Here is a 144,179-nt window from a genome sequence, read left to right on the forward strand (position 1 = left end):
TATTTTTCCAACAGTGCTGCTGAGGTGATTTTCTTCCCTTCGCAGTTGCAAGAATAGAAAGTTAGGATTCAGTCTCTATGGTTACCGCTTTAAGAAGGAGGGAAAAAAAAAATCAATGTCAAGCTAAAGTCAGAGAAGCTTTAGAGGTGGAACTTGGCTAACTTTGCAGAGCTGTGTGTCTTCACACTGAGGGTCGATATGATTAAACTTGACCTGGTCAACGTTGCTGGTTCTTTGTCAAGGAATATTCAGAGCAGACTTGTTGCTGCACGTCTTAAAATAACTTTAAAATACATCTGAGAAAACACGCAGTGATGCTTGATCTTTGTAATCTGCAGGTGGCAAGGTGGAACATGAAGAAACCAACCACTGCGACACCATCCTATGTGTCACATTCTAAGTCATCGTTTTTTTACGCCAAGACACCCAAGAGGAGATTTTGGCAAAGGCTTTCCAATAATCCTCCCAACCACCCTTCCCCTTCCACCGCTCCCTCCGTCTTTCCACCCACTCGACTTTGGCTAAAGCTGACACTCACCCTGGACTCCTGTCAGCAGTTTTGGCCGTGATCGCCAGCGTATGTCAGGGGCAGAGACTAATACCGAAAGAGAGATGGAGAGAGAGAGAGAGTGTAGAGGAAGGCACAGATTTGGCCAACTATCCACTGTTTTGGTGCTGGCCGGCGATGCAGGGAAGGACACTATAACCTTCAAGTGATAGCAGGTGGCGCCTCCTCTGGTGGAGGGGAGGTAATGAGGCGTGGAGGCTGGCCGGTGGACTCAGTTTGCGTGGCTTATTTACACTTCAGAAGCCGAAGCCACCATTGTGACATTTTGCTCGGGACAGGGGGAGTTTGCTGGTCAGTCGCAGCTCAAGACACATTCGCAGACATCAGTAAGCAACACTTGTGTCCATCTGCTTAATTCATAAAGTTAATTTGATCTGAGAGGAATAGCAATTGAAAAGTTTGGATTTCCTAACATTTGCTACATTGATGAGCTGCTCCATCTGTCGTTACAAAGAGCATAGAAGGAGCGCTGCAAGAAAAATATGGCTAGATGAAGCTTCTTAAAGATGTTGCCAATACAATAAATCAAAACCTATCAGAAACAGAACAGTGATATCAATACAACCAAAAACATATGGAAGCTAAGTTTAAATTATTTTAGTTTTTTTTTTTGCCATTTTGTACAAAGAGGAAAATGGAAAAAAAAAAAAATCAAAGAAACATTGCAGTTTTTAAACATTGCTGTTTTCTTAGCTCTTTCTTAACCAAAACTTTGCTGCAATAAAACTATATCAAGACAAAATAACACCAGAGTCATTGATTCATTTGGTGATCTAATACTAGAAAAACTTAACAAGCGTCACACAGTGAGAAGTGTATCTGACAATGTTCTCTCTGCTCCCCCAAAAGAAAACCCTTTCCCTAGTTGTATGACCTAAATACTTGTCAACAATTAGAAATACATGATTTATATGTGCCTTATGAGGCCCTCTAATGGAGCTCTCCTGCTGAGTTAAGGAGCTCTAATCAGGGGTGTCAAAGCTGTGATTGCAATACACATAAAAGAAAAATACAGAGACGTGTTTTAATTACAGGGGAAGGCAGAGAGCAATTTCCATCTCTAGGTGACAAATTGTGGTTGATTATAGTATAAACCTGATGTATGTTAACTGTTGGGTCTTGTGTTGTTTGGTAATTTCTGATCTAACAGCCACTGCACCTTTATGACATGAATGGTTGAAAAGCCAGCAAGTGGATGAAAGTACCCCACTTCATTTCACCCATGTGCTTTTGACAAATTGGCACATGGCTGCTCCGTCTCAGTGGTACTGGATGGATATCAGACACTCAATTCATGGGAGGCGTTACCTGCCGAGAACAGGCCAGGTGCAAACTCCACAGCAAGACCACAAGCTGTAGAGGTAGATTATGCACGGCAGAGTAATCCACCTTCTTTTCTTGCCACTTTCCTTCTGCACCTGCTGGAAATTTGTAAATAAATGACAGATGACTGGCTTTATGAGTTTCATAGTATTTGGTGAGGTTTCACAGCAGCATTGGAAAGATTTAATATTGGGAACACTCCTGGATAAAACAAACATTAATAGAATTCACACCACAACAAATATGACACTGTATTAGAATCATTACTGAAGCAATAAATTTAATTTTTAATCGTAGCACTTTGTTGTAGATGTCTGTTTTCATATGAGGGAAAATGTGAACATGTGAATACAGCAGAATAATAGTCACAGAAAATATTTGGCTCGTTTTTAGTGACTAGTAACTGTCTCCTTTTTTTGATGTTGTTGCAAAGGTAAAAGTCAATGTCATGGCAAGTGATTAACTGAGATCTGTTATCTGTGTACTCAGGCAAACTCTGCCTCGGTCAAACACACTCGCACCGAACAAGATCACAAGCTCTTTCAAACATATTCATATTTTCCATCATCTTGCCAAGATGCCAGCAAACAAACTCTTGTTTACTGACATGAAACAACACAAATGCTTTTTTTTTCCCAGACGTTGGGGACATTCTTTCTTTCATCACCACATCACAACCTGAATATTGCACTGGCGGAAATGCATGATGTTTTATTGAGGGACAAAAAAGACAGTTATTAAATTCCCCTTAGCACAAAGATGCAGAAAGACAGAAATGGAGAGAGAAAATTGAAAGAGGATCGAGCTCTATTGGGAATGTTAAACAATCAAGCGAATCAGACATTACGAACAGCGTAGCAGGTCAGTTTCTTTGTTTTCTTATCTCAGTCCCAGTTTAAAGCGATGTCAACATCCACACAGTCATTTAAGTTATGATATGACTTTGTTGTCTTTCATAAGAACAGTTCAGAGCAGTCACTTTTCAAACAAAAAAACACTAAGATATGAAATCCATTGTTTAATATGAGCAAATGTATATTTATTGTAGTAATTTGCTTGAAATACAAACTGCAGATTATCTTAGTGGACTTTCTGTTTTAGTCCTCCCAAAAATGTCCAATGATGAACAGACTGGATGGATGGATGGATGGATGGATGGATGGATGGATGGATGGACAGTTATCAGAGGTGTAATCTATATTTTCCAAATATGACTCCATACCTCTGAACAAAAGAAGGGACTTGCTCAGAGACACACCAGGTTTTTTTATTTTTCCACAAGCAGGTGACCAAATATCAGAGCAAACTGTTGGCGGACCTGCTTTTTTTAACCATCATCCTTCCCCTATTTCTCTAAAGATTATCCCATCTGTACCATCCACTCTTGGTTTTTTGTCATTCTTTCAGGATGCTGCCATGCTGTTGGAAATAGGAAGCTGCCAAAAAGAATGCCTTTTTTTTTTTTTATTGTGTTTTGAGTTATTGTATTCCTGTCTTATCAAATCTGTCTGATGATTCAGGCTTCAAGACATCCCGACTTTCTGAGTCTTTGTGAATGCTTCCTCCTTGTCTGTCATTAAAGCTGTCCTTTTATAAAAGGCCCGCAGAAGCAACACAATGAGCAAAATGCATTCACTGTATTTTCCTATTGGTAAAATAATCGCTTAAATTTTGCTGTTGTGAAAACAAGACAAAAGTAGTTAAGCTGAAGAAATTCATTCCCAATAGTTAGAAATAGTAGTATCTTATAAAGTAATGAGGTCTGACAGCATGAATATTCAACAATCCCAAATCATTATACAGCAATCTCTTGGTTGTATTTAGATAGTCTTCATTTCAAACATGGGGATAAATAAAATGTTATTCAAAAAATGACTAAAAACACACAATCTATGGAGAAACTAAACTAAAAAGCTTCTGAAAATATGCTGTCCAACCACTGGAGCTTTTCATAAAAACGTATGCTTGAAATGGAGTTGGGGGACACGAGGATGATGTCGTCTTTGGACAATATTTCTATTTAGATCACCCGATCAAGATGAAAAGCAACAACAACATGGAATCAAGACAGTCTTATTTTAGTAACTATTACACAACTGTTGGTACATACTGTACTTATTGAGAATACATTCTGATACAGCTTTTCCAGCTGTTTGACATTTTTACTTAGTTTGATGTGTTTTTTCTGTCTTGTTCCACACAGCCACCCCACAATGGGATATAGACATTCTTTACAGAACTGAATGGGAGCTCTCTATAATACATTAATATAATATAATTCTAAAATACAGTCATCACCTTTGTCTATAAATAGTTTCTGCACCGTAAAAAACCCAATTACCAAAACATTGACTCAATTAGAAGATTGCTAAGGCAAGTTGAAATAGACCATTGGCTCAAGTGTTGTTATTGGGAAAGCCAGTTAATAAATGTTTGTACAATTATTCATAAAAAATATTGAGTCAGGTGATAAATTGTTGTTGGGTGAACGCCCACAATGGCTGATATTGACTCAACTAACATACAGTAATTGAGTGAATGGATTGGACAAGTTTTGCATTTGTTGACTGAACAAATGTGGGCGGCGTCATTTGCGGTAATGAACTTCGAGCAAAGGAAGTACGGCAAAGCCACAAAGTTTGTCGACACGGCCTCACGGAGGGACGAGGAGTGACAGGTAAGCAACACTGTGCGTTTGCTTATTAACATTGTCAATCTCTGAAACCAGAGTCAAAAGAAATTTGTTTTTCTGTGGAATCTGTTCTTGGGGGACTGTAACATTTTTTGCTTGCTAGCTAGCCAGTTAGCTTGGGTAGCCGGGCAGCTAACTTACATATTACCCCTCTAATTCATAAGGTCAATGTTTAGCCAGCTAACAGCATTAGCCGTCTAACAGCGCCCGAGGCCCCACGAGCAGCACGTCCGCACGTTAGCCAAACCCGCGGGGCAGGGTTTAGCTAAAGCTAGCTCCGGTCCCGCGAGCGGCACGTCCGCCCGTAAGCCTGCTAGCTGACGCTTGCTCCGGTCCCGCGAGCGGCACGTTCGCCCGTTAGCCGGCTCGCTGACACTCGCCCCGGCGTGGGCATAGCAGCGCCTCTGTGCGACAGCTGTTGGCGGACGAACGCCGTCAGCTCGTTGGCCAGCTCGCTCTAGCATAGATTTATAATATGGTTTTGCCTGGTAAACAGCCTAGCAAGCAAACCATCAGTCGGGAAGCAAACGTCTCGGCGGGAAAGCTAGCTTTGAAGGCTTTAATAAGGTCAGCTTTTCTAGCATTTGTATTTATATCAATACTTGCTCTGGAAGTAGCTGTAATCCTGTCATTCTCAAACCACTGGGTTCCCTTAACTGACAAAGTACAAATTGAACTAAATGGACCCCAGTCCCATTAAAGTTGTTTGAATATATAACGGTATAATGGACGATGTTTTAGCCAATGAATGGCGTGATGCGAGCGTCAACTATTGGTCCTCTGACATGTCAATCACGCTGAAGAAATGCTTGCGTCACGCCGTCAAGCGCGCTCGTCGGAGCAGCAGAGCAGGTAGGACGGTCTGGCGCATGCGCGTTTTTCAATAAGCGAGTAACAGACGTTTGGCTTCGACTTTATCGAGAAAATCCTCCATTATACCTTTAAGGAAAACACTTTTTCCTAACTTGTAAGGGTCATTTCACAGTCTCCTAAAGCAGTGGCTCCCAAACCTTTTTGCCTGTGACCCAAAGGGGAATTATGACATTTGCCAGGACCCAAACTAGTGAAAACAACAGATCTACAAGCCCACAACACATCATGAAATAAATTGGCTGTGCCGTTCTTTGGCTTCCATCTTAACTTTTTATTTTGGCATCTCTCTACTCGGGGCAGTTTCTTCTGCTTGACACAGTTTCTTCTCATTGACTTGCACTACCCTGTAAATATCTGTCGCATATCTATAGTTATGTATCTTCTCCCTCAGACGAAAGGAGGTCGTTGCTGAAGATGTGCATGTCTCCACAATCAGCCAGAGATGGCCAGCCCTATTCCTGTTGGGTCAGGTAAGTTTGTGTATGTTTTACTTTGTTCCTTCCACATAAAATGTCACACAACTGAGACAACCATATGCACTGGAGAGGGGTGGAACTAACTGTAGGTGGGAAGAGAAATCAGATGTAATGATTTTGTCAAGAGGAAGTTAGACTAATATTTCTAGAAACACAGAATAAACACAAAAACAACACCAGGGCCATGTTTCTTATACCCTAACAATAAATAAAGGGTCTGATGCCTCAAAGGTGGAATGACCCTTTAAGCCTGGTATTGAAGATGGTCACTCTGATCTGTCCTGAGCAAGTGACGTGATGCTACATCTGTGGTTTTTGCTATGATCTGTCTACAGGTTGTACATTCACAAGTTGTCTCTTCATTATCTAATTGTTTTGCAGGTACATGCAGAATTCAGAAGAGTAACAGGAAAAGAATTGATGGAAACGTTCTTCCCCTCCTTGGATGAGCACACCAGAGCACACCGCACCGTAGCTCACCACCCCACTCAAGTGACACTAAGGAGTCTGTTGGAGTACCGAGACGAGCAGGTAAGATGGAAAATAACAGACAAATGTGTCTTCATCACTTAAACCCTACTGGGTGTCCGGAGTCCCTCACGATTGAAAATAGTGTTTTCTGTCATTGTGGGTAAAGCTTCTGCTGAGAATAGCTGATCGACAAGCTCACAATGTCACATCGTGAGCTTGTCAGTCTGCTATTTTCAGTAGAAGCCGTTTTCAGTACACTGTACATACAGTAGATGTATGTATGCAGTTACAATGAATCAGCCTTTAGATTCTAGATGTGAAATGAGCTGCCTGCCCACTCCATTCCCACACTATGTCTGAAAGAGTCGACATTGTAAAAAAATTGTACAGTGACAGCATTACATTGTTGGTTTTTGTTTTAATTTAGAACTGTTTACTTTGTTTTCATGTTTAAGCACTTTGAGTTTACACGTCTTGTATGAAATATGCTGTATAATGTACAGGTATGAACAATATGCATGTGACTTGACTTGTCCTGTGTATCCAGACCACAGAGATCCTTAAACATCGGAGGGTGGTGGCTGTCAAAGGGCTGCAGTATTACCTGGGGGAGAAAACCGTGCTTTTCAAGACCTGCCAGGTAAATCAGCATTTCAAGGAGAACATCCATCTGTCCATCAATATCATTTGGATATTGTTTTTAATTTCCTTTTTATTAATGTGCTCCATCTATAGCCAGACGGTGTTTACGAAGCCTCAAGCCCCATGCCAATGGGTATCCTGGAGATTGTGGGGCCTCCAGGAGGCCTGGAAGCTGCGCCATTGCTACCTCCTTACGAGCCTTGAACCCCAGACTTTCCTTTACAGCTTATACTGTCAGCTATTGGTGTTGCTCTGTTTTGCACTCTTTTCAAATGTTGTGTAATTTTTTGAATTTGAATTTAAATGTTTTGTTTTGTACACAGAAAAATAAACATTTAAAGTAAATTTGTCTTTATTAGTCTTTATTTAATTAGGCTATATTTTATGTTGAGTATATATCATTTAAATATTAATTCATGCAGTCATTATTATGTTATTCACTCAATTATTACTTTATAGTTGTAATGACTAATAAGTCCTAGTTGAGTGAGCACATGATGTGGAATATGACATGGTGTCAACTCATTTGTTTCAATTGGCTCAGTTAATAAGCCAACAGTCTTTCGTTCTGTCAACGATTATTAAGCAATTGGCTGAATTAATAGCCAACGAAGAGTTTTTCGTTCAGTCAATGTTTTTAAATAGTAACTGAGTCAACTCAAAACATTTCGTGAAACGCTTCACCCTATGAATAATCAATTCAACCAATTTTTTTTTTAATACAGTGTGTATATTAGGTGGAATAAATTCTGCTTTGTTTGTGCTGTTTTAAATTGTACAGGATCCACAATCTTGGATATACTTTAGGTAACCCTAAAAATTGCTAAATGGTGTGATTCAGAGATTGGGCATTGCTTACAACCCTTTCAGCTTTTTAATGTATTCACAGTGATTGTAGATCGGCTGTATTAATAAATGTTTCTACAGTTTGATTGGAATGACATGTGCATAGGGTGTTTTCTGGTCAAAATAGAATTTGTTTTTTCCCATTTTTTTATGTAGTTTCAAGCAGACCTATTCATCCTGTTGACTTGTATGCTCATTGCATGATTTATTTCAATAGCACAATGTTCTAAATGTAGTATTTTTTCGCAATGTATACCTCAAAAGAGGAAACAAACATGAAGCTTATTGGCCAAAACCAACTTGCAAAAGATTCCAATTCAGCACACCAACCTGGATAAAATTTATAGAATTTCAAATGCAAGTGTGATTCTTTTAGAAACACATTTCTAGTGAATCGTGGAGTGAACACAACAGTGAACCTCAAACTGAAATATTAGTGATGCCGCCATGAGAGTTAGCAAACTATATATACTCAATAAAAAACATGCATATACAGGCATGGGAGAAATTTTTCTTTTTTTTGGGAAGGGGGGGGGGTCATTTCATTGTATTTTGCACCAGAGGGTTTCATTTTCAGTAGTAACTGTTTGGCTTTGTGAAAAATGTAAAAATGTAGACATTTCCATCATGTCTACTGTGCCGTGACAAAGAAGAACTTCAATTGGTTACATTTACAGGTTATCTTGATACTATTTCACTGGTTCTCCCTGTTCAAGGCGTAATTGAGTTGTATGTGGATCCTGAACTAAACTGTAATTTTTTTCCAAAACAAAATGTTTAATTTACTTTACTACTTTTGTGATCGATAGTGTCTGGTAGAAATACAGCTGTGCTGCACTTGTGACTTCTTCTAACAATTGCCAATGGCAATGAATCAATATTGGTTTCCTACTAGTACACTGCACTGCAATAAAAAAATATCTTGAGTACAGAAAAAAAGAACATCTCAGGTATTTTTGGGTCACTAGACAGTCAACAAGTTCTAAACTGAAAGTAACTTCCAGGTATTGATCAACTTTGTTAAGCTACTTGTGTGCATCCAAATATTTGACGATCATTATTCTTGTTTAAAGCTTAAATGGTACACTGTACATTATTGAAAAAGTTGTAGCACAACTGATAATCATTTTATATACTTTAAATGCGTTGCAGGTTCGTTTAGAGTCATGTAACATCACACTCATTCATTCATGTTTCTGGAATTTGCATTCTCATTTAGAATATATCGCCCCCATCAGGACACAATAGGGAAACCGATAAGCTTGGTATGAGTACAGTTGGTTTTATCGTCAGCGCAATGATAGGAAAACATTATATTGCATAGGAATCATAATGGAGAATTGGGCAGCTCCCTCGTCGGGCAGAAGAGTCGCTGTAGGACTCCTACACGGTGCGCGCACAGTGCGCGGCGCACTGCTCCAGCATCCGCCTCTGATCCCACCATATCCATGACGCTCCGTGTCCGAGTTCACACAGCGGCGCGCATCCTGCTTACCAGTGCGTGGAGGCACGGGCGTGCATGACTGTGAGAGATGCGCCGAGTGTAGGCTTCAGTGCATACTGCTCCCTGCTCCATGAAACCCGCTTCCAACCCCGAGGCGCTGCATTGGCACCGCGCCTCATCGGGTAGAAAGACTCGCTCCTCGTTTTTTGTCAGAGGCCTGAATGCGTTGGGATCGATGCACGAGCAAGTGATAGAGCATGGGTGCATGAAGAGCACGAATCCCACCGCCCACCCCCGAACCCCCCTACCACCCCTCAGAGAGGGCAAGAGCGTCATGGACCGTGTCAAACAGACATGCTGACTGAAGTGACTGTTTTCAGCACCATGGACAGAGAAACTTTATGTTAATGAATGAAAGATATACAAACCGACCCACTTTCCTAAAGCTATTTTGTCTCCCTTGTATATTTATATTTATGTTTATATATTTGCGGTTTAAAATAAAAAAAAGTTCAAAATATCTGTTTACTTGTTATTGTTTGTAATCTATTTTGTGATTCTGTGAGATCAATCATCCAATGCAACCATATCCTACAATCCTCATTTACTTAAATGAATGTTTCCACGTTTTCATTTCACTTCTTCTACAGAAAGTTTTACAAGCCTTTCAAACTAAAGTGTATTAATTTGTTCCTGTACTTTCTTTCCTTTTTTTTTTTTTTTTTTTTTTTTTTTTCGTGCGGAAAAGTTCTATTGAAGGTTGTAAAACGAGACCTATGGCGCGCAGAGCTCAGCTGGGAGCCCCCGAGTAGTTGTGCCAGAGCAGCAAGGTTAAGTGCCTTGCTCAGCGACAACTAGACGAGCTGGCTGACGAGTGGAAAGACACAACCCCACCCACATCTTCGTTTTTTTTTTTTTCCCCCCCGGTGGATTCGAACCGCCGACTCTACCCCGTCACAGATGCGCCCCCCTTCTTCAGCGGTCGCATCGCGCGTAAAATCGGACCGAGGGAGACCCATGGCGTGCACATGAGTAAACTTGAAGCCTCGGTTCTCCTTTAAATTTCCTCCGTGTCTGGACTGCCACTACGATCAGCAGCAGCGGCGCCGCTTCATGTTGTGGTCGGGAATACGCATGCGCCCGGCATTGGAATTACTGCACTGGCAAGAATAAGTTGGAGCTCGCCTGTCTTCACTCAGAGAAAAATATACATATTTCACATTTTCAAGTATGGTAGTGTTCAGAATAAGGAGAATGAGGTGTCTGTGCGTGTGGCTGCTGCCCTTCACAGTGGCTGTGGTGTGCGCCCAAAGGTAAGTGAGAGGGTCGGGGGATGCTCCACACATTTTCACTAAGTGTGACTGTTACAGACGGCGTGGAAATACTCCTCTGATCCAAGAATATATCGTATTCATAGCTGCTTCTCTGTCTCTTTTCTGTCTCTTTTTCTCCATAGTGTCGGTGTCAATGACCCTAGCAATATGTCTTTGGTCAAGGAAACGGTGGATAGACTGTTGAAAGGTTATGATATACGATTGAGGCCAGATTTCGGAGGTAAATGAAACAACTGTGTTTGAGTTTTTGTGCCCTCTTTTTGCTTGTGTGCAATTGCTGGAGTAATCACGGATGTCTAAACTCGATCCGAACATTTTGGAAAAGTGTAATAAAGATTTCCTCTCGGCTTCTACAGAAGCCACGTTTTTAGGATACAGTGCAGGTGGAATTGGTCAAAACACACCGTGATAATGTAATGACACTGAGTAATGAAGTGTAAGCATGATTTCGGACGGTAGCTCACACCATATTTCTCAATGAACCATGCTTAGTACTAAAAAGAGATGCTACTGTGTCTCAAATTCAGACAATTGCGCATCACTCTACTAGTTCAAATGTTGAATGCGGGACGTATGATTGTCTTGGCTGCATGATTGCATGTCAACAACTTTTCGGGGGAATACCAGCACGTTGAACACTGTAAACTATCATTCAGCCGCAGGACAAGTGTTAATCGATGCTACCTTCACGCACTAATCATTAAATGTCTCGTGTAAAAAAAAAAAAAAAAGTGGAGATGAATCACTCGGTGGCATTTTGATGTGTTTCTTCTGCTTGTCTGTCTCAGGTGCTCCGGTTGAAGTTGGGATGAATATAGACATAGCCAGCATAGACATGGTATCAGAAGTCAATATGGTAAGTGGGCCTTTTATTGCCTTTACTTTAGACTTTGTGTGACCATTCTGCTTTAATGATCAGTAGCTATATAAAACCATCCGAGGGAGCCACCCTCAGCCCCCTCCACCCGTCTGTATAGAGACAGAGAGAGAGAGAGAGAGAGGGAGAGAAAGCTCGGGGAAACCCCTCTCGATGGACTGTGTAAATGTGGTTTTCCTCCGATCACTCTCATCGACTTGTGGGTTTGAGACTTTGAGACTCGGAAGACAATAATCGTTATGTGCCAGGGTTGATGGTGGCATTTAATTCTCACAAGGTGTGGGACTTTGAGGCTTCTGACTGCCTTATTACACCTAATTCCCTGACATAAATAAATAAATAAATAAATAAATAAATAAATAAATAAATAAATAAATAAATCCTAATTTGAAAATTCACAGTGTAATTTCCGGTCTCAATGCCAGCAAGATTTCACATATCTTCATGTTGTCAAAGCCACTTCATTAAAGTTATTGTTGTTGTTGTTTTTGTTGTTGCTGTTGTTGTTGTTGCTATTGTTGTTGTTGTTGTTGTTGTTTTCATATCTGCTTATGAACGCTTTGCTGGAAATGTAGTGACAGTGGAAGAATGTCAGAGCAGTCACTGTAGGAGAAGCGGAGATTAAGTTTCATACAAGTGCACCTCTTAGTGATGAGATGGCAGAACTGCAGCTCACTGACCGGAGCAAACACAAGGCTGCTCTCACTCTGTCATTGTGGGAAAGTCACTGTTGATGATTATGATTCAGTGGGCAAGGTGAGCAAAACATATATTTAAGGCAATGTACACAACCAATTTCATGTAACATTTTTTTTTATGTGTAGTGTGTATTTATTTGTATGGAGCGCTGTCTTTCTGACCTCCACCATGGAGCTGCCACAGTTTCATCTTTAATTTCTCCATAATTATACCAATGCGTCCTGCTTCTGCAGCTGTTTTGGTTTTTCTTGCTGAGATATGAGTCACGGTTTGATGTCAGGGAATTAATATACACAGGGATATATTTGGCAGCTGTACCTTAAGGCTGTGGCTGATGTTTTATTTATTTATTTATTTATTTATTTTGGTGTTGTAGAATATGTGGTTGATATGCAGGAATTGAGATGAGAAAACAAATGATGCTGTGTCTATTTGCATGGGTTTACACCACCACACCAGCTCAGGCATACACTATGTACATCAACAAGGTTCTCCACACTGATCTAGAAGACTTATTTCACAGCACGTTGTCCTGGAGTAACCAAATGCAAGAGCTCCCCCAATTAGTATGTATCCATATTAATATATTATGGTGTCCACATGTAAATTATTCTAATTTCTATGAATTGAGTGTAATTTTAATGTATGATGTTCTTTTGTCTCTTTATCCCAGCTGACTCAAACGTAACAGTTGAATTCAAACACAGCTTTCTGAAACAATAACTGGACGCTGGTTATTTATTGTGGTGAATAAACCTCCCAAAAGTGTTGCAGGCAGTACATGTTGAATGTTAAGTAGTGTAGAACACAGTGGAAACCAAAAAGGAAAGTAAAACTGAAGAGAGAGCTCCATGCATGATGCCTACAGAACGGTGTTATTTGAATTGAGACAAATAGTACAGTTAAGCAAATCTAAAAACACTTGTTCTTCTTTAGAAAGAACTTTTATTACTACAAAGAAAAAAAAGAGCACATGGGGAGCATTGTTACCCTTTCCTAAAAGTACACCATCACTGAGCTTTATATTCACACACACTCACATAGCCACCAAATAAAAAAGGAAGAAAAAAAATCCTCTCTTCATCCAAACAGAGAGCCACTGCCACACAGGCCCTTTGATCATCTGATTCTTTTGTTGGATCTGGCCTACTAAATACCCTCTAATGTGAAAGGGGAGTCATTACCACCTGACCCACTGTAGTTTCATGAAAAGAAGAGGCCACATGTGTGTGTAATGGTCTCCGCATCTTTGATCTGCTCTCTTCCCTATAAATGTAACCACTTTTCAGGATAGCAGCTGGTGTAGAAGCACTTCCCTTTCTTCCATTTCCTCTCCCCCATCTGGCTCTCTGTCTGCAACGTATTTTGGTGCAGGGATAGAATCATCCTGTGTACTTTATTTGGTGAACAGATAAGTCACTGGGTTGTAGATAATAAATGTTAAATGATAACAAATGTGAATGAGGGATGTATAAAACTGTGTCCTATTTTTGGCATTAAGGCCAGGCAGGTCAGCCATTGGTTTAATCATTCGTTTACTTAAAATTTCTTTTGGTTGTTGGCTTACACGTGCACGCACACACATTTTTAAGAAAATATGGAACTCCTGGAGGTTTGTCTAAAACCATCTGTTTTAGAATCATGTTCGCAATGTCAGAGACAGAAGTCCATTTAGAGACAACATCGGCCTCTGGCTCACTTCAGATGAGTCACCTCGCTAAGTATGCAAGCCTTCAAGCGTGAGCGGCCCAGAGGACATGTCCTCACTAGTGTTTGTCACATAAGCAGTTCTGCTGTCCAAATGCAATGTCTTGGCTCAAGCAAGTTACAAGGGTAAACCCCCAAACTCCAAATTCTACCCCACCTTCTCCTAAGCTGACGGTTATGCACAGGATAGAAAAAAAAAAAAAACACATGTTGAAAAGTAAAAATAAAACAGAGCACCTGTGATATGACTCACATAACATGGAGGAAACTACATTACATAGGATTTTGGCCTGGAGCATGATATGAAATGAGGAAACTGTGGATGGTATTTATTGCATCCCTATGAAAGATCACTCGTTCCTGGAGCCAGACTTGCAGTTCCAGAAGGGTGAAAAAGGGATAGGATATGATGCTTTAAGACCGAGGGGGTCACATTTTTCACCTCTGAATATGTGGCATAAAGACGCAGGGAGACAGAGATAGATGGACGGAAGAGCGAGTTACTCGTGGAGAGAGAGCCAGCAGCAGCGCTGGTGTTGAAGGGAAGGTCATGTACCTTGTACGGCTGAAGGTTCATTCTGCGTGACTCAGAGGTGGACATACAGAGAGGGACAAACATACTGAATACCAATGTCATGTTAGACATCTGACCTGAGGCGGGTGGTTTTGCAAACTTTAATTCATTCACTGGTCAAGGGAAGAATGGAATAGGCATAGGTTTTTGTTTTTTTTGTTTTTGTTTTTGTTTAATTTCTCCCAGCAGTTCTAGTTTGTGCACACTCTTGACTGCCGTTGAGGTTTTATTATTTGCTTTTGGTTGAGCTCCTGACTACTTGAGTCCTAAGCCAGCAGTTTTCACTGGGGAGAAATACTCCCGTCTGAGGATGAACTGAAGTTCTTATCCTGCTCCAAAAGGCAGAAATACCATTATTGATGCACATAAAGGTCAAGAGGATCTTATTGATTGTTGGAGGACTGTGAATTTCTGAGCCCCCCTTTTAGTACCCTGATATTTCCACCTCTCAGCATGTCTGCCGTAAACGCATAAAGATTGCCCTGAAAACTAGGCCTATACTCTCTGTTTATATATATTATACAGATGTAATATATCATAATGGATGTTGGCTGAAAAAACAGGAGATTACTGCTTAACATATGATAATAAAAGAGAAGAAAGATTGTAGAAGCACTTATGCAGTATTGGACAATGTCATCCAGCCCTAAGAGCGCTAAATTGATATTAAGTCTGTATCTACGGTTTGGTCTAAATCCATTTCACATCCAACTGCAACATTATATTGCTGATGTACACAGAGAATATTGATGAGCTGTTGACTTTGGCCAATGAGTTCACTCGAGTTAAAGTTCATTAAATTAGTTTCAATACAAGTGAATGAATAGATTAGAGCCAGTAAATAGTGTCAAAGATTAAGAAAGGTAATAAAGCATTTATTAGCCAAGTAAAGATATTAATATATTAACATAACATTTGTTTGATTTGTCTCTTCATTTTATTCAGCAAACGTGGAGGCTGCAATTAACTTATAGTGCGGAAACGTTGCATCCTTTAAAAAATATCATTTAGTTGTAATGGAAGTGATGAAAATTCTTGAAGAGGCTCTAAAAGTTAACAATTCCAAAACCACTGCATTAAAAGTTTTACCTCCTCAAAGTGCCTTGGTGTGCCGGGTTTAATGGAAGTGTGTCTTTTTTATTCTCAGTCTATATTCAACCAGAAAGCATATAGGGCAGACATGGACATACTTGCACACTTAGGGTGTCTCCAGTGAGAACATGTCTCTGCAAGTCCTTCATGAACATACACACATTAACCAATTCTAATCCCTAGCTAGTCTGCAGTCATGTTGTTCCGCAAACTAGTATGTTATGGGAGCCTCCAGGAAAGTAGTCATTTGAATTATGTAACAGCCAGAAGAGAGAAAGAAGAAGAAGAAGAAGAAAAAAAACTTTTACCGAGGTAGCTTAAAGTGTCTTTTAAGAGCTTGTTTTGAGAGAACAAGATGGGAAAGTGAACGAAAAATATAACAAACCTGCTGGGCATCAAGCCAAAACAATAAACTGAAAGACACTTAAGAGCTGCATACAGCTGGAATTAAGAGAAAACTCAGGTTCATCTGGACAAATGATCCTTTTCATAGACCGATTGTTTCTATAGAGATACACACCATAAAGGCTGTGTGTTGTGTTACTTCACTAGGTCAGTCAGGTGTATCATGGGAGATTAGCGTAAAGCCGACTGCAGCCTCTTGTAAAATTACAAACTTACGCCAAACAAAATCTCAATATTTACTCACAAATTTAAGTAATGATTAGCAATATTACACATCTCAGTAAATTCACAGGGAATAATTAATTTAGCAGGACAAACAAGAGCTACGATGTTCCAATCAATAAAATATAACCGATGGTGCCGTGGCTGGTCCCCTCACCTCATAACAATAATGTTGCAAACCCCAGCCAGGCCTTTCTGCGTGGAGCTTTCATGTTCTCCCTGTGCACGGTTTTGTTCCAGACATGCATGAGAGGCTAACGGGTTAACAATATCTATAAATCTACAATGCCATCTTCATCTCAAGTGACTGCACACACATGTAAATGAAGCGATTCCCAGTTTTACATCCAGTAAGAAGTTGCCATATTTAGAATTAGAACCAGAGAGGGTCAGTTCATCATAATGAAAGCATTCAGTGCACTTGAAGTTGAAAGGCTTTGTTTTGGGGTATTTTGCCAGTTTTAATTTTAATGTAAGTTCAGAATTTTAAAATGTCAGTGAACAAGGATGATGCAAAGTGTGATGCAGAAAATGCTTCAGCTTGTGAGTCAGATATTTTTGTGCTTTGTTATATTATCAAAGCAACGCGCGGAGTCAAAGCTGCCGGGCTGAAATATCCCCACATACTTCACAACCCGCAGCCATGACACAGAAGGCTTCATTCAGTCAGATCCTCTCAAAGGTTCTTAAAAATCTATTAAATATGTAAATGTTTTGCTGCAGGTGAGTTCATGTCAGTCATTACAATAAACCTCGTCTGTGCAGGTGGAAGTTTGAAGTCAGTTGCAGAGGCTGACATGGTGAGAAGTCGAATGTGAAATGTCTTTTCAGCTTTTCTGATTACAAAAACAATACAAAACACATTTTTCTTTTTTCTTTTTTTCTTTTCCAGACAAATGAAAACTGTAATCATGATCATCTTGCATTCACACAGTTTCTATTGCAAATCAGCAGCACAAAAGTCCTGGCAAAATAGACATTCTGGCACAAACAGGATGCAATTATAAAGAAATAATTGAAAGATTTCAACTTGGGAAACTGACAACCTAAACTCTCTCATTAATGAAGTATATGCTTCGTCGATAGGCGGGCTGCGGGGTCGGAAACAAAGTAAACCAGCGTAAACAAATGCAAACGGAAGAGGGTAACAGGCGGTTAATCAAAAGGCAGACAGATGGTTTTAGTAACAGGAACAGAGCGAGAAGAGAATGAAGCCTGTAATTATTGGGGGGGAAACAACGTGGCAGCGCTGGCAGAAGCTCGTTGTGCGCTATCTTTATATTTAATGGAGTTAATTGCAGATGGTGAACTGGTTAAACAGGTAATTGGGATATACGTAAAAGTAATGGTTAGTAGGCAAGTGGAGAAAAAAAATGGCAAAAGCGAAATGGATATGACAGTATTCACAGCGCAGCGGAGTGAGGAAGGCGAGGCAGAGGAGGGAGGAGAGGTAGACGGAGCAGCTGTCACCATGACAAGATTACTACAGGGTTTTTTTTTTTTTTGTGCAGTCAAAATCTCATATGGTCTGTGTACAAAGGTGTCTGGGTAAATGATGACTGGAGTATAAAACTGCACTTATTTTCAGGCCCACTGCACATATCTCTTTAAATCTAATCCGTGGTCCTTATATCAGTTTATCTAACTCCACTACTTATAACTTTCTTTTCTTAAATCTCTGTCTTTTTTTTTATTTTTGCAACTGGGAATCCACTAGAGATTATGGCAAATACACAATTAACCCTAATTTACAAAAGGCATGGCTGTGCAGTGACACTCACACTGTTTCCACCAGAAGCACGATTCAGATGCGTCCCACTGGCGGCACAGGAGCGGCTTCACACTTCACTTTGTGAAAGATAAGCAGCAAGTAGGCCCTCAATGGTATCAGGTGCACATTCAGTGTGTATTGCAGTAATGACATTATGTACCTCGGTAATCTCACTTCTCTTTCATACTTCAAATTGTATCATTTTGAATTTGTGGAGCAGAAATGCCTCGTGCACGAAGAACGATCACGGTTCAGTCAGTCATTCCCAAGATATATCCTGCACAAAAGGTAATATTACAATGCATATTTTAACAGGAGCTGCTGCATCAAAGTGTGCAGAAGGTATCAAGCCAGACAGGAAGTTCCTTCATGAAAATCTGTTCATTTGGGTGCAAACATTTGGATTAAAAATCGCCTTATTTCAGTCAGTCTCTTCTTATTCTTTTTTTTCCCTTGACTGTCAACCAATTAGTGTTTTTGGCTCTGAGCAACATCTTGACAAGTACTACACGACTTGTTATTAAAGCTCATAAACATGTTCTCAACTGGATGATTTGCAAAAAACTTTATTGATCCTCCTACTTTTTTCCTTTTACTTCCTCAACAAGCAACACTCTGCATGAACACAGCAGTGTTTGCAGCTCAATGTAGCTCCCATTTATAGCTTTGTTACAGAACTTGCATCGACTGGTATGCTGCATGAAAAGAATAAAGGAAATTCAGCTATCGCGTGTTCACGTTCACCCTGTGGTCCTGCAGAAAAAAAAGCTCTTTCTTGCGTCTCTTTTACAAAACAAGCTCTCTAAACCTTTCAAAGCGGGTTCCATTAAGTCTTACTAAGAGCCCCGTGGCAACGCTTTGTTGTGTGTGAAGAAATTCTTCAATTGTTTGACCACTATTATCACTGTTTGAGGCTTGCTACGCCGCGCAAATCTGTTCATCTTCAGCACCGAATCCGTAGAAAGTAACATTGAGAAATGGAGCAACATACTGCCGTCATACTACACAGATACCAGGGATGTTCTGCTTAGATCGTTATTAATGTTACAGCCACAGCTTATTGTACAATTAGTACCACAGCTCTAAATGTCAGGGGAAGGAAGGCGTGTAATCAATTCCCCCAGGTTAAACAAGCTCACTAGTTAGGCATCTGATTCACTGCTGCCTGTGACAGTGAATGATGGGGTGGATGTTCAGACAGCGGGCCCTTCCCCGCAGCACTTGGCCTAACAGCATCTCGTTTTCTTGTCAGTAGGCAGAGCATGGGGAATTAACAGCATATTGCCACAGTGTCGCTTGTTTATTGCAGGGTAATAATTTCCACACCTGTCCTGTATCTCCCTTCTGTTGCATTGCTTGTCCTCTGTTTCCTGTCCTCCTCGCAACAATGCTCCCACTCTAATTTTTGTGTTATTCCAGCCTGTTTGATAATGACGCAAAGCCGAGGCCCCTGCCGTAGGAGGGGTGGGGGGACGGATTAGACAGAGTTACAAATCGAAGTGGGTTAATCGGCTAGCCTTCCATTTCAAGCGACATTTCTCAGTTCATTGACTGCACAAGTCTATTTATTCCTCTGTTCCTCCTCAAATTCCCCTCATGCTAATCTTGGTTCATTTGAAAAAGAAAAAAGTGCTTAATCACTTCACTCCCATCTTTTGAAATCTCACGGACTTCAATTACACTGATCTTTAAAATGTACTTATTGCTCTTAGGAAATACAAAAAACCCTTTTTTTAAAGACAAACACAAGACTACACTGAACCCCAAGCTGAGATATTAGTGATGCTGCCCTGACAGAAAGCTACCTCACTGCTAGTAAAGCCTCAAGACAAGCTGTTAAGGTGAGTTTGTCAAACTGTGCATTAAGCAGCAGGTACGGACATTTTTTGGACATTTCACTTTATTTTGCACCGGGTTTGATTCCAAATTTATGGTGGCTTTGTTGAGTTTCTCATACTTTTCTGTAATAATAGTTTGGTTTTACATAAATACAGACATTTTTCTCACGTATACCTTGAACCATCATGAAGAAAAAAAACTTTAAAGTTACAATTTAAAGGTCATTATGCCACTATTTTACAGCTCTGGTCGATTCAAGATGCAGTTTGGCTGTATTTGGCCCCTAAACTAAAATCTATTTGATTATCGTATTGGATTATCAGTATTAATCCATCCATCCGGTCACCAGAGGCAGACAACCACACACACTCACATTCATATCTAGGGTCAATTCAGGGTCACCAGTATTGATTGTGGGAGGAAACCCATGCACACAAGGGAGAACATGCAAGCTACACACAGAAAAACCTAAACTCAGACCTTCATGCTGTGCTTAACCGACTAAATTGAATTAGTGTTAGAGACCAAGGGCGAATCCCAATTCTCTGCTTAATCCTCAATCTTACTCCTCATTCCTCAAAATGCGCGCTCCCGTGAAGTTAAGTGTTGTCCCATTCCTTAACAAGTTGAGGAAAGGAGCGAGACTAAGGAGCGTTATCTCCCTTAATTTTGAGATTCGACGAGACCTACCTTGGAGTTAAGGATAATCCAGAATGCTTGTTAAATAGTTCGTTTTGCTGTTATTTTATTAATAAAAAATCTTGTATATTACTTTGGGAGTAATTGTATTAACTTTCTATCACAGATAATATTTACAAAGGCTATTAGAAAGAAATCAAGAAAATTCATTTGAATGCATTTATTAACAAGGTCACACATGCAAAGTGTTAAACATTTCTAATGCAGGGCACATTACTTACAGTTATAAAGGACGTTGTTATGGATCATTGACCAAAATTATTGCAAAATTATTGCGGAGAGAAAAAAAAAAACAGCGCTCCACGCGTGTGCGCTCTCTCTCTCCCCTTCGGACAGTCCAAAGAAGCGTCGCGCGAGCCCCTAGCACCCTCCCGACGGTCCGAAACCCCCCCCCAAACTTTTTTCCTGCAGGAAACACTGCACTTAGCTTTCTTCTACCCTCTTGCGCAGTGCTGACCCCTGTGATCCAAGGACGTAACTGTCTTTAAGGGTTGTCCCATTTCCAAGTGACATTACATTCCTTAACACTTGTTTTGAGGAGGCACTTAATTTGAGATTGAGGATCAAGGTTGAGGAGTGAGGATTAAGCAGAGAATTGGGATTGGGCCCAAATCAATCGCATTCACAGTGGAACAGACACATCCCTCATTAGTTACCTTAAACTTAAACATGAAAGACATCATACTGTGATAATGCTGAACTTGATGAAGTTTGTCATAGCTGTTTCCCCATGACCCGAAAATATTTAGATCAGTAGTGGTTTATTGTCAACCTATACAAAAAAAACCCTGCTAATCTGGCAATATGAATGTCATACAAGTACTGTGCTGTGTCAAGACAAACTTGGATCATCTTTTATTTGGTGTGGGAAAAGAGATCAAGCAGGTTAGGCGTTGGATTGACAAAGGATTTATGTCAAGCAACAGTCTAAACTTAAACCATATTGTCAGTATGATCACTAAAATCCTCAATCTGGATCAGTGTGAAATGTTCACTGACGGCAGCCTCCCTTCAGTAAGTGTTCCCTGCTCGTTTTGGAAGTCATATACTGACACAATTTAAGGACAGTTGCTTTACTTTCCCAAAGGAAGATCTCTGTGCAGTCTTTTGTTAGACTATTGTATATATCAGTGGCATTGAAGAGGCTCAAGTCAGAAAAACAACGGATGTATTGGTTTGATAAAGAACACAGGAGTAGAATTCATGTGTCTCTGTTCTCTTTAAAGCCAAATTTCAGTGTGCAGGCATCACTGAAGAGTGTTGTGAACAGGGGATAACACTCATCACTGTGTGGGAACTATTTTTAGATTGTTAATCAAGGTAACATGTTTAGACTGACACACTCAGTATGATATCCCATAAAGTGTGAGCAGACGGAGATTGCTTCATTTCAGCTCGTCCACCCGCAGTGACCTAACAGAGGTCAAAACCATGTGTGCCTGTCTGCGAGCGTGTGTGTGTCTGTGTGTGAGTGTGTGTGTGTCTGTGTGTGAGTGTGTGTACTTTTTTGTGTTGAGAGAGAGAGAGAGAGAGAGAGAGAGAGAGAGAGAGAGAGAGAGAGAGAGAGAGGGAGAGAGAGATTGTTTACCTTCAAGTTTTTTTCGGTGTCTGATTTTAAAGAATAAAGTAGTGCCTCTGGGTCCTGATGATGGGGGCCAGGCTACTTACTTTTATCTACCTTATAAAAGAGTGCATAGTTTCAATTTTGCATGGGATTTGACTCCTTAACAGAAAGCCAATATTTGAAACCGCAATGAAATTAAAAAGAGAAGTTTAGTTATTGCATTTCAGTATCTTTTGCTAAAATCTGATACGTCTGTATGCATTTTAGTGTTTATCACTTACAACAAGAATGTTGTTGACATGGAAAAGTGCTATGATGACCTGTTGGGGCTGTTTTCTGTGGCTTTAGCTTGAGCTTCTGACTTGTGGCTGTGATAAAAAAACGGACCATGCTGGTTCACAGCACATCAATATGGATGAGTTGAAATGGATAAAAAAAAAACCCAACTTTTTTTCAAAAATGCAGATAACTCCAAGAGATTCACTTACTTTTTCAATCCATTTATTCAGAAATATTCATTGTAAGAGATTCACAACTCCACCTCAAGAGGAATGAGCAATACAACATAGAACTCTGCTATTTGACCTCCCCCACCACTTACCAGTCAATAAAACGCTCTGTATCACGGTGCTACACGAATGCGGAACATGCTTAGAGAATCACGAGTGCCCTCATTTCACATGCTCACATACATTATTACAACGGGAGGAACACTCATGTAAGAAGGGAAAGAAATTGCAGTAACTAGAGTGAAAGCACTTCAAATACATGCTAGATGGCTGACCTCAAGTCCTTGCTTTTTCTCCATCACGAGCAATTCCCTTTAATATACAGCCAACGGTTCAGGCTGAATGATTTGAAAGGTTGCGTTTGATTGAGGAGATATCTTCGGCATAAACTGCCAAAATGATAGCGCAACAGCACTTTTCCTCAACTTCCTTTTTTGTCAGCCACATTGATTCACACCGTAAAAACAAAAAGAGAAGAACTTAAGCTCCTTTTTTCTCTCTACCTATACTTGAGCTCTTGATTTTACTCTGCGAGCAACCAGTACGGTGTAAATTTACACTTTAATGTTAAAAAAATATAAAGTTTAAAAAAATTTCAAACTCTGTCACCACATACGAGTCATTAAGACACTCTGTTACGGTGCCACACATGTGCAAATGTACATTTATAATGCAGCTCACATACATTATTACTACAAGCTGGACTACAAGCTTTTTTATGGGAAAGAAACCACAGTCATTCAAATGAAAGCATCTCCAAATACATGCACGTTAGATAGCAACCCTCAAACTCAATTTTTTTTTTTTTTTTTTTTTTCTGTACGTCCTTTAACACACAGTTAACAGTTCAGGCTCGTTTCAGAGGATGTCATGCTTAATGTTAAATCTTCAGTAGAAACTATTGTCAATAATCCAGCAGATAACAGCAGTTTTTATCAACTAATTTTTTTTCCAGCAACATCAATTCAACCAAAAACCAAACAGACAAAAGAACAAAACCCCCTTTGTGTAAAACACAGATCAATAAGTTTTCTACGACGATAGATTTTAACTCTTAATTTTTGCTTTGTGACAAAAATAAATAAAAATGTACGACTTCAATTCACACCATGGCGTGGAAAATTGCGAGTGTTCCAGCGCAGTTCAATAAACCACAGCAGAGTCAAGAGCAAAAGCGTGACTCAACTCTTCAGCAATTGCTGCGTTATGCTTCTCAACACTCTCCCATTAACAGTTCTCAGTATCATGTTCAACTGCTGTGAAAAGCAATCCACACCTGCTGGTGGTCCTGGTCGGCCATTATCAGCTCCTTGTATTGTGAGAAGCTGTGATGAAGCTGCTTCCAGTCCTGAGCTGTCATTGACAGCTGGCAGTATGAGTTTTCACGTGCTGAGAAACCGGTGGGTTTGTGCCAGAAATGAAACAAATCACAGTGACCCCTCAAGACCACTTCTAAAGCTGGGATGACGAGTCAGAACATTAGATGCCTGTGAATAAAACTTTCGGCGATAAGAACAATGTAAGAACAGAATGTTCTGGCAATATTGACAGGTCCATTCATCTTCTAAACTGCTTTATCCAAATCACGGTCCCAGGGAACCGTGGGTCAGGGCAGAGTGCCCGAGGACAGGTCGCCAGCAGATCACAGAGCAAACACATGGAGACAAACAATCCCGCACACTCAGATTCACACCAAGCAAACAGCAGCATCCGCCAGTGGCCTCACATGAAAACTGCACCATTTTCAGCATTTCTGCGGTTTCCGTGAGTCACCAGTGATTCTCAAGTGCATGTTTTTGGATTATTGGAAGAAAATACGCAGCGAGGTAGCTCCATAAGCACTGATGAAATTACCCCTAGATGATAAACAGAATCCCAAAGTAGCAGTTAAAGGCATATCATGAAATTATTACCCCAAAGGTGACTTTGGAGCTGTGCATCTCGACATCGCTTAACAGGAAAATGAAATCTCCAGCTTGCCACAGTATATTACAGGCTGTAGTCTGGGTGGCTGTCCTCAAGCTGAAGCAGAACCAAAGCAGAGTGACGAAGCCAGACAATAAACGTAAGCAGAGGCATAAATCCACCAAAGCATTACTTTGACCAAACAAAATTCCCTTTTTGGATTCAGCCCAGACTCTTCTGAATGTCCTTATGTGCACTATTTACACCTGAAAAGAAGAAGAGCTCAGAATCTTTTAATCTAAATTTGGCAGCTAATTCTGATTTAAATTGCAAAAATTGGGTTATTTAAGGCTGGGCTACTTCAGTCGTGTCTGGAGCCTTGCTGTTACTTTTGAAGGTGATCAGACTGCACTTCACACTCAGGCCATGAAAACATTTCCACCAAGATTAGCAATGAATTGAAAAAAAACCAACCTGCCACCGTCCTCTCTCTCACTAGCCAGTTAAAGAGGTCAGCCGGGGCTCACGAAGGAGAGGAACAACTCCCTGGAAAAACAAATAACATGGTGAGGATTAGTTCTGATCATGATGTTATGTGTACGATTGTGTGAGATGCAGTTTTATTCCAGAGTACAAGGAGTATTAAGGCTTCTTGATGCTCACATCAAGTTATTATTATGGGTGCATGATATCAAATTTCTATTTTTTTCCCCAAGAGGCACGGCATGCAGTTTTAGTCTCTAAAGTAGGGCAGGGAGATGAAAATGTTAGTGCCTTTATGAAATAAATGAAAGTGACGATTCTTTTGGAAAAATGAAAGCTTAAGATAACCAGTGGGCTCAAGTGTCATGCAATTTGTACAATAGATTTTGTTATCAGTATGAATGTTCCTGTTTAATGTGCTAAACAGCGAAATTAGAAAGTCCCAGGTGATGTTAAATTTACTGGAAGTCTCACAGTCATACATGGAGATTGTTGAAAAAAAAATTAAATGTGGGGAATTGATTGCAATCTTGGCAATTTTTATTTTCTGGTCTTTCAGTTTCACTTCTATATTCTGAAAAACCAAAAAGAGAAGCTGCACCTGCAAATCCTGGAGGATTTATTCAAATCAATTCAATTGAAATGTACTCAACTTAATGTTTGTCAATGATGAAATAAAAAAAATTACTGATTTGTCTTAAAAGAAGAAGCAGATCTGCAGCAATCAGTATTTTCAAAGTCTTTCAAAATGAAATCGTTGGTACGTTGACCATGCCTGATCCCAAAACTTCCACAAGAGCATGCTTCTGTTATTATTGCACGTCAGTGCCATTCTCTCTCACGTGCATGCGCACGCGCGTGCACAAACACTCTGAAGCTGACGCCCCTAAAGCACCCCTGCGTCTCTTGAAGGTCAGTCCCACTGTGAGGAGATATTGCTTCTTCAGGGGTGTCCTTGCTCAAGGAGATGCTGCATGCAGCCATCAAACCTGGCCTCGCACAACTCTGTACATTGACAAAGAAATACAAATGTCATCCAGAAATTATATGTTGACAATCCTTTTTTTTTTCCTTCTCTTTTTTTAAAGTCAGATTTTCTATGTGACATCGATTCCGGGTCCTCTCTATACTGCATTATGTCACTGTTGACAATGTGTACATGCGGTGTGTGCTTTTTGGTGCTCTGTTTGTGTAGCAGGCAGCTCCTTCCTCCATAATGCATGAGAGGGGCGTCTTCTCAACTAGATCAGCGTGTTTGTATGTGTGCTGTGTATTTGTCAGAAAAAAACAGCTGTCTGGAGCCTCAGCAACACCATAAAGGAGCAAATTCTGTGGCTTTGTAACAAGACAGGCAAACATACCCTTGCACATATATCTAACAGCACGGGACATGCAGGACAAACACAAACAAGTGCAGTCTGATAGCATCCAGCATTTATATGCACACTATTTCTTCCAGAAGGTGAAGCACTAAGTGGGGCAAATGACATACACCGACACAGACACCGCTCCCTTGTCTCTTTGGCCAGCTAACCTTCTGTCTCGTGTGAGTGACAGCTGAGATTGAGAACTCCATCATCTCGCCTCCTGTCTTTCTGGGGATTCAAAAGCACCCTAATAATCTTTGTCCTGCTCTGCCTTCTCTTCCCTTTCTATATCACGACCGCCCCCAACCCCCCCCCCCCCCCCCCCCCCCCCCCCCCCCACCTCCATCTGAATTGCCACTCCACTCTACTCCTCTCCAGGGATGCGAAAAGGCCTGCAGATGCTCCAATCGACTCTAATAAATTGTGTGTAGTCAGTTAAGCTGCACGACTGCCAACTGGCAAAGCTGCGAACCTTTGCTTTGGGAAAAGTGTGAAAAAAAAAAAAATAATGTTCCTCTAAATTTGATTCACCTTCAGGAAGCCGTTTTGAAAGCCATACCCAGGCCAAAGTAAATGATAAAAGATGATCGAGGGAAAATGGGTTGTATAGAGAAAGAGGGGAGCAGTGAAAGAGAGATCAGCGCCATGTGGTGTGAAGGAAGGCTGGACAACGTGTGTGAAAACAAACAAGAGACTGGGACTTCTTTAAATCTGTCGCCTGCTTTCTGACTTGCCATCAGAAAATGGTTTTGTGGAAAGAAAAACACAAAAGAGTTGACCAGCATAGCACCCTTTTAGAAATTCTTCCGAAGACCTTGAAAAGGCTGAGCAATGTTTTTAAGGTTTTATTGTCAGTTTTTTAACAGGTGATTGATGTGAAGTGTGATTTTTTAATCTCCATGTCTGCCATTCTCTCGAGGATCCTTTGCAAAGTGGAAATACAGTTGTATTTTGTTCTTTTGAGGAATTTTCCTTTGATTAGAAAACACACGATTGAATAAAATTCAATCAGTCCTCCTCACAGTGAGAACTGTCCCAATGAAAAGATGTGTGGTCTAAGTATTTCTGTGAACTTACATGTTTTTCCACTGCATGTGTAGCTTTTCTCCAGGGACTCAGGCTTCCTCCAACAGTCTAAAAACATGCCTCTGGGGTTGATTTGTGACTTGGGTGGGAAATCAGCACTTGCTGCTGGCCAGATATGAGTAAATTCACGATGTGGATGGATTTTTTTCAGTCCACAAGCCACAAGGACGTGTTGGAAATCTGGACAAGAGGAATCAAAGATCAAGTGACTTCTACATCTGAACTGTTGGGTGAAGCAACGTGCCTGTGCTGCTCCAAATCTGCCTCAAATGTTATCATCAGAAAAGCAAGAAGCATCCAGTATTTCTTTTACAAGGCAATATGTCCTTACGCTACAGATGTCGTGCCCAGAAATGCTAGCACCTTGAAGTCATAAACATTTCTGAGACTAGAAGCAGTTTAAATGTTTATTACATGATCAAACTGATAAGTTTCTACCTTCAACTTTGATTCAAAAAAAGAAACACCAAAGACGTTGTTTACGTGCTTTTAGCCTGTCAAATTAATTCAGTGTTATTTGATAAATTGGAAAGCTTTGACATGTGTTGCTATGTCACACTTGCCGTTTGATGAATGAAATTAGCTTGAAAGAGATTTAGAGAAAATACTGGCAAAAAGATTGTGCAAAAGGTACTTTAATGTATTGAAATGAGATTATTTTTTGGGGGGAAGAGGGATAAAATCGAGAAAAATTAAGATGAAAACTCGTTATAAATAAGTAGGGCTGGGTACCGTTAGATATTTTTCAGGTGCAAATACCTTTTCGATACCTCACGTACGGTACCGGTTCCTGAACAGTACTTTTTTCGGTACCTGCCTTCGCGGCGCACAGACGACGCCATGACTGCATTTGCACTTCATGCCACTAGGTGTGCTGTTTGCATGTTCAACCTTATTTTACACAGACACCACAGAGGAAGAAGGGCGCCGAACAATCGTTTCTGCGCATGTTTATTGACCGCGCAGCCACTTTAAGAGCCGAAACTGATACCCGTACGCACGTCTCTTGTTCGGGACGTTTTTTGGTCGGTACCACTGAGGTACCGTTAAACGGTACCCAGCCCTACATAGAATAGAACAGGAAATACTTTGAAATTCCTCACAGCATTGCTCTGTGCACAATAGTAAACTAATGAATGAGAATATCAATATATAAAATATGAAATATTGAAATATTAAATACATATTGGATTAAATATACTTGGCTTCAGCAGAGCTAGAAGATGTTATCTTCCAAAATTTGTGCTTCACAGTGGAAAAAAAACATGATTATTGAAAATAATATATATTTTATATACCAAACGATAATATATTATTTTACAATGTTCACTCAAGCCCTCTGAATGCAAACAGGGGACATCATTAGTGTATGAATGTGCTGATGAATAAGTTAAGTTTATCTATAAATATAGATATGTATATTATATAATATTTTCATGTATTCGTCTAATCCATCAGTTTGTAACAATCAGGCCAAAAAATCCCCTGCAGCAGCCTCTGTATGCCTTCCTGTTGCCGATTTACTACATGCAGTGCACAAGCTGTTCCAGATACAGCAGTGAGTCCTAAGGACTCCATACACAGGCCCCCTCTGACTGGATAATATATGTCACTCCGCTCCATAGGGATAGGCATGTTTATTATTAGGCCTCTTTGGAAATGCTGCGCCCTATGCCAGGTTTCTTGCACCCTTTCGCTGATGACATGAGGGCAATGCGAGGTAGAAAATTGAAAGCCATTTGTTGGAAGAAGGTTTTTTTTTGTCTGAACTGAAGTAGGATGATATACTTTGGTATGGACATATGGCTGAGTTGGGGGCATCACATTTCATCTCCACTAAAGACAGGACGAGAGCAAAGAGGGAGGCAGACACAGAGAAGGTGGAGGGAAAGGACGCTTTATAGTCAGGCTGCTTTAGGATTCTGCCCCACTCTTCAAGGTCAGGATACCATAGAAATAGCTTAAAGCAACATAGACCTCTCTCCCCAACAACCAAAATGACCGTCCAAGATTCAGATCACACCATAGTCAAAAGGTGTCCCATGAAATATCATGTGATTTTCGCTCATCAAGTCTGTTTGTTTTAATCTAGTGTCCATTTACCTGGAGGCAATGAAGTAAAGAGGAAATATTGAAATGTTAATGAGGGCCTTTAGAGTCAATTTAAATTCTCAGAGGCTGATGCACCACATGTCAACACCCACAGGTAGAGGTTTAGTAGTAACGATCCAAGCCATTTGCAGTGACCTCCGATGTATTCCCACCTCCCCTTAGTGCATGCAAATAGATGCAACAGGAGCTCCCCTGAGAGTAAGATGGATAGTTTTGGAGGGGATGTCGGAGAGATGGAATGGTTTAGGGAGGACTGGATTGTTTAAGATTCATAAATAGGAGTGAATGAGTGAGAGTGGAAGACAAGTCTGAGAAATAAATAACATGGAAGTGAAAAGGAATGGATGAAAGAGAAGTGGAAATGCAGCAGAGGGAGGTCACTGTCGGTGATGAAATCAGAGGCTGGAAGTGAAGAGCTGTGAGAATAAAAGCAATTTGCATTCCTGCTCCACTGAGCTTTGCAATGCCTTTCATTTACCCCCCCCCCCCCCCCCCCCCCCCCCAATAACCCACCCCCACCCCCTCCCACGAACCCCATCCCTCCCAGCAAACACACCATACTATTCCATATCTGTCGAATGGAAAACACACTTCAAGGGTAGTGGGGGAAAAAAAAAAAAAAATCAGCATTCAGGATTTAGCCAATCTTAATGCACGTCTTGTCTTTTCTCCCTCCCTGTAGACTTAAGCCTCCACCCCACGTTGTCTAACCTTGTCCTCCTACAATCAAAACAAATCATTCACAAACTTTTTTTTATGCTTTAACACAGTCTTTAGCTCAACTCCTCTCACACTCCCCCTCATATTGAAGAAATCTTTACCGACACAAAATCAAAGAGGGAGTCGCATGCAGAAGGTGGGACGACGCGTTGCATTCGATCCAGGCGAAGCCATGTGGTGTGGGGGTGGGAGTGAGATGTGAGGGGTTAGTGGACGGGGCAAGTTGGTGGATGAGCGTGGTCGGCGAGGTCAGAGTGGGCGGCTGGAAAAATCTCTCTTTTGTTTTAATGTCCTTCTTTTTTGCTCTCCATATGTTCAGAAGTGCTGATCTATTTGGAATATGTGCCAGGAGGGGAGTCATGTGTTGCCATAGTTACTATGAAATGTTCTTAATTTCTGATTGACCCACTCTGTACACAGTGACGAAACTCAGTCTCAGGATATAGACTTGCCTGTGGAGCACATGATCCAGATCGGCGAGCCGGTGATTATCAGATTATCAGAGCGCCGACCCCTATGCATCAGTTTTGAACTTTGGATTCATCTCTTGACATCTGCTGGATGGTGAGATGAAAGTCTCAAGAGTCCATTCTTTTTGCTTCTTGCTTGCTACAGATATAAAACAGACTTAGATCAATCAAGTTAAGCAAAATGGAAAAATAAGATTTTAAAACGGCAACATTTCCACTCGACAGACCATGTTAAGACGAAGAATGGTTCTTAACAATGAACTCAGATCCACAAACAGCTGAGAAGACCTGAGTTGAACCTGAGTTGAACAACTCCAAGGCTATGTGCTGCTAAATATAGATTACATTCGCCATTACTATTTGATAGTGTGGTACTCCACTTCAGTTTTGTAGCAATGTGTTGCAGTGTTAGGGCGCCTAAAGCAGCCTTGACTTGTTGTTTATTTATCAGACCCCACATTTCAACTATTTTCCAATCGGTTCCACACTTGCAGCAGCTCGAGGCTCGGGGTGCGAAGGGGTTAGATGATGAGCAGGTCAGGGGATTTAAATGGCAAATAATTACAGCTGTCCAATTTGCATCATGCTTGCTGAGATTGCTACAACCTACTGCAGGGCCATGATGACAGAACCTCTTCAGCATGCCAGTGTACGCTGACAGCAGGCTCGGTAAGCAGAGTCAGCACACCGTGAAAAAAAAAAAAAAAAAAAACTCTTACGGCATGTTTCTCCCCTGGTAGTGGGGCACCTCCGTTCAGGCTTTTGATGATGATGATGTGATGTGATCTGCTGCAGCCCATCACACATCACCAGTCCTGACAGGACTAAAATGTTTGTTTTGTTCCTCTTTTTTAAAATATGTTTTTGTAAAAATGATACTATTATCGATGAAGACTAGAGATGGAAACAGACATAAGCATTTCTACTACTCTATGTCTACAAACTGTATCAGCTCCAGCACCCTGTGCTCACATAGGATCCATAAAAGAGCATCAACAATGGAGGGATCAAACTTTCTTTTGAGCCTTTTTTTTTCCTGTATGAATAAACAAGCTGGATTTAGATAAAATATGAAGATTTTCTATAGTTCTTCTGTGATGGATCAAACAGTGGGTGAATGAGTATTTCTCTAAAACTACATAGATAATTATTCAATTATATTATCATGAGCAGACAATTTACCTGTGTTAAATGGGTAAATTATGTATAGCATACAGTATTTTCGTTCATAAGAAAAATCACACACTTAAAAAATAATCCCAAAACAAACGACTCAATAAGTACTTAATCCATCAGTTATTTGAAACTGAAAGCATAATTTGAGAATTTCACAGTTGACTCCTTTTGTATGGAGGTTTCATTCTTAATAACAAAAAGTATTTACGATCAATTCCTCAAAATCAGTGAATACATTCGCACAATGGGGAGTTTGATGTGAAACTAGATATCAGTTATTAGTTCTAATGGATTTTGTAGTAGATTTGAGCGTGAGGATTTAATGATCACTTTGCATTGTCCTGTCGCTGGCAGCTAAAGAGCACAAGATATTATACCATGATAAATTTGACGTCTTTCTTCCTGCATCGTTCCCTGTCCCTTTCCCATTTCTCTCCCACCCTCCTCCTCCTCTCTCCAGCGTACTTTATGTACTGATGCTTATTATGACTGTTGTTATGACAGTCTCCCTTGCACTTACATGCACACGCCCGCTGCAGTTATCCCAGTGATTTACAACCCCGCCGTCTTCCACGGAGAGACAGACAGTAAGAGAGGCACGCTGAAGTTGTCTTTGAAAGCTTTATGTCGACTGTAAACTAGCCGCAGTGGCACCTCCACAGGGCCCGTCCCACACAGCAGACCGCCAGATCCTCAAGTCGATAGGCCTGTGATAATAGCCTCTCAGGGTTGACAACAGAAACATTCACTCAGTTTAATAACGAGGCCCCATGTCACTTAACATCTTTTTTTTTTTTTTTTTCATCTCCATGCCTTGGTTGTCTTTTTTTTCACAACTATTGGGGTAAATTGTGCATGTGACAAATTGCCTTATTTAAACAAAATGACACTGATCAAGAGTGCCCTGGCTGCATGGGATGTAAGACACAAGAGCATGGCTTGCTATCGTATGGTTTGAGATTCTGCATCAATAAAATGTATACAATTTTACAAGCTGAGCCTGGGCAGCTGCACCATTTCCTTCTGTTGCTGTTTAATTGGGGTTGTAATCCCTGGAGAGCAGCACAAATCCCACATAGGATAAAATCACATAGAAAACGCACCTGTACACACGTAGGCATAGAGGACAGGTACGGCGGTTCGGTGTACAGTTCAGTGCCTGCGTCTCCAACATGAGGCTGTGAGCATGTGTGCGTGCATATGAGCCCCTGATGTTTCATATATCACAGAACGCCCTCCTCTTTGATCATGTGCATTGAGGAGTGCGCAGAGGAGCTAGTTTAGGAATTCGACATGGCAACAAGCATCTCTTCAGTCACACGTGCTGCGGTGCACAGCGTGCCAGTGCGAACCGTTACATAAGCAGAGGCTGGGGATGGAAGTGTTGGGAAGGCAGCACGTGCAGTTAAGGATCTGTTAGCGGAAGTCTAAGCCTACAGAAGAATAAAATCTGCGCCATTTTGTTTTAAAATAAGAACAGCAACAGTTTTAAGCTTCTTTTGCAAACTGCGAGGAATCTTTCATCGTAATATTTCAGACGTTCATACTTATTGAAATGTTTCTCTTTATACAGTCATGAATGTATGGGATTATTGTATTTTTTTAATATAAGAAAAAGGCTGTTGTAATCCCATCGAGCTTATCAATTTTGAATTTAGATCACACCCGTCTGAACGTGCTAGACTTGCCACTTTACTATTTATGTCTTCTGAGAAACCCCTGCTTAAACCCGTGCTTGTCAGCACCCAAAGCCAAATAAGGTACAAACAACAACAACAGCATGACAAAACCTATTTAAATCAGACGAGGGGCCTTCACTGGGAAAAAGCTGCTCGCATTTCCCAAACTCCATCCAGTCAATATCCAAACCTGCATTTCCCAAGGTGCCACGGGATGTCAGATCTGTAGCCAACGGGCATATTCAAAAATGCATGTTCAGCCTCTTTGCCAGGAAGTGGATGTGCCAGTCATGACAAAAAGTTCCCTGAGACAGCAAGTTTATTTAACTTAGTTTTTCATGGATGATTGGTAGGCTTCTTACTTCAGTGAGCTGCACGAGCATGTGACTGCTGGCTTGACTGTTTTCAACGTGTCCCAGATTTACCATCAGGGAAATTTACAGCAATTTATCAAACTTTTCTCGATTTGTTGATGAATTATTAAACTGTCGAATGGGTTTCAGGTTTTGTCTCTGCATGCATAAGAGAAAATGTGTTCACTGATATTGTTGCGCTGTGAGTTTAATCTCAGTCAGAGCTCTCAAGGTTTTTTCTTTCTTTCTCGGGATCAGAGAGAGTTTATGAGGTTACATATCATGCTTTTATCACGTTTTCGTTCTTTCACTTCAATATTTTCTTGTTAGCTGCCCCCTGCTTTCTTCCCTTCTTTTTCTATAGCAGTACACATTTTTGCATATTGCTCCCATCAACTGCTTATCAGTGATATTGAATGAAACCTTGAATTTGCATTGCATCATTGAAAAAAAAATTCATAACCGTACGTGTATGTTTGTGAATCTTATTGAAAATGTGAAAACCGCTCAAAAGAGCATAGCTCTGTATATTAAAAGTAACATTAATAAAACTTTGAGCATCGCTTTAATCAATACATGCACATGCCTGCCAGTAATTCAAATATCACAAACGTGCAGATGTACACATGGTATTTCTCCCTTTTTAAAGATTTTTATTGCACGTTGAATTTAGTTGTCTGAGTCTGATGCACATATAGACCCTTGAAGGCTTCGTGTGATCTGAGGAAGTGGTCTGATGTTCCAATTCCAGGTAATGAGAACACAGGAAGCAGTCTAACACACAAACTGTTCCTAATGCCAGACAGTCATGGTAAATAGAGCATACAGGAAGCATTTTGTTCGAATGAAACATGTGGTCTTGCTTTTGATGTTAACGCTGCGTAAGACGTAATCCCGCACAATAAACTTGGCGAATAAGTGTTACACATATGCTGTGTCCTTCTCCTCTATGTTAATTGAGCAAAACTGACATGCACAGACACAGACACACACACAAAACTTCCACCATCTGCTTCTCCAGCTCGCTCGCTCTCTCTCTCTGACAGATAGACACTCTTTCACACAGTCTGTCTTAACCTCATGTTTCTATGAACAGAAGGAATTCCCCGTTGCTTTGTACTGAGAGTTTTTCTGACCTGTGCTGCTACCTTTCCATTTGCTTGAGAGTGAACCTCATCCAATATTGAAGCCCAGTCAGGTTTAATCTGAGAGCTTGCAGTGGGAAAGTGTTACACAGCTGTGCAAAATGCTTGCCTTTTTGGAGTAACCTTCTCTTCTCCCTCCACCTCTCCTCTGTTTCACCTTTCTGCCTTCCTCTTTTTTTCCCCAACTCCTTTCCTCCCACTTCATCCTTCTCTTTTCTCCATCTCCCTTCCCCCCCCCATCACTGTCCTTCTTCGCCCCTGTCTGTGCACTTACAGGACTACACATTGACAATGTACTTCCAGCAGGCCTGGCGAGACAAGCGTCTGTCCTACTCCGAGATCCCCCTCAATCTGACCTTAGATAACCGGGTGGCCGACCAGCTCTGGGTCCCTGACACCTATTTCCTCAACGACAAGAAATCGTTTGTCCACGGTGTCACAGTGAAAAACAGAATGATTCGACTGCACCCAGATGGCACCGTGTTGTACGGTTTAAGGTGAGAATCTTATATCTGCAGACAGCACAAGAACAATTAATGGCTTCATTATTGGAATGGAGTTAACATTAAACTATGCTGCAGAAGTAACATTAATTTTCGCATACCGTTGTCACACTCTCAAAACTTAATCCTATCCTTTCTATTTTCAGCATAACACAAACAACCTGGGCTGAAAAAAAAAAAAAAAGAAAAATCTTGCAGCTTTAATGTAACAATGAGACAAAGATTGCTGCATCGGACCAAGTCAGTAATTAGCTCATTAGAGGCAGATGAAGAAAACTACTGATGTGAGGTGCAATGTTGCCCCAGAGTGAAAATTCTAATGTTGATGAAGTGACCTACTTGCGTCCTCATTTACAGGACATGTGCACATCACCAAGCAAAAGGCACTACATTCAAGTCTTTTGCAAACCTTATGCATAATTTAACTTAGCACCAAGAAAAGGCTCATGTGCTGAGAATGGGTGTAGGTGTCAAGCCTTGAGGTTTGATATAAAATTAAATTACATTTCAGTTTTTTTTTTCCCTACATCGACCAGGGATGGATGCTGCTAATGTCAGTTCACAAACTAATTAGGTAGTCAACGTCAATGTCATTTCATTTGGCTTCGATACTGCTGTGATTCTTCTTCAATACTGATTTGATTTAAAGAAAAAAAACATGAATCAACTCTCCTTCTACATGTTTTCATCCAGACTTTGGACTTTGGCCAGCTTACACCAGGCAGGTGCAACCGCACCAAGCATAAAATGGGATCACTAATTAAAGTATGAATCACTCGGTCTGAATGTGATGTGTTTGAGTCACTGGAACATTCATAACACCTTAGGAAGAAAAACAAGACAATTAAAACACATATGGTGGTAATTTTCACAGAATTTCCCCAAGAATAACAGCTTTTACAAAAGATCAACACTTTCATAGGTGCAGCCTTAATAGAAAAAGTAAAATATTTGTAGGTGTACAAGTATTAAATGTTGATAACATTTTGTCCGAGGTGATGATGTTCATTCATATCCAATATGTTCGCATGACACGACCAGCTGTTTTCCAGATGCGGGAGACTAAACCCTGATTGTGCCGTAGAAATCCCTTTGAGCATTAACCCCTCAAAGTTAACATGATGACCGTGCACTTCTCATAGCTCACCAATTCGCCTCATCAGTTCATTTTGCAAATAGGTCTCTGATGGCCAAACTCTATAAAAAGTTATTGAGAATCATAACATCTTAATGACCATCATGGCAGCAGATTGGCACTGCTGTGGGAGCGGGAAATTAAATAGAGAGATCTAGAGGCAACGAGACCAAGAGCGAGAGAGTGAGAGGTGTATCGCGTGGATTAGCAGGGAATCTCACCATCATGCTCTCTGGTTTTCTTTGTTTGACTTGATATCTCACCCACTGTCCGAGCGTAGTGTTTATCTGCTCAAGTACTGCACAAGGTTATTTTATTCTCTTATTTCACCATTTTATCCCACTTGAATGACAAGAAAAGACACAAAAAATATTTAAAATAGCAAATGGAAGAACAAAGAAGAGCGATTCTAATTATAATCATGATTATATTAAAACGGATAATGAAAGAATGAAAAAGGTGCTATTAACTGGAAACACAGAGAGCTGCCGATATCAGCTTAGTTAGAGCAGTAATGATCTCTACTTTGGTTAAACTTTAACAAAATGTGAAGTTGTTCACTGTTAAAACCATGCAATGAAAGGGGTTCCACTGGGAAATCCTAAATTAAAATACAAATTATTATTATTGTTGTTGTTGCTAATAATAGTCTAAAATTGTCACATTTTTGCTATTCGAGTTTTTTCTTTATTCATTAATTTTTTGTGTAATGTTATAAACTGCTTTCATTCTTCAAAATTGTAACTTTGTCACATGTTGGAAAACGAGACAAAAACTGCCTCAGTATTGCGGCCGGTATTGTAATGAGAAGCGTTTCTTTAGCTGGACCACTAAATCGTTTCTTTGCAGATTTCTTTTATTCCTAAAATATTTCCTTTGTCGTACCCCTTTTTCGACATTTTCCCACAGCTTCAAGTCTGTCACAGATATTTTTCCATATTGTGTATTTTTTTTTTTCTTTTTGTCAAATTCATATTTATTTGATGTAACACTGTGAGGTGTTTCTAGCATTCACAAGCCAACAACACAAACATGGAAACACCACCGTTTCCAGCAGATTGCTTTCACCTAGACTCAGGCTAATGCAGGCGACCCCTTCCTTTGAAATTCCCAGGATATTATTCACTTGCAAAAATGCACATAAACCGAAAGAGCAGTTTCAATGAAAGATCATGCGATTTAGGATGCAGGATTTTAGTAAATCTGGCTCCATGTGTCTTAATTTATGTCAAGGTTACTGTAGTTCCTGAGAGACCAGCATCCACTGAAGTGAAATTTGCCAGTGAAGTTATCATTAATCACAGTCTGTTTTGCAGATGATCACGGACGGAGAGTTGTGGCATCTCCTCGGTTTGTGTGGGAGTTTTTCAGCTCCGGCGGCTCTGTTCACCCGACCTTTAAAGCAGCTTTTGGAAGTCACTACACTTCTTGACTTTTCTGTTTTTCCACTTCTCGTGGCCACACACCAAAATGTAAACAATATTTATGAGGTGTTTTTAATAGCTTGTGGTTTCTGTCTGACACTTTTTTTTTTTATTACACAAGGGGTTATTTGCATATAGTAGAAATGTGTAGGTGTTTTCACAAAATGTGAAAAAGTAAACTTGAACTGTTAAAGTCCCAAAATATTCACAACAGCATCAGAGCAACTTCTCCTAAAAGAGGTTTTGTTATTGATAAGGCATGAATGGTGCTTCATCAGCGTATTCATGTGTGTCTCTCTTGGAATGTGTTCATTGTCTGAAACATCAAAAGTGGATGAAACTAAACAGAAGAAATCTGGAGGCAGCAGCAGCCGCTTGCGGGGTTAAGATTATTCTCAATAGAGCCCACAGTGTACAAATGATGTTTTTGTGTGAGGGCATTCGGGTTAGAATGAATGACCTCCAGCATCCATTGACTGCAATATGCAAATGAAAAAGCTATAATCACTTGAAATATGGATTTGAAGATTCCCCCCACGCACTGCAGAACTTCTGACACAAAGTCAGTGCAAAATATTACTTTGGATGAAGTGGGATTAGTCTAAAACTGGGAGAAGAAATCCATCACCCTTGACACTCAATATCATGTAAGTAGGATGACCAGATTTTTGCAAATCCTGAATTGGGTCATGAAATCTTGGGCATGCCACTGTGTGCTCCTAAATCCACGCAGCACATGCAGATACAGCATATTACTGTCTACTTAAAGCCTAATAAATAATGTGCAGATATTTAATTCCTCGTGCAAATACATTAGATTAGATAACATAAAACTTTAATAGTCCCCATGTTAACAATTCTTCCAGTGTTGAGGAAATTATGAATACATGGAGCAAAAACCAGCTATAATTTATAATGGCCTTCTCAAATCCACAGTACTGATCTCTAGCATGTTAAATAAGTCAATGCGTTCTTCAGATGTGCATTGTGAGACCAACATATTTCAGCCATGGCAAGCATCCTGTAGTGTTCCCTGCTTTAAGAGGCTTTCCTTCCCTGACAGTTTGCTAGAAATCCAATGGAAATTCCATGCACAAGTGCGAGACAGATCATTTCTATCACAAAGTAGCTACATTTAAACCTGCAGGGAAGGCAAGAACACAGTAGAAGTTTTTGTTGATAAAATGTGCTGCAAAAAGCCTGATTTTAATGAGAAAGACACATTGATGGGAAAGAAAAGAAAAGTTCATTAGGAATGCATCATCTATAGACGACACTAACAGAGAGAGCCACACAAAGGCATGTACCAACTGTTGATGAATATTTGTACACATGGTCATTGTAGGCATTGAACTGCCAGTTTATCCCAGGAATCCATTAAGACAACACAGTAAACGCCACCAAGCCTTCTGTGGGATGATATACATTAATTTGCACGGATCTGTTCATATGCAAACTACTGTCATTCGTCTCTTTTTCACCCCACAAATCAAATATCACACTTTAATTGATATTAAGAAAATAATTATAAAGTTCACCACTAAACAATAGTTCTTTTAATTGCAAGGAAACAGGAGTAAAAGTCTGAATTGATCCCTACAAAAATAAAGGTAAGACGAGGTTGAGGGGAAAAAAGAACTTCAAGGCTTGAGATCTTTTCTGTGTTGGGGTTAGTTTGCTGCCAGATAGGAAAGAGAATTCTTGGATGAACTGCCTCATGTGTTTGTCAGTAAAAGCTACAGCGCAAACGTACGTAACACAGAGATAGGACAAACATAAAGATTAGCATAGTTAACCAATATCTTTATTCACTTGTCATTAATTAATTAGATTTTATCTTCCAATACTAAGTAGTAACCATTTTCCCATAACACCCTACTCCCGATGTTTTTATGGTCGGCTGTGGGTTGGAAGCAGCTGAGTATGGGGGAGGACTGCTCTGTGAATGCTGTCATTAACTATCAAATAATGTGTCTTTGGCATGCCGCTCTTTTTGTTTTTTTGTTTTTTTGTTTTTTTTTTTTTTGGATCTGGAAGAAACCCATCAGGCAATGCCATTTAAGATATGTTTGAAAACCACTCTATGAACAAAGTATCAACAAAACAACTGTGGGAAATAATGCATCACAATTACAGGCTGTGTCTCTTGAGGAGTCAATAAAAAATGAATCAAGTGTCCCAACTAAACAATTCCCTTTTTTAGAAAGCACGATCGTGTGAGTTCTTTGGGATCTGATGTTAGCTGGTTTGATTCCCCCCGCTGACAGGCTATGACTGTGGACCCTTGAGCCTCGCCCTCTGACTCGTTCAGTTCAGTCAGCCTTTTATTTTGGAGGCCTCCATGTTAGATTTCTCAGATTTTTTTGCATCCTTCATCAACTGTGTTAAAGTAAAACGTACAATATTGGTTTTTATTCACCCAGTGAAAAAACACACAGTGTTAAAATAACGTGTCATTCAGGAAAGTGAATTTATCCAAAGATTTTCAAATAAAAAAAAACAAAAACAATACATTTTTGTCCCACCTCCAACAGCAGTCCTCTTCACCACACACTGTCAGTCACGATGGCAACATAATTACTACTTAATAGCTTGCATTTTCTACACATGACCAACATGTCGCCTCCACTGACTGACAAGGAAACCTGCAAAATTAACTTTAGACATGTGCGGCCCTCTCCCTCTGCTGCAGCAGCCAGGACAGGTTTAGAGCTTATCGAACAAATATTCTTTATATGGAACTGATATTAAAGTGCACGGACATCATTTGGGCACAAGATGCAACGTGACCCCATGGTGCTGATGGAGGATGTATCAGACGTATTACAGCAAATCAATCTGAATCTGGAAACAATAGAAACGAAAAACCACAACATGTGTTTGTGTCCTGTTAGCAGATAAGTTTCTACATGTGCGCGTGCAGCATCAAGTTTATGCTAAGTTTATAAACAAAAACTCTTAGTGGATCAGTCTTTCTATAGCAGATATCCCCCTCTTCTGCTAAAGGTCCTGCAGACGCAGCAGCTTACTGGAGTCTTCAGGGAGGTGCGTGTCGCATCGACGCAGAGACGTGGATAGTTCATGACAACACATAACCCCTGCGGATCATTTGCATATGGAAAATAAATGAGGCTTGTCAGCATTTAATAATTACTCATATCAGTGCTTGGTGTCAGTTTGTTCTTTTCCTTCGAAAAAAATGGTATCTGTGCATCCATACTGACAATGTATCTGTTTTGGAAAGCTAGTTTTTTTTTTAGAGATTATATTGAGGCAAGCAGTGTTTTTGTGAGCAAAACATTCTTGTTGAAACTGCTCAGAAAATGATAACATGTGCGACAACATTTGAAACTTGGCAAAACACAGGGGAGTCAACACATTTGCTTGGTCTGAATCTCAATGACTGCTGGAAACCCTGAAGCCTACTTGGCCCTGATTTGACCTCCAAGTTTTATTCAGAATCTTCGAGCACAGTCTGGTAAATATGGAGGGTCACGGAAGGTGATGCAACATATGGCGCTCAGCTGGTGTGACTGGCAGTATTTTCAGGCTGTAGCCAAGCAACCGGGGACTAAGCTAAGGCTGGATGTGAAATGTGGCCGTGTTGTGCACCATTTAACGGATTGGAGGAGCTGGAATGTATGTGGAAGTGAATGGAAGGACAGACAGCTGCGAACACAAGCAGCCACTTAGAGGCAAACACATCCATCGACTGACAAGCGACACAACAAACAAGAATGCAGCGGCAAATTGTCCAACACAAACATGCACAACCTTTACCTTTCCCCACACTCACTTCAAACACTCCGCCAGGGGCTCTTGCTCTGGGTTCTGCTCCGCTGACTCCATCTTGACACAGAGATCAGAAAGTTGCCAGAAAGTAAGCGGCAATTTACTCCTTGGTTAAACACTTGGAAGCCACAGAACCCCATCACCTGCGGCAAATTCATCAGAAAGCAAGAAATGCTGACAAAGACAGGGGACAAGACAGAAAGAAAAGGAAAATCCATCTAAACCTCTTAGGCTCAAACAACCTCACTGTTACACTCACAGGGGAGGAAATCCTCAAGGTGTGTAATATAAAGCAGCATGTTAATGCTGGAATTCTTCCTTTTGAACTCCTTTACTGGTATTAAACAGGAGCGTTATGATAGCACGCTCCTTTAATGTCCCACCTGACATCTGCTGTCCTTAAAATATTCACTCATCTCCTCCCTTTCATCTTTTTCACTCCTGTGGTCTCTTGCGCCTTGCTGCTCCCATGAAATTAATTCAGAGAATTGTGCATCTACAGTAAATGACAGTGTTTTCTGTTTTTCAGCACAAAAAAAAAACAAGAAAAAAGGAATAAAAACTACGTTGAACTGCGGTTCATACTTGATTGGGAGAAAACCAATTGTTTAAAGTTATGCTTTGCGTTGTCGAGCCTGCAGAGGATCGAGATAATTAGTCAGGAATATATACATTTTTCAGTCCATATTGCACAATATTCCAGGCCATTTATTTCTAGCCGTATTACATTTTCTGGCATTTCATCTTTTCAGGAGAAGATACAGAAATACTGATAAAGAAAGGTCACAAAGAAGGAAAAAAAAACGTTCATTTCAAGTATTATGAGAACTTTCTACACTATTATAGGTTCAGTTGAAGAAATGAACAGTTGATGTGTTCAGATGTTTCATATATAGATGCATAATGAAGGTAATATGAACGCAGAAGTAATATGGCTTGACCTTTGATGCACTAGCAGCTCGGATGCAGTAGTTTAATCATGACCCAATGTACGAATTAGTTGTGACTATAGACATGATCTACTGAAGGTTTACGTGTATAAAACTGAGTGAAAGTGTTTTGCGTTGCGTCCGATGGATACGCAAAGCATCACAAGATCCATTTAGCGCATTAGCCTTTATTAATATGTCATATGTGGCGTGTCTCTCAGACTGCACAGCATGCTGGAAGGAATCTATGATAAATGATTGATTACTACGCGTAATGTGATTTTGCTACCACTGAAAACATTGAGATTGTGTATGATTTAAATAGGAATTGCAAAACAAACTTCTGCAGAAATTATGCTGTTCTGTGACACTAAATCAAGACTTTTATTCACAAGCTTGATTTAAGGATAATTTCAGTTTTTTGTCTCAAATCTTGATTTTTTTTTGACAGACCAGATTTTTTGTTGTTGTCAAATTTCAGTTTATTTTCTCTAAAGCTCCGTTACATTTGATATGTTCCTTGACCACAACACCCAACTCTACATTTTGTCTCGCAAGCAATGAACATAGAACTAATGCTATTTCAAACACACACATTTGTGTAAACAGTACCTGATAAAAGTAAAACTCTCATTTGGATAAAACTGTCTGCAGATGATGTTATTCATGGTGACTGAGTCATGGTCATGATCAGTGTGCACTCTTGGTAGAATCCTTGTAAATAAGAACCTAGGTTAGGGTGTGATTTACCAAAACTAAATGTTTTGTTTTTCACTCAATTATATTTTCTTGGGTAAATAAACCTGGAAAATAAATTGAGAATAGATGACAGGCTATGATATGTTGAAGAATTGGGCTTTTAATTTGACCCAATTTTACCTTGTAGTGATTGCCATTTTTTTCAGACTTGAGGCCCTGTTGACATAATGTTTCAAGTGAAAAGGCATCCTTTTATTCTTTTCATTTCAGAAAAAAAATTACAATCACCACTCTACAATGTTATGAAAATGATGTACGTCAGCAGGCAACAGCAAAAATGCTGAAAAGGCTTGTCGTTAGCATACCATGCAGGCCATGAGTTGGTGCCGTTGACTACAGCTGAGGCGTGCATGCACATACTCTACCACGGACGGAGCTCGAGTGTTTCCAGGAAGCGTCGTTTTCGCCCGTCTACATGACGAAGGAGCCTGAAATGTTCCACCTCGGGAGCCGTTGTTTAAAAAGTTGCATTTTCGGTGGCTCCAAACACCCAGGTCTTGTAAATGGACACCCTCAATACAACAAAGGGTTTGCGTTTTTGCGTTCTCGATCAGGAAGGAGCGGTTCCTCTGGTCGACCGTATGCTGTCTGTGGTTTCTCATGAGACAGAGATGATGGGAGGTCTTCCACTGACAACAAGGGCTTCATGACGTTATTGTAACCCCACATGAAGTCTTTGCCAGCAAATTACTCACAAAAACATCAGTCCTGGTTGTTCTAATATCTTAGAATTTTTGAATACATATGCTTTGATATTGCTGTGGCGATTTCCATGGCGGGATCGTTAAAGATAGTGAGACAGTCGAGAGCATAAGACAGACTGAGAAGCACAAAGACACACAGGGGTGATTATCTCTGCTGTGTAACAGAGGATTGGACTCAAGATGAGCCTCTTCGCTGGCACAAATTTATCTGTGTTGTCAGGTGTTCCTAGACGATTACCCACCATGCTGTGCAGCTCTGTAGCAACTTCCTCAGTGGGAGTCAAGTTCCCACACAAGACCCGAGCCAGGGAAAGAATGGCAGCCTATTACTCACAGCCTCGTCCTTATGTTCACTTCACAAAGTCTGATGGACAGTATAACCTTATCTATTGACTCATGGTTGGCAGCTGTTATTATCCCTTATTATCCTTCTGTGTGTATTTGTTTTGAGATTCACTGGACACTGTTCATGTCGATACGCACAGAAAATGTGATTGGATAGGAGCAGTAGAGCAGAGGGGTACTGCACTTTGGCTACTGCTGTATGAACCTGGAAGAAAATCGGTTTTCATTTTATTTTTTTATTTTTTTATTTGTAATCATTTTTTGTTGGTTATCATTTTATTAGCAGTTCATTCTTTTCAGTCCTCAAACTTTTTTTTTCCCCCCGATCGTGGCGATGTAACCATCGCTTTTTTTTCCCTATTTGGCTCATACAACTCATGCAGACTGAAAACCATTTGACATTCAAAATATTTGAGGCTAATTCTTGAATGGTTTTCTTGTTACAGGAAAGTTTTTCTTGTTATTCAGAACTAATTGTTTAAAATATGGTATCTTATCAATGTCTCAAAATCGCATATCCTTGTGTTGCAATTCGATTTTTGTCCGTAAATTAATTTGACCCCATAGATCAGGGTATATTTCTACTCAAACCACTTGTATCTTGTAAAGACAATCTCCCTTGAGGCCGTCAAATTGAAGATAGCAATCCCCAACTGTATTGATCTTATTTTTTCTTAAACACAGTCGGGCAGTGTTGATTTGTGATATGAAAGCTCGGTGTCATTTCAGCTCGCCCAAGCGTGTTATGATGACCATTACTCAATATTACTTCCTTTGACACTTTTTGGACTCTTCGCATTGTTGAAAGGATTATTGACAGACGTCACATCATGTTTCCTATGAAATCTATAATTGTTCATTTTCACGGGTGGTGAAGGAGATCACAGTTAATCGTCATTTCGTTTTCTTTGTCATGGTGTGCCAGTGCCTTGCATACACTTCTCTCTCAAATGACACTTTATGGAATAAAAAAAAAAAAACTTAAATGTTTTGATTTTAAGTGGAGGCAAACATAAAAGAACCTCCTACTCTCTCTTTTATCCTTGTTTATTTGCACAATGTTCACTCTCAACGACATCGTTCACACAGCAAAGTGCTGTCATTTCAAACAAGAGAGGCTGGGATGGACAGCATGTGACAGAATACACACAACAAAAACCTGCCCAGTTCACACACCTATGAAAAAATCTCTTTGAAACATTAAATTAAAGTAGCATAAGAATATATTAGAAGATTGTTAGATCTTTTCACTTTAATGGATTGATCCAAAGAGAAAAACTAAAGAATGTGATCACCTTTATTTCTCAAATTCTAAGTTCTGTAACTTGCAAATGTATCCAGTGAAGGGATTTTGATTTTGATCCTGATAAAATACAGCCCAGTGCACCTCTGTACATGTAAATGCAGGTTGTAACAGGTGAATACATGGTGATCTACATTTCAGTGAGTCGTCTGAAAAATACATCATCTATAAACTGTATTTGAGTTTTTCAGTAAGCTGCAATAACTTCCCTGCATCATCAAATATCACGTCAGCAACAAAAATATATTTTAAAATATCAAGTAAATGCATCCTACATATTTCATGACAATATAAATACAAACAACTGCAGTCATCGCTGATTCTCCTCCTGTCATTGCTCTCCCACAGAGTTTGATCCCCGCAGCGGCTCACATCTCAGGTGGGGCCTCACAGAGGACCCGCAGGATTATCCAAACAATGTTAAAACTGGGACATAAGGATTAGCTATGGCCGTGTAATCCCCAGTGGTGTTCTCACCACCACCACACGAGCACCACCAACCTTTTTTTCTCTCAGCAACGTTTACCTGCAGGATTTTTTTTTTTTTTTTTTTTTTTTTGTCATTTGTTTCCTTTTGTTATGAACAGGTAAATCATCTGTTGACAACATCACTAAAACAATAAAGCTGATAAAGCCGGAGTTATGTAATTTCGTACAGTTGCAATCCTGTGCAGTTTTATTGGCACACACCTGGCAGTTTATGTACTCTTCTGGAGTGTATCATCCCTGACCAACCATTAAAGTTTGCTGTCAGTAACCTGAACATACATGTGTCTTATGTCTTCACAGGATCACCACAACTGCCGCGTGCATGATGGACCTCAGGAGGTATCCACTGGATGAGCAGAACTGCACACTTGAGATCGAAAGTTGTAAGTTTTTTTCATCCACTTTTTACCTTTTCTTTTTTTAATCATCGAATGTTCATCATAACTTATTCCAAGTCATTGCAGATTATAAGGAGTCATTTAGTTAGTTTATAATCTAAAAACGGCTAACATATGCCCAGCTTTTCAAACAGATCCCATTCGGCCTATTGCATTCGTAGACCAGCGGGACGTCAGCTTTGTCTGGGCAGCTGTGTGTTACTGGGCTTCCACTGGGCCCCAACAAATTGCGTTGTGCTGTAATACAAGGATTTACTCAGAATTTTAATATTTTCAACATAATCCTTTCCATCCAATTCTCAGTGTTTCCCTAGTAAAAGTAGAAGCTTTCTTTTCCTCCTAAATATATCCTCATCTTACTTTATGCTTGTCTTAGAGGATGTATTAAATTAGTTTGAATTATTGTCACAGAAATGCATATAATTCAAATCAAATTGATGGTCTTTCATTCAGTTTTTAAAGCATAGAGATTGTGTTAAAAAAAAAAGTAGTGGGAATTGGAGTAAATGGTTTTAATTGACCTAATTTGCATGTGGTTATTTCATCATGGGTCGATGATCCATGATTAACACCAGATACCCGCATCAAATGAGCTACTTATCACAGCTCAAGTGCCTCAACCTTCTCCAGAGCTGTGTACTACTTTGTGTAATGTGCTCTGTCCGTGGTGCTGAAACGATGCATAAGAGCCACATAGTGCTGTTGAAAGCTGTAGCCTTTTTTTTTTTTTTTTTCAAATGACAACTATCTGCAACAAGCACGTCAATGGAAATGCCCTCCAACTGCTACAACACCTCTAAGCCATTATGATGTAAAAGGTTTTCAAGTTCAGATTTTTTTTTTTTTTTTTTTTGCTTCCATGAGTTTATTTTAGTTTAGTTTGTTCACTTACAGTTTGGTTAATGGTGGCATAAAAGTTAGTGAAGCAAGGCTGCAGCAAGTAGTTTAGCTTAAATTTCAATGAATCCCTTTCAAACAGCACTCTGTATTTCAAAATATGTTTTTTTGTGTGTGTGTGTGGCACAGTATCGAGATGTCTACAAATGCAGATACAAAGTGCTTCTGTATTTAAATCCTTACAGCTTAAGCTGCTGGCACACCGCAGAGAGATAAAAGTAACAGCAGTGAAGTAGAAGAGGTGACCTTGTCATTTAGCTGCTATCATGAGGAGAAGAGATGCCCGCCCAAAAAGTTACACCTTTTAACATGAACCCATTTCCACAAAATGTACAGATATGGTTAAAACTGTGCTATATTTAACTGTGCAACTGAGCTCGGAGGCCCACAGCTGGTGCTGTACGAAGGGAATCAGAGCATAATTGAACAAAAAAATAATAATTTTTTTGAAAAATCAAGAGCAATTTAAACCATCTTTTTTAGATAGCTCGAAAACAAGCCGTTCTTTTAATTTCTATGAATTAAACTTTCTGGATACAGGTCTAAGAGGGCACACTGGCTGCTCCATACTATTAAACAGTTCTGTCCAAAAATGCAGACCATTTGTTCAGTTACAGCTCTGTGACAGTGTAGTTACACTGATGCATTGCAGCATTTGATTATGGTCGCAAGCTAATGGACTAAACATATTTTGCTTGGTGGTTGATGGACACCGAAGCCTCCCTAAATGCATAATGGATTGTATCTGATTCTATATCGATAAACAGTAAATTTCCCCTGAAACAGGCGGGTGAGCTGATAGCTGTATGTGCAAAGAGCTATTTAAAGAAAATGCAGTGAAGATGGAACAGTATCGAGGGAAAGACTAAAACCAAAGTACAGCTGAGAAAAAGCTGAAGAAAAGAGTAAAAATAATCTGTTTAGAATCACATAGTTTAGCAATTATGATGACATGTCAATTGTTTTTTTTTTAACCCTTTCTACCAGTTCCAGGATTCATTACTGCCACTCAGGTGGCCCTAAAAGATTATTTCCCATTCTGAATATAGACATTCTCATCATGTATACTCTGCACCACAACAAAGAAAAAACTTTAAAGTTTAAATTTAAATGTTATTATGGCGTTATATTGCCAGTCTGGCCCCCTCACGGTGAAATTGGGCTGCGTGTTTCCCCTGAAGTACAATGTGTTTGACACCCCTGCTTTAAATGGGCTAAATGGACTGGCCGCCTGTCCTGGACGTACTCTGCTTTCACTCAGCGTCAGCTGGGATCAGGTCTGCCGCCCTTGGTTGGGCAAAGCAATATAGAAGATGGATGGAAGGACAGTCATCATGTTATCTGTGGATTATAATACAGTGGAGAATAGCAGCTCCAGTAGAGCTTTCTACAAATAATGCTTTTTACTTATCAAGTGATCTGCTGCCAAAAAAGTACAAACAGAAATGATGACCTCTGTAAACCCCATAACAGAGCAGTGTAGTAATCTTCCTTACCACACAAGATTTTTATCCATGACTCGTAAGTTAACTTGATTGCAGTCGCTTCCAGTAAAGAGAGATGGAGCACGCTGGTGAGAATCATCTTTTTTTTTAACAATACATTTTTCTTATTGAACCAAATTTGTTCTCCACCAGAAGAAGAAAAACAAAAATCTGTATTTTGACCTTTTCGGCTGGAGGGTGAAAACAAGCAAGCGTATGTGTCTTATTAAGAGCATGACCTTCTTGTGGGCACCATTGTTCACACAACTGTAAGCGTATTATCTATAGTTTCTCTCACAAAGGCAGTTCACAAACAAAAATGCCTCAATCCCATCTCGAAAAGGAATCTGGTATGCCATTTGTAAGATATTGTAGAGTTTGCCGCCGTTACCACAAGCTGTGCAGTGTCCACTTAAACTACTTGTTTGAACATAGTTCAGAGAGTGATGGTGAGCAAGTGCAGAAGAGACAGAGAGCGACGCTGGCTGTTTACAAATGAGCGCTCCTCAGAACATAGCTAGTCATCTGTACCCCAAGCACACATCCTTCTCGTTTAATTTGGTGACAGGCTTTTTCCCACCAAGCTTAAAAGACACTGGCTGGGGAGTAGTAACTGTGGCTGTGTGCGCGCACAGATAGATGTGGGCGTATATGTGTGTAGATCACAGCCACTTGGAATTGCAATGTGCCCTGTAGATAACATAAAAAAAAAAAATAAATAAAATAAACACACACACACATGCACAAAACACGTGCACAGACACACAACTTCCTCTTTTGTTTTATCTTTGCCCTGGGAGCTGAAGGCAATCTCTGTCTGGACTCTTTTAGATGTAATGTTGCCTCGGATGAATCCCCCCATTAGCTGAAAGAGTAGAATTTTTATGCAGATTTCTCATCCATATTGTCCTTTGTTTTCATTGTGCTGCTCATCACCCACACATCTGTCGCTCAATAGCTTCTTTTGCACCTCTTTTTTTTTTCCTTTTTCGCCAATTTGACAAGGTCATTTAATATTCTGATCTTCTGTTTTCTTTTTTGTTTTGTTTTTTGTTTTTTTTTTTACAGAAGGTTGGATTGTTACAACACCTCATGTCATTGGCATTGGCTTTGTGTTGCTTGTGAATTAAAAAGCTTTGACATATCGAGGAGCATCCATTGTTGGATTTATCTTTAATCCCCTGATGTTTACCGTCTCTAATGACTTCAAGCAAAATTCAGATCCCGATTGTGATTCCGTTACTAACTGTTAATTACACAATAACAAAAAAAGGATGCTTCTAATTGAGTAAAAAAAAAAAAGTAGCTAAAATGACTAAACTGCTTATGTAAGAAACGAGGAAGATGTCCTTTATGCCAATCATTTGTGGCATGTTTTTGTTCAGAGACAGGGACAACAAACAACCTGAAAAAGAAAAAGTTGCGGTGGGAATGGAAGCCAGTGACTAATGATTTGCCGGTCTGACAGTTTCATCCCCATATTTTGGTTGAGATTTGTTTATAATAGAAAAGAGTATTAAAATACAAACGTCACCATGGAGATGAAGGTGTTATTCTGTCAAGGTGTTTATAAGCAGGTAAATTAATTGGATTGAGTGTTACTTAATTTATTAATCACATTTTTATAAAAGTAAACCAGAAAAGAATAAAATAAAAACTCAGATGGAAGTTGACTTTAATACTGCACAGACTCATGATGAGAAACAGTGGGTAACGTCCCGGTTTATCACCTTCCAGGCCAAGTTTTGTCAACGTGCCTTAGTGTTGCGGCTCTCGGCATCTAATCTAATCTCTAATCTCTCACTTCAGCTTCCATCACAGACTGCGCAAGATATTACCTTGGTGCGAGTAAATACCATTGCCTGCATTATTCAGTATGGTTAAACCGCTCTTGTTCCGGGTCACTGTTACCGCAATGCAGTTTACAGTGTAAACTGTATATGTTGCTGCTGAGCAGCTTTACCTTCGCAGGACGCCGATTCTAGTAAAACATGTAACACTGACTTCACAAGCACAGCAGCTGTGTAGCTTCTCAATAAATCATCAGATGAAGAGAATCAGTCAGCCATTAAACACTCACTCAACACCGCACAAGAAGCTTAGTTATTTTTTTATTTTTGGCCTGATTAGCTTCTTTAGCTTTAGCGCATGTGTGACAGTGAATGTTTTTTTCAGCTATGAGAAAATCTGAGAAAAAAAGAAACACAACCTCCCACATTCAGACCAGAACAGAGCATATAGAGCCTCACTAAAACTGAATGACAATAGACATTAAATTACACTAACAATAAAACATTTTATTGCTGCATTTCCGTCAAGTAATAGTTATATTTTCTGCACCGGTGATGCACATCATATGCACAGAGCCACTTCCAGTCTCTGTCTCTCTGTTGCTATCCCCGCTCGTCGGAGTCCATTTTTAGAAACCGCAGACATCTTCTGGGGTGTGAATGGTTTCTACACTCGGGCTTGCATGGCTTATTTATTTATTTTATCTTCAGATGTTCCTGCGAGGCATGCAGTCCGCTGCAGCAGGATGTGCACTGCAAAAGTCGAAAGACATTTTTTAATTACAACACCAGGAATAACATTAAAGTCACTTTGAACTTCAAGGAATTAAAAATTCATCTGAGACATATTTAAGAGTGAAGCGGCCTTCGTCGCTCATCGGGGAGGGCAAGTAGCGGGCGCTCGTCAGTGCGAGATTTGAACTGCCCACTTCACTGTGTGTTTGTGTGCGTATGTGCAAGCATGTTGTAAAAAATTTTAAAGAAAAAATACATTTTTTTCAAGATGTTTCTTGACAACAGCAAACACAACACAACGCCGAGACCTGAGCCGAGATATCGGTGATAATGGCATGAAAGCTACCAAACTAGCTGTAGCCTCAAGGCCATGCTGCCAGCGTGAGTTTGTTTAAAATTGAATTTTTAACGGGAAGGTATTATTGAAATTGGTTTGTGTTTATATTGTGGTAATTGGTTTTGTGAAAATATGGACATTTTCACCACATGTACTCTGTCACTTCCTTTGTAGTTGCCACACAAGCTCACTCAGGATGAAATCTGACTGTAGACACACATTGAAAGTCTTTTTGATTTTAAAGAATATCTAGCAGGACCTAAAGGAGCCCAGTTCAGACTCAGATTCAAACATCTTTTCTGTAAGGAGTTTACATTTTCTTCCTTTGTATTGTTGTCATTTGAGGCTGTCTCAGGCCATGGGCCTGACTGGACCCTCTTCCAGGCCACTCTCGGCCCTCTTTCCAGGCATTTCACTCCCTCTCAGTGATAATGTGGTCAAACAGCAGATTTTAGATGACAAATATAACAATCAGTTTTCACAAACCCTTCATTTAACCTCAAAACCATTATTACTCTGATTTCTGTAATTAAGCCTTGAGTACATACAGCATGTCTGTTTGTAAATGTTAATAAATGCAGTTATTGACATTACATTCCTAATCTCCTTCTGTTTTCTCTGCTGTATATTGATTGATTGAAAGTCCTTTATTTGTCCCGCATGGGGAAATTGCAGGGTTGCAGCAGCAACCTATGCTAAAAACAATATTACATGGCAAATAAAGAAACACATTGTGGGAGAATTTGATTTTACATTTCAATCCTCAACAATGTTTGTACATATTGGTATCAATGATGAGAAGAAAATTGATTTAAGGGTGTGTTTTTTACACCTTCGCAACAGTTTTAATACAAATCCAAGGTGTTTCACCATAAGATGAGCAATAAACCAAAAAATTTAAATTATAAGGAGAAGAAAAAAGTTATCCCTGATTGTTTTACCCAGAGCAATATCACAGCCAGTGTTTTATGTCCTGCTTAAATCCTTCTTTGCCCATTAAAACAAATCAACTGAGACATTTTTTTTTTTTCATAAGCTTGATAAAAAAAGAAAAGAAAAAAGCCTGGAGTCAGATTTGGTCAGGGAGATATGCCAGAGTCCCAGTTAAATAGCTTTAGTATTGTATAGTTATCTCCTCTGATGTTATCATGAACCATTTCATTTATTTTTGGTCTGCCATTGCTTTCAGACTTTAGAATCCAGAAGAAAAACATTTGTGTTAATATAAAATACATCCTGTCACGCTCTCTTTTTCTTTTGCACTTGGAGTAAATTAATGAATGTTTAAGCTTTCTTTTCTCCAACAACCCCCTGTCTCTGATATATGAAAGATAAACCAATTAGTGGCCGACACAGTGAGACAGAAACAAAAGATTTTGTGGCAAAGTCATAGCACAAACTGAAAGTCTTCATTCTCGTATAAACCTGGACGGATCTGAGTTTACTTGTTGCAAAGTGTCAATATCCTGTAACAGCAAGAAACTATTCCTGTAAAGTCCAATTAGCTTTAGAAGTTATATCCTTCACACCACGCAATACATAAGTGTTTGCTAGTGTTTTTTTTTTTCCTTTCTTTTTTGTATGTTGTGATTAAAATGTAAATCTTCTGCCGAGGAGCTAAAGCGAGAGACGTGAAGTCATTAAAATCCAAAGGATTTATCCTGCTGGGATCATCACTCGCGTGCTTTGTAGATCCTGGGATTAATTGAAAGCTCGACGTTTCGGGTTTAAAAGGTGGCTGCATGGGTTAAAAAAAAATGGATGAAAGTTCATCTTTCAAAAATAAAAACTGTAAGAAATGTATCAACAATCTTCTTTGAATGTATACGAGGTTTAAGGTTTCCCTGCTGGTCCGCATAGGGAAAGATCAGGGGTCATTCATAAAAGAGCACTTTTATCTTCTGCTGGTGATTCACTGGAGCTGAACTCTGATCATCAAACCAACATCTTCTCTACATCCTGATAGCCTGGGCACCGTTCCGGGCAATCTTCAAGAACTCTGTTTCAAGGAAATAGTTTGCCACAAGAATGTTTGTTTTTTCGTTTTGAAAACATTGTCTGTTTACATGGAAATGGCTGAAATACTGAAAATTATGTAGTTAGTGGGTGTTGTTTGTCCTTGTAATGAAACCACGGATATTTGTATGGACAGTCGATGGAGCTGGATAACGAGTGATTCTCAACTCAAAAGCCACCGAGTCCAGGAGAATATGGGCTGAGGATCAGGAAACTCTGGAAGCAGACATCGCTGTTATTGTCCATCTACTCATGCATGTGCAGGAGAACTGTTTGCATGCGCATTGGCAGCATTTTCCACCATTTTGACAGATTTCTCACTAAGTTGAGAAGCGTTTTGAAAAGCTTGCAATTTCGGCGGCTACAAACTGCACTGTGGTTCAAACCCAAAACCCAAAATGTAACAACTTTTCAGTTTCCACTTGAAAACGACACGGCCTTAGTTCATTTCTCTGCCTTCATATCTTTCAGTCCTGATTCATAGAACTTTTTCATCCTCTGCTTTTAGTAGAGCGGCTTTTAATCATCTGCAGTCAGTTCAGAATCCAATGTTTTACAAGAAATAATAGATGGGGACACGTTGATCTTATTTTTACCGCCATGCCTTTAAGCAATGTCTTCATTTTGACATGAATTTTAATATTGATCGCAAATTCAAGAGCCCAAAATTTAATGAACGTCGAAGTTTTGGAAAAAGCAGTGTTACACTTTGATGCATTAGAAGGAGACAGAGGGTTGAGGCGGTCGGGAACATTCCCTGACAAGTCTATGTTGTGAATGCTCAGTGACTAAATGGGTCACAGTTAATTGAGAAGAACAGGAGACAAGAGGAGGAAGAAGAGGTGAGGGAAAGCACAATGGCTGGATATGTATTAGTCATAAGATGGATGTCAGTGACAATAGGTAATAGAACTGTACGATACTATGTGGAAATGTTGTGATTGCAGTATGAGTTGTGATGAACACAAACAATTAAGTGGACGATGTTACTTTTATGTTTATGACATTGTTACGTATATTGCACAGGTTGGTATTGCATCGACAACACGCTTGATACATTGTGTAGCCTGAGAAAAACAAAGTGCAAATGGGGTAAAAAAAAATGGAGGGAAAAGGAGATATAAAAAAATAAAATGGTGAATGAAGTATGAGGCGAAACCCGAGGACGGGGGGGGGGGGGGGGGAGTGGCGTATAACAATCTTTTCTTTATGCATTAATCAATGAGCCAGCGTGGGAGTTCCCTTAAATTGTTCTGTCAAGTATGATTTCATATGTCATCCAAAGCAGCCCCATCTCTCTTGTCATCCCCCCCCCCCCCCCCCCCCCCACACACACACATACACACACACTTCATACTCATGCAAATCAAACATGTCCATTATCTTTCATTGTCTAGATCTCCCCTTCATCAGCACGGAACAAAAGTACTGATCACACATCCAATAATGAAAGAAAGGGAGAGTCAGCGACCAAGCCTGCAATCAAATATAGACTTACAATAGTCATTCAGCGAAACTCGCATGCAAAAAGCCTCATTTCAGCTGACGTGCAGCGTTATGAACTGCTGCAGCCATTACCACTGATTATTATGTAGCATGTTGAGATAGAGAGAAAGAGTCGACGTTGTTGAAATAATCCACCCAAAATGAGAAAGAAATAAAAAGTACAAATGCATGCTGGGAGAGGCTCGGCAGTTTTATCAGTTAAACACATATATTGTGATTAACTAAAGCAACTGAGCTATTTAGCAATATAAAAGGTAGCTCTGTGTGACTTCTCAGTTTAATACATCCCCTCAGTATGTCAGGGCCGATAAGAGAAAACCCTTTTTCCTCCTTATAATGGCATTCTGCCGTAGTTAGCAGGTTTCAAAACAGTTTTTGTGTAGTTTTAGTCTTGTTTTGCTGGTGAATCACTCTTAAAAAAAAAAAAAAAGTGCAACAGCTCCATCTGTCTCTTGTCTTTTCATGTTATTCTTCCTCTTAGTTTGAGAGCATTGCTCTTATGCCCTCAAGTCAGCAGACATGACAACTGCACCGCAGCAGACAGTAGGCAGTGGTTTATGCAAGAGTCGAGCTTCATGGTCTAATGAAAAATTTCAGCATCTTTTCTCTCTGCCTTCAGTTCTAACTACAGAGTAAGATGTTCCTCAATCATTTATTGCGGCTGCCCACCGGCCACTTTGCTCTCATTTCGGCCCAATCAGTGGAGACATGGGCAGCGGAGACAGAGCCGCCTTTGTACAGATTAATATTGATGGACATGCTTTTTCTCCCTTTGAGAATTTTATAGAGTTTATAACTTAAGATGTTGTCTTCTACCATGGCAATTATTTATCATATGTATATATATATATGTGTGTGTGTGTGTGTGTGTGTGTGTGTGTTTGCCATGAGAATGTGTAATGATGAAAATGCTGACATGACTTTATGATTGTATTATTATGTGATGTAATTAATTGACAAGATCCAGATGGGACTCATAAGACATAGACACACACACACACACACACACACACACACACGCACACACTGTGGTCAGTAATGCCTGTTCTTTGTACCCTCTGTTAGACGGATACACCACAGATGACATTGAATTCTCCTGGCGAGGTGGAGATAATGCTGTGACAGGAGTGGACAAGATTGAACTGCCACAGTTCTCCATCGTGGATCATAAACTCATCTCCAAGAACGTTGTCTTCTCCACAGGTAAGAGAAAATACACCATCTTCAAAACAAACAATAAAAAAAAGAGCCCAAAATAACTTTCTTTATATGCATGCTTGATTTTTCTCTAGCTATATAAATGTCATTCTCTGGCTTTTTCGCAACAGTTTCATTATTATTTTAATGCTGCAAGATCAGGCAGCATGTTAATTCAAGAGTATTGACCAAAATCGCTGTTTGAATTTATTGATAAAAAAAAAAAAAAAAAATGGCACCCACTAATTTCCAGAGTAGCAAAATGTCGAGCAAATCCACATACTCAGATTCAGATCATTGAATAAAGCCCCATTCTGTGAGACAGAAAACACCATGACTTATTTAATAGCAATAAACAAAAAAGAATGCTGTCTGATACAATAAAATATTCATCTCCTTCTGCATTTTCATATTTATGACTTCGCTGTGCAAGAAACCATTTGTAATGAGAGACAGTGTTTCCGCTGAATGTAGTTTTTGGGGGAGCTTTTGCACTAAATGGGAGCATAACAATAATGCACTGGCGATGCAGAGACGACACCAAAGCGAGCTTGTTTTGTGTGTCAGGTTCACATATTCTACACCAGTGAGGCCATTAATAACATAATGCTTCCTGCCGAATGCACAGTATACAGCATTGTGTCTGTAAGCCATCAACATCCGTGTAAGTTTACCCAAATGGGTTTCTGCACTGTTCCCAAATGTATTCACCGAGGGCCATGTGGTGTCTAAGAGGAGGAATCCCTTTTAGGGTCCGGTCTGTTGTGATAAGAACTGACCATACTGAGGGTCAACCAGATATGCAAACATCAGCACAATTGAATGGGCACCTATCCAATCACGTTTCCAAGGATAGGCAATGTCGTCGTAGCCTTCATGAATTATACATGTTTGGAATTGAAGTTCCTTTCTTAATCATTCCAACGCAAGACGCGTCTCCATTTTATTGTAAAATAATTCAGAGATCACATCAGGGGCTCATCTTAACATTAGCAAATTACAATAATTAATTACATTATCCTCCATTTTTCACCCTCTTCTGTTTCTGCTCGAGCATCCCATTAAAAAAAAAAAACATATTCCAGCATAATCTCATGGCGCCATCTTTCACATCGCTGTAATTCACTTAAGAAGTAGAAACTGGAAAAACTGGTCCATTTCCTGAAAATCTGCACTTATACAATTTACCTAAATCAAAATCCTGCTGTGTGCATATTAGAAATAAAGCAGAGATATGCAAAAAAAAAAAAAAAAAAAGGCCATTCTTATACAAACCACCGTACCTCAGCAATCATATGTATGAGTGCAGGCATATTAAGGGTCACTCAGTTCAAAGAGACAACTTATGAAGCCTGTGGGTGAGTCGTCTGACAATGACAGTCTTAAGGAGGCATTACTCTACTTGGGATGGGCCGCTGAAGCTCTTGTTTGTGTTTTCATCAACATAGTTTTAATATTAGTTAGAAAAAAATGAGTTCTCAGCAGTGTAGTCTGTTATTACAGCTTCCTAAAATATTCCAGATTTCCAGATTGTACAAAACTGTGGACAGATTTAAAAAAAAAAAAAAAAAAAAAAAAAGAATCACGATTTGATTTAAGGAAAAAAAAAAAAAATCCATCTACTGAGCCAGAAGCTAATATTTTCAGTTTCAAGATTGATTACAAAATTTTACATACCTTTCATGTAGTTGAAAAATGAGGGAACCTTTTCTCTCAAAACCTTCAAAAGCGAATCTTCAAGTAGCAGAAAAGGGAATTCATCAGCATTCATCATCTGGGAAACAGGGATGGGCACACCGCATTTTGTGAAAATCCTTCAGCCAGATGTAGTGATATTTCATGACAAGTGACACCTTTGAGCTGTGCTCGCAAAAGACGACAAATGACAAGAGTTCACCACCGTCTTTAGGATTCATCCCCTTCCCCCTCATCTGCCAAAAGCCAAAAATGGAAAGTTTTCATCCTGAACTATAGTGAATGACAGCCCGGCATTACCATTTTTAAAGCCACGCCACTAAGGCGACTAAAAATAGAAACTGTACAGAAGTTTTAGGCTGTGTAAAGGTATAAAGGTGTCTGCCTTTGGTATACCCTCTCTGAGCGGTGTAATGGGTGTAATATAGTTGCAAGGCAATCAGATGAAGCAGAACGAACAAAATTTGCATCAACAACAGTTGTAACATCAGAGCCCACCCGGTTGAATGATCAGCAGATAAATTCAATAAATTGCAGAAGCACAACAGCACATTTTAATACATAGGCGTCCAGTGTCCAGATGTGTTATAGGATTGAACATCTGTATCGTTTATGTGACACAACGTAACCAACAGTTAATCTCTAGTGTTTGGAATAATGAGTTAAAACCAACCACTTATCATTAATGCTAATACTGTAGGCAGTAAAAGATGGCAGCTATGGAATCATGTTCTATGAGCTTATTAGTTTAAAATGACATAAAAACAGTTGATGAGCTGCAGAGCTGCTGTCTCTCTCTGTGCTGTATTAGCTGTAGGTTACATTAACTTCAATGCAGTCACACTTAACATGCTAACATCCACCACACTCACCAAAAAAAAAAAAAAAAAAAAAAAAAGATAAGACGAAGTATTGCTTTCACCAGTGCACATAATGCCCTCTGCTCCTCTCTCCAGGTTCATACCCTCGTCTTTCTCTGAGTTTTAAGCTGAAGAGAAACATTGGATACTTCATTTTGCAAACATACATGCCTTCTATCCTCATCACTATCCTCTCCTGGGTCTCCTTCTGGATCAACTATGATGCCTCTGCTGCCAGGGTGGCTCTAGGTGAGGTGTACAGAGCAGTGAATGTAATAACCGAAGTGGGGGAAGCTTCAGATTGTTAAATCCAGTGTGCTTTAGGAGTCCAGAGCATATTATATTGATATTATAATGATACCATGCCAGCCCCTGTAATACAAGCATTAACCCAAGGGAATATCCATCAAGTGTTACTTTAGTCTTCAGACATATGGTGATTGATGACTGGGCTGATTTGGTTTTTGCTGTGATTTCAGAGTCTATGTGCTTCTGTGGAAATCACAATTTTCCTTAAGTCATCCTCAATTATGTAAACCCCATGTAGCCTTTGAGGCTTGTATCAAGCCTCTCTGTGTTTATCGCAAGACGCCTGTCTTCTTTTAACCCAACCCCATCCACGCAGCTCCATCCATCCTTCTGCCCATCCCTGGCTTTAGTCGACAAGGCAATTCCACTGATTGACGACTGAGCTGCATTTAGTGATCCAGGGGGAAGGCATGCATGGGATTTAATGAAAAAAAAAAAAAAAAAAGGTAATGCTTAGTAATGGAGGCAGAGTTGGGAAATGTTTTGTCACCACCCTTTCTACATTGGACTCGGGAACCACTTTACTCTGACCTGGATTCAGGCATTAAAACGGACCTGTAATGGCTGCGTCACATGCCCACTGTTTGCAGAAATCCTTTGTTTTTATTGTTAAGCTCTTGCAGCAACAGCTTGGGAAAATTGCCTGAATCCTATTTTGAGCCGTGGTCACCTGACACTTTTGTGACAGCTGTATAATAATTTAGTAATTGTTTACGGGAGCTGTGAATACAAATTGAAATTGCCTTAAATAATGATGATGCTGTGTGCCTTCCTACGAGAATGTACAGGTGCATGTGGGAGGATTCGTGGGCACAGCGGGAACAATGGACATGATTATTTAGGCTTTACAACCAGGCTTCTCACGCCATTAGTGAATGTAGGATATGGATAAACACGCTACTGAAAAAGCACTACAACCCAGGAGCCTGTGATTTATTAAAACACTAAATTACATTACTACTGGCAAGAGCTGGTTGTGCCATTCATACTAAACACGCTCTCAACACATTGGTATGCACAGTCAATCTGCCAGTATCTATTGCTACAGCCTGATAGGTGAGCCTTTAGAAAACTGTCCTCAACTTTTCTCAGGAGGAGATTTCTGCTAATGAACAAGATCAAGGTTGACATTTAAATTTCAAATTGCTGTAGCACCTCAGGGGCACTTTTTTTTTTTTTTTTTTATACCTTGTCTCCCGAAGCATGTTTGAAAGTCACAGGGCTAATCCCCTTTGGTTTCATTGATCCTGACAGCCTTAATCAAAAACAGAAATCATATCAAGTTGCCGGCAAAAGATGTGTCACAGTCAGGATGATTAAAAGTGTCAAACATCCCATCAGAATTGCACAGTAACTTGGGGTTTTGTGTGACTGCTGTTAGTGAATCTAATGGAAAATGAAAATCAGATTTTGGGCAAGATCCCTCTCATGTGAAGTTACTACATTAAAAAAAAAAAGTGTTTAACTTTATTTCAGCTAATTCAATTTCTCACATCATATTATGGCCTCCATCCACCAGGGATCACCACGGTGCTGACCATGACAACCATCAACACCCACTTGAGAGAAACGCTCCCCAAAATCCCGTACGTCAAGGCCATAGACATGTACCTCATGGGATGCTTCGTCTTTGTCTTCCTGGCTCTGCTGGAGTACGCGCTGGTAAACTACATCTTCTTCGGTCGAGGTCCTCAGCGCCAGAAAAGGGCAGCTGAAAAACTCATGACAGCCAACAATGAAAAGCTGAGGATGGATCCCAACAAGGTAATCATTACCAGAGCTCGTCCTTGTATTTTGGAGGTCTGCCTCTACAGAGAAATTACTCGTAATTCGAAGAGTATTTATAAAAATCAATCATATGTGGAACAAAGGACATCTTCTACATAAACTTCCCAAATTCTGGCACGTTTGAGCTGAAGAAGTTGTCTTTGTTCTGAATTCCTGGCATCACATTTCCTCTGCTTTGCAGCGCAGTGCTAATTTGATTAATAATAAAGCTGTCTGAGGAGCTTAGAATAATTACTAGCTAAGAAAGGAAATGTCACCACTTCAAATGGAGGGTTGACCTAATGTTTCCTGCCTTCGTTGTACCAAGTAAAATCAGCTTAATAAGCTGTACTGTCCCTGTTTGAAAGCCAAATGCGCTAATATGTTCCCAGCTGTAACTGAGAGAGAAAAGGGTCTTGGAGCCACTTGGCCAAAAGTTTCTTTCACTACTCCGTTTTGTGTTTTCAGCAGGAATTTGGATCTCTGCTTACGAGCTTAGCAGCTTACCAGCAGAGATCCAAATCTCCACTACAGTGAAGTTGTAAATGATCTGCAGATCGGCCTTTGTTGAAGTTTTACCAAGAATTCAGCAGATAAAATTGTTGTATTTGCATCCTGTGACACTGAGGAACGGAACAAACTGAACGAAACTCTCAAATCTTCTAAAAACTGTGCTTTATCCAAGAAAAATATAGAAGTCCTGCTTTGTTTTTTTCATGCCAAACACCTTTTGCACATGTAAGCACAAAGTGACGTGCATTACCAACTTAGGCTAATTCACCAAAAGCAAACAAACCAATTGTGTTGAATTGTGTTTGCAGTGGCTGGTGGGTAATGTCGTTGGCAGAGATGACACTTTGTATGCAAGAATGAAGCAAAGGGATCTTGATGGCCATGACTCAATGTGGGAACCGATCTTCGTAGATGATGCTGCCATTGGACTTGGCGATCAAAAGAACAAGGTACTTTAAAACGTCCTGTATTAGTTTTTCTTTTTCATTGTTAATGATAATGATGTCATGCTGAAATCATCCACAGAAATTAAGGTTGTGGTTCGGTTCTGCCGATAGGCGCACCTATCCCATCTATCTTCTTTATACATTTAGCCAGTCCTTTCAGACACATCGTCAGTCCATCACTGAGCCAAAACTGAGACAGAAAATCACATTCATACCAACTCAAAGGAAACCAGAGAGTCCAGAACATTTTTTTTTTTTTTTTAGAAATGTCAATGGGAGGTATACTGATTAAAACTGTAGTCTAAGAGCAAGAGTATCTCCCAGTCTGAATTAGTTTGCAGGCCTTCGCTTTTGGAGTGGATTCATGTTCCTGGGTTTTCTTCAGGTACTCTAGTTTTTCCTCACGGTCCAAAACCCAGCTCACTCAGTCGCTCAGCCTCTTGATCCTGTCAGGAACATCAGGTCGCAATAATACCTTGCTGTCCAACCTTGTCTCAAAACTAAGATCCGGATACGACCACAAGGACCACATATTGCTATGCTGTGTCCAGCCCTACCAGAAATCTCTGATTCAGAGTTCCGACATCCTGGGGTGGAGTTTCACCCAAAGTCATCATGGTGCTACTGTTGTGTCTTGAGTTCCCTATTTGGCCCAGGATTTCTGTGGATAGCACTGCTGCAGTTTCGGTAACAAGTTGTTTTTTTGGAGAGGGCTGTAAGCCCCCCACCCAAACCCTGAACTGGAGGATCAGACACTGCTTTTAGTCTGTTCCCTCTGCTTAAATGGAGAAAAATATAATGCTCAAGTTGTTAACTATTTTGTTTTGTTTTTGTACTTTGAACAGATGGACACACATGAAAACATCCTTTTGGGCACCCTGGACATCAAGAATGACATGGGTGTTACAGAGTTGGCCCTGGGTCTCAACGACCCGCGGAATACCATGCTGACGTACGACAGCTCAACGCTACAATATCGTAAAGCTGGCTTGGCAAGGCACAACTTTGGCCGGAACGCACTGGAACGCCACATGACTCAAAAGAAGAGCCGGTTACGGAGGCGCGCCTCACAGCTGAAGATCACAATTCCCGACTTGACTGATGTGAACTCGATTGACAAATGGTCGAGGATGATCTTCCCAACTGTTTTTTCCTTTTTCAACATTGTTTACTGGCTTTATTATGTCAATTAGAAGAAACAAGAAGGACATCAGCGGGGAGGGCAAACAGCAAAATATGTCGCTCATTTCTTCTCCATAACTAGTTTGTTTGATATTCATGTGATCTTACAACACCGTCTACAGAACGGAAACTATTGTATCGGAGTACTTTGTTTGCTAATAAGTGATCTAGGAAAGAGACTATAATCATAAGGTGCCTGTTCCAGAGTAATCATTTATAATTTCACAGTTTTATGAATTGTTGATTTTGAATTTTTTCTAATGTTTTTATTGTGTATGGTTTACAGTATACATAATTTATTAATATGTACTTATCATTGTTTCTGTTTGTTTTTTTTTTTCCTTTGCATTATTATTTATATTTATAGGCACCAGTGAAGTTTCTGGTTCACAGATTTTTGATGAATTGTGTGTTTTTTCCACAAAGAGGACCTGAAATGTTTATCTTAAAGGCAGTAAATATTAACTTTTTATCTTTAATTCTAATCTAATGAAGCCACGCCACACTTTATTTCCAAGCGTATTTTTTATTAATGAAGCCATTTTAAAGAAGTGACAAAGAGTTATACAAGATGATATCTACAGTTTGAGACAAAAAAAAAAAAGAATTGGTTCGACTCATCTGGCATAATAAATCCTCTTGTGTAAGGTTTACAGCCAACCTGTACTGTCAGTATTTTAATATATTTAGCTATATTTTCTATTTATAAAACTGCTCAAAAAAATCCCAAAAAGGAACTGACAACTTGTGTAAAAAGTCCCTATTATTCTCTTTGAGTGAAAACATTATCTCAATTAAGTATCTTAGTCTTTGAACAAAAATCTATGTAAAAGTATCTTATGTACAGTATTTAATAATGATTATATACCATTCAAAATAAATTCCCTTTCTAGCTCTCTTTTGCAACTTTGTGAAACCAATATTTACTGACTCACCTTAATCAGAAATCTTTGATAGGCACTTTATCAGTTTTATTTTTATTTCTTTATTTTTTGTTTGTTTGTTTTTCATAGTGTAAAGAACAAAGTTGGGACCCCAACAAGCCACACTGAGAACACAAAGCACAGAAGCACAAAAACATCAGATATTGTCATGATGGTTTGAGCATTTGTTTTTGGTGATTTCTTTTTTTTCCTTGCCCACAGTAAGCTGGGATTGGCTCCTTTACTCCATGATGACCCTGTACAGGATTAAGCGGTATAGAAGATGGATGGATTTATACTGTATCTGCCTCCCAAGTCAGATTTTTGTAGCTCTTTATTGTTTACACGTTTCAAAAAAAGAGAAAGAAAAAAAAAGGTTGATTTGAAAATGACCTAGTCAGGAATCAAAAAAAAAAAAAAACATATTTATGATTAATGCTGTGCTTTTGACATTATGGTAACATAAAAGATTTTCTAAGTAGTTTTTGCACACAGAGTTCCCTAAAAGCCATAGAGGCTCTACAGTAGTTCCTGTGATACCTGGTGCTTTTGGAGCGAGTCTTCAGAGGAACATGGGTGATATTCTCACATTTTGTTTCTGTTACGAGGTTGGATTCTGAAATAAACTTAGGGCTGCGACTAATCAGTGTCAGATCCCTCCCCACATGGATGGGACACAAAGACGAAATGTCAAAAAGAAAAAAAAGGAAAAGAAAAGATAATATGACGATCTGATGGGAATTTTCACCCATAAAATATATGGGATGAATGATTAAGGTACAAATAGAAATAATAAAAAAACAGAAAACTTTATACAACTCAAGGAATTTACACTAAAGACCTTACAGAAATCAAAGATCGAGCTCCTTTGACTGACACACAGTGCATTTCTTCTGATCGTCTATTTTAACTGTGTCGGTATGAGTGAAACTCCAACACTGATATCATACTGTTCATTTCAAATTTAGCTACATACAGTTATGACTTGCTGCATGCTCTGTACAGTAGAAGCTTCCTCACATGATCTTTTTAAATCACTTTCCCCTTTTTTCACTTCTTGTGCTGTTCGTGTTTACTGGACCCTCGCGAGCAAACACACATTCTGTATGGACCAACTTTAAAAAAGGTGTCTGTCACTTTACAGATATTGATGATATAGAACAAAGCAGCTTTATATGACTTATGTTTGTTTAAAGAATGACAGTTACAATAAGCACTGCCCCAGATCTTGAGCACAGCAAACAACAGTATAGTTTGAATCTTGTGTCACTGTTATTTATTACATCCAAATTAGTCATTTAACACTGTATTTATTGTGAATTTAAAAAAAATAATGCACCAACTAAGTGAACTTGATAATTTTGGTGATTATTCCACAGATTTATTTTTTTGTAAAATGTTCCTTTTAAACTTATTTTGTGTAAGTGCGGTTCAACATATTAAGGAATTCCATCATTCGTTTCTTTAATGGATGACAATGACTTGAACCCAGATTTGAGAAAAATGTACTCAAACATACTTCAGTGTGTATATACCCGATATCTTAATATTAATCATAAATTGGTAAATATCCATGTAAATAAATATATACTATGTCTCCAGAAAAGACAATATGACATTTTCAATATGGTTTATTCAGTGAGTTTATGAGAATGCAAAGCCTGATGTGAAACAATGTAAATAGTCTATTTTGCAATGTCACTGGAATTGTTTGTTTTTGCTCTGTTGATCAAAGAAAAGGTCTTTGGGTTTTTTTTGTTTTCATTTAGTTTATTTTGCCAAAATGTAAACACGTATACATGAATGTAGTTGATATTCTTTTGCAGCATGTATTTGCTGTGACGTGTCAACAAAAGTTTAACAATTTCTTGTACCAATGATTAGTTTAATACAGCTTAATGTAACCACCTTTTTTAACACATGCACACAGGCACAGGCACACAGATACACACACACAGACAGAGACACACACACACACACACACACACACACACACACACACACACACACACATACACACACACGGGGTCAAGTAGAGAAGCATGTGATGCCTTTATATCAGGCCCAAAATCTACTCATCTCAGGTCAGCACAGTTCACACAACCAACAGCACTTCAACCACAAACTTCAGACTCAATAATTGTACTTGAGGAAAAGTAGCTTAAAGAGCTTGTGATAGATGTTGTTTCTCTATTTTCTTCGTTTTCTGTTGGCCACGAAGCCCACGCCACACCACCGAATACACATCTACAGTACAAACAGGCAGGATTTCATCACCTGAAATGTTTTAGGATTTAATTTGAGAACTAAATCCAACAAAGCCATAGACATATCTCAAACTCGCAGATTTCAAATCTTTTCAAAACGACACTGCATGTAGTGTGTGTGTGTATGCGGTACTGCGTGCGTGAAAGAGTGTTTAATTGATGTATGTTGGCCAGATAGTTGTGTGTGTTTCCACGATACTCTGGCAAATGACAAGACAGTTCTGCTTCATAAATTCTACATTTTGGAAATGTGTTTGTATTCCACGATGCTTTTTTCAGTTGTTTTTTTTTTTTTCATATATTTTTATACTTATATATTCCGATGTATAAAACAAACAAACAAAAAAAACAACAACCTTAGAACACTGTTGTTTGGCAAAGCCTTGTAAATCCAGTTTTAGCAGTTTTCATATTTATAATGTACACAATGATTGCGTTGGAAACGGTACGTATGCTAATGAAATCGTTTATTTGTATTTGAATAAAAATAATTAGATTTTTGTTTTTTTTTTGTGGAAAGTGGACGGTTTTGGAAATGGAAGATTTTCAGCAGAATCTTCTCTGGAGAGTACGGACAGACAGACATCATCCTAAAAGCCTAAATGACACATCTTGGTGACAGTGTATGTTTGCACACACTCACAGAAGAAGCCTTAGCCTCCCGCTGCCCTGGACTTCACTCCGAGCAGCATCAATCCTTCTTACCCACTTAACACCCTCCACCTTGAGAAATCCTTGTATGTGCCACTCACAGGAACATTCCCAGAAACCCCTCTCAATGATAAGCCCAGTAAAAGTCAGTGTCTGTCTTTATTATGAAAAACCAATGGAAATTATTACCTTGTCAATAAATATTGTATACTGTTCTAAATCTGTGTGTTGCTTGTGGCTTTTTTGGGACTGGATATTTATTTATCTATTTATTTGTGTTTCTGTTTGGCTCTGATTGGATGCTTGAGTTGATTTGAAACCAGTTTGAAACCCTCACAACACTTGACAAACACACATTTATGGCAACATATAACCACTTAAAGGAAGTCGGTTTTCTCAAGAAGACCTGAGATAGACTAGAGAGCACTGGACTAATAGACAACATGGGGGCGATAATCATGGCAGAGCAGGAACACAGAGCACAGGGGCCATAGAGAAGACTCTTATCACCCTCCAATAATGCTGATCTGATGTTTCAATAATGGGATATTTTGCAAATCCAGCTTCAAAATTTGGAGGATCTTGAAAATCTAAATGTCACCACAGAGTGTCTCTCTGCTAGACAATACCCTCACTCTTGTATGTCTGTGCATGTGTCCGAGCCCACAAGCGTTTATTTTGGTGAATCACAGATGCCGGTTAGTCATTAGCCCTAAAAATGCCAGTTGGAGTGAAAACATTGACAGATCCAGAACATGAAGTTTCCGAAAATAAAACATGAACTTCAATGCAAATATTTACTGAAGCCAAACTTGAACACACGTGAGTTTGATTTTAGTTACGGGAAACTGAACCTCTGCAATCCAAGTCTGGTAAAAAAATAAATTTCAGGCAGATGGGGTGAGAGGATTGAATGTCGTTCATGGATTTTAAGTCTTCAATCATTTGTGCACCAGACATTTATCCAAATCTGAAAGAAAGTCATTCAAGTACCCCTATAAATCAGTGATAATTTAGAGTTCAAAATTCAAATAGTCATCACTTGAAATTACTGAAACTACCTGCACTCCTTGGTGTTCTGCAAATGGTAATTAACATCGTAAGTTATAGAGAAAAGTGTTTGACATTAATATGATGCCAAAGGAGCGGTGTGGCTTCAGGCAAAATATTGATTGACATTTGAAGAAGAATATTTGACAGATTTTCATAGAACTTTCATTAACTTAGTCGCGCATCCTGATTCACTTCACATATTAGGAATATTCTAGCATCAAGGTCTAAAGAAGCTGAAAGGATATGAAGTCTCTATTAGAAATGACTTTTTTAATTATTTAACCAAAAATGAATGACTTATCACACACTCTTTCTCACTTTATTAAAACTTTGTCAATAGTTTGCAAACTATATACATATATATATATATATATATATATATATATATATATATATATATATATATATATATATATATATATATATATATATTATAATCTGTCTCAGCTTTCGACAGGCGTTTTGCTCTTTTCTTATTTTTTACATGCATCAGTGAAAGGTTCCAACACTGACCTCCAAGGTCAACAGTCTAATATCTCATGTATTGATGTGGCAGGGCACATTGCTCATTGCTGTTGTTACACCTATACCTGTAGGACAACGCTTATCAAATATGTTTTTGCTTGTTACAGAGTGTGAGCCCGATAGATGAAGAGAAAACCTGTATCCCATGGCAACGCTGATCTCTTTGCATTGCCGTTTTCTAACCCACCGACTGCAAAGCCGAGATCTGAAACGGAGCCACGGCGGTATAGAAATAGAGCTCTGGTGGCTCTGGATAGGAGGACATGAGTCATGACACAGAATTGTGGGTAGGCCTGGCATCACAACAAAGACATTAGAGTCTAATGCATAATGTTGCTTTTCATCCTTCACCCACAGCAGCCTTTCTGGTGATCACCCACAGTGTTCATTTTCTGCTTGAACTGACAAAGGGAAGCGGGGTTTGTACAGCCAAGATATCATAGCAGCATTACGGTGAAGGGTGACTCACCGTTAAATGGTATTTGTGACATAAAGACATGACTTTGTAATAAAAATGCATCTGAATTAATTAAAAAAATAGACGCAACACCGGAAATGTGTGTGTGTTCACTCATCTACAAGTCTGATTTCCTCTTCATTGAATTGAGTTTAACTCCTCAAATCTCTAGGAAGTTAGCTTGAAGGGACAAACGAAACTGGAGCACAACCAGCTGGTTAGCAGCAGAAAGGCCTTTAGTGTCAGATGAGAATCATCTGTCCCATCACACACCCTTTTGCGCTGACAGACTCACTTGAACTGTGCCGAGGTGAAAGTCACTGCAATCAATTTTTCACTTGACAACTATTGACTTGCATCATATTGAGCAATGACACATGATTCAGTTCCTCTGATTTCTGCTTTGGACTGGACTGGTACGACTCAATAAAACACATCAGATCACTCAACAACAAAGAAGAGGTGTGATCACTGAGAATTGCAGAGAAAGCATGTATTTCATCATTTAAAGGGGTTTCTCCCGCTATTGGGCCTGCTCTACTGAAAAACTGCACTTTGTCCTCAGGTGTCCTGTCATTTTTAAACATGCCGTTGTGCAGTGCCTGATTAAATAATAATAATTAAAAAAAAAAAACTACTTTGGTTAAAGTAAAAAATGATGGAATTATTATTAATGTGCAGGGCTTATTTCTGCCATTTCCAGCTGATTGTTGGTGGATTTTTCCACTGAAATGACTAAAATGAGAGTGGATTTCTTCTCTTTTATAAGACACACCCAGATCATTTGTCAGTCATATTTGATTTGTGCATGTTTGGCGATTGTGAATTTACATGTTCTATTGAATATAAAATATGACCTTCTATTTTTTTCCATTTGGTTAAAACTTCTGACCTCACATTTCCCTTCTTTTCTCAGCTTCATTGAATATCCTTTTCAAAGAAAATGTCCAGCCACACCTCATGTCTGAATGCCATGTTCACAGACTCATGAAAAGAACTCGCTGCTATTCTGGTCAGATTTAATATCTTTCCATATCGGTCTGCGACGTCTCTTCTTCCAAAAAGCTTTGGAGCTCAGCTGGACTGTTTCTGAAAGGTTGACAGATTAAAGGTTCACTTCTGCTACTCGGCTTTGCTCGTTTATTTTATTTTTTTTTTTTTTCATCTTATGAAACTTCAAGAAACATCTTTCATTTCTCCGTGTCTTCCTCGCTACCCCTGTATGTGTGTGTCCCTCGCTAATTAGGAGGAATATATGTTAATGGGACGCTGCTAGCAGACTAATTAAGATTCTGATTAGAGTGAAGATACTGTCAGCCAGTCCCAACGCATGCACCCTTGTAATTGTGTGTACTAACTGTGTGTGTGTGTGTGTGTGTGTGTGTGTGTGTGTGTGTGTTGCCGCTGGCTCGCTTGTCGAGGAAATCAACCTAGCTCAAACAGGCACTAGGTGAGCAGATTACACTGTGTACTGTAACGCCGGGAACGCACTGGACGCGGAAGCGTAGCGGAGGCGCCGCGCGCGCCGCGCGCGTCTCCGCGCCGGCGCCTGGCTGTTCGCACTGGAGGCGCCTGCGCTCTCCGCGCTGGTCACACATCGGCTGCACTCGGCTGAGCCAGCCGAGTGCAGCCGATCCGTCAGCTCTCGGTTTTCACGTTTGTTCCCTGTTCCCTCTGTCTCGCTCTGCCAGTATGGATGTGTGTGTTTTGGTGACCTGTGGAGAGACTTTTTCTCCTCCTGTCCTCTTTTTTTCTGCATCACGTGAATGTCTGTCGCTGTGTGTGTGTGTGTGTGTGTGTGTGTGTGTGTGTGTGTGTGTGTGTGTGTGTGTGTGTGTGTGTGTGTTTGGGTGCGTACATGCGTATGTCTGTTTGTGTGTCCATCTGTCTTGTGATTAGACCCAAGTGACAAATTATAGACGGACGAGCAACACCGTCCGTAACTAATCGTTATTTAATTTGTTATATTTTGAAAATTGACCGGATTCTCTTGCCTTTTCTGTTTCCGACTTCCTGTCTGGTCCGATCTGCTTGATCCAACTTGACACATGGCGCTCCCGGCGCTCGCGGCTCGCGTGAAAAATAGAACGAAGCGGAGCGGGCGCGCTGCAGAGCGCGAGCCGCGGCGCGCGCGGCGCTCCACTGCGCGTTCGGTGTGGCCGGTTAGATAGGTTAACATGGGAGGCGATCAGAAGCGCAGTGCGCGGCGCTACCGCGCGCGGCGCTTCCGCGTCCAGTGCGTTCGGGCCGTAACTTCTTGTTCTCTCGTGAGAAGATGACCCCGATTCTTTGACGCAGAGATAAATTATCACTTCATTAGGTAACAAACACACATGATTTCACCTCAGCCACAGAATGCAGTGCTGAGATTTGTTGAGTCGGTGGTAGGAAGGAGTGTAAAGTCCTGGTTTGGGCTTAGAGAAGACCACAAGCTGAATTCAAGTCAGGAACACAGCGGAACGTTTAATAATGGGTTTGTTTTTGCGCGTGGGTGTGTGCATGTGTCTCTCTGTGTGTTTCCATCTTTCCTTACTGTTTCTGGTCGTTCCTGTGTGTGTTTTTGACACTTTTTGTGTCGCAAGATGCCACTGTTAACATTGTAGATTCGACTGAAAGAAAAAACCTAAACATACATCCTCCATATCAACAGTGTACCGACAAGAAGCCAATGTTGATCTTTTGTTGTTGAACTGTGCAATATTCAAGTTCAGAAAAAAGTGAATTCATCCAAGAAATTCCTTTTTGTCTTTGTTGTTGTGAACATAATATCCCGAGAGATATTTTCAGTTCATTTTAACATATCGATTCATCAATAAATAATACTTCTAGAGAAATATTAATGACTCCCAACCAGTATTTAGACTCTTGGGTTACAATGACCAGTTACCTAATTGCGGACATTTAACTCATCATTCTTGCTTGCCTTTTTCTTCAATCCAATTTTCCCAGATTTGAGCTTCGCTGTCTGTCGCCATTTCTTTTTCTCGGGTATTAATTTTGCTAACCCATTTTTTTTCCTCCATCTCTCCCTTCCAGCCTCCTTGCAGCACTATTTTTTTTTTTTTAAATAGATTTTCTCAAGTTTCCCATCTCGAGCATTGGCCACATGCTGTGCCGCGCATCTCGCAAGCATGCAGCGCGGATCCAGTATGTAGGTTGGAAGAAAAAGTGACACTTTTTCTTGTGCACGGAGCTTCAATGGCTTTTCCAAGAAAGTCGGTATTCACAAAGGGCACACTCGTCGAATATTCACACAGCGACTGATGTGAGTAGTGATGTGTGCATTGAAGAATGCACTGCAAAGATGTGATTGATTGTCAACCCTTTTTCGTGGCGGTTTGATTGAATTCAGTAAATACCGGAGGAGGAGAATAGAAAATCAAAGGATGCATCAAAGTGAAAACGCATGCAGGTATTGTGAGTGAAAAAGGAATTACATCTCAAGACTGAGGACTGAAAATTAAATGAAATTTGCTATTTTGAATGTTTCATGAGCATGTTTCGGACAAAACATTCAGAATTGAATATTGTGTACTCACAAAATTTGGTGATGATTCTTAAAAATAAATGCAGAGAATGAAGAGGGGAATGCAAGATTGTCATTACATATTCCAGAATTTATTTGAAATGGTCTTTCAGCACAGATACTTCAATTAAAGTACTGTTTTGCAGCAAAGTTCAGAAAGAATTTCAGAAGCAAAGCAGCATCCATAAATCCATGAGTTCCTACAGTGACGACAAAGAACACTTATTTCTTTTTAATATATTAATATATTACATGCATGTGCATGCATACGCACTCAGTGATGTCTGAAAAACGGCCCGGATTAAAAGAAATAGATTATCCATGTGCACAGTGGGGGTGACATTAGTCATGATGGATCATTTTGAAAACAAGTGCCATGACAGATTGGTGGATGAAAGACATCCCATCATCAAAGTTATTCTTAAAATGTGCCAGAGATGATTCATAAACTCATAAAATGCACTGTAACACAATATTATAGAATACAGATTAACGCAAGGATATTTATTTGTTCGGTGAATGATTCGTCAAAGGGAAGCTTTATATTAACTAGATTTATAGTATATCAAGCTTCTGAAAAAGGACTGGAGCGTATCCCAGCTGGCGTGGGGCTAAAGTCAGGGAACAGACTGGATTTATCAACACTATCATAAAACAGAAAGACAGACAATTAGCACATTCACACTTCTAGCCAGATCAGAATCACCAATTAGCCTAAATATAAATGTGTGTGGACCGTGGGGAAAAAGCAGGGATACCTGGAAGAAAAGAACAGAAAACTCAGAGATCTCGCAAAGTTATTAAAGAACGACTCTGACTATGAAGCCAGCTTCTTTAAGGCTTTATTTAACTTCGGGACGGGATTTCCTGGGCAAGATCCCAGCTTACTATTTTCCAAGGCAGGATACAACATGGTCAGGTCACCACTCCATCACAGAGCAAACACAGAGAGACAGCAACACACACACACTCACATTCACATCCAGGGGCAATTTAAAGTCATCATCAAATTCGTATCTAATGAATATTATTTTAAGTTTGGGAGGAAATCAACAGACAAAACTCATGCACGCAAGTGTAGAATAAGGAAAACCTGTAAGGAAAGGGTTCCAACTGGAGAATTCTTGCCGTGAGGCATCAGAGCTAAACGCCATTCCCAAAGGAAATAATATGAACAGACATGAGTGTCATTTAGCAGTAATGTAAAAGCTTCTACTGATTTGATGTAAATCGCATCAAACGTACACTCATACAAAATGCCTGAGAGCAAAACTCATTTATCTAATAACACTTCAACATAGCAATATGAAGCTATAAATGTCTAAATATCAGGTCTGTATCGATCAAAGGCAATATACAAAAGAATAAACTCAAAGAGTTATTGATGATTTGTAACATTAGATGAATGATGTGTGATGGTTGAAACTGTCTGTCCATTGGAAAAAAAATCCATAAAATGACTGATTTACCTAAACATGTCATGAGCTGACAATACTCTCTTTTAAAATAATTGTGTTCTTCCTTCCAGCGCAAGATATACAATCCCTACATTTTAAGATTATAATATGTTTTTCTCAAATAAACAAATTTTTAATAAACCGCTTTACATTCAGATTGATGAGATTTACTTGTGTTTTGACGAACATAGAAATTTTTCAACAGACGCAATGATAACTTTCAATATCTGGCCGTTGTTTAACATCACTGAGGAGCTCATGTTTCAAGCGTGTGATGTACTGGTGACTCTTCTGTGATTGGACTTTGATACTGAGGAAATCCAGAGGGCGACTGTAATGAGAACTGTATGGACACAAAGCTCTCCATTAGCTTTCTGGCCATGTTTGAATTTTCTAGACAGCATAAAAGGCCTAACACAGGGGTGTCGAAGATGTGGCCTGGTGCCAAAACCGACCCACAAGAGGGTTTATTTCATCCCGAAGAATGACCTTGCAAAGTGTAAAAATCAAGAAGACGTGCGCTGAAATTTTCCAATTAAAAAGTTGCTGTTCTTAATTGGTCCTTTGGGGGCAGCACAGTTTCATTAAGAGTAACATTAAGTGAGACCCAAAGCTGATGGTATCAAAGCTCAAAGCAGAAAGATCAGTGTTGTCAGTGCAGGGGGGAAAAAATGCATGTTGAAAAGTGCAATAAATTCAAAGAAATGCTTATTTTACAGGTCTGATCCAGCTTGAATTAGATTGGGCAGCATGTGGCCCTTGAATTGAACTGACACCCCTGATCTCGGAGTGGATTCCAGTTCAGAATCCACTTTGTTCCAGTTCGTTTTAATTTCTGTACATAAAACTTGAATGAAAATGGCAAAACGTTGTTGCGTTTTGATCATACGACAGCAGCTTGGAGAAAATAAAAATGACGCTTTTTAAAATGGCTCCGAAAGGGGAACTTGTCGGAAACACTCCAGCTCTGTTTTGAAAACACTGCTGCTGGGCGAGTGCACGGCAGCCGCAGTAAATGGTTCTACTGCACATGTTTATGTAGGTGGACGGCAATGGCAGCCTCCAGAGTGTCATGGCTCCCAGCCCATATTCTCCTGGGATTTGGCAGTGTCAGAGTTGAGGGTCACCGTAATAACAATCCAACTCGGCCATCTTCCCAAAAAACAGCATCCACTAGCGACCCAACATAAAAACTACATCGTTCGTTTGCACTATAACATTGTCATGTATTCTGGGCCCAAGCGAATGAAATAAAGAACAAATATCTCAAGCACTACAATCACAGTTAAAAATAGCGGGGAACACATTCTGTGAGCATGAATCTGAACCTTCATGAACAAAAACAAAAACATTTCACGGTGTGAGTGTGGCTCTAAAGAAGACATTTTCCATGAGGGAAATCGAAACTGTCGTCATCACCACAGACGCCCCTCTAACATGGCACTCTCACATACTAACAATACCAAGTTATATGTTCCTTCTGTCACATCATGAGGCGGGGTTGAAGCCATGCTGCCTGTCAGTTATTTGAAATTCCCTGCTCGTCACTTCGCCTCTCATCTCCTCCTCGTGCAGTTCTCGGTTAAGGACGGCAGAGGAATCCTCAACAGAGGATGAAAGGAGGCTTCTTGTGGTTTTCAGTGTCGATATACATTTCAATAAGGGTAATGTAGCCTGTTCAATTGAAGAAAACTTTTACGTAAGCTGAGCAAAACACATGTTTATACAAGATAAATGAACAATTTAATATATCATATTATGAATATATTACTGTGGCCGAAGCAAAATGTCTACTTATCAACAAAGCGCCAGAAGGATGACCGGACAAAAATACATGTATGAATCCGGATACAAAACACATACATAATGGTCTTTTTCACGTTCCATGAAATATCGGACCTCCTTTGCTGTCCTGATCATGCATATTAATTGCATGTCCTTTGATGTTAAACATTTATGGTACAATCATAAACGCGACTGCATTTTCAGTTTTATATGCAGTATGTGCTGCCATCCATGCGCGAAGGATTGTTGCTCACAGTTTATGTAAATAGGTCGTTTCTGATGAAGCAGAGGGGAGAAATAAGCATGTAGAAAAAAAAATTGCAAAACATTTTCTGATGAGTGATGCAAAGGATGTAACTGACACACAGCAATTTACATTCTGCTCAAATTCAGTGGCCTTCATGCTATTTTTGGAAAACTGTCAAGGAATAAGAAGCTTAAAAATGTTCGTATCTTATACATCTCGCTTTCTGTAAAGGCTGAACTAATTATTCTTGAGACTGAACCTACATTTTCAGGGTCGGGAAGCCAAGTGGGGCCAATTACACAAAGGCACGGGAATTACATTCAGTCAAAGAATTTCTTTAAGACCAGCAAACTCAGCTGTATTGTTTGCCCTTCCAGTGTACACTAGGAACACAGGTTTGCATGGATACGTGACGAGCTTCTGCCTGAAACATGTCAAGGCAACTGTGATGCTTCGGTTGCACTGAAATGCCTCTTCAGAATATGTATGAAACACTTGAACAACTGATTTTACAATGGAAATCAATCACCAAGCCAACTTCCATTTGGATGCTTACAGTAAAATGTTGCAGTTCAGCTGCTTTCCCTCATTCTTGGTTTGTCCTCGCTACAAGTCAACCTCATAAACATTGTCGTCAGAATACACTTTGATTCATGATAGCTTGCAATGTTTCACCAATGCAAACTGTCTCAATGATTTTTACCGCATACTGAAATATTGTCACTCTCACATTATCTCTCCTCCCTGTAGCCTCTTGAGAGGTCAAAAAAACAGCTTTGAACAAACACTAATTGATAGCAATGGAAGCGCATCGTTTAAATAGAAACAACAACAACAAAAAAAAGGAAGAGAAAAGCTACAAAGAGATACAGCATGTGTTTTTTTCATCAAATGTCACTTCACACTCTCATTTGCCTCATCGCGCTTCATCAGTGCGCATTAAAAGGTGCATCAAAGCCTGATTGTACACGAGTGATATTTTTACATATTTAGCTTGCTGCTTTCATTTGTGTCTTCAGCTTCAGTCGTGATGCATGGTGACATGTTTTGAATTCAATGTTTGCAGACCTCTAAATATGTTTTTTTGCTCAATAACTACATGAAAAACATGAGGTGATAAAGCTGTTGTTAAGACATAACTAATTAAATATTATTGCATAATAGAATAGCTATACAATCTGTAAGGTGAGCTCTAAAGAAAAAAATACTTTAGAATGGTGGTTCAGTGGGATTTTATTTTCTTATAACAGTAATAGTAGTGAAAGTTCAAGCTTGTGTATATTTAAAACACATTCATTCAGCAGATACATATTACCCATATGTTAAAGCACAAAAGCAATGATTAGACAACAGTTTTCAAGCAGTGAAAGGTTTAAACTAACAATTTAATCAATTCTATGAACCTGAGTCACAACTGAAGTGATAATAATTATCAATTTAATTTAGTTTGGAAGAGACCAAATAAAGCCTGAGCTCCCCATAGAGGGTTAAAAAGTCTTTCAACGTTTATTAAGCATCATTACAGACCGACAATGGGTCCGAAGGGACACAGTAAACGATCTGGGGTGTTTGATTGCATCTACATTCTGCTTTATGACATTCATAGTGCGATTTCGGAGGGATTGTAATGAGCATCCACATGGTCAGATGATGATGCACCACACCCATATGCTCACATAAAACCCATTTCAACACAAACACTAATAACATTTACAAAATACTGCCAGGCACAAGTCTAAAAGTAACCAAAAAACAGCATGGATGGAAAAATCCACATCACTTCCCAAACCCCCGTCATCGGTGCTGCATACAAAAATAGATATTGGTGATGCCTCCACTACTTGTGTACAGCATACAGTGAAAAGAAAAAAAACACACACACACAAAGCATGAAAGGGATGCGGTCATCGTTCAATATGACCCCCACTTCCTGTGAGTAGCATGTGCAGAGGAAGAGAGACGCTGTGTAGCTTACGCCATGCCAGGTGGATCCCACAGGGTGCCCTAGCTGTGCACAAATGTTGTATAATTATGTGTTAATTTGCCAGTGTGCATTGGAAAGACAAGTGGAGGGAAAAGAAAAAAAAAAAAAAAAAAAACCTAACAGACTGCGCTGTCTGTCTATCAAGGCCAAAGAGAACGGCACATTAGCCACATTAGCTCTAAATTGCACGTCTTGAGATGTCCAGAATAGCGTCGCTTACACAACATTTAGCAGCATAAAAAGAGACATTAGTTACTTTAACACACAGGAACACACTCATTTTGTGGAATTTGCAACTGGTTAGTTACTCTTCAGCTGCAGTTTAAAAGAAACCTTTAAAAAAAAAAATCCAACAAACCATTTGAAGGTTATTAATTAACAATAATATCTCAACAAATTCACTTGACGAGAAGGGTGCACAAATGTAGACTTTATAAACACGTGCATTCCCGTCTGTCCTTAATCCTCCAGATTGCTGTAATCCCAGCAGTGAAAACACCAGCAAATTCATTTAAAACATCATTTTACTCTGCCAAGGCTACGTTTCAGTAAGTTGGGCATTGTGTTTCTCTGATTGATTCAATTTTAGACGGTTTTTAAATGGGGCAAAAATAAATTTAAAAAAATAAATAAGAGCCAGTAGAAAACACAAGTGGATGTTTGGGAACATACACCCACGATCACAACACAGAAGGGTTTTTTTGTTTTTTGAGGGATGGCACAAAAAGAACATGCGTAAGCACATTACGCTCAAAAGCATTTACAGTTTGCAGTTTCATATTTTGTAGCTCCGTGATGCCCGAAAAGAAACTGAAACCTTGACAGTAAGCAGGTTTGTGATGCACATCAGCAGTAGTCTCTGTCAAGTTTGATGCGGTACTCTAGTTTCCCTACACAAACGTAAAACACGCAATTTAGGCTAAATAGTGACTAAAAATTGTTCTTATGTGTGAATGTGAGTGTGTGGGCATGTCTGTGTGTTTGTCCTCTGACAGACTGGCACCCGCTGCAGCAGGGTGCATCCTGCCTTCACCCACAGTCAGCTGGGATCGGCTCTGGCAAACCACCACCTGAAGTTTGATGAGGTGGAAAATACTACGTTCTTGTAGCTGGCAGAGGATCTTCTGACTTTTGCCATAGATCTGAAGAGAGACGAACCCAAACATTTCCCAACAACCAAGTGTGGAAATCTATAAACATGACAGGGAACATATGGTGTATATGGAGTGAGTTGTGCTCAGTAGAAATAGCTGAAGATGAATCTGAAAATCAAAATGAGCAGAACATATAAAAAGAAATACAAGACAAGGAAATTAAAAGTACAAACACTAAATAAAGTCACTGGAGTAGTTATTAAACGTGACCTGCGTACATCCTTTCAATGCTTCTGTGTAAATGGGTACGGTTTTCAAAACATTGCAGTGTAAACGGAAAAATTTACTGAAGCCGAAATGTGTTTTCACTTGAAACATGCAAACAGGACCTTAGAAATTTTCATGAGATGAATATTTATTCTGGAAAACCCTACATTGTTCAAAATGCATGGATTATTTAAAAAAAAAAAAAAAAAGGCAGATTTTTATTGAATGAACCATGGGAAACATTACAGCTAGGGATAGTGTTACAATACAGCTTGGCCGCATTGTTATGAAAACCATGGATAACTGCACCGACGCGAGCATGTAGCAGTGAATTGCTTTCATTTAATCTATCTCACAAAGGGTTCCGCACAATGCACGTTAGACACTTGACAACTTGACTGAATTGGAATGTAAATTAAACCTGATCTAAGACAGCAGGCCAGAGATTTGGACATACTATGCGCATAAAAGCAGTGTCAGTCTGTCAACATGCATGCTATAAACATCAAGAAGTCTCACAACATGTGCTATTCACTTCAGTTTCACTTCAACAATGCTCATAGGTATTACCAGCATGTGAAGAAAGAATGGACATGAAATGCAATGTAAGAGTGAGTACAATGAAAATGATTCCACTGGAAATGCTCTGTCAGCCTCTGGCTGTACTTTGACGTCTGCAATGATATTGGAGGGATTGTGTTTTCCCTCTCCAACGCTGAGCTTCTGATTATTCCAACAAACATGACAGATAACAGATGTAACATGCCAGCGTTTCATCAAATAAACACGACCACGTTTCCCTAACATGTCCATTCCCCAAGTGGAAAAGCAAAGCTGCGGGGGGAACAAATAGCGGCTGATCAAACATATTGAAATGCTGACACCTCATGCGATGTACAGATGCATGCAGTATGCAGGCTTCAAATGCATCCAGCGAGCAAACACTAATGACAAAAACATCATACAGAGAAATACCGGTTGGTACACAGAAAAGTATAGTGTAGACTGACAGAACACAATTATTTCTCTACACATCGGTATTTGTCCATCAATCCATCACTATATACAAGTCCACCCTTGAGCAGCAGTGAGCTGGAGCCTATCTGTCATTAGGCAAGAGGCAACTGGCAGACTGAGACGTCTGTGGATCAGATGGTAGAGCTTCCCATCCCAGCTTTGGCTGATGGGTATGTGTCCTTGGGCAAAGCAATGAATTCCAAGTTTTTTCCCCAGTAGTGCGCAGGCATCGCCTTAGTGTGTGAGTGAATGAAAGAATGTGATCACGGGCACAGCTAAAGCATCAAAATGGATTACAAAGGTGAAGTGAAAAGCTGTGTGTGTGTGTGTGTGTGTGTGTGTGTGTGTGTGAGGTTCCCAAGTGCGTTGAGATGGATGGGTGGATGGATTTCCAATGCTACTATTCCCAAATTCCAAAAGGTCACGACTGACTAGAGAATAATAAAATATGGGTCCCAGCCAACTTTAATATTCACAGTTTGATCAAAATACAAGAACAAAGTTAACTTTATTGAAACTTTTGCCCAAGGACATTTCAATATTTCGGTCAGTTAGATAAGGGCTTCTAAATCCTGGTCCTCGAGGTCCGGTGTCCTGCATGTTTTCTCTTATTGAAATCAGGAATGCTGCAAGTGGAAGAGATGACGAAACCTTAAACATCTTTTTCTTTCATTTCTTTTTTTATTGTAATATGTGTCTGTACATTTTTATACGTACCTCCATGGCATTATGAGCAGGAACTTTACTGTGACACAAATGAAGTGAAAAACCTGCTCACTTCTGCAGAGCAAACCTTTTTTTTTTTCTTTTGTTATTCACCTTGATTTTGTTGGGTGTGTTAAGCTTCGGTTCTTCCCTGAAAAAATCTTTTGTTCGAAACACTTCCAAGCAAGTCCACAAAAACAAATATATACCTGGCAAGTAGTACATATAGAAGCTGAATCTGAATTAAGATTTGTTTTGTGCTTCCACCACAATAGAGTCAACTCTTCAATAAAGCTGGCATAGAGCGTTTTATCAGTATTTGACACAGCCATGGATATAAAAATGGGAATATACTGTACAAAGGTCTGTGCTTACATTTTTGAGAGACATTTGTGCCCCTGAGTTACGGACAAAATGAGCACCATTCAAACATTTGTCTTGCACTGCAGCCTTATCTAGACGAGCACAGTGCGGGACAGGAGCCGTGCATATAAACCATTTTTTATATAAAAAGGAAAATAAATACAGAATGCATGCTATTGCAACAGCAGGCATGCTCTCTGCAACACTGCACTGCAATGTTTAATTGTTGTGTTGAGTGACTCCCTAAATATTATAAATCTACCAACCTTGTCTAAATATGTTGAAGGGAAAATACATTTATTGTAAATTGTTTGTGAATGCAAGATTGATTTGTAGACCTGATCAATCTTTCTCCTCTGTTCTCAAAACTAAAAATAACTATTCCATATAAAACAGGTTGGGGATTTTTAAACCCTAGGGTTTGTCTGCAGTTACTTTTCACATTTTTATTTCATGATGCAGAATGTGAATATTTTTTCCTTTCACTATAAAATCCGCTGTTATCAAGTACAGACTAATTGCCTTGCTGAATGTGAGGAGGTGGATCACCTCGACAAGCTCTGCATGCGTGCTTATGTTACCAATGACGTGCATGTTAATGCCTTTTGCGTCCCTCAACAGCATCTTTCCTCATATTTGTATGCTCTCTGATTAAACTATGAGCTGTGCGAGATGAGTCATCCGCTGGAGCCAGCTCGCCAGCTTCCCTTGGCTCCTCCTGAAGGCCATTTGGTTACTGGATGCTCAGCCGTTCAACTGGCCAGCGCTGCGGTGGCACCGCTGCACAGACGGTGATTGCTGAGTACCTTCTCTTAGCTCATCATTGGCAACAGGCTCACGTCAGCCATTTCCTCTGCATCGCTCACTCCCGGCACGTCTGCAAGCTTTGATTATTGGTTATTGCCTATTTATATGGAGATATGGGCCTCAGCTAAATGGGATGCATACTGCGGTGAATAAATTCTGGGAGAGCAGAGTGCTGATCCATCAGGGCACACGAGAGCCGAAGTTGAGATTTATTTCTAAAGACTAAAACTAGTTGTTGAGATTTTACTTGTATCACTTTGTGAAAGCTATTTCTAAACTCAAAATGATGTTAAAAGATAAATCTTAGAGATTTATGTAAAGGAAAGAAGAAATTGCTGAAAGACAAAGCATTTGAATTAAACGGACTGAAACAGAGAAGATGAACGGCTGCCTTCAAACGAAGCTTAATATAAAGTTGTGACGTCTTCTCAAAGAGCTTATTGTAAAAAAAGAACATGCAACCAGTGCTGTTGCTTTTTCAAGCTATCAAGCAGAACACCTTACTTCTACACTGGTACCGTACACATCAGCTTCCTATCAGTTCCCAGCAGCAGATACTGGCTGACGATCCACACATCGATGACTTCTATAGATTGGTGCGATGGCAAAAGCCAAAGCACCAGACGTGATCTGATAAAGCTCTGTGTGACATTGTTCAGTAGATTAAGGAAACACAAATAAAGCAGGGAACACATGATAGGGCGATGTGCAATGCAGATTGTTTTTTGTTTTTTTTTTTAATGTGATGAGGAATGTATGTCACATTAAAACTTGCATTGTCAATTCAGTTTTTGTTTCTGAACATTTTATTTGTCAATGTGCAAAAAAATGTAATCCCAAAACAGTTGGGTTTTAGTAAAACTACTCCCCATTTCACCCAACAATGTTGTCAAGTGACTACAGACAACTTTCTTTGTGTTTTGGAAATCTGTTTACAGGACTGCAGTCCTGGAAGCCACTAAAAATGCTCATTTTTAAAAATGTTCCAACATTGTTTTTCCAAAATGCTCTTAAACTGACTCTGTATAGACTGGGGAAAACACAGCTGAAACACTTATCAGAAGGAAAAGTTCTTCCGATTTAAAAAGCAGAAACAAACAAGGGTAATCGAAGCTCTTTCTGACATTTAAAGCTTCTTTCAGATAAATTTCAATAACATTCCCAAAATGCCTTCATTAGCTCTGTGTACAATGTTTCATTTGGACACTTTGCTGCTGACATCAGATATAATTATCAATTCCAAAAAAAATTATGTGTGCATAAAATCATATTAGATAACATTAATGACTTGCCGTTCATTATTAGATAATGATATAAACCTTCACAAACAAATGCAATAATGTCCTCATTTAATTCATTTTGCATAAACTGTTCAAAGTGTCTGCAATAATTATTAATATGTATTAATAAAAACATGCAACAAAAATAAACAGGTGTTCCCTATAAACTCACAGGTGTTGGTAATAACAGCACAAATACGATGAACAATGAGCTCCAACCAGTAAGTCGCCTTTGGCAAAGTGAAGGGATGGCAGAAGACTGACATGAAATGTTTCAAGAACTCAGCCATTACATGAATTTAAAACAGCCACAATGCAAACAGGTCCTGAAAGAATGATTTCTGAGCATGCCGCAGCGTTACTGTCCTATTTTCATTGTTATGAAACAGCGAAACAGCAGGAGGCCTCTCTTTTATTCTCTATCAAGACTGAAATCTGCTATTTCCATCAAAGGACCGCTGTTGCTGCTATTATCGGCCCCGCTCACAATGACGGCTTTACATTTTCTATAGAGGAAGGCTCCACCAGCATGGACTAAGACAGATGCAGAGAAACATGGAGAAACAAAGCACAAAATGGAAGTACTGCGGCAGTCTGTTATGTGGCCCCAAACATGAAGAACAACAAGAAAATAGCCCCTCTGTTCGACTCATCTTCCAATTTTAGTGTCTTGTGTGAATTGTAAAGCTATGTTGGCAATACTGTTTGTTCTTTGGGGTGTCATGGGAGTCTGAAACTGAAAGTCGTGCGGAAAGCTTTCAACGAGACGTCTTGCACGGAGTAAATCCCTTGTCTGAATTGTCAGAAAATTGAATCAGAGCCCACACTTATGGGTTCGCGCTATTGAAATATTTCTAAAGCACTATGCATTTCTTGCAGCATTTAAAATGTAAAGGGGCCATAGTTGCATTTCTCCGAGGATGGAGGTGGGGAACTACTTAAGGGATCTCTGGTTGTTAATGGGATCTGTCATATCCGTCCTGGGTTGTTTATGTAAGCAGCAGAAAAACAGCCTCATTCACAATGACAGCAAAGGGCTTCCTGTTAGGATCGGCAGATGCTCGCAATATATTCTCACCAACAACCAAGAAAACATTTCACTTTCAAGTACTAAGTGGAAAGAAACACCTATTTCCATACGTGCAGCATAAAAACACAATGTATTGAAAACAGTGAATTCAAGATGCAACCCTTTTTAACACAATTCCTGTTGCTAGTTATACTGACCAGCTTATACAGCTCATTCAACTATTAATTTCATCCTGTCTTGTTGCATTCGTATTTTATAGAAACATGCATTAAAATTCAATCATAATTTATTTCTTTATAATTATTCACTATGCATACATAGTTTTTTTTTTTTTCACTCATTCAGGTCAACTGTTTGATCCATGCATGTTCATTTCATATGGTTTCTGATTGTGAATGCACACACAGTAAGACATGATTAGGACTGTGTTAACACAACGCTTCAAGCAATAAAGCATTGTTTTAGTATTTTCATGTAGGTGCTGAGAACACACATGCAGAGAACAATAAACTATGAACATAGTTGTAAACGATGGCGAGTACACAGACAGTCAAATCGGCAGACGATGAGGTTGGATTATGATTAAACAGGCTGATTCTCAACGATGAATCTACCAAGTCCCAGGACATGTGCGCATGTGAAGAACAGATATTTGCTGAAGTTGTTTTCCTCCGTTTCCGCAGAGGCAGAGCATTCCACCACGAGAGCAGTTTTCAAAAAAGATGCATTGGCTCAACGCACCGCTGTCATGAGAACGAACACCCAAAATGCAACAAACGTTTTCAGTTTTGCTTTGTAAACAATTTTGTGAAAATGTGGCCTCATATGCAATATGTTTTACTTTTAGTGTCATTGTCAAACACCTATAAAGAACCTATTACATTTACTGTCTATAAAGGAAAACGGTTTGAGCAGAATTATAATCATACTTACATGGCAGCCAAGCATCTTCATAATCTTAGATGTCTTATCTTGTATTTACTGGTTCTTTTCCCTGCCAGCTTCATTTAATTCTTTATCCGTCAGTGCTTGAGCTCTCATTTCGAACAGTTTCATCCTGCTACTTTCTTTCTTCCTCTCTATCAAGTACCAGCTTTGAAAGAAAGATACACGATGTCAGTAGACTCGTGAAATCAAAGAGTGAATTTCTCATCTGAATCTTTTTTAAACATTTGAACTCTCTGGAAACTCCTGAAGTGAGATTCAAAATGCTGAAAATGAGAAAATAAGACTCTCCGTGCAGATAACGCCATTTTACTGTTGAGTCAAAAACGATTTGGGTTACAAGAGGAAAACTCAAAGAAAACCATTTAGAAATTTAAAAAAAAAAAAAAAAAAATGTGAGAAAACAAGTCAATTTAGAAAAAAATTTGGATTTTATCCGATCAAGTGACAGTTTTAATTATTATTTCTGATCGGGCCTAATGAAGAGAAAATGACTTAAGAACAGATCAGGCCTCGTCTAATTTCCTGTTGTCACAAGGCTTTATGAAGCAAAAGGTCACCTATAGCGTCCCACGCTCTCATCATGTTACCGATTTCTCTCACTACAGATAATCAGCCTTCTGATGAGCTCTGAACACAGACTGTGGAAAGCAGGCTGAGTCCACTGAGTCGTTGGAGTCGTAACTAATAACACTCCTAAAATACCGTAATTCTCACAGCAGTCAAACTCTTTACTTGGTCCATTCATAGTGAATTTGAATGTTATGAAAAAATTTCACCTTATTCTCCAAAGAGAATATGAAAGACTTTAGATTCAATGAGCGTTTTTTTTTATTTAATAATTAGATTCTGTGCTGCTTTATTGACTTTATAAAAAATTGATTCATTTCTTTTTTCAATGAGATCTATTTTTATTATATGGCAATATGTGTGTGTGTATGCATATCTTGGATCTATTTTTCACTGATTGTTCAGGTTTGATTGTAACCCTGGAGGATAAATTAGCCAATATGTAAAAGCCAGTGTGCAAGCTAATTGTGACAAGTCACCCATCTCTTGTGGCGAGAGACTAGTCCAGAAGCAATGCAACCCCAAGCTGGGCGGGGGGTGGGGACCAAAACATGTTCAGCAGACAGGTTAATTAATGGGCTCAGGGTGAAAAAAACATCAATCTTAAAAAAAAAAAAACAAAAAACAAAAAAAAAAAACATCTAACTTTGATTAATTAGTGAGCCTATACCTTTTGCTGTAATTGGATTGTTGGTTGGTCTTCACCAATAGAGACACACACTGTCATGCTGCAGCAAGTTAGTTTGATAACTATATGGTATGTGTGGGTATATATTATGTATTTATAGGGATATCTGCACGGTATATGTATACATATATTATGTGATGCCCTATGATGTATGATTTTAAATCTTGTTAATAGTTAAAAAGGGGTAGGAATCTCTAAAAAGTGTTTACTTCTTCCTACTCCTTTTTTCGAACTGTGCTGCTATGTTGTTGTTTTTTTTGTTTTGTTTTTTTTTGTTTGTTTTTTTCTTTTTCTTTGATTTGCATTAACTTTCCTTTTTATCTTTTTTCTTTTTATACATGTTCGAAAAATAAATAAATTCATTCATTCATTCATTCATATATATATATATATATATATATATATATATATATATATATATATATATATATATATATATATATATATATGATTGAAAATTCATAATAGGTATCTATTAATAGGCAAAGTTTTCATTACAGTGCAGTTAACTTTAGAACTTCAGTTCACACCTCCACTTCAAATGCATCTCAAACTATATTTACTTTATTTTTCATCATACGCATTATGCATCAGAACACTTGGCACGAATCCGTGTGATGTTTATATTCGCGCAGCCTTCTATTGAACGGTATTTGATTCTCAAACTAATGAATTGAAAGAAGGTGTAATCTCCTGCCCGCATGCAACATTTGACTTGTAGATTTTGTGTCGCGCATGCTGTTGAAAAGGTAGCAGCTGGCACTGAAACCCAATTATCCAACAAAGTGTGCTTACCTGATTTCCAGTTCAAAAGAAGATTCTTGTCCTGTTGCCAGCGAAGCCCATCTCTGGATAATGCTGATGCACAGTTGCAATAAGTCAATGTTTAATTGATTGATTGATTGATTGATTGATTTTATTTGTTTCATTCTTTTTTTAAAAGAAAGAAATGAAAAGGAACAGAAAGAAGTGAGACTTATGATGTCTGCCCCTATTAACATAAAATAAATGACAATTTGTCAAGATTTAACATATCACAAAAAAAAAAAAAATGCAAAATTCAATACAACAATTTCACTAAATCAAAATACAAATATGACCATTTCACAAATAATTGCAGATCAAATACAACCATTTCCCAAGTGTAAATACAAAAAAAAAAACAAAAAAAAAAAAACCTTAATGAAATATGTTCAAAAGAAACAATCATTCTAAGTTTGACCATTCTTTAAAACAGAGTCGTACCCTCCCAATAACTGTGCTTTTAAACATTTCTTGAAGATGTGAATGGACTGAGACCTCTTAATTTCACTGTCAAGTTTATTCCATAAATTGATTCCTTTTGTTGTGATGCATCTTTCTTTCAATTTGGTTCTTGATTCTGGTCGTTTGAAAACTTCAGTGCCTCTTAATCTATATTGACTGTCTCGCTTTGCAAATCTATTCTGTAAATTAAATGGTAATTTTTTCCGGTGAGCTTTATACATTGTTTTAAGAAGGTTGAGTTCTACCAATTCTTTCATTTTTAAGGATTTCAATTTTATAAATATTGGGTTAGTGTGGTCTCTGTAACCACTTCCATTCACCACACGAATCGCTCGTTTCTGTAAGAGGAAGAGTGGTTCAATGTAGGTCTTACAAGCATTTCCCCAGACTTCAACGCAGTAGGTCAGATATGGTATAATCAATGAATTGTACAACAGAAACAAAGAATTATTGTGAAGTGACTCTTTCAATTTGTACAGAACAGCAATGGTTTGAGAAATCTTAGTTTTAACGTACTCTATATGGGATTTCCATGTTAGTTGTTCATCCAGCAATACACCTAAAAACTTAATTTCATTTGTTCTCTCAATCTCTATACCTTCCACTGTCAGTGTTGTGTCAACGTCTGTCCTTCTGTAACTGAAAATCATATATTTGGTCTTACTGATGTTCAAAGATAGTTTGTTAGCGTTGAACCATTTTATAACATTCTGAAACTCTTTTTCTACAATTTCTAATACTTCATTTATATTGTCTCCAGCATAATACAAAGTAGTATCATCCGCAAACAAGATGCATTTCAATAAGCTGGAAGCAGTGTCAATGTCATTGATATAAAGAAGAAAGAGCACTGGTCCAAGGACGGATCCTTGAGGAACCCCACAAGTTACGTTTCCATTTTTAGATTTTATATCGTTGATTTGAACAAATTGTTTTCTGTCTTTTAAATAGCTTTTGACCCATTCGTGAGCAACACCTCTTATACCGTACTTATATAATTTATACAGCAATATGTCATGATCTAGAGTATCAAATGCTTTTTGAAGATCTACGAAGACACTTACTAAGAAACGTTTCTTGTCCATTGCATTTGTGATTTCTTCTGCCAGTTCCATAATTGCCGTGGCGGTTGAGTGATTAGTCCGAAATCCATATTGATTGTTACTTAAAATGTTGTGTTTAACAATAAATTTATTTAATCTGATCACAAATAATTTTTCTAAAATTTTTGAGAGCTGAGGAAGTAACGATATAGGTCTGTAATTGGAGACATCATTTTTATTTCCTTTTTTGAAAAGTGGAATTACTTTGGCTATTTTCATACTCTCTGGAAATGTTCCTGTGGTAAATGACAAGTTACAGATGTATTTAAAGGGTTCAATCACGACATCTATTATTTGTTTTATCAGTGACATGTTCATGTCTGTATAGTCATTGGAGTTTTTATTTGGAAATTTACGAACAATACTGAATATTTCATTTGCTTGTACAGGCTCAAGAAAGATGCTACGTTCATTATTTTGTATTATTCCACTATTTATGTTTTCGTCTGGGATATTTTGAGATAGATTTTTCCCTATATTCACAAAGTAATTATTAAATTCCTCTACAATGTCCTGTTTTTCAAAAATGTCTATTTTGTTTTTGGTTATATGGTTTGGAATTATGGGTTTAACCTTGCCTTTGTGCAAGACTGTGTTAATTACACTCCATGTGTTTTTTGTACTATTTTTGCTTTTCTCTATTAATTTTGTGTAGTAATCCTTTTTCTGTTGTCTTAGAATTGATATCAGTTTATTTTTATATTTTTTATACCGAACCTCGGCTTCTTTTGTTCTTAGTTTGAGAAACATTCTGTAGAGATAATTTTTTTTCTTACAGGCGTTTTTCAGACCACTTGTCATCCATGGGTTATTAATAGTATTTTTCTCGACACAAGCAACTTTGGTTATTTTGCAATTTTTGTTGTATAAATTAATAAGTATCTCCATGAAAGTGTTGTAGGCATTATTTAAATCTCCTGTATAAACTTGATCCCAATTTTGTTTCTTTAAATCCTCTCTGAATGCCTCAATGGCTTTATTGGATTTGTCTCGTATAAAAATTGAAGTTTTTTCTCGCTCAGGGGTAATGCACAATTTTTTAAAAATAGTAAATACAGGTAGGTGATCACTCACATCGGTCATAAGAATGCCACTAATTATGTCTCCATGTAAAGTTGTGTATATGTTATCAATGATGGTTGCGCTATGGGTAGTAATTCTAGTTGGCTTTGTTATCATCGGACATAGTCCTGCCATTTGCATATAATTTTTAAAGTCATTTGACGCTGCATTGTTACCCAGATCAATGTTGAAGTCACCACAGACTATAATTGTTTTATTTTTAACATCTGCAAACAATTCAAGAATTTTGTCTGTGAACAGCTCTATACCAGGCCCAGGTGGTCTATAAACACAACTAACAAGTATATTTTTGCCAATATCGCTGATGATCTCAATTGTGAGCACTTCCATTAAGTTTGGAATAATTACAGTTTTCATTTCAATGACTTTACTATGCAGATTTTCATCTACATAAAGGGCTACTCCTCCACCTCCTTTTTCCACCCGATTTGCATAAAACAGATTATAACCTTTGATTTGAACTTTATCAATATGAATCTCTTTTAACCAGGTTTCCGTCACAGCAATCACTTTAAATGATTGTTTGATATCAGCAAAAAGCTCATTAATTTTTGGTAATTTCCGTTTTAGACTCTGACTGTTAAAGTGAATGATGGAAAATGCCTCATCCGACACCATATCTGTTCTGTTATTGAATTGCTGAACAGTAAAATAATCACATCTCCCTGGCGTTAGTATGGTATCAGTGATGTCCGCTTCCATGTTGTAAATTTTGTCACTGTTTGTGTCTATATGAGTGTCCATGATTCAGTCTAAGTGTCCATGATGTAGTGCATTCAACTTCTTGTCTTCTTTGGTCCATATATCAAGGTGAACATTTATGCTCTGTATTTCTGTAGATCATCTATACTTTTAATTATCGTTACTCTTGCCTCTTCTGGACTACCATTTGACCTGACAAAAATCTTACAATTTGAGGTCCATGTAGCTGATATTTTCTTTTGTTTCCTCAAGAAACGGGCCTCTCGTGCAAGTTCTGCATTCTTTTTTGTTAGATGCTCATTTAAGAAAACATCTGTTCCTTTTAGTCTTTTACCTTGTTTAAGCAGGCCATTCTTTTGTTTTCTGTTTGTGAAGCGTAGTATTATGGCCGGTTTTGTTTGTTTGTTTCTTTGTGGAAGAGGATGACAGGCCTCAATATGGTTTTTGTCCACATTTAGTCCTTTTGCATGTAGAAAGGTTATCACCTGCTGCTCTACAGATTCTTCATCTTGGTCACTCTGAACATCTCCACTGGAACCAGTAACAGCCCTGGCGTAAGATCTTGGTTTGATGTTAAGCCCTGTGACAATGACATCATTAATTCTGCTGTATTGTTCCAAATCCTCAACCCTGTTCTCTAACATTTTAATTTTTTTGTCCTTCTCATTATTGAGCAGCTGCAGAGTTTTTACATCCTCTGCTAACTTCAATATTTGTTTTTGCTGTTGCCTGATTACAGTTACTTCTTCTGTCAGCATTTCCAGTGATGTTTTGATCTCTTCAATGTCCTCAGCAGATGCTGCATTCTTTTTTGGTGGCATGTTCTTGTGCAGTGTAACTGTAGCTCACCGCTGGCATAAGCTTGATGGTAGCTGTTAGCTGGAGCCCGGTGGTCTGCTGCTGGCTGGAGCCAGATGTTAGTTGGAGCCCGGTGTTAGCTGGAGCCCGGAGTTAGCTGGAGCCCGGAGTTAGCTGGAGCCCGATGTTAGCTGGAGCCCGGAGTTAGCTGGAGCCCGATGTTAGCTGGAGCCCGGTGTTAGCTGGAGCCCGGAGTTAGCTGGAGCCCGATGTTAGCTGGAGCCCGGTGTTAGCTGGAGCCCGATGTTAGCTGGAGCCCGGAGTTAGCTGGAGCCCGATGTTAGCTGGAGCCCGGAGTTAGCTGGAGCCCGATGTTAGCTGGAGCCCGGTGTTAGCTGGAGCCCGGAGTTAGCTGGAGCCCGATGTTAGCTGGAGCCCGGTGTTAGCTGGAGCCCGATGTTAGCTGGAGCCCGGTGTTAGCTGCTAGCTGGAGTACGGTGGTACCTGCCACATACACAGACTGGGCCAGCACAAAGCACCAAGCGAGAACCAAGCGACTCCAAGCTCTAGGCCTTGTAGTGAGCACCACCCCGGACGACGATGATACTCACAGGCGTGGCAGGGTTTCCTCCCTGCCGCTGCGTGTCAGTAGCGTGTGGTGCTTGTCCAGCAGGACTCCCGCTTATAAGTACAACTTGGCTTTTTTGCCCAAAACTGTTGAATAAAGTTAAAGTCCCCATTTATTATTGTTTTTGTTCTCAAAACATGTCTGTGTCTTTATGTCTGAATGAATATTTACATGTTAAGTCAGTGTTTAATTTAATTCAGCTGATTTTGTGGTGCTCCGACGCTCCGGAAAGGTCCTGAGGCATCCAGTCAAGAGTAATGCAGATTAAACAGCACTTAAATCCTGGACCAGATATAAATTGGCAAATAAGTTGATCATTCTGCTTATATAAAACTGTACTTGAAAAGAATCAGGCCCCGTTTATACGACGTCTCAAGCGTACAATGCAACAATTTCGCTTTTCGTTTCAAGGAATGTTCACATTCACAAGGCAAACATTTTGAAAACGATGCTCATTTACACCAAGTGGCAAAAACGCTGAAAACAAAGTAGTTTTCATGTTGGGCCACTAGTGGGTGATGTTGTTTGCTTTTGTTATGAAACCACATGAACGCATGCAGCAAACAATATGCTACAAACATTCCTAATGACAAGTGCGTGGGCAGGCAATGAAGTTGGATTTTAATTGCAGGTGATTGGCAACTATCCCAGGAGAATACTGACTAAGAGTCATGCTACTCTGGGGGTTGTCATTGTTGTTATTGTTCATCTACTCACATTAGTGGAGAAGAACAATTTAAAATTGCTGCGGTGCACATGTGCGGCAGCAGCTTTTCACAGACAGTTGGACAGTCGTTTTCAAAAAGTTGTGTTTCAGGGGCTCAAAACACAACAAAACTTTTCCATTTTCACTTGAAAATGAAAACCTAAATGATCTTGCTAACTCTCACACACTCTTATGGAATATAATCCACAAACTTTATATTATAATTTCCTCTGACTCATCTCCCTCGCTTAAGAGCACATGCAATGACAATAAGTTGTAATGACTTTCTGTGATAGCCGTAAATAGAAAGGATCAGCTGAATCAAAATAGGTTTTGTTGAAAAAAAAAAAAAACAAGAAAGAGAAAGAAAGTAAAAGTGTATTAAATATAAATATTTTTTAGGATTTGTCTGTATTTTCGCATATTTTGCTTCTTCTTCACAGGTCTGGCCTTTGGTCCATGAAACAAAATAAAGGTTTAAGATCTCCCAAATTATTCTCTTGGTAGGCAGATGTAGGATGAAGGTGAAGGCTCGTTTCTGCATAAGGTTATAGTTTTGTCTCGATGCTTTGGTTACTACATCAAAGACGGAGAAGGAAGAAGAAAATGAGGTGACTTCAAAGACAGAAACAGTAGCATTATGAATATGGGCTATTTGGACAAGACAGAAAAGACCAGAAGCAGATCTTTACTTTGACTCCATGCAGTTATATTTTAGATTTCCCCGTGGATTTTGCAAACTCACTGTCCCAATTGTGTTTAATTGTATCATATTAGATAAAAACTAAAATAAAGGTAGCAAAAACAAACATCCACTGTCCTATAGCATCTGCATGCATGTACATGCAACTGTACACATGAACCAGGGAAGGAGTGCCACGTCAGACACCCACTCACTCAGTAACATACAGGGAGACAAGAGTTCTGGTTGAGCTGCTCTTATTTCACAGCTGACCTGTGTTTGGACGGACGGCCAGGAAGCTGTCAGTAGAGGCACTGCTTCGCTTGTTTGAAATACATCCTTTCCCCCAGATGTCTTTCAGAAGGACTGTGGGATCCTGGAGAAAAAGAAAAAAGAGGGAATGCTAACCAAGTGACGGTTCCTCCCCAGTGTCTCGTGGTGCTTTCACACCTGCCATTTTTTTTTTTTTTTTTTGTTCATCCAGTTGACTATGGGAGTCAGCGAAGTGCAGACGAAAACAGCCATATCAAGACAAGCCTGGAGACCTGGTCTCAGTCCAGCTCCGGTGCAGTGGGAGTGTGAAAGCAACCATGATGTACTCCACAAGCTTGGGCTCTTAGGCCTGATGAGCAATGCATTGTGGTTTGTACCATAATCATTTGCATTGTCTATATTGCTTTATCCTGTTCAGGACAGCGGGGCGCTGAAGCCAGTCCCGGCTAACTATGGGTGACAGCAGAGTGCCAAAGCGTACTCATATCAAGTACGATCGAATGTGGTGGAAATGGTTTCTGCCATTTCCATGTAAATGACAGTTTCTTTCTAAATGTTGTCGCCTGTAATGCAAGACGGCTTCAATGCCAGCGGCATATTCAAAAGTATAGTTATTAGCTAAGTTCAAGATGAGCAATAATATGATTACACATGCTAACACGCAGTCAGAACACTTAATTAAATGCATCTTGATGATGAGCACATCTGCCACCTACAACTAAAGTCCACAGAGAGATGTAAGCTTGTGATGGAAGTCAGACTTTTGTCAAGGTTGCATTTTACCATCATGTTTGCTGTTAGAAGAAACTCGGCGCTTTGCCTTGCCCGTCATCGACAAGATTTTAGCACTTCACATTTAGTGAACATGCCCAGATCAATTTCTCATCGCCGCCTTCTCTCTGGTGCGGCCTGACCTAAACTCTGCCTGAGTGTTTGTTGTTCGGAATACAACTTTCCCTCAAGGCTCGAGTGTCAGAGCAAAGTGGCGTTAGCGGCGTCCTTGGAGAAGAATTAGCTGCTTCACGGTAACATCCGGTCTTCTGAAGAGAAAAGCAGTGAAGATGAAATATGACCAGGGAGAAGCAGCAAGGCAGTGAAAGACCCTGGGATTTTCTAAGGAGGTTAAAGATGAGAGGAAAGGTTTGAAGGAACATGACAGGGAGAGGGAAGTGATGAAGATGCAGGCTGTGGGGATATTTGCTTGTGGTTTGGGTGGGTGTGTGTTGGGTGCACCAGCTGGAAGAATAAAGAAGACTCAGTTCCTTCTAGAGGTGCCAGCTGGTGTACCTGTTTTCACCCGGCACTCGTTGAGGCTCGCCCACTTACTGGCATGTACTCATGTCGAGTGACTTGTGCTCATGCAAGCAGATCTACATAAATACACAAGCTTTAAGTGAAGACCGGCAAAACCAGTGTGTGCTGAGGTAGAGGACGGAAAATACTAATGAGCGCTGGAGCAACTCGGCAAAGTCTGCAATTTTGCCGAAAATGAGTCATTAGCCCGGACCCCGACACAATCACAAGTGAAATTTGTTTTCCTGTGTTCCCTCACTGAAACAGAAGTTGGAAAGTGATTTTAATGATTTGACAGGTATAATTACCCGCCAGGCTTGTCATTGGTAATAGCAGGTTGTCGCAAACATTTTGTTGCCGTATTGCTTTTCATTGTGTATAATGTTGATTATGCAAGATTACAGACTTCCCCACAACAGAGATTGCCAATCAATGTTAACTCTTATTGTTTACGATTCTGGCTTTGAGTCCTTTTAACTGGGCCTGTCTATTTTAGTTTATGACTGTTTTCGGCCTTTTCTTCACCACAGGCCTGACTTAGTTACCCAGTGCGGGAGTATCTTGTGTGTGTGTGTGTGTGTGTGTGTGTGTGTGTGTATGGGAGACAGTCGTCATGCCGGCTCAACATTCAAAGTAGCTACTGCAGCAACCGCTGTATAATCCATTATCTCACAATCAGAGCATACCATAACGCTGTTTATTTAAAGAGCTGTTAGAAACATTTCCATCGCATTTTCTGAGGTTCAGACCCTGACACACCTGTGGGCGTACCTCTCAGATCGGAAAAGAACATACACCTGCACCACCTTTCAGTTCAGTTAGTACATTCAGGCAGATGCCTCAGGTGTGCCATTTTTCTATAATTCACTATTTCTTAAGGTTTAATGTTGATTTTTTTTTCCTTTTTGCTGTCTCTCTTTAATCCAGAGGTGTCAGCCTAATTTTAGTTCAGGGGCCACATGCAATTTTCCCTTTGATGTTCTTTGTTGCACCAGCTCTGCCTTTAAAAAAGTCTATATTTTGCCAAATCTGAACAATTACTACCAAAAATTACTGCAATCTCATCAGGAAGCCAATTTTAAATGACGCATAATACAGTAACATATCATTTGCATGCATGTTTTTATAAACTACACCAGACAGCATTGCTTTGAGGCTTTAGTTGTCATAACAGCATCACATATATTTTAGCTTGAGTGTTGCATCCTGTCCACTACTCTTAGGAAAGCTATCTTTATAATTCAAAGCTTTCTTTTCATTTCCGGCGATTTGTTTGGTGGTTAGTTGGGCCAGATTGAAACCTTTTGCAGGCCGGACGAAGCCCACAGGCCTTATGTTTGACACCCCTGCTTTAATCATTTCTTTAGCACGTGCTGCTCTACAATACAAATCAAGTCGTCTGTTTAATGTTCCCTGTTTGCTGCTGCCCAGCATTACATAAATAGAAGACTGTCATCTTTCACACTACATTTTATCTTCTATAATCAATTACATTGCGTCGAAGCATTACGTCGCAGATAAATTCTGTTTAACCGTGCGAACACAAGTGGCATGTCTTATGAGCGTTGCATAGCACTGTAGGGCAAAGTTGCAAATTGCACATTTCAACTCGAATTATCTGGTGTCCACAGCTAATCTGTACCAACAGTGGGACGTACGTAGTTGCTAAGTCATTTGATTATTTTTGGTGCCCCCGGCGATATTCAAGCCTAAGGGAGTTTGACGCTGATTCAGAAGTGTTTTCAGTACAAAGTGAAGACCACCGATATGACTTCCGTGCAAAAACAGTGGCAGAGAAAGTTGAGTGGTTAGTAGTTGTGATAATATAATATGAATTTCCTTCGCATTGTTCAGAAATAAGAACAGAAACAAGGACACATTCAGGATAAAATAGTCCTTTTGATATTATAATTCATGAAACGGCATCATGTTTACTATGGCAATCTGTTCTTAGTCTCTTACAGATGTCTTCTTCCACCGTTACAACAAATTAAACTGAATCATATGTCTTGCTTTATGCATGGTATTTGTAATTTAGAGGTTCAAGATGCTTTTCTTTCTCTTGTTTTTTTAAGGCAACAGTGTCATAAATGAAGTTACAGTACCAATACTAAATAATATTTGCCATTTCTAAAATTATAATGTTCAGTGGATCAATTTAACGTGATCCTAAGTAATGAAGATGTACGGATGTTTGATTTGATATGTAAAAATGACTTATCACTAAAATGTAACATTCAGGAGAGATGTGTCCTGCTACAGATGTTGATCTATAGTTCTTACCTTTACAGTGTATTAGTCAGGTAAGCAGTACCTTTCTTTATTACTTTTAATGAGACGAGCAGCACAAATTTCTAATTCCCTCTCTCATTTTCCAGTTTCATAGTACCAGACAGTGTGTCCACACGTGTGATACAGGATTGACTTTTGGATTTAGTGTTTCTTGAAAACATGCTGTGAAGCCACAGGGCACAGTCGGGCTGAGAGGATCGTGGGCATCGCATGCTGCTAGTTTAAAAGGGAGCATGAATGCAGTTCAGCATGAGTTAATGTGGGCCTTTTTAAGAGCAGACCCTCTGAGAAGGCCATTAAGTGGTTTCTGATGTCGAGGTAAGACATCGACATCCAAACAGACAGCTGATTTTCAGTGAAAGGGACTTTAGATAATAGCCAGTATTAAATACATTGCGCTCAGTTAATCAACTCATTGTGTAGATTTCTTTTTTCCTGTCACAATAAGTCCTTACTACATTTTTTTTTGAAGTGCAGACGATAGGGCCTAATTCCATTTCAGGTATCAACAGGATATTCCCACTGGATAGGTCAGGCTTCACAGCATGAGAAAATGTCATTATTCTTTATTTAATATTAAAATTTACCTTCGAAAAGATATCTTCTATAGATTTTTTTTTTTTTTTTTAGTATTTGATACTTTTGTTGAGAACCTGTCTTTTGTTGTTGTTGCATTTTGTCATTAAAAACGTGTCAGAACAAGAACATTTACCAAGCACAATTAACCTAAAGATTCAGAGTAAATGCCATCGATCCTTTCAATGTTTGAAAGCATATCAACGGATTGTGAATTAATTTGCAAAACTCACCTTCCAACCCACGCCACATTTGAAGGCATTTTTTGCTTTTATAAATTTACGCATGAAGTCTGCGTATAACCGGCTCTAAGCTTTCGTAAATGCTTATGATTCATGCTCACTGAACACATCCTTGGCAGCTCGTGTGTTGATAAAGGTGTGACACATTGTGCAACAACGTCAGAGTCCGGATTTTGGATGTTTGATGGGCAACAATTTAGTTTTTCTGCCAGCGCTGATGGAGTTGTAAATTTTTATCAGTCTGTGGACAAACAGTGGACATTGTTAAGCATTTAAATATGTTTGGAATCATGTTTGACGACAATGATAGGAGGCAATATTCCCTGTTTTCTGTCTTTTGTTGAACAGGTTTCTGTTTTTTTTTTTAACAAAATCATTTTTTTCTGCCCTTCAGTTAGTCAAACTTTGAATATACTGAACTCGGGTCACAGAACAGCACACCAAATTAGTTGATTGCTTTGTGCTGAAACCTGCGATATCTCCCAGGCGACCTTCTTACAGCCGATTCCCACCGCCAAAAAGTCTCCCCTGATATTTATTTACCCATGACACCAAGAAGAACGCCCTCTATTCAGATTAGTTCCATAAGTCACATAAATCTAGGTGATTTCTAAATGGAGACAAGCAGACTGTGTTATCAATCTGATGACAGCCGGACTTTCCTGTCAAGTTCATTTTATCATTCCTGACAATCTGCGGGGCAAAGGTCACGTCCGTGCAAAGATAAGTTTCTCTCTCTCTCTCTCACTCCCTTTTCCGTTTCAGACACACAGGCGTACAAAGATATTTCAACCTAACCAAACTTTATCACTCTTTTTATCCAATGAAGAGTCATGGCGGCAACTCTTTATCTCGTTCTCGTGCGTTTCCCCATTGATGCCAACAGTTTGTTTATGTTCGTTTTTTTTTTTTTTTTTTTTTCCTTGACAGCTTTAATGAGATAAGAAGAAATGCAGCCCCGGAGAAAAGTGATGCCTTTAAATGACTCGGAATGAAACTCTGTTAAACTATTCATTAGCCGAGATTGTGTTCAGTGAAAGCGCGTCAACAGGAACACGTGCAAAAAAAAACACACACACTGAATGCGAGTGTGCTGTTCTTACCTACCTCCCCCGACTCAGCATGACAGTCTTCTAAATGAAGGCAGTCGTGTCTGCGTGTTAAATGCTTTACCGGAAAATAGCAGTTAAACGCTACTTAAACTTCCTGAGAAGAGAAATGCCCTAAAGAGATTAATCCTTACGAGCTGCATGAAAGACAGGACCTCTTTTCACACATGCACTGTGCATCTACGACGACTGTTCCCTCATTTCTTTCTAATAATAATACATGATCTACAACTATTGCTGGTTTGTTGAAAGCACGTTGCATATATTGGTGGCAAAATATATTTCATAATGGTTGAAATTAGGAATGTCAGATATATCTGAGGGTCACAACTTGAGCACCAGACAGTCCAATCCAGCTGGCAAGATGAAATTTGCCGACTTTGAGAAATGATGTGGTGAGTCGGTTCCAGTGATCAGGATTAAAACATAGCTGCAGGAATGTGTCGATATTAATAATCGCTTTCAGAATTTGACAAAGTCATTGTGATCATAATACGAACTTGTCCACTCTATAGTTGAGTTTTGGCTACATGTTCATTATTTTATGCCTTTCAAGATGTTAAAAGTTTAATAAAAACTCACTGTCAGACATGACAGTGTTGAAATTTTAGGTTTTTTTTTTTTTTATTCCAATTGATTGTTCATTTAATGTGAACTTATTAATGATATTTTAATTCTTTACTGCATCAAAACAAATAAATTTGGAGTTCTAGTTATGTACACAATATGATGCATACATTTACTGGTCTGGCCCTGGAGACCAAATTGTGCTGTATGTGACGTGAAATGAGTTTGACAATCCAGTTTTTAAAATGGAAAAAAAAAAAAAAAACTCTGTAAAAATCTCGTCTGTAACAGAAAACATGTGACTTGATATGCATGAAGCCATTCCACTTTTGGCATTTATTTCATGAACTTATCAATGAAGCATAAATATTTTTTTTCCAAATATTCTTTGTTTGCATGAGATTCATCTACAGAACATTTACTGAGAGAAAATCAAGTGACCTTTTGCAGGATAGCTTCCAATCATGCTGTAATTTGGCCATGATTAACATTTTATGGTTATGGATGGTGTTAATGAAAGTGCGACGTGAACTCCTTCATCCCTTTACTGTTAATCGAGAAAGGACAATTGTTTTCATGTTGACATTGTGCACCTCCTTTTGCATCCAAAGTAACTATACCCATTATCCAGATGCACAAAGGAAACTATTTTATGCAGGACCATACTCTGACATTCTCCAGTTATGGACAACTGTGAATAAAAAGCTAATGAGTGGAGCGGTCATTAAGATTAAAAAAAAAAAAAAAAAAAAAGACAGATGGAGAGACAGAGAGAATAGCTGGTGGCAGATGGAATGACCAAAAGTAAGAGAATAATGGCGAACAAAGCAGGGGTTCGTGAGCAGAGTGTGATTACCACTGAACTAAGTACACACATGCATGCAAATGCATGAGTATACAAACGTGTTAGAGGTCGGGGTGGGTCGTCCATTGACCGTCTAATTGTCTTTTTCTTGAATTGCAATCCTTCCAGTGGCCCCATTAGAATAACCTTCAATTGCTAATGGAAGGGGAATGGGGGAAATGTTGTCCATGATGTGTATGTGTGTGTGTGTGTGTGTGTGTGTGTGTGTGTGTGTGTGTGTGTGTGTGCGTGTGAGAGAAGGACAGAGAAGGATAGAATAACAAAGCTGCAAAAGCATGTGTTCAGTAGACAGCTTGAAAAAAACTGGTTCATTTTGCAGGGAAATTTTAAGAGAAGAAGACGACTGTCTTCAACTGGCGTGGTTCTTATGACTGCAGGCACACAGGTTAAACACTTTTGCATGATGTGGAGGACAGATGAAGAGAAATGCAAGTTTGACAGACATGAGGCCTGAAAACATAAGACAGCCAACAGTACAACAGGGAGAACATTTCTGTGCCTGATGTTTTCCACTCAAGAAGTCAACTTGAGCCTGTTCCTGTAAAAGTCCTTCTTGGCAAAACACGGTGCAAAAAGCTGCTGTCAGTATTCCTGAATAATTTTGTACACTGATTTTTTTTTTTTTTTTTTTTTTTTTGATGCAGGAAACAAATAAATGCATCACTCCAATGAAGACATACACACAAACACATGCAAATATTCATAAATATAGACATTTTAAGGGACTGCGCTTACAATTAACGACATACAAAGTACACAAGTAAAGTTCTTGGTGTAAAAATTGCCTTTTTCTCATGTGTAGAGTCTACTTCAATTGAATGTTTGAAATATTAAATCAGTATCCAGTCTCTTAAGCAAAACAATATTAGAAAAGAAACTGAGTGATGTTTTACAAGACAGATCATGATAAAAACAAAAGCACTGGGACACATTTTACATGATACACGATCTTCGCTATTTTATTTAAGTTGGAATGAATTATTAATGGAGACACACAATATAGGAATTCTGCACTTTCATCTTCCCGGACACAGTTTTCTTGCACTGAGTTCTAAAATATCCAGTAACTCACACTACAATGACTGTGATATGGCTGTATGATCTTTTCATTTCAAGGGATAAGAAATAACCGAAAGCATTGCTACAAATGAGCTAGTTTGATATAAAAAGTATATAAAAAAAGTAATTTATAACCGATAGTCACAAGTATAAAGCGGCGTAATCAACATTTGGGTATGAAACATACAATGTAAGACTGCATTGTCTGGGACACCACTCTAGAAGTCCTGTCCCTGAAGGGCATTGGAAGTCAACTCATTTCCTGCCACCAGTCGGAGGAGATGGGTCGCCCTCATCAGCTTTGATTCATGAGCCGGTACAGTACGGAGGCATTTCTGCACCTGAGCAAACTAGGGCAGAATTACATCTCAGGAACTGATGCATAGGCAAAGGTCCACATAAATACCAACAGGGATGCACGCCTCCTCTGTATTCCACACACTCGTCCTTGAGAAGGAGTTGCATGTCTTAAACAGAATCAATCATGTTCAGAGACAATTAGCGGCCTGGGAAAACACTTAGAATTAACCTGGTCTTTGTGTGGGTCCGTCCCTCCTCCTTCCTCTGCTCCTCTGTCACTGCCTTCCTATCCGTGGAATATTTTAGAGGAAAACACACTGAAAGTCACATTCCAAAGTCAAAGATCTTTTACAGAGAACAGTGTCACCTACTGGCTTACCCTGAATTTATTTAAAAACTGTGTGAGGTGAGAGAGCTGAAGCAGGGCCAAACGTATGCTGTTAAAACACTCACTGCAGGATTAACCCACTTTAGTGATGCATGCCTGAAAATCTGCAGTATTAATACATTGCTAAATGTTAAATTATGCTAATCAGCACACTAAAAATAGACCTTAAAGTGGATTTTTGACTCAAGGTCACTCAAGGACTCCTTATACGTAAACAGCAGAGGTGTTGTATTTAGTCACACATCGTATTATTTATTCAGCTTAGCACAGGCCAGCACACACAACCTGGAGCTTTTTGGGTAGCTGGTAGTATAATGGTGCCCCGGGGCATTCGCTTGCTCAGCTTGCATTAAATCCATTTAAATTCGTAGCTCCAGAAGCTCAAGATTATTTCTTTTTTTTATTCAGGTTTCAAATCCTGAAAAACAAAAAACGGATGCGTTCAGTAGACAAGATTCATTTTTCCTTCTGATCAATAGGTTGCCACAGCTTCTAACTTTTGGAGCTGACGACCAAGCTCATTAAGTATCACTGTCACGTCCATTTCTTTTAGCCAACCTCCCTCCTCTCCCCTTATCATGCAGCTCTTCTGGAGCACATGCAGTATGAACACCCACAGCTGCTCGCATGACGGGGCAGATAAGAGAAGATACTGTTCAGAGTTGCAGAGCATGATATTAAATTGCCCTTTCAGTGGTTTGCTATATTTTCCACTGCTGTGTGTGTTCCAAGTAGTTCTGCATGTGTGTCCATCATACACCCAGCACACACTTTCTTCTTTTTTTCTTTTCTTTTCTGATATATATATATATATATATATATATATATATATATATAGTGTGTATTGCAGAGCCTCTGCTGTTTTTCTCACCCTCGCATACATAGAGACACTCCTGAGCACGTACACATGTGGTGTCAAGGTTTTCTCAAGTATCAAGTGTGTCTTGCATCACTTGAGGCAGGCAGCTTGGCCTGCGTAAGGCCAGACTGGAAGGCCGGATTCCCAAAGGTCAGCCGCGCCATGCATAAACAGACGTGAACCACTGGTCCGGATGTTTTCAGGGAGCATGCGAGGCAAGCTCACAGCCAGATAATCGCAGAAGCAGCGCCAGTCAGAACCTTTAAGCCTTTGAGCACCATCTGGTTCTGAGCCCATCCAAGAGGAGCAAATCCCACCAGGTTAGGATGGACACGAGGATAAAGAAGAGAAGGGGAGATGAAGGAGCACAGGGAGTAGATGGATGAAAGGGGGGAAAAAAGATGACTGCAGAAATGTGACACTAAATAGAAAAACATTATTTGATGTGCATACTGGCATTTCACAGGGGATTTTTTTCCCCAGAAAGGTGAAGTGTTGTTTTCAGTGTAATATGAGGACAGGAATGCCATGGGAATCCACAGACGAGCACGGTTTGGCATATCTGCCTCACCAACACACCTCATTTAAAGGACTTTTTTTTTTTTTTTTGTGAGTTTCTGTTGGTTTTGATGACATGCATCATTGAATCTCATGTGCTGGAGCAGTTGAAAAATCTAAAATATTCAGGACTTAGACACTAATTTACAACAAAAATGTCCACCTATGGCACACTCAGAGGAGCAGGAAAGGCTGAGCTTATACAACTTAGAAGGTGACATACTTAATGTTACTAAATATTCCCAAATGTAAAACAAAACCACACAAACCTTAAAATTTCATGGACTGCAACACTAAAGTAAAAATAGTTTGAGGAATGCAGCTTGTGCGTAGAATACACCCAAACACATCACATATGAAGGAAATTTTCTCTTTCCATGTTCTCTACAAATCAAGTTTTGTGTTTGGGATTTCCATGCACATGCAGTCAAGGCTCAGTCATGGACATGAGAGCGTTTGTATTGAGGAGCTTAAAATTGCCACACAGCTCTTTGTGAATGAAGTGATTCCGGGGGCTTCATCAGATCATGGTTTCAGCTGAGGCAGTTTGCAGTTAAAGCTAGGGTTGGCGATCTGAATGAGATACATTTTTTTTAAATACTGGTAAAAATGATCTGGTAACGCTTCCTTTTACAGTACGTATTCCAGGTATTTCCAGGTAGATATTTTTCTATTTACTAGGTAATAAATGAGTAATTACCATGTAACAACATGGAAACAGACCTCACTTCCTTTTACAGTACAAATCCACTTTAATGACTATGTAATTTCCAGGTAGGTATTTTTGCAGTTCCTGGGTAATGAATAAGTAGTTACCAGGTAATAGTGTGGAAGCAGGCCTCACTTCCTTTTGCAGTAGTCTACAGTTCAACCGTAATTACCAGGTAAATGTTGCAGTTACTGGGAAATACTAAGAAGTTACCAGGTAAGTAGTAAAAAACACTTGACTAATAGGGAAATACATAGCGTACACACCTAGCAGTACCTAGTAATACCTAGTAAAAAGTCTACATTCCCCAACGATTACATGGTAATTACTTAGCAATTACTTAGTAAGTACTTGGCAATTACCGACATAGTTGCTATATACATTATAATTACCCAGTAATTAATACTTACTACCAGGTAGTTACTTGGTATTTGCCTGGAATTGGCTTGGTAATTACTCTAAAAGTACTAGGTAATTAGCAACATAGTTACCCTGTAATTACATGGTAATTTTACAGTAACTTCTCCTTATTACATGGTACTTACCTTGCAATTACCATGTTAATACATGGTAATTACCGTACTGTAAAAGGAAGCGTTACCAATGATCTTTATGACCCAATGGGAAGCAATTCATAGCGTGTTTTTAAAGTAGTTTGGAAAATCTCCGCTATCTACAGCAGGAGTAAAACGGGAAAAACAGCAACCAATAGTCTTGCCGGGACACCTTTTTTAAAACCAATCAAAACCCTTCACCGTTCGACCTGCCCCCTGTGCGTACATGTCAATGGTGTGCACTGACCCTGGTTCAGTGCGCGCGTAGAAGGACGGAGCGTCGCTGCAGAATGGCGGAGAAGAATGTTTGGGGGTTTACTTATTGTTGAGTGCGCCATACCTTGGCGTAGTGCAAATAAAGAAAAACGAAGAAACGAAGTGCTGAGGACAGGTTATGCCAGGAACGTACTGGGAGCTCCTCCAATGAGGTGGGAGCTGGGCGGAGCTAGGCGGAGCCTTGGGGAGATGCTACATTCTGCTAAATGCTAAATGCTAGTTTTCCAAGATCGCCAACCCTAGCTTTAAGTCCAAAGTGGCGAGTATGACAGTCAGCACTTGCTCTGAAGCCGTGCTTGGAAAAAAAGGCGGCTTGTTTCCTCCATGTTGGCGGAAGCAATTGCTCAGAAAATGCAAGGAAACTGTGCTGGAGTAAAAAGAGGAACAAAGCCCAGCAAAACTCAGAAATTTGTCTGCAAAATTTAGAAATACAAGTGATGAAAAATGTGTGTTGCAGAACACACAATATCACTGAGACTGATGCAGTAAGATGTAAAAATCTGGGAGGAGAAATAAAGTTTCAATGGAGCCAGCAACAAATTTGAACCTTGATTTTGTTCTAACTTGACTATTTCTGGTGGAGCAAAGAGAACATCTTGGCGTGAAAAAATGAGACTTCATTTAAGAGAAGCACATTGTGCAATATTTACAAAGTTTGTATTTATATACTTAAAATTAAATATATTTTATCCAAAAATCCATCCATTCATTTCCCTTGCTAATAAGTCTATGCAGTATCACGGCAGTGGTATTTAGAGTAAATAAGCCCAGGTAAAATTTGTTGGATGTGCCTGATGAACTTCTGATTGGAAGCCTTCAAGGAGCTCCTAATCACATATCTCAACCATGTAGGTGTTAAATGTCATTTCAGCTGTTTTTATCACCGATTTCATTCTTTAGGTCATACCCTAAACTTCACTAAAATAAATGACGCTGGGGATGTTGACTGACTGATGAATCGAGAGCTTTGCTAATCTGAAGCCAATCAAGCAGTCCCTCCTCTCATCACACATTTTTTTCTTTGAGAAAACCATGAACTGTTTTCCTATTTACAGAAAGTTTTTAAGTGAAAATGGAAAACACTACTGACAAGACAAAGGTCCTTTTAGTGCAAACACTGTGGATCCCTCCAGGCACGACAAACACAAGTGGTCTTCGAACTGATTTAATGAAGTTTGACGAACTCCATTACAACCGTGAAAACTAGAAGCAAACAATACAATTAGCATTTCAACTCGCCGTACAAACAGATCACAAACAAAACAATAGAATAAAATACCTCGTTGGCTGCATGCCTACAATGAAGGGATATCATCACCGGATCCTGCTTCGTGTTTCTTGACGGAAAACATAATCCTTTTGAGCCAAATGGCGAGGTAATTCAACACCATGTCACCGCCAACAGAGAAACAGCAGTCCAAACCGGAAGTGAACGGCACTTACGTCACCCTTATAACCCGAAACCGAGACATGCAGCACACAATAATCACTTTACAATTAAAACATATTTCTAATAACCCTCCAATAAATATGAAATTGCAAATATAAGCAACAATTATAAATAACTATGGACACTAAAAAATGATGCATTTACACTCCCACCAAATTACACAAACCTTGCAGTGGAATTTCTCAAACCATTATCATTAAGGAGCCGTGCATTACCATAAGAAATTTCTCAAACATTACTTAAAACATGGGTTATTTCAGCAAACAGTGAATTTACAAGTAAGTATTCACCCTTTTTTTCCTTCTTTTTTCCCTTTTTTTTGCCTTTTTTTTTTTTTTTTAACAGGTAAAGTCACCGGTGTCAGGTAAGTAAAAAACACATTTCAGAAACGAAATAAAACTCCTATTTCAAAGATTAAAGGCGAGTACTATATGGATAAGTACTATAAGCTTGAAGAAATACTCTAGTTTGCTTCTATTAAAGTGACAACCTTGTGTATGGGTCTTTCTAGATAGATTGTGCTGGATGTAGCCTTCCCTTTGTTGTCATATATGGTGCGGCTAACTAGCAACTTCAACTTTCTGACCCTTCCATCCTTTCCTGGATAGACTTCAGTCACTCTTGCCAGTTTCCACTCATTGCGTGGTGCTTGTTCGTCTTGGAGAAGGACAATATCATCGACTTTAGAGTTCCTTCTGTTCTTGCACCACTTCTGTCTTTGTTGAAGGTTGAGAAGATATTCTTTCCTCCATCTGGTCCAAAACTCATTAGCCAAATACTGAACTCGGCGCCACCGCTTTTGTAAGTAGAGATCTTGCTTGATGAATTGTCCAGGTGGGGGAAGAACAATTGTTGACTTCATAGTAAGGATGTGGTTTGGAGTCAGTGGCTCAGGTCCAGAAGGATCGTTCAGATGCTCAATGGTAAGTGGCCGGCTATTGATGATAGACATAACTTCATACAGGTAAGTCCGGAGAGAAGTACTGTCAAGCCGTTGTGCAGATTGGTCCAGAATGGCAGTCAGAATGCTCCTTATCGTCCTTATCTGTCTCTCCCATACACCACCCATGTGGCTAGCCGCTGGTGGATTCATGAGAAACTCACATCCAAGAGCTTTCAATCTCTCATCATCCATCCCTTTCACAAGTTCAGTGAATTCTCTTCTGGCACCAACAAAATTGGTTCCTTGGTCACATCTGAGCTGGCGAACATTTCCTCTGATGGCAATAAATGCTCTGAGTGCACTTGTTGTCATTCCACGTCCTTGATGTTGGATTTTCTCGTGGTAGTGCTTAATGAGTAGGAATGATATGTGGCTTTTCTGGGGAAGTATTGCTGGATGCTTTATGCGAGGGTGCAGCGCAGCTTGACTTAGACGTCCTCCCACCCTGAGGATCCCGTCTTTATCCAGGAAGGGGCATAACTTCTGGAGCTTGCGTCCTTTGGTTATTGCAACTTCTCGCCCTTGTTTGAGTTCTTTGATCTCAGCTGAGAATGCCTCTTCTTGAGCCAACTTAATGAGAGCAAGTTCTGTTTCTTTTCGTTCTTCGATACTTGTGTTTTCATCTGAGTGATGTTTCAGACCTTTGTATTGTCTGACCATTCTCCGCAGTCTTGCAACTGCCTTTACAGCTCTTGTCCAGTCCGAGAACTTCTTCAGCCGGTCTAATAAAGATCTTTCTTCATTTGCCTCAGTGTTACACACTATAGCCTTGCGAAGTTCTGGATCGTTCTCGTTTACTTCTCCCACCTTGCACTCTCTCTGAAATGGACCTCTTTGCCAAAGAAACTTGGGACCTGTGTACCAGTTTGAAGACTTCAGCTGGTCTGCAGTCAAACCTCGAGAGGCGTGATCCGCGGGATTATCCTCAGAAGCAACATAGGACCACTGCTCTGGTTTTGTACTAGACTTGATTCTTTCAATGCGGTTGGAGACATAGACTTGGAATCTTCTGGCATCGTTATTTATGTAGCCAAGAACAACCTTGGAATCTGTCCAGAAGAATTCTTTAAGATCCTGGATGTCGAGCTCATCCCGAAGCATGTCACTGGTTCGAACTGCGACGACTGATGCAGCAAGCTCGAGTCTTGGTATTGTTGTGACTTTTGTTGGAGTAACTCTTGACTTTCCAATTACGAGAGAACAGTGAACTTCATCTGAATCATTGATGGAACGCAGGTAGGTACATTCACCATACCCTGAGGTGCTTGCGTCGGCAAAATGGTGAAGTTCGTAGCCTTTGACATTGCCAAAATCTGAAGGCAGGTAGCATCTCTTGATATGTACTTCAGATAAATTGGGCAGGTCTCTGAGCCATGACTCCCACCGAGGTCTTAGAGCTTCTGATAATTCTTCATCCCAGTCGACTCGGTCTCTGCACATCTGTTGGAGAACTTTCTTCCCAGTGAGAACAAAGGGTGCAATAAATCCCAGGGGGTCGTATATGGAAGCGACAGTTGAGAGCACTCCTCTTCTTGTCAACGGATGAGGCTTTACTTGGACTCTGAATTGAAAGGTGTCAGACGTGACACACCACTCAACTCCAAGAGCTCTTTCCACATGTAATGCTCCAAGGTCCATGGTTTGTTCTTTGACTGCAGCACATTCTTCCTTTGGAATGCTTGCCATGACACTCTTGCTGTTTGAGACAAATTTGTGCAGTCTCAGATTTCCGGTACTGCAAAGCTCTCTTGCTTCTTTGACAAGTTGGATGGCTTTGTTTTCATTTGCCACACTTGTTAACCCGTCGTCCACGTAGAAATCTCTTTGGAAGAAACGTCTTGTTTCTTCACTGAATTGACCTTTTCCTTGTGCTGCCAGATGTTTGAGGCCAAAGTTGGCACAGCCAGGAGACGAGGCTGCCCCAAACAGGTGGACTTTCATCCTGTAGACTGATGGTGCTGTGTTCATGTTGCCGTTCTCCCACCATAGGAAACGCAGATAATCTTGATCCTCCTTTCTTACTTGGAATTGGTGGAACATTCTTTCGATGTCGCACATGACTGCAACAGGGCTCTTGCGGAAACGGCACAGGACGCCAACCAGTGTATTAGTCAAGTCAGGACCAGTGAGCAGATAATCATTGAGAGACTTGTCTTGGAACCGGGCAGAACAGTCAAATACAACACGTACTTTTCCTGGTTTCTGCGGATGATACACCCCATGATGAGGTATATACCAGGCCGGACTGTTGTTGATTTCTTCTTGGGGAACCTTTTCTGCGTCCCCATGGGCGATGATATTCTCCATGAAGGTGCAGTAGTCCTTGTAATAGTTTTCATCTTTCTTGAATCTTCTTGCAAGACAATTCAGACGATGTATTGCACTGACTTTGTTACGAGGTAGCTCTGGACGTTCACCTTTGAATGGTAAGGGCATCTCGTAGTGACCATTCACAGTTTGTGTGATGGTTTCCTTCAGTTTTGAGAGGAATTTTAGGTCGTCTTGTGAGATGGGATTGTCTTCTTTTGCTCTCTCTGAGAAGTCAGACTCAAGCATCTTGATAATGTCTGTGTTGGCAACTTCTTTTATTTTGAGCCGACTCACATAATGCACTTCTGTTCTGAAACTGAGAGAGGACTTCACATCTGGAGTGACTTGTCTAACTTCGACGTGATGACTTGACCCTATGGCGTCGCCATAATCTACACAGGGACTTCCACACCCTACAATGCTCCATCCGAGGTCTGTGCGTTGTGCATAAGGCTGATTTGCTTTGTCAGACACAACTTCCCTTGGTAGAAGTGCTTGTGAGCAGTTATAGCCAATGAGCAGGCCCACCTCACAGTCTAGTAGAGGTGCGATCTTTCCTTGAAGGTGCTTCAGGTGGGGCCAGGCTTTCGCTTTTTCATTGGTGGGTATGTGATCTCTATTGGCTGGAATAAACTCCCTAGTATAAGCTGGTGGTAAAGTGATCTTCTTTTTTGAGTAGTAGCCACGGACTTGTAAATCGTTCACCTTGAATGAATTCACAGTTGAGGTTGCAGTCATTGTAGTGAGCTTGAGCTTGATTTGGTCTTTGTCAGCCTTTAGTGTATCAGCAACTTCACTTAGAATGAAGGTAGAGTCGCTTTGTGAGTCCAGCAGCGCATACACCAGAACTTCTTCTGCTGGGTAGGTTGTAGATGAGAGCCACACTGGTAGTATTGCAGAGGTAATTGCGCCATCTTCACCAATGATTGCTCTGTGTGCTGTAGCAGCTGTAGAGGTTTCTTCATGTGATGATTCAGTTTCATCTGAGCCTTTATTTGATCTTTCTTGGGTGTGTGCTAGTCTTTTGTCACCTCTGGCTCTATCTAAATGAAGACATGTAGGGTGTCGCTTGTGGCAAACATCACACTCACTTCTTCTACTGCATTTCTTTGAGTGATGGCCAGGCTTCAGACAGCCAAAGCACAGCTTGTTTTCTTTCACAAATGTTACTCTATTCTGAACTTCTTCTTTCATGAACTTTCTGCATTTGAGCAGGGTGTGTCCAGTTTTATCACAGAAGGCACATGTTATGATCTCCCTTTCATCTGAGCTTGTAGCCATCACCTTCGCTCCTACAAACCTATTCCCTTTACCTTTTGGGTTCTCCACATCTCCTTGCTTGACTGACTGTAGAGATGTGATGGGGTGACAGGTGATCTTTACTTCTTTGACAAGAAATGCAACGAACTGGCTAAAGGTGGGAAAAAAACCATTTTGTTCTTCAATCTCAACAGATCTCCGGTTCCACCTGGCCATTAACCAATCTGGTAATTTGGAGAGAATCTTTCTGTTCTCGTGGCAGTCATTTAAGATTTCCAGAGTCTTGAAGTGAGTCATGGCAGCCTCACAACTACGGAGGAAATCAGTGAATCTTCTGAGCTCAAGGCTATCTTTAGGTCCTATCTTGGGCCATGTGTGGAGCTTATCTCTGTATGATTGTGCAATTGTGAATGGGTTTCCATATCTCTCGTCCAGAAGCTCCCATGCAGCAACATAGGCGGACTCTGTGCCAAGTAGGAAATAGCCATCAATCGCTCTTTTCGCTTCTCCATCCACATACCTACGAAGGTAGTAGATCTTTTGACTTTCTTGAATATTCTTCTGGTCGATCAATGTGCGAAATGACAGTCTCCAGTCACAGTACATCAATGGATCCCCTTTGAATACTGCAGGTTCAGGAATTGGGATTCTGTTGGCACTCACAACATCAGATAACACCTTGACAAGCTCAGTTGTGCTTTCACTTGAGGAGGAGATTATGGTTCTTGGTGCAGAGGGCACATACTGAGATGGATGACTTGGAGCAGATGCTTCTTTAATTGTTCTTAACTCACCACCCAGTACAATGTCCTTCCTCTCTTCTTCTGTGATCTCCACTTGATCATACACGTCTATTCTGGCTTGTGCGGCATTTAGATCTTTTACAGTCTCCAAATGTTGTATCTTTCTTTTCTTTTCGTCAAGTGTTCTTTGAAGTTCTGCATGTTCCGCTGCTAGTTGAGCCTTGATTTTAGCTTCCTCTTCCTCTCTCTGTATTCTTCGTTTCAAATGTTCAGCTTCCATTTCCTTCTCTTCAGCTTCTTGTTCCAAGCGACGTCGCACGGCTGCTGCTTCTTGTTCAGCTATTCTTTTCTTAGCCTCCTCTTCTAGTTGCTGTATTTCACCTTGTTCTCTTTCTTGTTCTTGTGTCACTTTGAGAATGGCTTTACTTGCAGCAACATCAGCAGCAGCTTGTTGACGTCTTTCAGCGGAAGCATTTGAATGTAGGGAGGATTTCTTGCAGTCTGAAATGAGAGAGCTGGTACTTGAATTAAATAGAGAACCTGCTTCAGGCCAGTCTGGTTCTGGTGTCAATCCAGCCAGTTGTTTTGAAGCTGTGTCAATGATGAACTTGGATATATGTGTACACTGGTCAATTTTCTGACGCATTTCCTGGTTTGGTGCAGAGATTTTCCTTAGATCCTCATAAATACGCTGGACATCTGCAGACTGACCTTGGACTTCCCCAATGATGTCGTTGAGCAGAGCATCTGATGCCGACTCTGTTGATTTAGATAATCTCTTCTTGGAGCATTTAACAAGTGTTCTCCATTTATCATATGCATAGTAGAATCTTTGTTGTAGAGATTTCACCCGTTCTTCTTGCATCTCTCTGCCCTTCTCTGTGAGGGTTCTGGTCCTTTTACTTCTTCTTAACGTCGGTTCTTCAGCAACATCACTGGCTTGAATCTTTTCAGACTGCTCTTGTTGAATCACAGTATCAGTGTTTTCTTTTTGATCAATATGTGACATGTTATATAAGTAAATGTGACTGACTATGTGAAACTAATGACCTTATAAGAATGAAATATTAGTGTTTACTGATTAACAATTAATTTTAGAATTATTTTAGAAAACACCTGTAAATTAATTGATTTTAACTTGTCTATTTATCAAATAAATGTGGATCAAAGAGATTATCCTTGACTTTAACTTCAAAACACACTTATCTTAAAGCACACAAAGTTCAGTCCCAGTCATTTGAAAACACAACAAACTCACGTTTCAGTACCAAATAACATGTATATAGCGCACTCCAGTGGCGGTTTATGGTTACTGTCTTTGATCGGCACGGTATAGTAACACAATAACTTTTATTACATTTGCAAATTACTTGGGTCACTAACTTGTTAAGTGTCCAAACCCTTATGGTTTCTTAATGCAAATGTAGCTCCAATGCAATCTTCTTGCCCTCTAAGTGCGTCCAATCTTTGGCTGAACTTAGCTTTCACTTTCACTTTGCACCGCCGTCATGAAGTCATGCCGTTCCTGGCGTGATGATCAGACTCCGGTGCCGTCTTCAGCCCACTCGCGCTGGTGAAGCAGGTCGAGTTTTCACTGTGGATCCCTCCAGGCACGACAAACACAAGTGGTCTTCGAACTGATTTAATGAAGTTTGACGAACTCCATTACAACCGTGAAAACTAGAAGCAAACAATACAATTAGCATTTCAACTCGCCGTACAAACAGATCACAAACAAAACAATAGAATAAAATACCTCGTTGGCTGCATGCCTACAATGAAGGGATATCATCACCGGATCCTGCTTCGTGTTTCTTGACGGAAAACATAATCCTTTTGAGCCAAATGGCGAGGTAATTCAACACCATGTCACCGCCAACAGAGAAACAGCAGTCCAAACCGGAAGTGAACGGCACTTACGTCACCCTTATAACCCGAAACCGAGACATGCAGCACACAATAATCACTTTACAATTAAAACATATTTCTAATAACCCTCCAATAAATATGAAATTGCAAATATAAGCAACAATTATAAATAACTATGGACACTAAAAAATGATGCATTTACAAACACGACTCTTTGGGTTGATGCCATGACAGACGCGAACAAATCTCAGGCTGGAGATGCACCTTGCTCATTTTAGAATGGAGGTCTTCAACAGGGCGCAATCATTCTCCATGTCCCCAGCCTCCCCTGGAACATGGAAGAAATTCTCATGGATGTGTGACTTGAAATCCCTCCAGACATCGTTATCAGCACAGCTTTACTATGTGCTTGTACCTGCCGGGTCAGGCCTACAGTCTTATCCACCATCTGATCCAGCTCACCTCCAGATGGTGATCAGCACCTCTGTCAGACTGAACTGCAAAAGTGTTGCTTCTAACTCGCAAGAAATAATGTTGAAATATCTGGATTTTCATAGCTGCTTGTTCTTATCATAAGTGAACTGACTTTTTTTTTTTTTTTCTGTTTGGGGATTAAAGGTCATCCACTCCCACTCTACCTTCTTCGGGAGAGCCATTATACTCTGCTAGTCATTAGTGTTCACTCACACATTGGAGCTAAACGGAGTGCGAAGATCACTTATCGTACGTGAAGAAACATTACCGGCAGACGTTAGACATCACCCCGACAGAAAGCCGTAGCTGGATATCAATTTGTGGCCATTACAGCGGTGAAGCTGGTTACAGCTTCATTTCCAATCCCTTAAAAGCTGCTTTACAAGTTTTAAAGTCAGAACCTACACAGACACGGACGCACACAAAATGCTGCCCACCTCTCCGTCAGCAATAATGACCCTTGACAAGTCGGAGGAGTATCATGAGGAGACTTTTGGAACTTTCTGACGTTTAAACCCAAGTATCGACTGCAGTGACACTCTGAGAAGATACATTCTTAAGTTCTCCTCAAAACACTTGCATAACCAAGAGTTCTGGGAAGAAATAAAACCTAAAGGTTTGTATGCATCATTTAAAGGGGAACGGTCGTTTTTACAATCTGGACCTTATTTCACATTCGTCACAACAACATTTACGCACCCGTTTGACTTTCGTGTGATTTGCAGTTGGTTCGGAGATAATTAGATGCTCCCATATCCATATAACGGCAGCGGGCGGGGCACCGACATGCAGCCGTTACAGACGCTCTTTTCTCTTATGTTTGTTGTGGCGTGGTAGATACATGTACATTTATTAAGTCAGCATCACTTAGCGCTATTGGGAAGTCTGTAAACCGGCTAGATTGAGCAACTCTCCGGGAACCCTGAAGCGATGATGTCATCACACTGCGCCGTGGCGCACTGTTTGTTTACATGGAAGTAGCGTCTCTGCTCTGCAGTCAGACCACGGCATCTCCATCGGCTTTTTTAGGCAGTCAGAGTTTATTTTCAGCTGGTTGTAACTTTGGTACAATGGTTCCAGTGTGCATATATCCTGGCTGTGAAAGTAAAATGACCAACTGGACGTCACTGAGCTCACAGGCTCCCACTTCGTGACCGGGATTTATTGAAGCTATGGCTAATAGCGCTCAACACGGACCCCAGCATCAAAGTTACAACTTAACCACATTTGGATTATCGGGTGTGCAGTGCCCACTTCACATCGGAGGACTTCTTCCCAGTTCAGGAATGAAATGAAGGCCAGAAGATCCAGAGAATGAACCTCAAAAAGAATGACATTCCAGCGGCTGCAGGAGGAGGACAGGTCGAGGTAACAAGACGCTAACGCTATTCATTTTTTTCTTTACTAATGTCTAGAGGCTGGGATGTTTACTGTTTAGTTCATTTGAGCAACAACAAAGGATGATACAAGTATATCTGTCAATGACAAGAGTTGTACATAAACAGTAAAATATTCTGTACACTGTTGCTCAAAAGGAGTAGGAACAAGTTTATAACATTCTAGCCAACTCTAGACATTAGTAAAGAAAACAATGAATATTATTAGCATCACGTTACCTCGACCTGTTCTCCTCCTGCAGCCGCTGGAATGTCATTCTTTTTGAGGTTCATTCTCTGGATCTTCTGGCCTTCATTTCATTCCTGAACTGGTAAGAAGTCCTCCGATGTGAAGTGGGCACTCCACACCCGATAATCCAAATGTGGTAAAGTTGTAACTTTGATGCTGGGGTCCGTGTTGAGCGCTATTAGCCATAGCTTCAATAAATCCCGGTCACGAAGTGGGAGCCTGTGAGCTCAGTGACGTCCAGCTGGTCATTTTACTTTCACAGCCAGGATATATGCACACTGGAACCACTGTACCAAAGTTACAACCAGCTGAAAATAAACTCTGACTGCCTAAAGAAGCCGATCGAGATGCCGTGGTCTGACTGCAGAGCAGAGACGCTACTTCCATGTAAACAAACAGTGCGCCACGGCGCAGTGTGATGACATCATCGCTTCAGAGTTCCCGGAGATTTGCTCAATCTAGCCGGTTTACAGACTTCCCAATAGCGCTAAGTGATGCTGACTTAATAAATTTACATGTATCTACCACGCCACAACAAACATAAGAGAAAAGAGCGTCTGTAACGGCTGCATGTCGGTGCCCCGCCCGCTGCCGTTATATGGATATGGGAGCATCTAATTATCTCCGAACCAACTGCAAATCACACGAAAGTCAAACGGGTGAGTAAATGTTGTTGTGACGAATGTGAAATAAGGTCCAGATTGTAAAAACGACCGTTCCCCTTTAAGTGCAACATGCTCAGTTGTACATAAAACAACAATTTATTCATTTGAAAATATTTCTTCACACTTTTTTCTTTAAAATTGCACATAAACCCTCCTTGAGGTCCTCACCTGTGACGCCGCTATCTTCCTTGAATGGTGTGACTTTGAGGGCCTTGCTTCACTGTCTTTGTAGCGCTGGTAGTGAAAGTGATCTATGGAGGATGACTGTTTTGTTGACACTGTGTGTGCAGGCCAGTAGTTCTATCAGGTCACAGGAGAGCTATTATGCTGTTATAATTACCACTGGAAAGACTAAGGGAAGCATTTGTGCCTATGCTCGGCATTCATCACGCTTCCTCATGCCTGTGGGCTGCACGGCTCCACTGCTTGATGAATTGGAAACTTGAAATAGTGGGGTTTCACCTCGAAAAAATAAGGTGTTCCTTTACATAAATGCAGTTGGGTGCATATGTACGCTCACCGATGTTTATCCTGTCTTGTGCTTATCTGATTTCGAACTGTGGAGTGATATTTTTTTACAACCTTTTAAAGTGTTGAAAAGTTTTGCACCTTTAGGTGATTGTTCCAAGAATGAGATTTATAATGTATTGTAGCCTCACTTTTCTACTCAAAGACACAATTTGTTTGAAATCGGCAAAAAAATATGCTGAAAAGACAACTTAAACATGGTGTTTCAGACAAACTGCTAAAGAACAAAGAATCTGTTTTTTCTCAACTTGTTCCTCACAACAGCAATTTCTGTTTGAGCCACTTCTTGAAGCGATACACATAGTAAATAAATCAAATAATCCTCTATCACTTCATCAAAACTATAATCATCTGAGGCTCAAGCAAATCCCAGCCATCAAAAGAATGAACTCCTCAAACAGTGAGCCAGCATTCTGAATTCTGACAAATGGTTTTGGAACAAAGTCAACAAATGCAACTTTAAACACAAAATAGATTTAAGATTTTACAAGCAAACTAATCTGACAAAAAAAAAAAAATAAAATAAAACCTTCATTTCACTTTTCTTTTCTAGGTTCTTGCAGTACATTTCCAGATGAAGGTCTTCTTGGGATCAAACCTATCTCAGCTAACAGCAGAGTTCACCTTTCAAAGGTTTGCTATATTATTACAGAGCTGACACAAAGACAGACAACCAAGCTCAACACACTCACGTCTTACTGCTTATCTATGTGATCCTACACAGAGACAGAATGCGTGTTTTGAAACAGTGTATTCATCACTACCTTTATTCTTGTATGCATCCAATGTTTTGGAAAAACATATTCCATTATAATGAAACATATTTGTGAAATACCAAGAAGAAGAGCAAAGATTTAGTTTTTTTAGAGAGAAGGGCATCAACAAGAACTATCAGTGTGACAGCAGGAGGTCGCACTAATGTTGGTATTGGAAAGAAGCACAATCAGTGTCATTCAGACCGGCGGTCGGTATAATGCAGGGGTGGTTGAGTCAGAACAGACAGCCTTCCATCTTTTAATGATATTGATATATGTGTCTGCACATCATTGGGCGCATAATTTGTATTGAGTTTTTTTGAAGCGGTTGTGTGACGTTGGAGGCGGACAGAACTATGGAGTGACAGACAAACAATTCTCACATTTATACGGTTCAGCATTCAGCAGCGTGTCCTTGCTTCACGCTCTCAAATATTTGCATGGGGGGGGCCAGCGACTGTGATCTTCTCTGTGTGCGTTTACCAAACAGTGTGCGCTCACCCACTTGTGGCGATCTGCACCAGTCAACAAGCAGCCGTTCACGCCCTCACCCTTCGTTTGACTATTGAGGTCAGCTGTCCTTGTGACCAACCAACGCAGCCCGTGTGGCAAATGGAAGGTGACATGGGTAAGTAGTCCTTCCCGCTCTGTGCAGGTGGCCTTGCAAGCGCTGGTCTTTGAATCGCTCTGCCTTTCTCAGCACTTTCAAACAATCTGAGCAAAGACATTTCAAACTAATGTTGATGATCAGTGACCGCAATTCTGTTTGATTATCGTCTCGATCTTATTCACTTGTTTTAATATGCAGATGTTCAGAACACAGGTTATTAATATAAATTACTTGACAAAACCTCCACTTTGTTTCCTGAAGGAACGATAGTATAAAGTAGAGCGGATGTTCAAACTGTATTTTATGATCTACTGAAGCGTAAGTGAGAGGAATTCATTTGAGTTGTATTATACTCAGTGACAGTCTGAGCCACTCACCGCAGCATTTACAAAGCTCGCTGTAGATTCTACAAAACCGTGTCAGACTTGAAAAACATTGACTGTGGCACAGTCAGTGTCATGCCCAGTTTCCTTTTCCAGACACAGCGGTTTTCACACTTTGGCCAACCCGATGAAATTGCCAACATGTTTTAGCTCTTTTGAAATGGTTGTCAACTGCCCCGTATTAGGAGACAGACAACATCGATAGATAACATCAGATCAACATCAAAAAAACAGACCAAAAGCTGAATCTGTCATATAAAATCTCTGAACATTTCAGTTTCCCTGCAGTTCTGCTTCTTTCTCCAACCCTGTTTGTTTTCCTAAAACTCTATAATGACTGATATCCCAAGTGTTCTACTTGTTTTTGCCACCTAGTCATGTGTGACTCATTGCCCATCTACACTGCAGCGTGAAGTGGGCCAGGAGATTTCACTTCTGCCAAACACGGTAGTTTCACCTGCTATGGGGAAAATCATGCGCCATTAGGGGTTTCATCATAAAAGCTGTCTCCTTTCCTCTCACCGCTCTTCAAAAAACATCTTTCAGGCTGAGCTGTGATGAAAACATTCAAAGTTGAATTATTATTCACACGCAATGGTCGGAACCATTAAGACTTCCGGCTCGGGGAAATGATGAGACAGTTGTGACTTTCTTCACCCTGTTAGAAAAAGCTGCAGCTCCCTAATTATCACATTATGCTGGAGATCACCTACTCACCTGGAAAGGTAATTGCTTGGGCATTTCCCAAATGGTAAGCCTAGAAACCAACGCTTAGTCATGCCTTGTTTCTCTTACTTTTATGTTCCGTCTGCATCAAAGGACACACACAAGGAGTAGAGCCGAAACCGATGACAGAAAATCCCAAATTCAAATGAACATTGCTCATATGAAAACATATATCATTCACAGTCCAGTTTTTTGAGTCTATTTAAGCACTAAATCTTTCCTTTCATCCCCATCAGACAGTATTGATGGTAAAAAGAATCAATGCAATGCCATCAACAAGTATTAAATGCATCCAGTAGAGTTCACATGTTTTCCATGAGGCTGTGACGCATCCAAGTAATTAAAGTTGTTGTCTGGTTGAAATGAGTGTTTTCTTTTTCGGAGCAACAGTGAGTTCATGTATTAAAATGTAAATGAGAGACTTTCGGCTTCATAATTGCTGGTGTACCGTAATTATTATAAACCGTCCCAACATTTCAGATTCACATCAAATTATTGCCCGTGTGAGCGTGAGAGTTAAATGACCACAGCCAGCAGTTACACATTAGAAAAGTAGCTAAAACACTTCCTATGTAATGTCTACGTAAAGTTTATTTTCATGTTACTTACACTGCAGTCTGCTGTGTGTCGCCCATCATGAAATGCATTCAATACAAAATACGTACATACAGGCTGCATTGGACTGTGAATGTGGGCGATTCTTACTGTTTCTAAACAATACATAAAGAGCTTCTGATGCTCGTATTGATCCGCAGAAGTGCCGTGTCAAAGCGCAGTGTCATTACAGACGGAGATTCATTGTATTTGTTGCAGTTATTTAAGGCAGAGATGACCAGCAGAGGTAGTTGGTTTTCATTTTGAGGCCAGCATTTGTCAAACTCGGTCCTTCACCGAATGTCAGTTCTCTCTTGGTTCCTAGAAAAATCGAGGGCCCGTTATGTAATCAGTCTGATGAGCTAGTGATGGCATTACAGGAACATGTTGCTTCACAAAATGCTATTCACAAAGCTGGTGAATGTCTGTCATACTCCTGTTATGAAAACTTTTCCCTGACAGCTACTGAAGGTACTTCACATCTATTCTGAATTGAAATCCATTGCTCGTCATTGTTTGGCATCGAATAACCCCCTCAGTGCAAAGGAAAAGTGAACTCACTGTTGTATAAGCATGAAAAAAAAAATATCTGGGAGTTGTGTTGTTTTCAAAGTGCTGTCAGTGAGGTGTTCTGCAGTTCATTTTCACAGCACGCCACCGCCATACATCATTATTAGCCGTGGCAGTGAATGGATGCGTTAAAGGAAGAGCGGTAAATCTGAAGAAAGAGCTCACATCTTCATTCACAGCTGACCAAACTCCACAAAGAGAAAAAGAGGAAGTTAAGAAAACGGATTTTCTTAAAATATTTTTATGGATACAGTCATATGTGAAGCAAATGCTTTTCTCGGGGCATTTTCATTTCCATCCATATGAATTGCTGATGTGAAGGATTTCATCCCTACAGCCAGAGATGTAGCTGCTGTTAGCAGCTGGTCTCTGCCAAGAAAGTCAACTCATTCGGACCCTTGCAGGAACACAGATACTTGTGCACATACAGACACGCGTGCACAAAGACACACAAACCATGACAATGGTCTGGTATCTAGTCTCCTCACTCGCTGCTGTTAATTATTATTACAGCATTTCTTGCTCAAGGGCTCTCCTAGTCCTTCAGCTCACAGAAATGCTATGCAACTTTTCCACTCGTGCAGCATGGTCCAAGGACATAATACAGGACCCACTCTGGAGCGCATCCAAAACTAACAATCACTTCACACAGTGATGTGCACACTCCATGTGCTGCTACACTGCTGTGCAAGCGGCATTAACGTGCACCAAGTCGCTAACTTATGCAACCCTGGAGAAGGATGTGGAAAACCACAGCGAATCCCCAGTGGCAGAAATGTAATGCACTGTTTATGTTTAATTAAGAATACAGAATGGATATTTTATTGTGATAACTCAAGCATCACTGGCAGATTTCTGTCCATTTATTTCATTGTCCACAATGTATTTAAATTAGGGTTACAGTATGTTGGAATGCTTCAGTATTGGCATGCTTTTGCACTTTATTTTTGGATGAAACAAAAAACAGTGGGTTAAAAAAAAAAAAGTGGAAAAAAACTTTGCCACTACTACACTTTGCTTGAACAAGATTTTGAGCATCAGGGGTTCTGCTGTCAGGTCCCTAAAGTGATATATGGGTTTACAGTGTTTTCCATCGGAGTGCATAACAGTTCATGGCAAAGTTATTCTCCTCCAGTGACCTTATTGTCGTGTGCGCAGAGAGTTCAGAGACAGCTTTATGGTGCTCGAATCGGTTGGAGGAAGCAATTCACTGGAATCAGAGCTTGCAACCTTGAATGATTTCCAATATAGAAGAAAGGTAATTCAATTCTTCAACTCCATGTTCTTCTCAAGTCAGAAATTATTCTATTGAGATCTACAAACTGTTGAAGTGCGCAATAATTGCTCAAGCATTGCTTTTATTACATATGTCAGACCGTTAGCGGTGTGTGGGAAAACTCCCGGTTCCTCCTCTCTCCTTCTCACTTCTCCCTCTCACACAGCCTCACTGATGCTCTCTTCATACCGTCCTACCTCTAAGGGTAATTAAATCGTAAACCATGCACATCACTGAACTGAGCTTTTATTACAACAGACAGGGCACTGCTGGAATTAATTGTTCCAGCCAGTCATGTCACAAGTGTGCAGTAGCCAAGTGAGAAAAGAAAAGAGGTTGGGGAGGATGGAGGAGGAACTTCATCCGTATAGGACAAGGAGCTCTTCGGCCTCTCTGGAGTGGCTTTACTTGTTTTTAAGTTCCAAAGGTGACTTTTCTGTTGAATTTCAAGGTGAACAGCACAACACTTAAATAAAAGGATGTTTTGATAAATCATCTAGAATATATATCATGTCTTGTTGTTTCATCTGCCCGGTGCATTTCTCTGTTGGTGATTAAAGATGACTTTCCTCCAGTTAGTAGGCAAATAAAGAGTAAATCGACTGCAGCGTCACTGGTACAACTGTTAATTTTTCCATATTTCTAAGTTTCATAAATAGCAAAAAACAAAAGAAGGTTGAATAGCTAACAGATCATCGAAATATTAATGCCACTGATTTCAGTTATTTGGTTTTATAAATGCAATATTGTGGCGGTCGCACAAGGAGGAGACGGATGAGAGAGTAGAGCTGGGTGTCGTTTATTCACAGCGCACAGGTGACAGCTGTCATTTCAGGAAGCAACACCATGACAGATCATTTCCACCCTTTTAAACCCCACCAACAGTGCACCACACCTCTTCACGTGACTAAACCCCGCCCCTTTTAATGTGACGAAACACCCTCTCCTAGCAGACCACACACAACCGCCCCCAAACTCCGACCCGGCTCCACGTAACTGTGCCACTGGGTCGCCAACAACCGGATCCGGAAGGAATTCACCGGACACCCGCAGTGGCTGACCCAGGACCAGCTCAGCAGACGATGCCTGCAGATCCTCCTTCGGGGCTGAACGCAGGCCCAGCGTGACCCACGGCAGGCGGTCCACCCAGTTGCAGTCCGTGAGGGTGGCACGGAGGGCACCCTTCATAGAGTGGTGGAAGCGCTCGCACAGCCCATTAGCCTGGGGGTTGAATGCCGTGGTGCGGTGGAGCTTCACCCTAAGGCTCCTCGCTACCGCAGTCCAGAGCTCAGAGGTGAACTGGAGGCCTTTGTGCCGTAACGGCTATGTCCAGCTGGACATAGGCGACGCCAGCCCGCAGGTACCATAGGGCGGAGCTGACCTGTTGTGACATCGCAGAGGAGCGACGCGTTGCAGCCCGGAGACGCCACGTCCTGCAGCTGCAACCCCGTAGCGGCCGTCCTGTACGCTTGGATCTCTGCATCAGTCTGCTGGTCGGCGGCCATCGCAGCATAATCCACCCCCAGCTGCACAGAGTTCACGTGCGCCCGGGAGAGACAGTCAGCGACGGCATTGCTCTTACCAGCAACAAGCCGAATGTCCGTGGTGAACTCCGAGATGGTCGAGTGGTGGCGCTGCTGCCTGGCAGACCATGGCGCTGTGGTCTTAGCCAAGGCGAAAGTGAGGGGTTTGTGGTCCACGAAAGCGGTGAACCGCCATCCCTCCAGCAGGAACCGAAAATGGCGCGTGGCGAGGAAAAGAGCCAACAGCTCCTGGTCAAATGCACTATATTTCCTCTCGCTGTCTTGCAGCTGCTTGCTGAAAAACGCGAGAGGCTGCCAGGCTCCATCCACCCACTGCTCACAGACCGCACCCACTGCATAATCCGAGGCGTAGGTGGTGAGTGCGACCGGTGCCGTCGGGGAGGGATGCGCTAGCGTTGGAGAGCGCGGCCTTGGCCCCCTCAAATGCCAGGATTCTCTCGGGTGTCCAGTCCACGTCCTGCTTAGCCGTCGCACCCCTCAGCGCCTCATACAGGGGGCGCATCAGGTGGGCCGTGTGTGCGATAAAGCAATTGTAGAAGTTCACCATGCCACGGAACTCCTGCGGGGACTTGATGGTGCGAGGACGCGGAAAAACGGCGATCGCCTCCACTTTAGCGGGTTATGGAACCACCCCACCCGAGGAGACATGATGACATGATGGCATTTGGCCAGATTAATGATCAGTCTGTGCTCAGTAAGCTTCCGAGGGTCAAATCGGAAAGCTATTTCAATGATTTGTCCATATAGTTTCACAGATAAAGCAGTATAAATGTGCCTTCCCTCTTTATTTTTCTTTTTTTCTTCAACTAGAGTCTAGAATGACAATCTTGCATGTGACCACCAGCTAAACCTTGTGATATGCTCATTTTCATCTCAGAGGCATTCAGTGGAAATTTACAGCTGAGGTGTTAGCGCGCATCATGTAGGAGTGCATCGGTAGTTATTTTAGTGCGCGCGTGCCTCAACAAACATATAAATAATTCAAACGGTATGGATTCACATTTAATGAGAAAAAAGCAGCGTCTCTCATAGTTCATATCAACATCACGGTTTCTTTATCTCAGTGTTGGGAGAAAGCCGTTTGTGTTCGGTTCGTGGGGTGGAAGAAAATAAACCATGAAGCATGTGTGTGGGTGTCTGTAGAACGAGAGGTTTCTGCTACATCATAAAAGTTTCAATCTTCAGTTGAATATTAGACAATGTGATTAAAGTTGCAATTCATTTTTAAATTAACATCTAACCGACATAATGAGAGAACGCTTTACGTACATTATGAGAACAGAATCTATCACACATTAAAGATGATTTAATCCTCTTATAAAATCACATTAAAACTCGTAACATAGCTTATTCTGTACATGCATGAGCTCTGAGTGTAATAAAGGAAAGCAATTTATTAGATGTGTATAATGAAGGACTATGAAATGCAAACGCTATAAGCTACATAATCTATGTTCCGTGTGTGTGTGTGTGTGTATGTGTGTGTGTGCGTCTTAGAAGTCTTTCGTCTACCTCAGTTTCACCTCAAGCTGGAGACATAACCTTTGTGTGGTTCCTCACAAGTATCAATAATTGTAATTGATGAGATGGATCCATTTTAATTATCAACATGAATTTTCTCTTTTATCTGTATGGATATGTGCCCTGATATCCATGTAGTTTACATACTAATGAAAGTGAATCCTTTATAAAAGGACAGCACACTGATAAGAGCCACCTGTGAAGTGATAACTGAAATAGATATTGCAATGCGGGGAAGCTAATTAACTCTGCCCCTCAAACATCACCAAGAAAGGAAATATGGCCGGACAAATACCCATTATATTGGCAATGTCTGTATCACCAAGTTGCTAAAAGTTCTTGCTTTTTCAGTTAGATACATAAAATACACTGCTTCAACTTCTGTCATTTATTTTTATGTTTGAGATTATTTAGTTGTTTTCACTTATTGGCAGCTTCGCCTCTGTCAGTTTACCAAAGGGCAGCTGTGGCTGCATATGCAGATTACCACCATCAAGTATGGAGTGAATGAACAATGTAATTGTAAAGCGACTTTGAGTTCCCTGAAAAAAGGTGCTTTACAAACCCAATGCATTCTTATTGTGCATATGCAGTAAAAAGTTTTTGAGAGAAATTGAATTTTCCCTGTTCTGTCACTGTGAAGTGTTTTGAAATCCTTGCACTCTTCAAGGCGTCTTTAAAAAAAAAAAGGCCCATTTTCAGTAACTCCAGACGCTGTTGCACGCAAAATACAACAAAAATTGTCATTTGAGAAACAGGCAATCACAAACGTCCATATTCACGCCGAACAACCAAGACTCGCCAGTGAGCCAGAAAACAAGAAGGAAACCTACATGCACACAAAAGAGAACGTCTAAACTCCACGCGGAAAGACATTCTGGGACCGACCAGTGATATTTGAGCTGTGAGGTGAAAGTGCCAGCCACTGCACCACTGATGCTGGAACACTGTGGTATCTTCCCAAGCGAATTTGTGCTAATATTGAGCAATGGATTTGCATATTCCAAGACTTCCTCAATAGCCAAACACTCACACGGAGCAACGTGTACAACATTCAATATACATGACAATACCAATTCAGCTGATGGACTTTCCGTGGGCCGTTCTCCATTTCCATTTAATGCCACATAATTATTCAGAGGCCCACCTTCATACTCCGAGTACGCCTGCCGTTGAGCAATTCAGTGAATACGCGACAGTATCAAATGACTTTGCAACGAGTAATACATTTAAATCAATCCTCACCTATTTGCAGGTCTGTGCATTATTCATTGCAGCTACCAATCTCGGTCCCTTCTGGGAATACTTCTTGGTTTTGCTCTCGACATGCAATTGGTCCTGACATTTGTTTGCATGCCTATGTGTGGATGAGCGTACGTGCATGTCTACGGAGGGTGCTTAGATTGATTCTCTACATAAAACTTCACATCTTAGAGAGAGAAAAAAAAAAAATGTTCCTGAACTGGTACAACAGTACTGCATGGCTTCTACTGGGAATGAAAATTACTTTGCAGCAGTGATATTGAGCTGCAAGTAATGAAATAAAAACTGGTTTGAATGGAATTCACGGTTTCTGGTGTGCTTCGAATGGGGGCAAATCAACAAAACCTTGAAATGAATTGACAATGCGCTCCACTTCTGTGGCAGGTAATTAGACTGGTGCCGTTTTGTGATAGTGTAACAAATTGTTTTCATTAAAAGTCATTTATGAGCTCAACTGGTTAAGAAGAGACTGGAATCCTCCGAATTTCCTCAAAAATCCCTGATTTGTCATGAAAGATCTACTGATTATGAGACTGAGCTAATTTCACTCACCTCTGCTACAGGATCAATCTTTTCTCTAATGAAAGAACAAAAAATCAAGTCAGAGCAGTTTTTATCTTTAATTTGCAAACTTATGTCACTAAACAAAACAGGCTGACAGCATACCATCAAGTGGTTTGCATGAAGTGAGCAACTGCAGCTGTTGAAACTAAAGTGTCCTCTGTGGCGCACTGAAAGCAGCAATAAAATGACAGTTCCAAGAATAACCATTACGGCAATACAAAACCATGGAAACCCATTACCAGTGCTCCGTTCCAGGGCCCTTACACATTTATTACCTGGAGAAAAGCAGTTTAGACCTTTAAAAGTTTTTGTCATCCTTCTAAATGAAAATATCAAAGGTTTAATTGTTTATATTAACTTTTTCATTTCATTTTAGGACTGATTAAAACGCAACTTTATACACATAGATAAAAAAAAAACAGGGTGCAGAAGGTTATAAAATGAGCTGTAAATGTGTTCACAGGAACTGATCATTACTGTTGTTGCATGGGTTAGACTGTGACCCTTTTCTCTATTAATGTTTTACTGGATTTAAGATTGCTTTGCTTCCAAAAAAAAGTTTCTATTTTTTTTTTTTATCACAAAATGTCACATACAAACAGATTTCTACTGATAGAATCAGAGTTAAATGCTGCACCCAGGTATAAAATTCACCACCAAAGCTCGGGAGATGGTGGTGGACTTTAGGAGAACAAAGCCATCAACTGCTCCTCACTCAGAGAGGCTGTGGAGACTCAAAAAATACTTCAGCATGGTCCCAGACATTAAGCTGGAACAGAGCCATCTCTTCTTTGTCAAGAAGACCAAATTATTCAGTGAGTACTGTGAATGTTCTACCACAATGTAGGAGCTAATGCACGGCTCTACTCTGCACTGTGCTGCGGAGGAGGTTGTCAAAAAAAGCAGATTTGGTGACGGGAAAGAAGTTACACACAAGAACTGTGTTAGAGGATCACACAGTCGTCAGGCTAAAAGCAATTATGGACAACCTGAACCATCTTAAGCATGGTTTCCTGCTTGGACAGGGGCAGTTGCAGTGAGGAGCTCATCTCAAATTCCTGTAGAAATGAAGCTAATGGTCACATTAAAATGGCTAGGCCATTTTTTAAAACCTCTAAAGCGTCCAAAGCATCACCGCTGCCCTACAGAGGAAGAAGACGATCCAGAAGGCTTCCTTCGACCAAGCGCTCCTTGTTGCGGTGGAGCAAATGTGTGTCCGGCGTGTGTGACCCATTCCCCCGCTCCGCGTTTTCCTCTGTCCCGGTGGAGGTGTAACTAGTACTGAACATACTTTGGAGTGAATAAACGTTTTTGTGATTGTTGACAAATGCTTCATGATTTCATTGTTGTCTATTAATACACCGGTGGGGAAACAGTTTCTGTTTGTCGCATACAACTTGAGTTCCATGTGGTGTTGCTTTGACGACACCACCCACGCCAAGCCAGTGCTCTGTATAGTGGAAAACGACCAGGGCCAAGGCCGGCCAAAGCAAACAGTGTGGAGTGAGGCCAAGCAGGGACTAGTGGAAAAGCGCCATGATGTGTCTTCTACCTAGTGTGTCTTCTCTTTTGTTCTTCTTCCTCATCACTTTGGTTGTCAGCTCTTACTCTGCTTTTACCTTTCTTGCCACTGTAGTTGTCATCTTCTTCAGCATCTTCCTTTTTGCTTGCTTTCAACATTTCTTCTTTGGTTCTCTTTCTTCTTTGACATCATCTTCATCTGTTGTCCTCTTTCTCCTCATCTTCTCTCTTCTTTAGTCTTGTCGTCTCCTTTTTGTTCTTCGTCCTGATCTTTATTGTCTCACTGCTTGAACGACTTTTTGTCATATTGAGCAACTCAGCCATTGTTTCATTTGGTCAGTTTTTGGATTTTTTTTTTTGTCCATGAGTAACCCTTATTCCCTACTACATGAATAAACAATAGCACTATATACACTTTAGCTGAACTTGTCACTAAACAACACGAAGCACGCCAACACTTCAGTTGAAGTATGTTTTTTTTTTTATTCAATTTATAAAATATGCCCAGTTCAAGTCAAACTGATTTTCAGTGAGTTGCAAGTGAAAAGGCTGAAGGGATTTCTTATAATGTGTGTTCTTTATCACTCCGGTCTGCTGTTCTATCTGGAGGTTCAATCAGCTTCACCACCCCGGAGCTTGGGATCCTGCCCTCACTGAGTAGTTTGAAGCAGAGAGTTTAAATCCTGTTCCCACCCACTCCAGGTGGATTTCTCAACAGTATTACTTCCTAATGCTATCTATGTGTGTCAGTCACGCTGTGATGTCTGTGTCCAAATATTCCATTAAAACATTATTGAGCACATGTATCACAACAAAGTGGTCCTGCAACTTATTGCAAGAAGCTCCGTCAAGTCTTTCTGTTTGAAGTTTGCATGACCTTCATGGTGAATACATTGGTTTCCTCTGGCAAACCCAGTTTCCTCCTACAGTCCAAAAACATGTATTTGAAGTTAATTGTTGACTCAAAACTGCCCTGCAATGGAATGGCAACCTATCCAGACGGTGTACTGACTTCACCCTTAGTTTGCTTGGATCGGTCTCACAACCTTGAAAAGGATAAAGCGATAAGTCCAGTTCTTTGCTTCCTGAATCAATATCAACTGAAAAATCTTTGCATTTGTCAGACTTCTCTTGATTTGGTCAGGTAAAATACTGACTTCATCTTTTAGTCAATAGATTTCGGGATGAAGATGGATTTTATGTGTTGTCAATCTGTGACAGTTATGAAATCAAACATTTCTTAGCAGCTGTGTAACACCAACAGGAATCCAATCCCAAAGCAGTCCCGTGTTTCCCCAAATTTCCATATCCTGGCATCCTTCCATTGAAACACCCCCTAAGATATTCAAATGTGTTTGTGAATTTAATCTTCAAACAAAAAGGGGTCTGTGTGAGTGTTGCCCTGGACATGCGACATGCTCCATCATGACCCTACTTCAAACCAAGCCAGGCGAGTGGAAAGAAAAAGAAAACAGCTTGATTATTGTTGAGCTCCATGCGCCTCTGCACAGAATGCCCACAGCGTTGTTACAAGCACATGAAATCTGAGTAAGTGACAGAAAGTTATATGGAATAATATTCACTCATAGGGGCACCTCGGTTACGAAAGCAATCTGTGAGAACATAAAAAATGAAGGAAATACATTTGATGCTCGCATTTATTGTTGACAAATTTATAGCACGATAAATTAAATATAGCTAAACTGGACTTATACTTAGCAATTATAGTGAGAAGTGGATAGAAGTAAGCTGGTGAATTGTGTGTGTGTGCGTACATGTGTGTGTTGGACATCAAATTTATCACACTGTAACACATGATGGTGTTAATGTGATTCCTGTGATTTCTGTAGCATTTGATGGTTTTGGGTCAAGATAATAAACTCTGTCTTGTAGGGGTCAGAGTGTCCGAGACTTATAAAATATTTAGTCAATATGAGGTACAAGACTTGCGCTGTTTCAGATGGTTGTAGGTAAAATGATCTATGGAACGTGTGTGTGTGTGTGTGTGTGTGTGTGTGTGTGTGTGTGTGTGTGTGTGTGTGTGTGTGTGTGTGTGTGTGTGTGTGTGTGTGTGTTCTGTCACATTTAGCAGAGATCAGCACTACCCCCTGCTGGCTACCCTGAGGATCTACTGAAATTCAAACATGCCCTTTGATGTCTCTCAAGTGCTCCAAGAGGCAGAATGAAAGCTTTTACACAGAGAATCAGAGACTCATTCAAACATTCTCAGCACACTAAGAGCTCTTTGTGTAAAAATATTAAACACACCAAAACTGCATAGACTAATTGCTTTGATTTCTCAATGGAAATACATCCTGCTGGCTCGGTGCAGTGATCTGTGTAAGACAAAAGGCAAGGCGTCATTATTCTAGCAATTCCAGTGATTTAGATGACAACTAGAAAGTGGACATAATCATGAGGAACTTGCAATAAGGAATTCAATGGCATACTGTCCTCTACCGACCACTTCTAGAAGGGGAAAGAGCCAGTCTGTTAGTATTCCACTTGAGACACCGTGTCTCCATATTGCAATTTCCTGTTTGAGCCTTATCTGGAGCAACCTGGAACTGCACTCCAGCGAAGCCTCACGCAGCTCCCCCGGCTCACCTCCTCCTATTCCGTCGCTTCTTCTATTTCTTCATTTCTCCGTGTGTCTCTTGTCTCCCAGTCCTCCACTCTCGCCCTCCGTCTCTGCCCGTGCAATGTCATGATTAGTATGCTAAGAACCAGTAAAGCTGTACCTGGACATCAGTCACTCACACAATCAGTCAGCTGTCTCACTGTCACTCAGGCAGCTGATCAGTCCCCCAGCTCTCACTCCTGTTGAATTACTCATTCAATTGCTCGGTTGATCGCTCAGCCACTTCCTCACTCAGTCACTCACCATGTTTCCTTCCTTCTTGCTTTAATGTTTGGCTTCCGTATGTCACCTCGGATAATTGATATATGATATTTGCAAAATATGTTAAACATATCTGAGTGATAGAGAGAGGACGGCACGGTTTTCAAATCCCACCCTTTTATTTTCAACAGAGCTGGCTTGAGTTCAGAACAGCCAAATGTGCTTGTTCGAGCAGCTGCTGAGTACTCTGTAGGACAAAAACAACCCCGAGTGATGGTTATATCTCATCAGAAAGATGGGGGGAAGGCTTTCCTTCTGACAATAGCGATTGAGGCCCGAGCGTTGTACATCTGGAAAGAAACAGAATAGCTAAAATGACGCTTGTAGCCAGATGTTACCGGTTAAGTTAATACAGCTCTGTGCTGACCTGGAGAGGAGAGTATTTTTCTGTCTGCTATTATGGTGCAGTCAAACAGATGTTTGGAGCTGCATTATCAATGAACCTCAAATTGTCACCATGGCAACAATGGTCAAATAACATCCTGCTCCCTAAATTGTCTGTCATTTGCATCATTTCAGGAACACTTCAGGGTCACCAAATTCCCATTAAAGATTAGATGTATTTGCTTCAGGAATGTAAAGATACTAGATAACCAACACACTAAAATACTGACCCTGTTTCTCCTGTGATTACATTCTGTTCAGGCCCTGTTGCAGGGAGAAGGAGGAAGATCAAGCTTCGGCCACAGAATATAAAATTCATATCTGCAATGCAGCCAAGAGGTACTTTCATGTCAAAGCTTGCCTTGGCATTGGACAGTAAAGATCAGCTGTTACTGTGTAACAGCTGATTTATATGAACTGCAGCACCTCAGTTTCATATCCAGCCACAGTGTTGTCATATATTTTATTTCAAGCGATGCATTTTTCTGCACTTGAATCAGATTACACTTTTCCCCGACAGTCCTATATTTTTATGCTTATATTATTCTGGTATATCTGACAAGATCATTACCTTTCCTGAGCCCTCAGCCCATAAACACAAGCATGAATCTTTGTAGTGAACAGAGACAACCAACCTGAAAAAAACTCCGGCAGCCTGCGTGGTTAAGTTAGTGCTTGTTACAATAAAATATTCATGGATTGGTGCATGTTTCTGTCACAATGGGCTACCCTGAATGAAAGGTCATTATAGTCCACCCGGCAGTGACGTGATGGATGACTACGTAAATGCTGACCGGTGCTTTCTAATGCCTAATCATCAAAAAGGGTTCGCCAAGATGTCCAATGAGGGGACTTTTGAAGGGTTAATTTATTTAGATGGTAGTTCATGAGTTTGAAAAGAAAAAAAAGGAAATAGGAAAAACATTACACCTATGTAATATGCACTATTTCAAGATACCCCTAAGGTTTTTATGATTCAAAATGTGAATTGTAGTAGTAGTAGCAGGTAAGGTTACTAGTGAAATCATTTACTTTCTCCAGAATAATACATATCTGTGAACTTAATTAGATATTAATGGCATGGGTCACCTGAAGGGAAACACAGAATCAGCGAAACAGAGCAACAATAGCAACATATCACAGTGGTTAAAGCCAGTCCTGAGGCTACAAGCAGGCCTGGCTAAGCTGAATCTCCTCTCTAGGGAATAAGATACTCTGTCCATGTAACACCTCACTACACCCCAAAGACATGTAAACATCTCATTAGCTGCTTTTCCTTTGAATGCCAAGGAAGAGTATATTCACACTTATTCGGTGCGTTTCTATTTATCTGGTTTTACATCAATGCAGTGATGACAGTTACCAGAATCCAGCCCAGCTTAAAAACTACTTTATCTTCAGCATTTCTGCTGTTTCCGTGTGATTTCAACATCCATCAAACTCAAGGTGTCTCAGTGTAAATGTCAGAGGTCACAAGGTGACCCCTTTTTACATGGAGCTGTATCGACAACCACGCATGCAGAGAATTGAATTCATTGGTGAGAGTAATTGCTAACTTCATCCACAATGTCAGTGATTGACTCCGATTTTATCAAACAGACATGAATGTATCGTTGCGTCCAATACCCAATGTCTTTCACCAGCGGCGTCACATTGATCATTTTCCCTGCTTTTTATTCAGCCGTCCCTTTGGATTAGAGTCAGAAAACAGGCTTAAGCTCACCTTTCCCAACTTCAGCCGAACAATCCAGCTTCAAAGAAAGAGAAATGACAGAAATTCAATATGACATTTTGTTGTTTGAGGTACTGAACAACACCTTGAAGATTAGTGTGTTGGGAGAAACCAAACAGCTGAAGGTTGCTCAACGCTGACAAACCCGACTGTACGAAAAACATTAATACTCACAGGCAGTACAAACTATTCCACGTCTACAGAGATGTAACCAATCAACATCCATGTACGCGCTCATTGCTGTTAGGTTTGTCAACAATCCTGCCCTTCCTGATGCAAAACATGACATTTCATTAGTGCAATATTACAAATCAAAGCCGCTTGGTTTCAACTGTGCAAATTCAATTTCAGCCTCGCGAGGCCTGGGGAAAATGTAAACATGGGTGCTTCTCTGTCTGGGAGTTCATTATGTTGCAGTAGTGCATAATGTTTTGAAAGCGTACTCATTTATTTTTAACACGGGCATCAACTGGGGGAGGCAAAAAAAAAAAAAGTGGCTCAATAATGGTCCAAAGACTAATATCCATGTGGCAGCGATAAATGGTTCTTCTGTTTCTTATTAAGTCAGGATAAAAAGGGGAAAAAGAGTGACTGTGGGCAAAGTGGAGCAGCTAGTTTGACATGTTAAAATACACTCAAACCCTCCACCTCTGATAATATATGTAATCTGCATAACAGAGTAATTATAATCTATCTGCTTCTCCACTCTGCCATTTTCATCTTGAGCAACATTCGCAGCAGCACCGAATCTGCGGGTGATTGTTTTGGCAAAGCACTGTCTATTTAATCAGGTGAAGTGAATGACAACCGCACTTGTAGAACAATCCTCCCTCAAAGCATTAATCATCAGATAATTGGATTGAAAATTAGGAAGACGTTGTCTCTGTATTCTATTATCTTGAAGTGGGTTCCTCATCACTCTCTGGCACTTAGTGCCACTTTCTTTATTTACATAGTGTGTGTTCCCTCCCCTCACCTAAGAATCTAAAAGAATATAGGACTGGAGCAGAATTGCAAAGAAGGCTATAAATCGGAGAGCAGGAGGGAGAGAGAAAGAGAGAGAGAGAGAGAGAGAGAGAGAGAGAGAGAGAGAGAGAGAGAGAGAGAGAGAGAGAGGAGGAGTTTGGAAAATCTGATTCACTTAATTTTGTAAAAGGGACTCGTGTTCTCGAAGGGTAAATTGATCCAGTCATTGTGATGAATAGGCTCAATTAATCCACCCACTGTGGGACAGGGGTGAATACATGTGTTGGGAGACACCCTCTTGTTGGTTAATTTCTCAGACATCATCTTGAATTTAACATCAAGTAATCATTGCTTGTGACTTTGTAATCAACCTTATTTTTTTCTCCTTCTTGATAAACATTACTCATTGAAAGCGCTGATGAAGATTGACTGAAGCTTCATATGAAAGGGGTATTGGTGTCTTGTTTCACAAAATATACTGTGTGGGGAAGCAACTAAAAATGCTCGTAGAAGAAGGGGCGTATAGGCTGGGGCATATTTTTTCCAGTGACCAAAATGTTTGTCTTCACACAGGTTCATAAATCTGAGCCGCACATTCTGAGTTTTGTGCAAACATAGGCTTTTACTCATTGATGCATAAAATGTTATGCTTCTTGTCTCAGAGGTGTAGCCAAAGCTTTCAATACTCTGGAGCACTTAGTAAATTGCACACGAGTAATTTACACTGGACTAATATGATATTCTGCACATCTCTCCATTCTAAGAAGCCCCTTTATGTCTCCTCTCTGCTATTTCTCATTGTACTCCAGCTTCACTGTATTACTTTTTCATCACTTTAAATTGGATATCCCAGAATAATAGTGGACCTGTCTATTATTAATACTCTGAATCCATCATACAGAAAGCATTACGGTTTGGAAACCCCACAAAAGATCGCAGGGCTTGGAGAACTCAGGGTTTGTTTTGTTGTTTTTTTTTAAATGTTGACATGTTCAGTTATATAAATGTTTTGCTCTTTTGTGTAAGTCCTTCCAAACTACAAAAGGTGCGGGGTTTGCCCGTCAGTACTGCTGAAGGGCAGGGGGAAGAATGCCGTGTGTTTCAATGTTACTCACTGTATCTTTAACATTGCAATCAAAATTGACTGAGGAGTAATTTTTTCCAATTCCTAGGTAGCAAATTCAAAGACAACACATTTAATAGTTCAATTAAATTAACTTAACGTTGGATAATGTTGGAAAATGCATCAAAATGAAAATATTTTTTCCTATTTTTAAAATATTCATGTAAAACTCCACATTGACATGTTAAAGTAGAATGCAGTTCTCAGATAGCATTACATTTAGTCATCAGCATTATCTTTCTGTGACCACTGAAGCTCCAGAAACAATGCAGAATCCACCTGCACGTCCAACTATCTGTTTATAACCCGTTACAGTTTTGGGCTGAGGAGCTTAACCTTTTAACAAGTTTGTGGCAGCTCTCACACCTTGACCTTTCGTTTCTTTCAGCCTTTTTTCCTGCAATGTGTCTCCCACTTTCCAGAATAGGGCCTCATTACCAACTAATTCATGGCTGTCAGAATCCCACCTGTCTGACACACACACGCACACACAGTATGCCGTTCCAATTACTGTAAGCTGGAGCAGCAAAAACAAACTGCAGTATCTGTTGGGTCATTTGCGTAGCATGTCTAATTGTCTCAAAACATTTTGCGATGATATAGTATTATTAATTGTAACAACTGTAATATTTTGCTTTATCGTTGAGAAATGACTATTTGGACACTGGCCTCAGAACATGTCTGTTTTCAGTCAGCCTGCACTCTTTCGTACAATCAGACCACCAAATCAGAATCAGGTTTATTGCCAAGTATAGTAAACTGTACAAGGAATTTGCTTTGGCAGTGGTGCAAACATAGAAAGGCTTCAATGTGCTATGTTTAATAAAACTTCTAGTTAGAGGTGATTCAGGACAACCTGGACCATTTTCTAATGCAGTTTCTGTAGGTTAAGACGGCTGAAAGACCTTTATTGCACTGTTTTTGCAACTGAACTGAGTTGAATTGAACTGAAGTGAAGAAAAATGAAGGGAATAATAAGGCATGGAACAGAGCAAAGAAAAAAGGGAGGAACAGGGCAAAAAGGATAAAATGGCAGAAGGTATATAAGGAAAACTTGAAGGGACAAAGCCGGTTTAAGGGGGAATACAGCGCACTTACTCAGTGAGCAGCGAGAAAACACAGCCTGAAGGTCTACGAGATCTGCAGTAAACGATTATGAAGAGGTTCAAATGTTAACAATAAAACTGTAAAGCTAATCCATTGCGACAGAGAGTTGTCGAATCAGCGGGAGTGCTACTTGTTCACTCGAGCTCAATTGCATTATTATTCATCCTGCAGACTGCTGGGAATCTTGAAGTCAATGAGTAGGTTTATTTTAGCCGTAATTCCATGATGCTACTGGAAATATTGACAAAAATAAAGAGTGATGTGTTACAGCAAGAGACTTCACAACCTCTGAAACGGACAATCTGGGAGACAGAGTTATGTGAACATCGGAGGAGTGTTTTGTAGTCTAACATATCATTGCTCTTTATCACTGTGTAGCTAACAGGTATGACTTTAGCCGTAGAGAGAGTGAACACATGTGACAGGCACTGATGGATGAGTTCAAACAGGGACAGTTTTATATTTTGGATCAGTGCTTTACTCGTGAGTTTTATTTTGATTTGTAACTTATACTCCATGTTGAGTAAAACTAAGACTTGATTAGTAGAAGTTGATTCTGTCCTTGAAAACAAATGCACAAATTGGTAAGACCTGTGCTGCAAAAAAAAAAAAAAAAAGAAAATAATAATAATTGTGTGCATATGAATGGATCTGTTTGTGTGATTGTGTGGATACTGGCTGGGGAAGCTTCATTTTGCATTCACACATTCAAAATAAATTAGGATTGTAGGGTGTTTAATGGAAATGAGATGGTGAGAAGTCTTGACGTTAGGAAGACGCACTGTTTACTGTTCATTTTTAAACAAAGCTATTGCAGAAAAGTGTAAACGGGTGGATCCGTTGTACAAGCCCTTTGGGCTTCGTCCCCCCCTTGCACCATTATTATTATTTTTAAATCAAATTAAATAACAGCAGAACTTTTTAATTCAGAAGGTAGTACCAGTACATACTGCATTATCATTTAAACAAATAAATGAAACAATGAAACAGAAAAAAAACAGCTACTTTATCTGTGAAAATAAAACAACTGCAATTGTTTTATCAATCAGACAATTAGACAATTTATATTTGTGAACTACTTCTCTGTATGGATCCCTGGAAGTGGGTATACTGCATTTCAGTCACTTTTATTTTGGTGTACCTTGAGATCCTGGTGCTTTGATTCGCCCTTTGTTTTCAGCCTTGATAACCCAGTGGGATTTGGCATTCAGGCACAAGTCAAGGACTGGGAAAGGTGTTGTGAGTCTTCTTCGCCTGTCTTCCCAAACCGTAGTCTTTGCTGTCTCTCCTATACAACAGCCAGACGGCCACAATCACACCAAGAAGCTGGAACACAATCTGATGGCACCACTTCTCTGATATAACTGTGCAGCGCAATGAGGGGGTCCAGCAAATCCACCCAACCCATACTTTTATTGCACTCTCTCATTTCCATGGTGCAGGGGATGTGGATAGCCTTTTATGGTTGTTTTTGTTTTTCTCATAAGATCCCATCTGTCTTCCTCAGTGGCTGGAAACACACCAGTGCAGTAAATGAGAAGGTTTGTTGAGCACTTCAACAATGTCACCATATGCAAAGTGGCATCCCCAACCACCGCAGATCTTTGTTTTCCTTCAGCTCGGCATCAGACTGACTCCAGGTTGTCTGTTGCTGCGAACAATACCAGTCCAGTGGAATCAAATGCACAGATGAGAGGGACACTCGGAAACCACTTGTCAAAGAGCAATTCATGATTGTGTTGCTTGGGTATTGGCCGGGCCAGGCAGAGGACAGCACCGCCACTTGCTCCAAAATCTGGCAGGTGAGGAGTTGGTCCAACTCCACTTCCGGAGATCTCAAAGTTGTGAGGAATATCTTCCGAATTCATCAAGACAAGTATCATGTAACTCTGATGATGAAGTTTAGCTGGAAGATATTGCTCCTCTGTTATTGAGGTTTCTGAATTCAATTAGCTTGTTCAAAGTCTTCCAAGCACACTCCATTTTCTGTGATTTATTTTATTTAAGTTTACTTTGAATTTTCTTAACTCAGTCAATATCTGCTAATCCAGGGAAGTGACATGATCTGTCTTCAAGGCTTTGATTTTATGTTATCGTTCTGCCACGATTCATTTTTGAGAAGTCGTGCTTGGATAAACTTTATTTGTAGATATGAAGTCAGTAATGTGTGACGTCGGAGTAAAACGATGAAGATCTGAGGTATTACCTAGATGTTTACAGACTGAAAAAGGAGGGTGTTGTGGTGCCAGACAAGTGTAAGACAGAGAAGTCGAGCTGTAAATATTAAAGCCCACAGATGAGATGCAGCGTGAAACCAGTCATTGTATTGTGATAAATCCAGCTCTAAATCCGGGATTTGGAGAGAAAAATAAAGTCTCCCTCTGCTGTAATCATGAGTGGCATTCTGTTTGTTTAGTGTGCATCTTTTCATCTGCAGCATTTGTTGCTCTAACAATGGCGCTTTATTTTTATATTCTTACACTAGTTACCACAGGCCCCGGAGAGGGAAAATGATGACCTAGAAATTGAGAGTCTCTCAGTTGGCTCCAAAGCAATTTTCAGTTGGGTTTTGGTGATTCCAGACTTGTCTCAGGTGTAATGCAGCATCAAGATGTGATTGTGAAACATGGTCACTGTACGTGTGAGGACTGTGCAGCACAAACACTGTTCAGAGAACCACGTCATGAGGACGAGATTCCCATCCAAGATCAATCTTTTTTTTTTTTTTTTTTTTTTTTTTGCAAAACTGATCATTTAACTTGCTTAATTGTAGATTTAAAATCACATTTAGGAAGAGAAAACAAATGAGACAGGTTGCAGATGAGCTTAGGCCTGTCTTAACCTGTCTTTTTATTTGTGCGTTATTATTTAGCACCTGTAACAGGACATGGGTATATGTCCTGGAATTTATTAACTTGTCTCTATCACTACTGCGTACAGCATTCGGGAATTCGGTGAGTGGAGCAGCTCGAGCTTGTGTTACTCGTTTTCCCTGTTGGATTGAAAAGCGAGCACCCTCAAGGGAATCGTGGGTGCTGGTGAAATCTCGAGAGCACACAGCTGTTGGTGCTCATGGGAATTAAAGATGGCAGATTTTACAGTTCCGGCCCCTTTATGAGAGAGACTTGGAAGGCTGGTGTGCCCAGGAAGACAACCTTTTTATGTACAGAATGTGTTGTGAATAAATGACCCTTCTGTGTTACGATGGAGGGATAATATTTCTACATAGGTTTAATTTAAATAAAAAGTAGGTTCCCAAAGATGCATACAATGCATTGCAATCACAATAAATTAAGAAACATCCCATAAGACACATTTTTCAATTGCACTTACCTAAAGGTTAATGCAAAACAGTAGCTTTGCTATTTATTGAGCGCTTAGAAAACCTCATGGGCCTTAACATATTGGTTAAAATTTTAAAATTACGTAAATAACAGATGATAGCTTGGCTGTTTTAAAATCCATTATATATTATCTAAATATTATTAGTCGTTACACATAAGTAGTAAAATGTACTCTGTGAAATAAAATGCACAAAACTGCTACATTCATTCCTGAAAATGTAAACCCAGTGAACAAAGACAACTGCAGTCTTTATTTTGTAGAAACACAGCATGGCATCATGGTGCGAGCATTAAAAAAAAAAAAAAATTAGCATTATGATCCCTGTGATTCCTGAAATATTGTTCATGAAATATGAAAATTCACAGTCAGTGGCCAAGTAGGCAGAATGTTAGCAGTGTAAAGAGATTTTTAATGGTCGATTGAACTTGTTCTAGAACACTTGCTGGCTGCTCTGTCAACATCGAGCAGTTAGCATACGGCGTCGTGAATTGCAGTTTCTAAGTACGATGTGACACAGTGTGAGGCCGGGCACACAAATAAATGCAGATTTATACTTCATTATGACGTGTTCTCCAGCGTTCGTGTGACTCAGCCTGTATATCTCAAATATTCTTCACTGCTGTCACTTCAGAAGACGTCTGCAAACATCTAAGCTGGATCTCTCTCTGTCTTCCTCTCTCTGGCCCACTGGCTCTGTCCAACACCGTATTCTCATTTCATGAACAGAACAGCATGCACAGATCCATTTAACGCCTGTAAAAGATGACCATATCCCGGTGGGTTTCACGAGCACGGCGCATCCTTTCTTGTGCTCCTCATTAGAGATAATGTCATACACTTATGCAAATTACAAAAATATGCTATTTCTCTGTGGGTTTGGCACGTTATCACCCACTCTGTTTTTTTTTTCTTTACTTTGTGTCTTTCTGTATTCCTTTGAACAGACTTAAGGGATTTTTTTTTTTTTTTTTTAACGTTTCTACATTAAAAGTTATGGATTTGTTGTTAAATATAAAGCTCATGAAGATCATTTTAGTCTTAAAAACAGAATTTGTGCAACAACAGTTTTCAAGTTAGGTCAAATAGTTTCTGTAGCTTTCCTATCAAAAACAACCACGCTGCACAAAGCGGCATTGATTTTTGCTTGCGACATCGAGGTGGATGAGTCAGAATTTGGTGTTAACATCGAGAAGGCATGGATCCGTCCTGCCTTGTATGAACTGGCCAGGCTGCTGCTGGTGGTGTCATGGTGTGGGGATTATTTTCTTTGCCCACTTTTGCCCTCTACAGTATCAACTGAGGATCAATTCACTGTCATAACCTGACTATTGTTTCTTACTACATGTATATCACGCTATGCTTGTCACAGAAGAATTTTTCTAGGTTTCATTCACTTCTGACAGCTATTTTATGAATACATAGAGCTTTTGCAGCCCATACAGAGGGTGTGCTGTCCTGCTCCGTATGTACAGTACATGGTGTGCCCTGTCTTCAGTACAATACATTTTGAGAGTTGCCTCCACTTGATTGTAATTGTTTCTGCAATAAACACCAAGTCATTTGAGCGAACGAAATGAATTCAGCCTGAAGAGAAATTATCATGTTCTGGAGATGAGCCAGTTTTCACATCAAGTGATTCTACGAGTCTCTTCAATTCCGTCACACACAACTGTGTGTTTAATTTACTTCCACCTCCCTTTGACAGTTCAGACTATATTAGTGACTTTGCAGCATTCATCTAACTCTGTGTCAAACCAAATGTCAGTTTCTGTCTCTGCAGCAGTGTTGACCAAAATGGTCACTTGTGTTGAAATATTTAGTAGGAGAGATTTAAACCTTTGTTTTGACCTAGCTAACGGAGATGATAGATCTCATGTTGGGCCATCTTCTAAAATCCTGCATAATGACAGAAGGAAGTGAGTGATGGGTAGTATTTGACATTTTCAACTGCTCTGAGCATCTGACACTGGAAAAGCTTGAACTCTCAGCCGTGACGGCTCGTAAACACGTTCACAGTCAAGTGTCAACTCTGACATTGCATCACGGGAGCTGCCTCTCAGTTTGGGACGCACAGATTGTTGTGTTGCTTAATTTAGAAGTAGAAAAAATATATATGGATCCCAAAAAAATCGTAATTTGTTGTATCTGTTATTGTATACTTAGGTGTCATGTGTTGGAAAAGGATAGTTCATTAAATGCAAACTTCAAGTGAAGGTTTCAAGCAATCACACCACAGTTCCATTTCTCAACTCCACTTGAATTTTACCCTGTTTTGAAATGTCAGTGTACCTTTTTTTTCTCTCCACATCAAACCATCATCTAATTCTATTTTCAAGACCGATTCGACAGGTCCCAACCTAAAATGCAACACTCACCTTGTGTGCCACTTTGCTCGTCATGGTAATTACTACCAACCTAAACAAAAGCAGGATGTTTACAGAGCAGACGTCACGGCTTAAGGCGTGACTTCAAAGTACGTCTGTGTTTATTCTATACAAGGCAACCGCAGTAAAGCCGGTGGCAAAATTGTACTTGAATGTGTCATGTGTCCTGACAAGCCTGCCAACATCTTTTACTTGAGATGACAACTATTCTTGCACATCATCGACCTCACAATGTCGCCTCTTCCCACAGAGTCATCCCTGTAAGCTCCATATATGAGCTCCTATACATCTCACTCAGTGGAACATGTTGGTCTGTTAACAATGTGCAAGAGATCCCTCTTTGGTACGGTTTTCCGTGGGATTTGGTCTTTTGCCTTCCCCCAAAACCACATCTACATTGAATTTGCAAGTGCCCTTGCAGATGTAAAAACATATATGACAGCGCATAGGATTGACACATCATGCACATTTACGCATGACAAGATGATTTATTTAGCCTGTAATTGCGCCGCTGTGAGTTAGTTTCCTGGAATATGTTGAGTCTGTCAAGTCACACCTAACCTGGATGCAGGAGCAGAGATGAAGGGGAAGGGGGAGAAAATAGACTTTTCTGTAAATGGAAATACACGTGAAAAAAAAAAAAAAAAAAAGGTGTTTATAAGACGGCGAGGGTGTCAACCAGGGGGAAATCATGCAGCAGAAAATGCAGTGTCTGTTGAAATTCTAACAGTATGTCTTTTCCTAAACTTCACAGCATGTGCTGCAGGCTTGTTAAAGCCCCTGTCTAAACTTTACCCGGCGAATCACCAGTTTTATCTGCTCCCGCTCCTATATGAGACAGGACAGGCAGCACACACTTTGTTTATCAGACGAA

At 40.0% G+C, this 144,179-nt stretch overlaps 1 protein-coding gene and 2 long non-coding RNA genes across 3 annotated transcripts; all 3 read left to right on the forward strand.

Annotated features, from left to right (window-relative positions):
• Positions 1 to 4,220: 4,220 nt before the first annotated feature.
• On the forward strand, positions 4,221 to 7,043 carry LOC115395159 (uncharacterized). The gene is made up of 4 exons (XR_003932248.1): positions 4,221 to 4,568; positions 5,848 to 5,926; positions 6,314 to 6,463; positions 6,951 to 7,043. It is a non-coding gene; the product is annotated as an uncharacterized LOC115395159 (long non-coding RNA).
• Positions 7,044 to 10,209: 3,166 nt separating this feature from the next.
• gabrb2b (gamma-aminobutyric acid type A receptor subunit beta2b) lies at positions 10,210 to 63,918 on the forward strand. The gene is made up of 10 exons (XM_030100560.1): positions 10,210 to 10,648; positions 10,792 to 10,889; positions 11,458 to 11,525; positions 35,400 to 35,620; positions 46,807 to 46,889; positions 56,735 to 56,872; positions 59,518 to 59,670; positions 61,250 to 61,494; positions 62,319 to 62,459; positions 63,302 to 63,918. The coding sequence occupies exons 1-10, from the start codon at positions 10,566 to 10,568 to the stop codon at positions 63,647 to 63,649; spliced, it is 1,578 nt and encodes a 525-aa protein (XP_029956420.1). The 5' UTR covers positions 10,210 to 10,565; the 3' UTR covers positions 63,650 to 63,918.
• Positions 63,919 to 66,564: 2,646 nt separating this feature from the next.
• LOC115395464 (uncharacterized) lies at positions 66,565 to 81,151 on the forward strand. The gene is made up of 3 exons (XR_003932276.1): positions 66,565 to 66,950; positions 68,172 to 68,177; positions 81,138 to 81,151. It is a non-coding gene; the product is annotated as an uncharacterized LOC115395464 (long non-coding RNA).
• Positions 81,152 to 144,179: the final 63,028 nt, after the last annotated feature.

This window comes from Salarias fasciatus, chromosome 10 (assembly GCF_902148845.1).
Source record: "Salarias fasciatus chromosome 10, fSalaFa1.1, whole genome shotgun sequence".
Lineage (NCBI taxonomy): Eukaryota > Metazoa > Chordata > Actinopteri > Blenniiformes > Blenniidae > Salarias > Salarias fasciatus.

Bases quoted from the DNA above. Each gene is read 5' to 3' on its own strand.
- gabrb2b (XM_030100560.1), top strand. From the start codon at position 10,566: ATGGTAGTGTTCAGAATAAGGAGAATGAGGTGTCTGTGCGTGTGGCTG. The intron at 35,621-46,806 runs GTGAGAATCTTA...ATGTCTTCACAG, and splicing joins ACCGTGTTGTACGGTTTAAG to GATCACCACAACTGCCGCGT. The intron at 62,460-63,301 runs GTACTTTAAAAC...TACTTTGAACAG, and splicing joins TTGGCGATCAAAAGAACAAG to ATGGACACACATGAAAACAT.